At 28.8% G+C, this 107,489-nt stretch overlaps 5 protein-coding genes and 1 non-coding gene across 7 annotated transcripts; 5 read left to right on the top strand and 1 right to left on the bottom strand.

Moving 5' to 3' along the window:
• The first annotated feature begins 5,815 nt into the window (after positions 1-5,815).
• Positions 5,816-8,323, top strand: LOC123298138 (caprin homolog). The gene is made up of 2 exons (XM_044880052.1): positions 5,816-6,124; positions 6,545-8,323. Exons 1-2 carry the CDS (start codon positions 5,972-5,974, stop codon positions 8,168-8,170), a joined length of 1,779 nt encoding a protein of 592 aa, XP_044735987.1. The 5' UTR covers positions 5,816-5,971; the 3' UTR covers positions 8,171-8,323.
• A 2,859-nt stretch (positions 8,324-11,182) lies between these two features.
• On the bottom strand, positions 11,183-11,661 carry LOC123298607 (copper transport protein ATOX1 homolog). Its single transcript, XM_044880693.1, has 3 exons — positions 11,565-11,661; positions 11,425-11,500; positions 11,183-11,367 (listed from the first exon to the last, which is right to left on the bottom strand). The coding sequence occupies exons 1-3, from the start codon at positions 11,568-11,570 to the stop codon at positions 11,234-11,236; spliced, it is 216 nt and encodes a 71-aa protein (XP_044736628.1). The 5' UTR covers positions 11,571-11,661; the 3' UTR covers positions 11,183-11,233.
• A 1,149-nt stretch (positions 11,662-12,810) lies between these two features.
• LOC123298037 (splicing factor 3A subunit 2) lies at positions 12,811-13,814 on the top strand. The gene is made up of 2 exons (XM_044879907.1): positions 12,811-13,048; positions 13,110-13,814. The coding sequence occupies exons 1-2, from the start codon at positions 12,895-12,897 to the stop codon at positions 13,766-13,768; spliced, it is 813 nt and encodes a 270-aa protein (XP_044735842.1). The 5' UTR covers positions 12,811-12,894; the 3' UTR covers positions 13,769-13,814.
• A 1,319-nt stretch (positions 13,815-15,133) lies between these two features.
• LOC123297327 (60S ribosomal protein L27a-like) lies at positions 15,134-18,568 on the top strand. Its single transcript, XM_044878938.1, has 5 exons — positions 15,134-15,196; positions 15,389-15,452; positions 15,655-15,752; positions 16,935-17,087; positions 18,402-18,568. Exons 1-5 carry the CDS (start codon positions 15,194-15,196, stop codon positions 18,528-18,530), a joined length of 447 nt encoding a protein of 148 aa, XP_044734873.1. The 5' UTR covers positions 15,134-15,193; the 3' UTR covers positions 18,531-18,568.
• A 1,842-nt stretch (positions 18,569-20,410) lies between these two features.
• Positions 20,411-95,571, top strand: LOC123298049 (tyrosine-protein kinase Btk29A-like). 2 transcript variants are annotated; one of them, XM_044879937.1, is made up of 9 exons: positions 20,411-20,589; positions 24,473-24,725; positions 29,938-30,303; positions 90,641-90,944; positions 92,826-92,954; positions 93,148-93,513; positions 94,447-94,615; positions 94,694-94,931; positions 95,314-95,571. In XM_044879937.1, exons 1-9 carry the CDS (start codon positions 20,440-20,442, stop codon positions 95,547-95,549), a joined length of 2,211 nt encoding a protein of 736 aa, XP_044735872.1. In that variant the 5' UTR covers positions 20,411-20,439; the 3' UTR covers positions 95,550-95,571. The 2 variants fall into 2 exon arrangements, with proteins under 2 accessions (XP_044735872.1, XP_044735873.1); XM_044879938.1 differs by lacking the exons at positions 20,411-20,589; positions 24,473-24,725; positions 29,938-30,303 and adding an exon at positions 79,728-79,841.
• LOC123299381 lies at positions 47,956-48,149 on the top strand. Its single transcript, XR_006535320.1, has one exon. It is a non-coding gene; the product is annotated as a U2 spliceosomal RNA (small nuclear RNA).
• Positions 95,572-107,489: the final 11,918 nt, after the last annotated feature.

The raw sequence follows: 107,489 nt of genomic DNA, 5'->3' as shown, positions 1-107,489 counted from the left end.
AAAAATTGACTTCTAATCCAGGATATGTTTGGACTTCTAAAAATATAATGAATTCACTTGGTTTTTTGACATGAACATGAATATTTTGGGAGAAAAAGTTTATTTTCATTTTCCCTGTTTAAAACTTGAATACACCAGAGAATTAATTTTTTTTTGCATCATGAATGATCATCCATTTATATTCATTGAAGACTTCTTATAATTTTGATTCTGTGTACGACCTTATTTCCAGCAAGCCGGACACCCTCTTTGTCGTTGCCATTTGAAGATTATTTATATTCTTTTTATCATCTAATTCGTTGTCAATTTGATTCAAATTCCACGGAGCTTACGCTTTTCCTTAACCCCGTTGTTAATAACAATAAGAGGGGTACCGCTAGTGAATCCCTAGCACCTAGACCAATGTGTCCTATGTGTCCAATTTGAATGTTTAATATGAGTTTGTTTGTATATGAGATGCGACGGGCGCTATATTTACCCCGATAAAAAAATTTATGAAAATTAAGGCCTTAGATTTAAAAAAAGATGATGGTTGTTTATATAATGTATTTAAGAATATATTTAAAATTGCTACTATTTTACAATTAAAATTAAACTCATGAAAATATACAATAGATATCAAAATAGACATCGCAATTTATAATTTTCAATTCTTATTTCTATATAAAATTTTTTGTTTTTGTAATAACATGTGGCAATATTTTCCTAGTCAAAATAAACATTTGTAAATGCAATTTTTAGTGACAAGTTTAGTGCAAGGGAATCCAAAAATATCTGATAAATTAAATAATTTTTTCACAATAATTATTCCGATAGTGTAACAATTGTTTTGGACAAAATCCATCTGGTATCAAGGAGAAACCAAAACCTCGTTTCTTTCATTTACTTGGTGCTATACATTGTCAAAGGTCAGTGAGAGTCAAAAAAAATTTTTAAGATCGATTATTGGTAATTATTCTACAAACAATACAAACTACTACTTTTACTCCCAGTTACAAAACAAAACATGACACCGTTAAATAGAATTAAATAAAATTGATATGATTTTATTTTCTCCTCGATACCAGAATATGTCTTAACCTTTTTCACCTTTACCCTCGGGACAATTTTTGTGAAAATTATTACTATTACAAAAGTGCGCTTAAAAGAATAATTTACATAAATACTCTTATCAATATTTCTTATGATGAAGTCGATGCCAAAGAATGAGTAAGTATATACGGAGCGACGACTTCAAAATGTAATTTTTGTAAGAAAATTATTGATGGAGTTATTTATTAAAAATTTTTTTTACAAACCTACATTAATTTGAACTTTTTATTTAAATCAATTATTTAATAATTCTATGATATTTTTTTTTTTAACGTCAAATTAACAATGGTTGGTACTAAAAATTTAAATGGTAAACATCTAAGGACAAAACTTATGGTAAAAGCAATACTCGATTTAAACGAAGGGAAAGGATTATTTTTTCTTTTTAAATATCAATTTTTTAAGAGCTCGAAAACCATAACAATTATTATTGCCAACTTTTACAAAGTACAATTTTATGAAATGTTTTAAAAGGTGTCGAAGGAAACACCATCTGGTAATACCATACCGTGGATAATAGCATTATCGTAAAATATGAACTATTACTTGTAGGAAAAACTTATCAATTTTTTTAACAGATCTTTAACAATATTTTAAAGAAATACATTCATTTCTAACTCGCTTTTTAATTTTATTTGCTTAGGAGGATTATTTGTAACATTATTACAATACCACCAAAAATTGCATTTATTTCGAAATTTTTATCTATTTTTACAAGGGAAATTTTAAATTAGTCTTGTTTTACTAAAAAGAGGCACACGTATAGAAAGGTAAGTTTACAGTTACAGATAACTTAAAATACGTAAGAAAAGTTGTTTCCGTTAATAAAAGGTAAGTTTTAAAATTAAAACAAGACTTTTTAAAAATGCTAACAATTTATTACAAAAATTTAAAAATGGGAATTTAATTTGATTAAATAGTAAGGTTGATTAATAGTAAAAACTGAGGCAATTCAAGGCTGTTATTACATAGTTAATATTATTTTACTGAATTTGAATGGTGTGTACATAATAATTCACTAAAAATGGATTACTTTATCACCAATGGAAAATAATTACTTTTTTTTTTTTAAATATAAAACAAACAAAAAAGTTTTATTATGTTTCGATGCAATATGTTTCATTTAATATCAAAACGGATATAAAATTAGCGATAATCTTAAGTGAAATATACTGTACTCAATTGCGTAGATGTTTTTTTATTTTAAATATTAATACAGTAGAATTAAGGTTATTGATTGTTAACAAAACAAATGAATGAAATTTCTAAGAAACAAGAATATTTCTTAGAAATTTTAATTTAGAATTAAGCAGAAAAAAAAAACACTCAATCACCTTAAGAAGTGTGTTGTAAGAGTTTATATTGTTCGAAGTTAACCATTTGTAAATTTGTAACTCTTCGAATAGACATTTAGAATTTTTTTACCGTACATTTTAATTAAATCGCTGTGTTTTAAAATTTTAATTCAGCAAATGCAATGACAATAAATGTACCCTTTGCATTTGCTTGAAGAATGCAGTAAAAAACACAGCTAAAACCAATTTCTGTACATAAAAAATGAATCCAATATTAATGTATTTACAAGCTCTGTATTATTGTCTAAATTTTAGATAAAAAGTAAGCAAGAAAAAATTTAATTTTTTCTTTTTTTTCATATTTTTATAAAAAAAAAGGTTCACAACATTTTTTGAAGAGGAAAAAACAGGTTATTTTTTTATTTTTCAGATTATTTTTTAATATGTAAGAATTCGAAATATCGACGTTGCTGGTTTTTTCACTATTTTTTTAAATGTGCTGTTTTTACAAGACTGTTTTATTTCAAATTTTCGAGGAATACGTTCTCGATTTAAAGTATCTTATTGACGTGTTATTTTTTTAAGTGTGATTTCTTCGTTGTTTTTTAAATTTAGAAGTACACTCAATTTTGGACGATTTAACGACGTATGTGTATTTAAAAAAATGTTTAGTAAAAAATTTGACACAAAAAGAGAAAATTCGAGAGTTGAAAAAGTGATTTTAAAATAATATTAAAAAATAAAAGATGAGATTTTTCAATTATTGTGTATATTATTTTGATGACAGAGTTTATAATATTGATAAATTATGGTATAAGAAATACATTTTTGTAATATCTATTTAGAAATTATGTAAATTAGTAGAATATATCAGACTTAACTAAATAAATAATAGTTACAAAATGCAATATTGTAGTACTTATTTAAATTTTTCTATTTTTCTCAATAACCAACAAATTTTAAATAATCATTATCGTATATTTCACATTTTAGAGACGTAGATAAAGTTTTGGACGATACATGTGTGATAACGCCCATCTCGCGCTACGTACTCGTTATGCAAATTTCACAGGCGTACGTTAATAATGCTGTTAACCCACTAGTACCGTAAATAACTATTATACATATTTATAATATTGTTTGATTTGAATGTAATTCATTGTATGTACTGGTATGTTCTAAGTTTTTTCTAGCGAGTTTATTGCACCTATTCGCTAAAATTTGAAAATGTGTGAGAATAGAATTGATCGATCAAGTTTAAGATATCGTCTAATATTCTTGTAACCAAACAAATTCAATATTTTACATTTGTTTGAAAAGTGTAGTATAAATATTATCAAAGATAATAAATGAGAACTCTAGGATATTTCTAATTAAATTTCACAATTTTCTAGATCAATTTTTGTATTGTATGAATACGTATTTCGATTACCATGTAGTCATCATCAGTAGGAATTAGCTAATCGTAATTACTAGAATACGTTACTCGGTCTGCAATCAATAGTTTACAAGATACAGCTAAAAATGTTTCCACCCCTTTTTTCAAGATGGCGGGCGGGGGACAAGGGCGCCAACCCCACAAACTTGGGGTTAAGGTTGTATTGACCCCCCCCCCCTACATGTCCCACAAATAAAATCGTGTCCTCTAAAAAATGTTCAGTCAATGTAACATTTCAATGGACTATTTAAAAAATTGATATTAATAGCGTTCGGATCAAAGTACTGGCTCATTTGTCAAGCTAAATTTCAATCTATAATCCAACAATAAGGGTCTACACATACGGATGCAACTTTTGGTTGGAAACTAGTTTGTAACCAATCATTTTTCATTTACGGTTTCCGTGGTTATTGGTAGTAAAAAACAAACGAGGATAGAAAAATAACCTCCCAACCAGGGCAGTGATCTAAAATTAAATTTTGGGATCTCAGCTTTAAACTCGTATTCTCATTCATTATATTCTTTCATTTCAATGTAGTAGTTGAGTAATAAGTTATTCTTTTAAATTTTTTTGTTTAATTTGTAGGAGGTAATCATAATTCTTTGGCACCCCGTTAACAGTTGCTTTTCTCCACCTTAAGAGTATTAAATAGGGCTTTTCATTTTAAAATCACGATTCACATTTGTTTCGTACTAAATGATTTATAGCCAATGTGATAAAATGAATAACAAATATCTTCTATCTTAGTCCTACTTATTGCTGTCAGTACGAAAAAATAAACTCTGCACTTGCGCTTATGACATGATGAAAAAGCCTATTACTCCCAAATTTCAGCTGACACCATAAGGAGTTCGGATTTTGACAAACTCCCTTGTATTTATAGTATACACTCTTACACTAAATAAAGTGTCTGAGAACAATAAACCTAGGTAATCATAATTATTTGGCACCCCGTTAACAGTTTCTTTTCTCCACCTTAAGAGTATTAAATTACTCCCAAATTTCAGCTGTAAACCATAAGGAGTTCGGATTTTGACAAACTCCCTTGTATTTATAGTATACACTCTTACACTAAATAAAGTGTCTGAGAACAATAAACCTAGGTCTAAAATTTCGAGTAAGCGCTAAATGGTTATAATTTTACTTGTCGTAGGGAACGACGAAAAGAAGAATGGATATAACGCAACGTCTGACAAACCACTGAAGAGTAGTGGTCGTAGGTATAGTATACTCGTAACAATATGCCAAATTAAAAAAATTAACGCATGCAAAGCATTGCAGTTATTATGCTAATTGGGAAAAATGTTGCACAATTTCCTATACGTTGTGCAGTAATATTTTTTGTTTGTTTTTTTTAAATACAAAAATGGGCAATATCACGGTAAATTATTAATAATAAAATAATATTTATCCAAAGTTTCGATACAAATGTTTGAGGAACTAAATGTTGAAACTAATAATTTTAATATTTTAAACAATTTTTTTTAATAAGAATTTTCTTTCGGACTTTTCTTGTTCTTTCAAGACAATTTAATAGTTTTGGAAAAATTTAATTGCTAACTAAATTTAGATGATGGTAATCACAGATTATAGTTTTTTTTATGTAATAAACTATAATCTGTGATGGTAATTTAAATTTATTTAATAATATGAATCGAGTGGTTCGAGTCATTGTTAAAAAATTTTTGTGATAGAAAGTGTCATTTTTAATAAAATAACTGATAAAATGAAAACGGTATAAACTAGATGTTTGATTTTATGCAAAAATAGTGAAAGACTTGACTGCATTTAAAAAAAAAGAAAAGAATAATGTATAATTATTTTTGAAAATAATTTTTCTTATAGAAAATGTGTTGTTAAAATATTTGAAATTTAGTGATTTAGAATATTTGAATGATGATTGGACAATAGTCAGCCATATCTGCGCATTATGACAACGCAACGTACATGAATTGATAATTATTTGTGATGCGAATGCGCAGTGTATATTACAGTATATTATTCGCATAAGTGTGTGTTATATGTGTTTGTAATTCTTTAATATAGACAAGAAGTATTGAGGCTAAATGTGTGGTGACCGGTATTTTTCATGTTTGATGCTTAACTTATAATAGCATTAAATTTATTGAAAATTTTTTATTAAAAATGCCATCAGCATCTAGTGTAAAGACTGAAAAAGTAGCCTCGCAAGAGGTTGCATCCTCAGAATCATCATCAAAAACAGATCAGCAAAACACACCCATCAGACAAGCAATCGTCATCATTGAACATAAAATTAGAAATCTTGACAAACGAAAGGTTAGTAGTTATGTTTGATTTTATAAAAAAAATTCAATAAAAATTGATAATATTGACATAATTTATTCATTATACCTGAACATGGAATGTGTTCAAATTTTATGTATTCCTATGTACAAGAGGGAGACGCCATGTTGAAAATTTGACATGTGAAACTAATTCTTTTTAATTTAAAAATTATCTATAAAATTTGATCCACAAAGTTCATTCTATACAATTAACTTAAAAATAATTTAAAATACTAATATAAAGTACTTACAACCTATATTCACCTTTACAGTACAAGTCAATAAACTCGACGACCTGAAAAAATTTGGCCTTCCTCTTTTTTTTTGTTTGCTACATAATTGTATTCTGAAATATTACAAACAATACAATCTAAATATCCACTTTTTAAGAAAACAATTTATATTTATTTAGGCTAAATTGGAAACGTATCGTGAGTTACAACGAGCTGGTAAAGATTTAAATCAAGATCAGAAAGTAGCTGTTGCTAAATATGATGAAGTATCACAAACCTTGGAATTCGCACGAGATTTGTGTAAACAATTTCATAATATTGTCACAGTTTCTGAAAAAGAAGCAAAAAAGTTAGCAAGAAGAAGGAAAGAAGAGTTGGCTCGACGACAACAAGATCTTGCTAAAATTCGTGAAGTGTTATTGATACAAGATGCGTTATCCCAAATGGGTGCTGAAAATGTTCGAGAAGACTTTTTACTTGGTCGTAATGGAGCAACACAAATTATGACTGAAGATTTACAGTTACTCGATGATCTCTATCCACTTGTTTCACCAAAACATCCATGCGAAAGTGAAGAAGGTCGACCTGAATTTGCCGTACAAGTCCAACAAGCAGCTGATCATTTATTAGCAGTAGTTGATGCACGACAAAAAGAATTTAATGGTTCAAATTATGCTCATGTTAAACAAATTATTGATACCATACATAGTTGTGGTTATTTGGAAAAACCTCTTGTCGAAGAGGAGCCAGCTGTTGTAGAAGGAACTACGCCGGCAGTTGAAGAATGGAATCCTGCGGAAGCTACAAACACTGAAGTTGAACAAGACTTTAGAAATGTATTGGAACATGCCGAAAATGTTCCAATTATTCCTGATGATCGAATACCCGATCAAATGCCCCCTATGCCGAATTTCCCACCAGTTCCTGAACAGATCGTTCAACAACAAGCTGTGCAAGTTATCGATCATCCACCACCGACTGTGGGTAATGCAGCCGTTGCTGGATATTATCAAGCACCAGTTGTTCCTGCGCCACAACCACAATTAAGGCCTATAAACGAAATGTTAGAAACTGGAAACTTTTTCTTCTTACAAGAATCAGAACTTGATACCCCACCTGAATTATTGCCGTCACAAACACATCAAACAATTCCCTCGCAAACATTTACGAATCAAAACTTTACGAATGTAGTACCTCCAGTACAACCAGTTAATGCTGTACAAGTTCCTCCACCATTTGTAACAGCTGGGGCACCGAACTTACCTCCACCAATTCCAATGCCACCATCTCATGGAAGTAGCGCTGTACCAAACATAACACCTACTCCAAATCCACCGACCAATACATTTAACTCACAAGATTTTGAACAATATACAACATCGTCGACAAAAGTAACTACTCAATTGGATGTTGAATCAAACTCCGTTGTCCATGACCATAACAACGGCGGTGATTGGGCGGACCAATCAGTAATGTTGGAAGAACGTCATACAACACATCAGCATCATCAACCGTCGGCATCATCACGCCCACCCAGAGGAAATGTAGGTGGCTCTCAAGGTGGTAATCGAAATCGTTCAGCTGGTGGAGGTGGTGGTGGTTATTATCAAAATAATTATTACCAAAACAATGGATATGGAGGTAATAGCGGTGGTGGCTATAAATCAGGGGGCGGTCGTCAAGGTGGTGGAAATCAGCGACAAGGAGGTGGGGGTGGACAAAGATCTAGTGGCCCAGGAGGTAACAAAGGAGGGGATCGAGGAAGTGGACAATATAGTCGTAACAAACCGTCTTCACAACATTAACTAATTCTTAATCCCATACCTCTCCCCTTTCAAAAATTTCTTAAGACATTTTTTTTCTCACAACACTTCTCAGTTGTTAATTAAGTATTTAAAAAAAATGACGCCGAGATCAAAATAGAGACAGTCAAATATATAAATTTTTATCAAGAAAAATACTGTGTGTAAATGGCCTCCTGCTAAATTTATCCATCCTCCACCGACTGATCCCTTAATTTAGCATTGAAATTATTTAGAATGCAGAATAGGGGAAGAGGTAGGTGGACAAAAAAAAAAACAAAACCAAAAGCATTTCCATATTTATATGTGCGTGGTATTAATTTTCGTTTTATACTTGTTTAGTTACATTTCAAAGGAATGGGTTTGTTCACACATGCTAATAATAGCATTTAGTGTAAAGTGTTTCAAACCCTCCGTTATACATTCGAAACAGTTGTTTGTTTGTTTGTAATGTTCAAACAAACATTGTGTGGTTTTGTTTTAGTAGACAGTGACTATAATCTTAGATATGATAATTATATCGTACTAGATTGTATTTCCATGGGGCTTTTGATTAGTTTAATTTAATTAATTAATGTTAAATATTAGTCCAGGGATTCATTCATTCGTGATTGGCCTAAAAAGCATTTTTTTCACATGATATTTATATAAAATCAAAACAGCTTTATACTTTTTCAAGTATTTCTTTTTTTTATTTAGGATTTCTTTTCATTTATTAAATGTAGGATTTTGCACACAAATAAATGTTTATTTATGATAATTGTGACTTTTTTTGAATTTTTATTAAAAATTGTAAATTAAAAATATTCTTCATTCATATTGGGGCATTATTTTTCTTTTTCATACATTGAATTAAAATTTACAAGGTGGTCAATAAGTATGGATATAGCTGTTCAACTCGTCATATTATTAATATATTGAAAATGAACTGTGTAAAAGTTTTTGTGGGCTAGTAAAAGGCATAATATGGCAACTCATGATTGAGCGTTGAAGGTCTTTTTCAAGAAACGGAGATAAACTTCATTTTTAGTAATTCGCAGATTTCGTTTCCTTTGGCACAAATATGAAATTTGTTTGAAACTTTTTTGTTTTAGATTTAAATTCTTTTCGTATATTTTTAATGTTCATTTATTTTCCTGGCCCTGGCCTTTTCTAGCTCTGATACAAAAGTTTTATCAAAAATTTAAAAAATATTGATAATTTTCAAGGTCAAATCCTGTAACAACAATCTATATATATACAAGTCATTTTTCGATTCGATATATTAAAATCCTGCGAAGTTCAGTTGTATCCATATTTTTTGTATTTATTTCAAATTTGTAGGATGGGGCTATATAGTTTTCAAAAGTGGCGTGAATATCCAAAGAAAATTCGTATTTTTCAAAGAGATTGAGCTGGTAGAATATTTTGATTCTCGTCTTAGGTGGATTTAAATTTTCATCCCACGATTTTTAATTTGAATATTTTATTTCTTGAATTCGACATGCTATAACGAAAAAAACAAATACTCACTTTTAGACTTCAATAACTCGAAAATCAAGCAAAACATCGAGAAGTTTTTATTCCTCTGTTAAATTATGCCCTAGCAGCACGAAAATCGTCTAATTTGAAATCTTTATTGATTTATAAATGTTACGACTCCTAAAAGGGCTCAGTTCCATCTAGACTAGTGTTCGACCGAAACTTTGGTTTCGTCCAAAAAAACAACCTTCCCCTTCGGCCAGTAAACTTGCCGATATCGAATGTGGTTTTTTTGATAAATTAACAAGGTAATTTTTTTATCATTTCTAGACTCTTGGAGACGATTTAAATTACCTTTCTATATTCTACGGTCAATATAAACATTCAATATTAAAGTTTTAAAATAATTTATATTACTAATTGCAGCTTGTACCCAATCTTGAACAAAATTTCTTAGAGCTTTTAAGCCTTCGGCGAAGGTTCTGGCAATAACCTATTAATCTGCATCGGTCGGACACTAATTCTTCGGACGTTAAGCGACGCAAAACACTTGTGCGTTGCATCGAACGCGCAAGAAGCGATTGGCTTCTGATTGATTGAAAATCAGCGTTTTACGTCGTTACATTTTTATGAAGCTGAACCTAAAGAATTGTTTTTTTTTTTTTTTTAACCGCTTTCATCAAAAACCCAAATTTTTTACTCGAATTTTAGCGGTTTTTGAGATGAATCAAATTTAATTTTACTTGTGTTCGACATTCAAATTTTTCAAAAAGAAATTTATAATTATTTTTGTGCCGTCATGGCAAGTAGAAAAGCGTCTGACATAGAATGGTATTGCCACTCTTCTCGGTGAAAAGTAAAAACGAATAGATAAAATTTTTGCAAAAAACTTTAGTTTATTGTTTATTTCGAATTGTTTTGATTTAAGAGAATGTATAATTTAAAATCATGAGACTCGGAAAATTTCATCTGTTTTCATTTCGAAATTTTCAAAATTCAGTCGAATAGCAACATTTTTTTAAAAAATTTGAAAAAAAATTATCGCACAATATATTATTAATTTTGTTTTAAGTTAAAAGCTGTTCTTAAATATAAATCGATGCTTATAAAATTCCCATAATACTTTATTTAATTTGTATTAAACAATCCTAGGGGTGCGAAAAATTTTTTATTTGATTAATAACAGAAAATTTATTTATTTTTTCCAATACCATTTTGTTTAAAATTAATGTAAAAGCAAAATGGCGTTTTTTTAAATAAAAATTTATATGTAGGATATAAAATATAAAAAAATGCTGTTAGAAACTTTTGTGTTTTTATCTTAAATTTTTCAAACAAAAGAAAGTGGTTTAAACTTTTTTATACATTTTCAATACAAATTTTTGTATTTTTCGCAAATATTCAGAAACCGTATTTTTTAGAAATTAGGTGATTTATCTATGTCAGTTAAATAATAATATTCTTGCAATTAAAAAAAATTATTTCCCAAGGTAAATAAATTTTAATTTTTTGTATTTATAGTTTTTATTTCGTTAAACCCTTAATAATCAATCACATATGAAAAAAAAAAATAAACAATATAAATATATAAAAAGAAATTAATTCCTATGCAGGAACAATAGATGCCTCTTTTCCAGTTTTTTTAATTTCTGCCAGAATTTGTTCAGCTGTGAAGTTGTTTACGGTAACTTTAACTAATTTATTTTCTAGATCGATGTCAACGTCTTCCAAACCTTGACCTAAGATAAAAAGATAAGATGATAAATATGATCGTAAATAACTACTTTAATTGTTACCATTCAATCCGGATAATTTTTTCCGAATACGATTTGCACAACCGTCACAGGTCATATCGACCTTATAAACAAAAACCTGAAAGAAATTGAATTTATATTAAATAACAAAATAAAATATTGGAAATTTTTTTCAAACTTACTGGCATTTTAACACAATTTCGGACCAAGTAACATAACACTGACTAAAATGTCATTGAAATTTTCATATCTGTGACGTGTGACAGAAGCATATTTATATTTGAAATATTGACTATGCTTGCAACCGTTTCGCATAATACAAATAATAACAAATGATGGTGAATTCACATCGCACGCAATGAGCGGCAAATGAACACTGACATAACTCTATGAAATTATGAGTGAATCATTGACTGTGTCTAGTCGATTTGGCCCATACTAAGCGCAAAAGATAGTATTGACATCTCATGTATCGTAAAGAAAAAATGGATTATCATGTATGGGAAAGCACTCACCTCAACTAAACGCTACTATATGGATTTTTCAATCACAGTTAAGTGAATATTTCGTCTCGCCACGTGCAGTGTACGTTAAGGCAATAACGTCTAATAAGTTTTTAAATTTGTAACCATTGAGGCTTCTGCTCTACTCTTCAAAAGCCAGTATTTCTAAAATTTTCTGAAGATTTGACTTAAGAAAGATCAATTTTCAATACACATTTGAATTTTCTATAATTTATTTTAATTATAAACAGTTTAAACTCAATTTTAGTAAATACATTTTTTTTTTTAAACTAAATTTGTTGGAAATTTTTTGTTTAATTGAAAAAAGCTTAAGCAATTGACTAAAATTGGCTGAACTTGCTTGGTTAAATGTCACTCGCTCCAATACCCGTTACAGTTTTATTAAGGTTTTTTTGATACTATTGAAAATTTCTTCGGGAAGAGGATATTTTTGGTATTTTATTTGTTTTAAGCAAGTACAAAGCTCTCCTTTTTGGTACAAACTTTTAAATTATTTTAGGTTTTCTGCGTTCCTCATTTTTTCGATTGTTACAAACGTCTGTATCCAATTAGTATAGCATATTTAGAAGGTGGACACAGTCGAAAAGATGTTTAAATAGGCCAATTTACGGAATGAGCAACCTTTAGCGTATAATTCAAATGTGATTTTTAATAGTGTTATAAAATTATAATTATAGCAATTTTCTTTTAAATTTGTTTTTTCCAAATTTGAATGTGACGACCAGTTATTTTATCAAAGAAGCGGGCTGCTTACTCTAACGCAGAAATGGTTCAAAACGACAGTACACGTAGAACTTGTTCTGAACTTTTACTTTTGGTTACATTCACAGTGGTGTTATATTCAACAAAGTCGGTTTAAATGAAGTCATTTATAAATCAATGGTAGAGTAGAGGTTATTCTTCAACATCAGATTGTCAAACTTTCAGAATAGAAAGAAAATGGTTATGAACACAAATGTTGTTTAGAGTTTCGAAAAACGTATAAACTATGGATTTTCAAAATAGACCCGGTGGAAAAACTGGGGGTGGAGGTGTTGCATCATGGTCGGAAAGCAATCGCGATCGCCGAGAACGTCTTCGTCAATTAGCGTTAGAGACAATCGATTTGCAAAAGGATCCTTATTTTATGAAAAATCATTTAGGTAAGATCTTATTATTAATTTTCATACAACTTTTATTTATGTTATATTTCTTGTTATTTAGGATCCTACGAATGTAAATTATGTTTGACCCTTCACAATAACGAAGGAAGTTATTTAGCCCACACGCAAGGTAAAAAACATCAAGAAAATCTTGCACGCCGTGCTGCTAAAGAAGCAAAAGATGCTCCACAAACATTAGCACCAGAAAAACCTCGAGTAGAGCCCAAAAAATTTGTTAAAATTGGTCGTCCTGGTTATCGAGTAACAAAACAGCGTGAACCTGAAAGTGGACAACAAAGTTTACTTTTCCAAATTGATTATCCTGAAATATCCGAACATGTTTTACCTCGACATAGATTCATGTCAGCTTATGAACAAAAAGTTGAACCACCTGATCGTAAATGGCAATATTTACTGTTTGCAGCCGAACCATACGAAACAATAGCGTTTAAAGTACCTAGTCGTGAGGTAGAAAAATCAGATAACAAGTTTTGGACTCATTGGAATCGTGATACAAAACAATTCTTCTTACAATTTGCATTTAAGAATGAAGCGAAGAAGGGACAACCTACAATGATTATACGTGGCGGAATGATGCCTCCTATGCTTCCGGTACCACCCCCACCAAGACCACCAATTTTTGGTGGTGTACCACCACCGCCTCCTATGATGGGAAACAATTTAATGCCAGTTCCGCCACCACCACCACAATCAGGATAAATTGTGTATTAGTATGTTTATCTAATAAATAATTTTAATTCAAAAACTCAATTTTCATATTTGTATGGTAGTTAATACATTATTATTCGCTAATCTAATCTAGTTAGTATCCCAAAAAAGTGGTTAATATAATTAATGAACTAATGCAATCAATCGCTTATTGGATTTAAATAAGGGATTCTTGATTCAATACCTATCTCTAATTATGGATAATGAAGAGTTTGGAGTATACTCTGGATTGATGTATGTTCTGAATGGATTATACAGTGTTGCCAGATCATTAAAAAAAAAAAAAAAACTATAGATTCAGTAAAAATACGGTAGACTTTGTATTTTTACTTAAATTCGAATTTTTACCTAATTTAAAAATTCATAATTCGTAAAATTAATGCTATAGAATTACAAAAATTGTTTAAAATTAGAATAAAATATCCTTAAACGGTAGATTACGGAAAAAAATACAGTAAAACGATTAAAACATCGTAGGCCTAAAGTTTTAACGGGAAATCTGGCAACACTGGTAGTATACTCGCAATAAATGTTATACATTGAATGTTCGTTCCTAGTGAATTTTTTATGGAACTTTGGGAAAACGATACCTCGAACATCCCGATTAAAAATTACAATGGACTAAGAGACTCATGATGAGCCTTGTACATAACATGCAAAATATCTATGGATATCAATATTTAGGGCTCAATTTACTCGAAACAGCCCATTATCGACCGTTGGGTCTATTGAGAAAAGCCCAATCATAAGTAATGAAGAAAATAAATAAAATTATTTTTTAACCATTTTACTCTTAGTGGTTGTAGAATAGGATATTATCGTTAGTCAAAAATAAATCATGAAATTTGAAAAAAGTTAAAATTTATGTAAAAATATATTTAAATATTCTGATTTCGAGTCATAAAAGCACGTTTTTCTTTTAAAACGCGAGTAAGCCCTGCTGTGATGTCATAGCGGTATGAGTCATAGACCATCAGTTAGTTTAGTGTAGACAGCTGAGTATAATATATACATAGATAAGTATTTATATTTATTATAATCAGATGTCTATGAATATATCTGTCAAACTTATTTGTGTTATAGATACCCATATTACGTCACGAAGTTGGATGACCGCGTTTTTGACAGTTTAAAAAAGGTTTAAAATTTAATTTAAGTTTTTGGCAAGAAAGCGTGTGTATTTTTCCGAAATAAATTTTTGATGGCTTTTTATCAGTAAAATCAACATTTTGAAGTACTTTTTCAAAAATAGTGGAATACCCTATTAAATCCATAACACATGATTAAGTCTTTGTAGTGTTTATTCCAAAATCAAACCAATCGGTACTATTCTTTTATCAATATCGAATAAGTTGAATCTGATCACCGGTAGAGTATGAAACAAATACAACTTCTCTTTTGTAGACTTGCATCAAGATGGTAAGCAGTTTTTATCCTGCAATAATTTTTTCATTATCGTTTCATATCTTCTTCATCAACACACGCTGTGTGTAGAAAACTTTTATTTTCGATTTAAAATGTATCTTAAAACTAAATTCATAAATATTTTTCATTCAAATTTAGTTTTTATTTGATTGAAAAGTTAATTCATAACATGTGTCATTTTTACAGTCAACACACAAGAAGAAGACCAGGAAGTTGAGAGGACATGTGAGCCATGGACATGGTCGTATTGGTGAGTTTATTATTTCCAAATATTTATATATTTACTTTCTTGATATTAAAATTTCAATGATGAAAATGTGAACGGGCGGTCTGAATTGACTGATGAATGTTCTTAATTTTACGACTTTTTTAACTGACTTAATCGTTAATAGTATAAACTGTTTTATTCTACACAAATTATTATTTTAATACATGATTTATTTAAATTTCAGGCAAACATCGTAAACATCCTGGAGGTCGTGGTAATGCTGGTGGTATGCATCATCATAGAATCAACTTCGACAAATACCATCCTGGATATTTTGGAAAGGTTAGTTTAATTTAGAATTAATGATAAGTTTGCCCTGATAATAGGATCTAACGGAATGAGTTTAATCGATTCGTCAAACACTTTTAATTTGATTGAGTGATATCTCAAACCACTTTGACCAATAACATATTTCAACATGTAATTGGTTTGATTGTTAGAAGTTACATAAATAGATAGGCCACTCTACTGCACATGAAATGTTGTCCAAAAAGCCCTCGGAAAAAAGGCACTTACAAAGGACTAATTTTTTAAAAAAATTGCCGGAAATTAGGTACTATTTGAAATATTTCTATTCAGTTTATCCTTTTTTTTTAATTTTTGTATTAATTTGTCTTCTAATGAAATAAAGTGAAGTTTTTTAAATAAATTAACAAATATTAATGAAATAATAATGTATTGCAATATTTGAAACAAAATAGCATATTTATTTAATATTAACATTATTAATAACAATTAATTATTAGTTTGATGTAAGTTAAATGCAATGTTAAACCATTTTATTTCGTTAGTAGTCAATAATAATCATAATTAAACATTACCTAAATGTAATCAACACCATATACAAGATCTTAGCGCTAAAATAAACCCAGTACATAACATACAAAAATCGGAAAATTATATAAAACACATCTAAAACGACTAAAGTACACTAAATAGTTAATGAACAGGGGCACAATGAAAACGGCCAAAATACTTAAATAATGTCACTATACAAATAATCCACAAAATAATAAAGACAATCAATTGAGAATACACATAAAGAAATTTATCGCATTTTGAAAGACGTATTGTTTATTTATTTAAAAATATATAAAATATTGTTTCCCCAGCAACCATTGAAATAGATAAATTATTATCAAAACTAATAGATGGCCCTACACGAATATAACGTGTAGAGCCACCTGGAGAAAGGCACCTTCAGGGAACGAAAATAGTAAAAATTTTACAGGGAGTTGCAGATCTGTTTTAAATTAAAAACTATAATCTGTGGTTTTGTGTTGATTTCACGAATCGGTTTTATAGATCGAGCAATTTAAATGATGACCAACATGTTATGAATTAATAACTTAATTGTGATTACTTTCATTAAATGTCCGAACCTCTGAAAAATTAAAAAAATTTTATTCTTATTTGTATGAACCAGAATGAAAAATGTATTAATGGAATAATTTTTGTTTTCAGTTAGGTATGAGGAATTACCATTTAAGAAAAAATACAAAATGGTGCCCAGCTTTGAATTTAGACAAATTATGGACTTTAGTTAGTGAACAAACACGATTGAAGTACAAGGAAACTAAAGACGATAAAGTCCCAGTTATAGATATTGTTAAGGCTGTAAGTATTTTATACCTTAGGGTTTTTTTTGTTTCAATTTTCGAACAGATACTTTCGTACAATTTTCATTTTCATGTTGTAATATACTTACCATAATATTGAGAACACGTGGTAATTTTGTTCAATCTATATATATATATATATATAGTGTGTCCCTCCGGATAGAGTTTCCAAAAATAAAAATAGTGATTCCAACTTTTTGGCTATCCTGTACATTATTAAGAAGTTTTAAATATTTCTACATACTTTTCATAATAACCAAAACTTCTTATAAAGAATGACTTTTTTCCTTAAAATGCAAAATAAGGAAATTTACAAGTATAGTTACCTCTATCCGGGGACACACTATGTATACTAGTACATTTGATGTTAACTTTTTTTTTATATTGTATCGATTTAGCGACTTTCTCGGTGTCGAAAGATGCGAAGTGTCCTTCACCAAACGTTATCACTATTTGGACCAAAGTAATTTTTAGTTAACAAAATATCTAATATCTCATCTTTTAAAATTGGAACCCTATAAAGAGTGTTTTTTTAATGTTTTTTCAGAATACTTACTTAGAAAGAATATTTAGAGAGTAAAGGTTAAATATTTTCGAAAAGTAACGCTTTAGTATCGGTTTACTAAAAATGTTAACAATGCACATTTGATTCCCCATATATTTTACATCAGGGCTTCTCAAACGTATGGCCCCACGAACACTTGTTGAAGTTCCCAGACGACAGCAAACCCAAGTAAATTAGAATTTTTGATTTAAGGTCTAATTTTGGAAAAATTGAACCTTAATTCTCACTTAGCATCTAGTTGATTTTTGAAGAAATCAACTTTTGGCATTCAAGGCATTCTTTTAAATCAGATTCATTTCAGACACATTCACCTGCGGACATTTCTAGTATTGACTACTGTTGCCTACTACTGATACTAGAACTTATGCCCTCGCTGAACAAAAGGGTTTCGAATTCAGACTTTAGTATAAACAATTATGGAAAATATCTTTTTAGTTCGCTGGACAGCTGAAAAAGAAGAATGTCTCCACCCACACTTGTACTAGTCACCCAGAAGCCATTACAAAAAATCATGTCGTGAACCCTCGATACACCCTATTTTACAAGATATATTACGTTTTCTGATTTGAAAATGTTTCTGAAAATTTGTTAATTATATCTGTTCAAAATGATGAGAATTTTTTAATGATTTAATGATTACTTCTTTCATTTAATGTCCGAACCACTGAAATAATTTAAAAAAATTTTTATTTGAAAATATATTTATTGAGTCGATATTCATACTTGTTTTTTCTTTGATTTTTTCAGGGTTATTACAAATTATTGGGCAAAGGACGTATTCCAAAACAACCAGTTATTGTAAAAGCAAAATTCTTCTCAAAATCAGCTGAAGAAAAAATAAAACGTGTTGGAGGCGCTTGCGTTTTATGTGCATAATTTAATTTTGTATTAATAAAACTTATATAAATTAAAAATTGGAAGTTTTTATTCATTTTTTGTTATGCGTGAATGTTTATATTATTTTGTAAATATGTTTTCCCTATTTTTACAAATAATTGGTATTAAAGTAGTTATCTTTTTTACCCATTTTTAAAATAATATAAACATATACGTGTATTTAATTTCAGTTCACGAATCTTCACGTTGATTTAAAATAGCGAAAATTAAAAATTGGAGCCTAGCTAAATTTGTATATTGTTAGGCTGAGAAAAATTAATATCGTTTCATTTTACTTAACTTGAGTAAAAATTAGCAGAATAGACCACAAATGTTTGGAGTAGTATAAGGAAACGCAGGGAAATGTCATGCAGGAAAGAAATCAAAATTTTACCAAGTGTTGGCTAATTATCAGAACCCAACATAACTAGAAAAAAGTAGATGGGAAATTCTATCAATCGATAGTTATGATGCAGCTTTAGTTGAGTAGTCTTTAGTTTCCTCAAAATGTTTTTTTTTCACTACTATTCTTGTCAGGTGCATTGCGACAATTAAAAAATTTTGATCTTCCTGATATTAAAGTCAGTGTGGTGTCTCTGTCATGTAAGTCATTTAAATATATTTTTTTAGGTCTTCGTAACCCTCGGGAAAAAAATTCCTTATAATAGGTAGGTAAGATATTCTTGGATCTTCAGAAAATTATTTTAGAAGAAAGTTACAAAAATTGAAATACTAAAATCGATAGATATTATCATTCCGATGCCATTTCATGTATGAGAATGTAAATTAATTTGGTTTTCTCATTTCTGATGTATAATTCATTAATAGGTATGTATAATTCATTTATCGTCAAAAGAAGTGAAATCAAACAATTGATTGAGTTAATTATTTTAATAATTATTAATTGTTTATACTGAGTTGATGTAAAGACAGTGTTGATTACGCATTTGTTTGTTTTTTTATATATAACACGACTGTGGTATCACACACACATATTTCCATTATAATACCTCTTTTATGATATCTCTTCGTTTTTGAGTTATCGTGTTTGTGGACAGACAGACAACCGGAAATGGACTCTAGGTGATTTTATGAACACCTATACCAAAATTTTGTTCGTAGTATCAATATTTTTAAGCGTTTCAAACTTGGGACTAAACTTAATATATCTATGCCTTGATATATTTCATATATACATGGTATAAAAATATTTGCAATATAATTTTTCTGAAAATATATGAAAATGGATCACAATCACTGTCGTGTATATATGAAGAGACACAACAATTGAAAAATAGACATTATAAAGAAGAAGAATAAAGGATTTTATTTTAAAAACAAAATACATGTATATATATAATAATTATGACGTAGTCGAAACAATTTATTGCAGTATATTATTAAATAAAATTTGCAGTTGGTATTTTAATTAAAAAACAAAATAATAAAATGAAATACATGAATTTAAAGATTTAAAAAAAAAAAATGAACAATATGTTTAGGCGCTAGTTTCAGACGGTAAATTTTACAAATGAAAGTTTCTCTTCCGGTAAAGAAGTTAGTATGACTAATTAAAAAAAATTTATAAAGTAGTAAATTTTTGACAGATTTGTTCTCAAATTGAAAAATGAATTAAAATAAAAGTTTGCACTTTTCCATAATGGCGCAAATTCGCCACGTGTTTATACATGCATGTTGACATTCGATAAAAATGTCAATATCATGTAAAAATTCTAATTTTAAAATAATGTGTTAATAATGAATTGTGTAATTTAAGTAAAATAAAAAAAATTTCAATTAACATGCATAATTTTATTATAATTTACGGGCATATTCTTATTTTAAATAAAATAAAAAATATATTCAAGTTTTAAAAAAAGTTTGTAAAGTGATTTTTTTTAACCAAAATATGGCTGAATTTGGTAAAAATGATGTGATTTTACAATGTTTAATGGTTAAACGGTCTCAAAATAAAAAAAGATTTACGCCTGTTAATTATAAGCAAAGATGGTTTGTCCTAACCAAAACGTCTCTGATTTACTATGATATAGAAGGAGAGGTAAGATATTTTACACGAATTTTCATGAAAATTTGTAGAAGTTTTTGGTAATACATCACATATGACTTCCATTATATGTGTCAAAAATTTCTAAGCTTTTAATTCTTAAATAGTTTTTAATTTATATTTTGAGCTATGAAAAATTTTATCAAACACGAATTTTCCGATTCAAAATTTTTAAATAATAATCTCAAATCACTCATACAAAAATTATTTTGTTTAAATCCAGGTTGATGGTTTTTTAACACTAGTAGACAAGTTATTTCAGATATTTCCGGTGAAATTTTAATTTATTTTTCAAGATCACTACACATAAATCTCATATACACTGAAATTTTGAAGAACATCAAAAATTATTTTTAGTAACTGTTTAATATAGTCCTCGATTTTCTATCTCTGATTATTTGTTTATATGTTGACAAAAATGCAGTGATTTTTAATCAACCGGAAAAATCGCGAAAATACTTACTCAAAACTAATAAACAAATATTAGAAATTCGATTTATTTTTTAAATTCACTCATCACTCGAAAGTAAAAATGAAAATTATTTGAATTAATTGTTATTATAATTTTAATTCCTTTTGTGATGAAAAAGGGTGTACATAGCGTCTCGACGCAAGCGGATAGCACCGTTATTAAGGATAATTTCTATCCCAAGTATATACATACTATTTTCTAACTTCAATGATCAGTACACAGGCGCCTGTTCAGGGGCGCGTCCATTATTTAATTCTATTAAGGGTGATATTGTATATTGTGAAAATCTTTGTGTGAAAAAAAATTTTTTGGACTATTTCCTGTGTTGTCAGTTAAATTTTCGATTTGTTTTCCCTTTTTATTTGCCAATGTTGAAATCAATTTAATATTCATATGGCAAATATTATAAGACTGATATTTTGTGTTTTTGGTGTGAGATATTGCTGTTTTGTTATATTAAAGGGTAATGAACTTGAAAATTTTGTCGTTAATGAAAATAGAAATTCTTTTCCTTTTTCTGGCAAGCTTTAAGTAGTTTTCTATCTATTTGTAATTTTTAATTTTACTTGTATATTAGAGCTTTGATGATTTTTAAGATATTATTTAAAAAATGCGACGTATTTAGAGCTTTAATACTTTAATAGAAATTCTTTCTATTTCGGAAATATAAATGTTGTTTCAATGAAGAATAACTTCCGAGAGAATAAATCAAAGATTTGAATTTATAAAAAATAATGGCCTATCTATATTCCATTATGCTCTAAAAATTTGGAAATGAGTATATATGAAAGATTTTAGGGATAACGAAAGTCGAAATTATAAAAATGGCTTATATTTTTTGCGAAAATGAAATTTTAGTAGTTTATATCTATGTCGTTTTTGGCTAAATTTGTTGGTTTCTAGTTTCAGCTATGTAAGAATAACAAATTTAGTTAACTGCTTTTTCTAATCGGTCCTATATGACTCCTTAAAGATGATGAAAAATGATTTTGCTTCATTTTCTCAGTATATATTCATGTTTAAATAAAATTTCAAAAGAACAACGTAATTTTTAAATTTGATTTAGAATTTTATACTTTTGAACCTGTTAAATTTCTACCGTGTGCTGGACTTTAAATTTTTTTTATATCGACAGTACAGGCATTTTCACTTGACGAAAAACTACAGATTGCAAGGGATAGCTCTACGAATTTCGCTTACTTTTGGCTTTGAGTCAAATTAATCTAATACTCTACTTTTTGTGTTTTCCAAATATCTTAAGTCCAATCATTTAAATAACGTTTATAAATTTTCATAATATTCAAGAAATTTTCATAAGTATGTTGTAATTTTATGGGACAAAAAGCTTTCGCCTAGAATTTAATCGAAATTTGGACTATAATAATTTAATTTTAATTTCGTTATCTTAGAAAATTTCATAACTGGGTTAATATAAATAAAGGACCGCGCACAAATGGTATGGAAACTGGTCCTTGGTTAAGTTTTTTCTTATCACGTAAAAACTTTGTTTTGACATACTAATCAAATTTTAAATTAATCAATGGCACAAATATCCAAATGATCCACGAGTTCCAACAAGGTTTCAAAGATCAATATTTTGTCATATTGTGGCATATATACAGAGTGGACCATTTTAATAGCTCGTTTTGTAATTAACCAATAAAACAATAACTTTAAAAAAGTTTCAAGAGTTGATATACGTGGGATATCGTGTTCTGGCGTAAGATTGGATCTAGTTCTTCGGATTGCTTTTAATAGTCAATTTAGATTCTAAAAGGTGAGAGATAGAATAACACTTTAAATTAGAAAGTTGATCCTCATAAATAAAAATAATATTTTTTCGAAAATCGTTACCTTTCGGAAGAAGTGTGTCGGAAACGTGTGTAAAGAAAGGTACAGAAAAATGCTATTGCCAAGGGCTGCATTAAAAGACATTCGCCTGTGTCCATGACTTTGACCTACAATTATCGATAAACTTTGAGCGTATTTTCTTTCAATTGAATGCAATTTTGACATATTTTTAAGTCGCATTCCTTCCGAAAGCTAACGATTTTCGAAAAAAAGTTTTAAATAAAAAATGTTAGTTTTTTATGAGGATCAACTTCCTAATTTAAAGTGTTTTTCTACTTTTTATCTTTTAGAATCTAAATTAACTACTAAAGCAACCCGGACAACTAGGTCCAATCTGATGTCAGAACATGACGTCCCCCCATCAAACGGCTGCAACTTTTGTTAAAGTTATTTTTTGATGGATTATTTACAAAACGAGCTATTAGCCATATTAGCTATGGTACACCCTGTAAATGTTTTCTCAGTCGACAATATCTTGATCTTAGAACCCTTGCCGGGAACTCAAGGTGCGATTTTAGAGCCTTTGAGATATTTGATCAGTATGTCAAAAACCTACATTTTCCACACAGTAAGAAAAAATTAACCGAAGGGCCAGCTTCTATTCTTCGTTGTTATTTAGAATAATGTGACCAATGCACGGCCCTATCTAGGGGGCGGCGAGCCGGGCCATCTCCCGGAACTGTTTAAACATAATTACTGTTTAAAATATTCGGTCTACAAAAAAATGTTTCAAACAACAAAATGTTTGCGTATTTATAAAGAACAACTTTCTAATTTAAAGCGTTCTTCTGATGTTTGTCAGTTATGAATCAAAGTGAGGTTTTAATTTAACCTCAAAACTTAGATCGAATTCGATGCCGGCATAAGATGTGCCTCTTTGAAACTAAAATTTTTCGTTTGAAGAATTTTCTTCGATTAAATTTATTTATCGAGTTTCAAGCATATGTCCATTTAAATCACCCCGTATATGTTATGTAAAGCAAAATATCTAGCTAAATATTTAGCAAAATAGCTAGATCGGGCGCTGGACCAATGATATTTTGAACACACAAGAAGTTCTTGAAAGAAGTGAAATTCTTCAAATAAAAAGTTAACCATGAGTTAGTTTTTCTCAAATTTCTTGATATACGCCAATTTTATTGAAAATTTTCAAAATTATAAAATTTTTAAAATATCTCTTTCAATAAAAATATACGACCTTCATTATTTCTAAAATCATTCATATGCTCAATTCCCAGTTTTTAGAGTATAATGAAAAGTAGATCAATCGAAAATTCTCGGAATTGCAAAAGGAAGGTTTTAGGGCTATTATTGTTTATCAATTCAAATTTTTGATTTATTATTACGGAAGTTATTCTTCAGATACAATATTTTATTTTTAATATAATTCCCAAATAGAAATAATTTCTAATAAAGTATTTAAACTGTAGTGTTAATAAGCAAAACCGTTTTTTTCGAGCACACAACGAAAATTTAGTATGTCTGATTCTTGGTATAATATAATATTTATCATTTTGTATTTTGTGTATAACATATATTTTTGTTTGTTTTCAGAAACGTAAGGAAAGAGGTCGTGTCGATTTGTCTGGCGTACGAATTGTTGAGGCTGCAGTGCTTGAATTAAACGGATCACCAGTGCCTGGTAATCCATCAAGTGATTCTATTTTAATATCGTCTGGTACGATACCACAAGGATATCCATTTCAAATAACGTATACCGAAGAATCAGCAGGTCCTGAATATACTTTGTATTTGATTCCGTCTAAAGAAGATACACGGACCGAGTGGATTCGAGCTTTACGAACAGGTATTGAAAATTTAATTACGATTTTTATTTTTGCTTCCTTTTTTTATGATAAACGTAAAAAATTTTTGCCTAGCTGTTCAGTCCTAATATAGGTAATTGGCAAATGACAGCTCCAATATACTTCTTAGATACTATGAGAAATGAGTAATGACCTTAAAACGTTGAAAAATTCGATTTTTCCTTGGAAATCTCCCCAAACTCAATAATTTTTCTTGAAAGATATAGTTAAGTCAACAAATTCAAATTGGTGAAATATAGAAATAATGTTCGTAAAAGTACGTTTGATAGCTCCTTGGATTCGGGATTCTGTCTAGAAAAATGTGACAGAACCGTTTTTATACCATGTATATATGAAATATATCAAGATATATTAAGTTTAGTCCCAAGTTTCTGTCAACAGTTGTTTCCCATTTTCGGTTGTCTGTCCGTCAACACGAGAACTTAAAAACAAAAAAAGATATCAAGCTGAAATTTTTATAGCGTGCTGAGGACGTAAAAAGTGAGGTCAAGTTCGTAAATGAGCAACAAACGTCAACTGAGTCTTGGGTCTTGGGTAGGACCCATTTTGTAAACCGTTAGAGATAGAATAAAAGTTTAAATGTAAAAAATGTTCCTTATAAAAAAATAAATCACTTTTGTTTGAAATATTTTTTTCGTAAACATCACTGTTTACCCTTGAGGGAAGCAAATCAGACGCAAATTATATAGTATGTATTATTATTGAAAATCAGTTCTGTGTGGCTATCTAAGAGTGGCTATATTTCTTTACTTACATGACATCAAAAAAACAAACGATTTCGTAATCAACACAGTCTATACATGATATTTTAACAATTAACTCAGCCAATTGTTTGTTTTCACTTGTTTTTAGTTTAAATTAAAAAAATTATTTAGTGTGAGATACTCGTTTTTGACCATATTACAACAATTAAAATATGATCAAAAAGACCTATTTTCAGTGTTAATTTAAATTAAAGTGTTAATTTTAATTAAAGTACCTGGATGACCGATTTTTTGCTCGGTATTTTTTGAGTTAGAAAGACATAAATTTTATCACTAATATTAGAACCGTTTAAAATGTCTCCACACAAATACATCAATTTGAATGTCCCGGTAATGTACTTTATTTAACTACGACAAACACCAATAGATGTCAGAAAAAGAGTCGTATTTTGCAGTTTGTTTTAGCTTTACCTGAAAACATTGATACAACGAAATTTTTTGAAAACGAAACCTAGCTAGGTCGATTTTTCGTCTCAAAATCCCCAGACATACTTATTTTCATGAAAATCGTTGGAGCCGTTTCCGAGATTGCTGATACATATAAGAATTGCTCGTTTAAATATATAAGATAAGATAATGGAGATAGACTTTCGAGAGAGGGATTTTTTAAGTGGAAATTTCCTGCTCTTTGAGAATATTTTTTTAAAATTTCTTAAATATTAATATTTTATCAAATATTGGCGAAAAACGGAATATTTTTTGCATCTTTCTTTGTTTATAACTTTTGCAATTTTATATGTGCTGAAAACGCATCTGGTACATTTATCACACGTATTTTACGTTATCACATGTATTTTACGACCATTAATTCTACATTTCACCAATTAGCCTTTTTCTTACGAAGATTAAAAAAAGATCCTCTAGATGACAGGATATATTTGTACAACCCCCCCCCCTCGTAGTGTTGCCATCTAGCGGATCTTTTTTTAATCTTCAGAGGAAAAAGGCCTGGAATTGTTAATTATTGTATGTCCGGATTTAATGATAATAGGATAATGTTTATAATTTGTCTTATGTAGTTAGTTAAAAATTTTTATTAGTATTATTTAAAAAATATAATGTTTTAATTAGCCTTTTTACTCAGAAAAGGCTAATTAACACATTACTTAAAAAAAGCATTTTTACTTAAAAAAAGATCTGCTGGATGGCAACACTAGGGGGGGGGGGTACAAATATATCCTGCCATCTAGAGTATCTTTTTTTAATCTTCAGAGGAAAAAGGCTAATATGAACTTGCCGGCTAAACCAATAGCTAAGATTTCGATCACCTTTCAAAAAAAGCCCTTATCAAAATCGGTTCACCCTTTTAGGAGCTACAATGTATCAAACTTAAAACACTCCTCTTTTTGTGTCGGAGCGTTAAAAAAGTGTTGATTGAACTAAACATAAACAGATGCATTGATAAGTCATTACGTCTTATTCCTGTTTCATTTGATGAATTTTAATATTCACAAATGTATGGATAAAATAATATTTCGTATGCAGACAACAAATCACTTTCCTGTTACAAGAACAAGAAAACTAAGTATATAAGTCTTTTTTATGAATTCTATCTCCTTACCGGATGATACGTTCATTTGATATTTTAATCACGTAATCACGTATTATAGTGTGATCAAATTAAAAAAAAATGGCGTCAATTTTTAGATAATTCTGAGTTCGGAGAAAAAAATTGAATTTAGTAGATCATTATGATACAAATTGAGGAAACTAAAATCCAACATTTTTTGATGGTCGGAAGGGGTCCAAAAAAAATGGTAAAGTGGCCTAATCCGGTCTTTCGCGTCAGACACCGTCGGATTGAGTTAAAAATAAAAAAGTGTTTAATAAGCTTAGGCGCCGTAAAAAGGCGAAAAGAATGAGCTGCGAATGAACCCGATTGGTCCATCGATGTCCCCACAAATTGCAAAAAACCATCGATTTTGCTCGAAAGTTCAAAACTTCATAGCTCTTGTTGTTTTAAAGATTCAAAGCTGAGATTTAAATGGATTGTAGCTTTTGTACCCATGAAGTATCACACACAATTTCAGCAAGATCGAATGTATACTTTTTGCAAACCGCAGCTGAACGCAAAAAACAGGACTTTTGTAAAATGGCCCTAAAAAAGTTGTGGTGCGGTAACGCGCTATTTTTTTTACGCGAGCATATGCTTCAATAGTTAAAGTAATACCTACTAAAGTGCCAACCTCTCATCTTTAGTAAAAGTTACTAAAATATTAATTTTAAATTACTATTATTTTAAATTATAACATTAAAAATAGGATGGAAGTAATGGGAGCAATTATTAAGACTATAATGTCACATAACTTCTGTCTCTTAATAATTGCTCCCATTACTTCCATCCTATTTTTAATGTTATAATTTAAAATAATAGTAATTTAAAATTAATATTTTAGTAACTTTTACTAAAGATGAGAGGTTGGCACTTTAGTAGGTATTACTTTAACTATTGAAGCATATGCTCGCGTAAAAAAAATAGCGCGTTACCGCACCACAACTTTTTTAGGGCCATTTTACAAAAGTCCTGTTTTTTGCATTCAGCTGCGGTTTGCAAAAAGTATACATTCGATCTTGCTGAAATTGTGTGTGATACTTCATGGGTACAAAAGCTACAATCCATTTAAATCTCAGCTTTGAATCTTTAAAACAACAAGAGCTATGAAGTTTTGAACTTTCGAGCAAAATCGATGGTTTTTTGCAATTTGTGGGGACATCGATGGACCAATCGGGTTCATTCGCAGCTCATTCTTTTCGCCTTTTTACGGCGCCTAAGCTTATTAAACACTTTTTTATTTTTAACTCAATCCGACGGTGTCTGACGCGAAAGACCGGATTAGGCCACTTTACCATTTTTTTTGGACCCCTTCCGACCATCAAAAAATGTTGGATTTTAGTTTCCTCAATTTGTATCATAATGATCTACTAAATTCAATTTTTTTCTCCGAACTCAGAATTAAATTGTTCAAAAAGTTAATTTGATCACGCTATTATATTATACGCACAATAATGTTAAAGAAAGTAATGTAAATCTTATAAAGCAAAAAAACACTGTTTAATATTACAGATTATTATTAAGGTAGTTTCAGCGCGAAACCACTTTCCGTTTTTTTGTTATTTAATAATAATGCTTACAATATACAAAGAAAAGTATAAAAGAATTTTGAAATGAATATTTCTATCAATCATTTCTTACTTACTTACGAAAAATTACGTCTTAAGTCAATTATTGTTCTATTTTTATACCATGTATATGAAATATAACAAGGTATACTAAGTTTAGTCCCAAGTTTGTATCGCTTAACAATATTGACGCTGTAACAAAATTTTGGTATAAGTTTTCATAAAATTACTTTATTAGTCCATTTCTGGTTGTCTGTCTGTCGTCTGTCCGTCTGTAATCACGGTAACACAAAAATGAAAAAAGATATCAAGTTGAAATTTTGACAGCGTGCTCAGGAAATAAAAAGTGAGATCAAATTCGTAAATGAGCAACATAGGTCAATTGACTCTTGGGTTCGTAGGACCCATCTTGTAAACCGTTAGAGATAAAAGCAAAGTTTAAATATAATAAATGTTCCTTATAAAAAAATGAACAAATTTTGTTTAAAACATTTTTTCGAAAACATCTCTGTTTACCCGTGAGGGCGCAAATTAGGTTCGAACATTGTATAGTATGTATTATATGGGAATATCAGTCATGTGTGTGAGACATGTATGCATGGCTGGTAATCTCTACCTTCATGACATGAAAAAACAAACGATTCCATAATCAACACTGTCTCTACATGATATTTCAACAATTAACTCAGTCAATTGTTTGTTTTCACTTGTTTGTAAATAGTTTTTCTGTTTCTGTGTGTTGGTCTTCACGATAACTCGACAATGAAAATGAAAAGAGATTTTAGTTCGTAAATGAGCAACATAAGAATAAGATCTCGGGTCTGGAGAATCCACTTTTTAAACCATAAAAGATAGAACAAAAGTTTAAGAACTATTTAAAATTTCTCCAAACAAATACCAATTTAAATATCCCGGTAATGTACTTTATTTCGTCGACTATAGATGGCAGGAAGAGTTATATTTTTTAATGTTTCAGTTTTTCCTGAAAACACGGAAAAACGACATTTTTTAAAATGAAACCTAACTTGATCTATTTTTCGCCTCAAAAACCCCCTGCATACTAATTTTCATTTTTCGTTGGAGCTGTTTCCGAGATTGCTGATAAGTATATATACAAGAAATGCTCGTTGAAAAAAAGATAATCGAATTGATAACCTCCTTTTTTTCATCGTTATTTTACAGGCGCTAAATTTTTAAAATGCTTATGGTTGCAAAATTTTTTAACCCGTCTCTTTCATCTTTTGAGTTAATATTTTTAACAAATTCAACTATATTAATTTTAATTTGTGTTTTTTTTTTTTGTTTCAAGTCTGCGCCGTTCGTGCTACAGTACCACCACATACACGCTTCCATTTAGGATTGTGGACTGGTAAACGTTGGGGCTGTTGTCGACGATCATCTCGAACAGCTCCTGGTTGTGGCCAGTGTTCACCGTGGCCACCAGTAGCCAATACCACATTGTTTACAACAACATCGTCTGGTAGCTCATCGCCACATATAACTATAGCCAATTCGCCAATTGTAAATACAGTTGGCGGTGGTGGCGATACGCTTAGTGTGGAGAAGTCAACTTTATTAATACCATCACCTTCACCATCAAAAATACGGTACACGTCATCGGATTTACCAAAATCGGCCTCAACGACTCCAATATCTGCACATCTTAAAGTAATAGGTAAGTGAAAATCGATCTACTATTATTAATATCTTATGCTAATTAATGTATCGATTTGTTTTTGCATAATACGGCTTACTCTGCTTATAGATAAGCACTAGAGCATGCAAGTTATTTGCTAATTACTTATAATAATAAATCATTACTTTCTTGAGCTTAATAGCCTCAATTGGCCTATTTAGATCCGCGGTTGAATAAACAATACGTCTACATAAAATATTCATTAATAATTTTCACAAAAATAGCAGGATGACCTATGATATAAAGTATAAATCATAAATTCGGGTTGAATTCTAATATGTACAATGAAAAATGGATATCAGTATTTTATACCTAAACATCCTGTATAAATAAATAAAATGTGGTAATATATTCCGGGTATATTACAGTTCAAATATTTTAGCAGAAGGACGCTTACTCCATACATCATACCAAAAAGGCATCGTGAATGAGTTTTATTTCAAGCGTTTTCATGGTAACGATGCACTACTTTATGAATATAATTGTATGGATTGATATATAAATCTATGGGTTGTATATACGAGTTACATTTAAAATTTAATATTATTTTCTAACAAATTTAAATAAGGAATTATGTTAATTTACATTCAAAAAATATTATTTATGCAATTTCGTCTCTTATTTTCACAATTTCTAATGCACAAATTTGACATTTACTATACCATTTACATGTAAAGAATTGAAAATTAGTCATAACAGCACTTTTAACGTTAAAATTATCCACTGCAAGCACTGACGTCGATTTGAATGTCTGTACCATGACTACACACTCAACATATACATGAAATACGAACAAATATGTCCATACGTAGGTTTGCGATTCGAATGAGCTCAAAGCCAGCGTCGTCAAGCGTCATTATGAGGTTACATTTTTAGGATCAGTAAATTCATCACTTATTTGACATTTTTTTATAGTTATAGAAAACAAAAAAATTTCTGGAAAACTTGTAAATTATTAAATAACATTGGTGCCACAAATGTTTTCTCAGATGTTGCTTTGGGATAAAGCACTTTTTATACATTACTTTCTTTGCTCTGTCTCTAAGATGATCTAGCCTAGATCATAATTGCGCAATACAAACGGTTTATTATGACAAAAGATTTTCCACGTTATAATTTTTGAGCTGTATGATCTTATGTGTACATCCAAAATTCTACAAATAATATACTCAAATGAAAATGAGCATTTATATGCAGAGCTGGGCTTACTTTTAAGAAAAACAAGAAAAAAGTTTATCTTAATATCTGAGAAAAATAAGAATTTTTTTCTTGAATTATTCTTTATTTTTAAATTTTAAATCATTTATCCCACAGTTTTAAGTATATGAATATGTTGTACAAAAATGCTAATGCCTTTTTTCTAATTTGGATAAGTAAGATATTTTAAGCTTTTATTTAGTTTCACATGTCCCGTTGTCTGTCTGTAATCAAATATTGCTAGTCAAATTTGATCCACTTCCCGGTTTCCGATTGAGCTGAAATTTTGCATGCACATTTAGTTTGAATGACAACGCATGGTAAGGCTGTCGCTTTTTGATTTTCCCATCGCTTATATACATCTTTTTAGTTTAAATAAAAATTTCAATAAAAAATACTTTTTAAGGGACAAGCTTTTATTGTACTAAAAAGTAGAAAATAATTTTATCTATGAATCACTCATACCCGACTATTCGTAAAAGCTTGAGGCATGATATGTATATAAAGACTTACATCTAGCATGTTCCTTTGTAACACACTAGAGACCAAACGCGTGGACCGATGTTGATGACGGTCACTAAAGATATGACAGTAACTAAAATTCAATATGGCGACCACCAGACAACATTTGATTTAAAAAATCAAATAATTCAATTGCGTTAAATAAAAAATGAAAAGTTAAAAACAAGTCCAGTAGTTTGCATAGCGACTTTAATAGTTGGGACCCATTAAAATCTAGACTGGCTCAAATCTTCACAACAATGGATCCCGACAGTTAAAATCGCTATGCAAACTACTAGACTTGCTTTTTCTTTTCAGTTTTTATTAAACGCAGTCGGATTTTTTTTATTATTTATTAATTTATTATTAGATTTATAAATTACTAGAGTGATACCCACCCGCTTCGCTGGGTTTAAAAGTAAAGATTGATAAAGATTGCTCTCGCTTATCCCCTTTCTATAAAACTCGAAATAATGGTAAAGATTGTTTTACACAGGTAAAATATATGTATGGTTTTCTATTTTTTTAATAGTATAAAAGTCTAATTATTCATTGAGTGAAATATTTCATATTGACTATTTTTACAGAAATATGTAATTTATGGTAATGTCAAATGTCAAATTGAATTAATTTTTAAATTTTTTATTAATATATCTTTATAAATTATATCTCATGTGTTATTCTGAAGTATTATTATATTGCTGTACAGTTTCATTAAAAACCATTCGCTAGTTTTAGCGTGGAAGCGTAACAAACAAACAAACATGCTTACTTTTGCATTTATAATATATAGAGATAGAGATTTTCTACTTTTTACTTGATTTTTAAGAAAAATGTTTATCTTAACTTTCTTTAAAAATATACAAGACATACTGTTTTAAAATGCACAATGCCCAGCTTTGTTTATAAAGTACGCATTATAATTTACTTACCTTAAGCTATTGTATACAGAACACTTGAAGCATATTTGTTCACTAAGAGTACCTTAGAGCTTACTATATGAAACCACACGATAAAATTGTACAAAGTAAATTTCGTTTACATATTTAATTAAATTAGGAAGAATTTAGTCGTAAAATTTTGCTACAATATTATACAAACAATAAAAGTCGTTAACAATTAAGTGATAATTTGTATGTGTCCCATATAAGGTATGAATTTCGAAATACTTCAATCAAAAACATGTTTGGTGATATTAGAAAATTCACTTAAGAAGACGTCATTTTTTTTTTAAATTTTAAGAAAAACTTTATATTTATTAATATGAATTTTTGTATGCTATTATTACATGCCCTAAAGTTAAAGAGGATTTTTTTTGCCACTTTTGATCCCTTTTTACCACTGTAGAGACCGTTTTCCAAAAAGTGCATTTGAGTTGGTGGGACATTTTGCTTGTCTTGAGACTCAAAACTAGATAATAGTCTTGAAAAAGTTAATTTTTATTATTTTTATGGTTTGAATACACGTTTTTCTAAAAATTTCAAGAACACCATCTTTTGGGGTGAATTTACTCCTGTACAAAAAAAGAAGTTGTGATTTTCTAATTTCTTAGAGGTTTTTTGATTTTTAAAGATCAGTCGCGTAGACTACGAGGAAAATAGTGAACCAGTTTGTTAAACATAGTTTCAAGAAAAAACACGTTTAAAGTTTTCTTTGCCGGGTGTCGCTTTGTATAGAACCCGATTCGAAACATACCCAAGTACCGTTTCGCGTATATGGGCTGTAACTTTGTTTCTACTTTGAATTTCTTTAGAGGAGTTTAGAAGAGTATTTCTATGATACTAATTTATTCAAAAATATTCATTTTTATGAACCCTTATTTGAAATTTGTGAAAAAACTATTGGACTTTTCAGAAATCAAAACGAAAATCAAATCGATTACGTAACAACTTGGTTTCCATACCATTTTGTATTAGAAAATTAATTTCTGATGGAATATTTATTTTCAATATAAATTGTTTGTTTACGAAAACTAATAACATAGATGAAAAATGAATAAATTATATATTTTTTGGATTTACATAAATTATTATCTTTATTATCTTTATTCATGATTTGTATGCGATGAATATTTAAATAACAAATTAAGGACATTGGAATTTTTCCCGAAATATTAGAAAATCTTGTATACAGGCTATCAGAACAAAAAATTTAATATTAAGTCACAATTAGGTTAGGATAATTAAATATTTTATCGTTAATAATTCGAAGGGTTACAATCAAATTGTGCTTTTCGTTGCATGCAGCACCATTTTAGTGCGGCTCTTGGAAACAGTTATAACTTATATATCGTTTCATTAACTTCCCAGAGGAAGTTAATATAATCGAGCCGATGTTGAAAAATCTCAGTTTTACATATTTTCGCGGTTTCAAGGCCGCAATATCCAAATCAAACCCTTTCAATGTGATGTCTCTCGGGTGTGTATACGTACGTATGTTCGTGTGTTCGTTCGGATTCTTTCACCTCGATTATCTCGCGAATCAGTTCTGACATTAACACGTGACTGGGCTTATTCGACGCGTAATCGTGTATTTAAGAACTGAAAGAGTTTTCAGTAGAATTAGTTGAGCCTTTTTAATGTCCCCAGCTGACCTAAGCAATTACCTCAGAATCTTGGCACGCTTCCACTGTAGGGAAAGATAGGCGATGTTCAGTCTATGTACTTAATGGTAAGACAACGACTGAAAGGACTAGATATGGCCTTTTTCCAGATAGGCGCCTTTTTTCCTGCTAGTAGTATTAAGTACGTAAAACTCGAGTTTTACGTACTTAATACATAAGGTACTTTACTTCTAAAACGCCATTACTTGCAGTAGAAAATGGCTGTAATTTATTACGTAATTATAATTCCCTTAGAGTACAGCGGCACTATACTGGCAGTCCATAACGGGATAGTGCTTGCAAAATACCCGGAATGTAAGAACTACAAAGAAAGAATTTATAAAAAATAAACTAAAAATTATTCGTACGTGTTTTTTAATTTTTAATTTATAACCTTATCAATAAATTTTTTTCGTAGACTAAACAACGTATGGCCAATGTTATTATAATAATAATAAGCATTTTTACATAAATAAATTAGAAATATTTTCAGGATTTGATTCGTCCTTTAAATAATAATAAATAATAAATATATTGTTCTATTGTTTTAATTTAGAAATAGCACATGCAATTTGTTTGTTTTTATTTTAATTTTTAATTAATTTGTTTCTCTCCTCTTGGATGAATCCATTTTTTTTAAAACTTTTTTAAAATACAATTATCTATTGTTTCAAATACTTTCGTATTAAGTATTTATTTGAAGATTTTTTTTTTTTGCTGACCCTGAATTTTAATTATTGAATTTTCATTTCAATTAAATAAATTCGACGAAGTTATTATTATATTTGAGTCGAGTATGGTATATGTGCGATTTGAAATCACTTTGTAATGTTATACAAGAATTTATATTCTTACTTGTCTAGAGTCATTTGAAGAATGTATTAGAAAAAATAATTAACATGAGCATATCTAACTTTTGGTCCAGGGGGAGGGGGGAAGTCAAAATTGGAATTTTTAGTCAAAAGGGGAGAAAAGGAAAAATTTTTGGCACAAAAGTTTCATAAATACAGCAGTAATTTGGCGTAATGAACACATACATAGCTAACTAAATCCATTAAATCCAGGTTCAGGTAAGGTCTGCTGCTCTGACCTTAATAATCAGGATACCAACACAGTTTTTGTATACGTTAAATGTCCAAAATTTTTCGAATATTTCTAAAATACGTCTTGGCTATAAAATGGTGGCAAAAATTACTTTAGATAATTTTTATAAACAAGTATCTAGAAGAAATATTTGTATTATTTATTTTTTTGGATTATTTTATATAAAAACGTCTCGTTGGCTTATTTTTTTTCGTAAAGTTGATTGTTTTCGAGCTATATACGATTAATGTTTTGAAAAATCTAAACAGGATATAGAAATAAAATTTTTGTTTGCCAATATTTGTAAATTTTAAGGTCACAGTTAGACGCTAGTGAGTTTTCACAATTCACAATTATTTTATTTATGGTGTCGCATCAATTTTTGATGAGACAAAGTATATTTATTTACATCAATGCCTTACTTGAAAAATTTAGTAAGCATTATGTTATAATTGAATGATTTTTGTTGTTAATTAGTATTTGTTTGAGAGTCTGACAACTGAGTCTAATTTTGAATCTTGTTCCGTGTAATAGTCAATCATTCCGAAACGTTAGCTTTGAATATTTTAAAATAAAATTCTGAAAAGAGATTAAAGATTGCATAACCGTGTAAAAATTGCGCTACAAAATAAATTTTTCTATTTGTTTAAAAGAAAATTGTTGGCATTATTTCAGAACTAAGAAAGCACCTTCAAAAATTGATTTCAGCTCATAATTACTATACATAGGCTAAATTATGGCGAAGCCGTACACACCCATCGAACACGAAAAGTATATTGTAAAACATTTAGCATATGAACTGGGCCGGGGTTGAAAATGAACGGATTTATTTTTCAAATTTTTACAATATAATTTTCTAATCTCTAAAATCTATTCAAATAAAAGAGTTAAATGCTAAGATAAGAGTTTTGATTGTAAATGATTCAATTTGAAATCCCTGCAAAAATCACAGTGAACTTTTGACTTAAGTAACATTGAGTCCATATACTGTACATTTTTGCAACCAATCAAATATATCTTGTTACAAATTTTTTGCTTATATCCAAAGCTATGGCTTAGGTAAAGGTAATTAAATTTCAATGATTTGCGAAATATCTTTACAAAAATAAATCATTAAATCGTAATGAATTAATTAACAATTAAGATAATCGAAAAAATAGAATTTTATAGAAGAATTGAAGTCAAGGTGACATATTAGTTAAATTTTTTTTGTGGATACCCAAATTTTTTATAAAATTATTCATTTAAAGAGACAAAAAATAAATCTTACTTATTTTGTGATTGTAGATTCTGCAATTATTTTTAGGATGCCGTAACATAGTATTAAAGCATTTCGATTATCGTTCAGAATAGCTTCAATCAAATCGATTGTTTGGGAATATTTTTTACCTAAGGACTACATCGATACAAATTTTTGGCTTGTTGTAAATAATTTCTAGTAACGTACGCTGGGTTTATATTTACATGCTGAAGAAATTGTTCTATACTTAAGGGAACTTTTTCATTTCTAATTGGGAAAAAAACACTTCTAAAATACTAACAAAAACTGCTATATGATTTTTTATTGATGCACATACCCTAATGCTTATAAAAAAAATGGCACTTTTAGTTCATTTTGACCGTTGCAGAGAGCATTTGAGTTGATACGACACTTTGCAGGCCTCCGTGAGACTCAAAACTAGATAACAAACCTTTAAAAAGTTAATTTTTATTGTTTCAATATTCGTATCTATACCTTATATTACTAATTAATTCGTAGAAAATAAAACTAGGACAATAAATGGATTAATTTAAACAAATTGAACGTTTCGTTATTAATTTATGACTTCTTCAGCAACTATATTATTATAATTTGACTGCCTAATACAGTGAAACTATGAAGATAAACTTTATATAATAATTTTTATTTTTATATTCTAAAATTTTCAAAAACGCAAAGGGTAGTTTTCTGACTTTTTAGAGATCTTTTGTCTAGTTTTTATTACAATGAATTAAAAAGCTTTTGGCTTATAAAGATCGGTAGCGGTAGCGTACCAGAAAATCGTCATACTAGTTTGAAAAGCAAAGTTTCGAGAAAATGCGTTAACAGTTTTTTGTAGCGCGTCTTGAATAGAAACCGATTCGGAGCGTACGTAGGTATCGTTACACGTATTTGGCTATAATTTTTCTCCGAATTTTTTCACCAAATTTTAAGAGAGATTAATGAATATTTAAATGTAAAAAAAAATTTTTTAATTGAAAATTTTAAATGAGAGAAGCTCTCATTATCAGTATTTTTGAAAATTAATTGTAAATAATCAATTTCTAGTCAAAGAATACAGAATACCTAGGTCTAGTTCATAGTTGAGAATCGATATCGTTATTGTAATTCCAAAAAATCGTATTTTAAAATTTTAACTTCACTTTTAATTGTTTCTATTTATGCTTTTACTCATTCCCCGTGAATTTGCGTGACTGATTATGGAATATAAAATATTATTAATTGACTTTTTTGGTTTTCGAGGAACGATAAATCCAAATTTCACAAACGATCTTTTAGAATAACCCATTACGACCCATTGATAGCCTTATTTGAAATTTCGACCAAAAATCGTGTAATAACAAATACCAACGTTTCTTAGATTTTGTCTTGACATCTTCATTAAATAAATCACTTAGATTTTGCAACAGGAAAATGTATTTAATTTATTATTAATACAATATTTAGAAATATAGACATTAAAAGAACATTATTACGTGAAAACGAAAAAAAAACCTAAAGTTTTTTTATTTATTTGTACTGTGGTTATAACTTGACGTAACTGAGTATAAAAGTAATTACATGTTGTTCATAAAACCGAATAATTGATTTATTAGATGTCAATACCACTAAAATACTTATGATTTTATCGAAATATATGAGCATCCATATAAGCTACCTTTTCTAGTCATATTCTCTCCGAAAATATAGACTTATAAACTGTATGGAACGTCATCGCGGACGTTTAAGGACAAATTTTGCATAAAAATTTTTCTTAGAATTACTCTCCTAAAATTTTAAAAAGTTGTAGCCATATTCATGAATTGGCTTCTATACAAAGCGGCGCTAATCAAAATAATTTATTTACGTTTTTCAAACTGATAGAAGTTCTTCTTGTAGTCTAAGCGACCGATCTTAAAAACTAAAAATCTTTTGATTGGTTATAATAAAAACAACACAGTAAACCTTTAAAATGTTAGAAAACTGTCCTTCTTTTTTTGTACAGGGGTAACTTTTTAATGGATTATTGCCTAGTTTTGACTCTCACGAATTTTATCGCGTTTGAATTCTATAAAATTTTTTTATTTTGTGCAAGAAATTATCGTAATCAACTCAAATGCACTTTTTGAAAGATTGCTCTCTGAAGCGGTAAAAAGCGCTTATGGCAAAAAGGACTCATAATTAATAAATATAAATAATAGTGTAAAAAAAATTAAAAAATTGTGTTTTTTCATAATTTTGAATGAGAAAGTCCGCTATATTTGCTCGCTATATTTAGGTTTCTTCAGCGAACCCCATTAGTTCAAATGAGCTGGAATACGGTACGTTAGGACTAAGTACGTTAGACTAATGACTAAGGACAGATTATTCCAGGATATAAACCGTGTTTTTCAACGTTTTAAAGCTTTTCTCATCTCCAACGGTCCTCCGAATTGGGCTAGGAGGTTGAAAATTTGTTTAATGTTCAAAAACCTGAAAAGACAAAAATCGGTTTTCAAAAGCATCTATTAAGGGGGAAATATGATCTTAGTGATAAAGCTCTGCTGATCATGGGTTTTTAAAAATATTTATTTTATACGAAACATTAAATTTGTTGAGAAACCCATTTATCTAAATGTATTCCACACATTAAGATTTAATGGTCCTTTGGGTAATGAGTCCGCCCAGAGAATATTATTTTTAACTTTTATTAAATTTATGTAATAAACTAATAAATGCTGTTTTTTGTAGAATTATTTGCTCTAAATACGATTTGTTTTCTAATAAAAATTTAAACAGAATATCTCATGACTCTGGATATTAGTTCCCTCTCTAACAATTGGGATGCAACAAGTAAATTTTGCGTACGTAATGGGGCAATAAGATATACCGTATAGTAACCAGTGTGGATAGACAGTGATGGTATACGGGGTGGGCCATTGTAATCTATACACCTAAATGCTTCGTTTTGTAGTTATCAATCAAAAAATAACTTGAAACAAGTGAAAACAAACAATTGACTGAGTTAATTGTTGAAATATCATGTATAGACAGTGATGATTACTCTGTCACATTACCCGCTAATTTTGGGTCATTCTTTTCAGCTGTGATGTCAGTTTTTCGCTAGCTATCACTCATGTGCTTAATTCCGGGACCAGGACACTATAATCTTGAAACCTATTGTAGCAAGGTTAATTTTGAGCACAAATTTGAAAAGTATGACCCAAATTTAGAAGGATTACATACTTCGTTTATCAAAATTGGATAAAATTCGGGTCTGATAGAGTAAAATTAAATTTTTTGGATTTTGATGACGTCATAGAGTTCAAAATTTCGATTTTTTGACAACACAAGCAAATTTTATCCGATCTTGTTGGAATTTTTTTTGAAACCCACTAATTTTGGGTCATTCTTTTCAGCTGCGATGTCAGTTTTTTGCTAGCTGTCACTAATGTGCTTAATTCCGGGACCAGGGCTACACATTCTTGAAAATATAATAGCTAGGTTAATTTTGATCACAAATTTGAAAAATATGACCCAAATTTAGTAGGATTACATACTTCGTTTATCAAAATTGGATAAAATTCGGGTCTGATAGAGCAACATTAAATTTTTTGGATTTTGATGACGTCATAGAGTTCAAAATTTCGATTTTTTGACAACACAAGCAAGTTTTATCCGATCTTGTTGGAATTTTTTTTGAAACCCACTAATTTTGGGTCATTCTTTTCAGCTGTGATGTCAGTTTTTCGCTAGCTATCACTAATGTGCTTAATTCCGGGACCAGGACACCACAACTTGAAACCTATTAGAGCAAGGTTAATTTTGAGCACAAATTTGAAAAGTATGACCCAAATTTAGTAGGATTACATACTTCGTTTATCAAAATTGGATAAAATTCGGGTCTGATAGAGTAAAATTAGTTGCTTATTTTTTATAAGAAACATTTTTTACATTTAAACTTTTGTTCTGTCTCTAACGGTTTACAATATGGGTCATACGGATCCAGAACCCAATTGTTCTACGTTGCTCATTTACGAACTTGACCTCACTTTTTACGTCTTAAGCACGCTATAAAAATTTCAGCTTGATATCTCTTTTCATTTTTGAGTTATCGTGATGGCAGACGGACAGACGATAGACAGACAGACAGACAACCGGAAATGGACTAATGAGGTGATTTTATGAACACCTATACCAAAATTTTGTTCATAGCATCAATATTTTTAAGCCTTACAAACTTGAGACTAAAGTTGGTTTATATAATATACATGGTATAAAAATCCAATATTTTAATATCAGTTGCATTTCATTGTTTCAAAAGTTCAGCAATACCTGCGTTTTTTTTTTTTTTGTATCAAAATAAAAATAACTTATTTTTGTTATCCAAATTATTAATTGTGACAAAAAAAAAACAAACAAATAAAACCATTATAAATTTATTTTGTGATAATCATTTTTTAATGAATTTTTAATTAAACTAAATATATCTTTATTAACTTTATTTAATACTAAAAGTTTATAATGTATTTAAATAAATAAATAATAAGTAAATTTATTTAAAAATTATGTGAAAATAAATCAATTTTAACTTTACTCAAAATGGTAATTTTAATTTTTATATTCGCGTCTGAATTTTGGGCTTCAGAAAGCAAAAGAAGTACTTTCACCCAGTCGCAATTTTTTTTGAAACAGGCTCGATTTTGACTACTAATTTGGTCTCTATGCACGTTTATTAAATTTTAATTTGCACCGTGCGTGAGTTTTATTGGAGGCGTTTCCATGGTAACGATATACTACTTTAATTATAGAATTGTATGGATGCATATATAATTGTATGGATTGCATTTACGAGTTACATTGAAAATTTAATATTATTGTCTCACAAATTTAAATAAATAATTATGATAATTAACATTTGAAAAATAATAAGTGTGCAATTTGATTTCTTATTTTCATAATTTTTAATGCATTAAGTTTAATTAATTAGTGTTTTTCAATAATTTTAATTTGACATTTTCTGTAACATTAACATGTAAAGAATTGCAAATAAGTCATAACAGCCTCCTTTATCGCCAAAATTTTTCAATGGAAGCGCTGGCATCGTTTTCATTGTCCCTACCATGACTACGCACACAACGAATTGCAATATATTTTTGAAATATTGTTTACGAAATAATGATGACAAGGTTTCCTCAAATATCATTTTTAAAATAACATAATTTGTGGTTACACAAAAATATTGGTTTAATTTTTGATCATATAATTCATTTGATACAATAATATGTTTGTGGCCCAAAAAGGTGTACATATATTACATATATAGGAATTTATTATAATAATGGCCTTGTTTCTCTCATCGTTTTTTTGCGGTTTGATTTTAAAACACGTACACTGACAAATTCACACTTTTCGAATGGCATTAGTTCATTTTGTTTAATGTAATTGATTCATTTATATTTTTTATATTAAGGTAGTACAAGCACCAAGGCAAGTGGTTGAAATTATTTGTACCTTATTTTCAACTTTGATGATGAATAAGAGTTACAAAAAATAAGAGTAAAATTTTTCCATATCTGCCTTGGTTTTCGAAATATCGAAAGGTAAATAATTAAACAAAATTTTCAATTTTTGATATTTTGAAAATTACTCTTTTATTCTTACTTTTCGTCTTATATTATCAAGTTATATAACATAGTTCACCATCAAAATTTAAAATATATATTTTTTTAAATTTTTGTCCCCACTACCATGCTCATATATCCTTAACTAGTCGGACACAACAGGTTTTTTTTTCAATAATTTATTAAGGCTCTAACTTTAATTTAAATAGTTTTTTCTTTTAAATTTCAACCGATTATTTTGGAGAAATCTATGAGAACATATCATCCATCTACCATTTTCTCATAAGACCAATGTTAAATATGCCTACTTTTGAAGTCATTTATTTATTTAAATAATCGGACAATCTCACCTAAAATTTTCAGAATTGAACTTAGTCCAACTTCATATAAAAAAATGAAGCCTTAACTAATATATAACTATATACTCAATCCAAAATTTCCCGTTACGAAAAAGCTCAAACCTTAATTTGGTACATTATTTTTATGAAACATTATTTTTATGAAATTTTTATGAAAAAGTTAAACTATTATAAAACAAATGAAAACAAACAATTGTCTGATTTAATTGTTGAAATACCATGTATAGACAGTATTGATTAAGGAATCGTATAGATAGCCACACAGAACTGATATTCCAATATAATATATACTATATTATTTGCACCTGACTTGCGCCCTTAAGGGTAAACAGTGATGTTTATGAAAAAATGTTTCTTATAAAAGTTGTTTATTTTTTTATAAGAAACATTTTTTACATTTAAACTTTTGTTCTGTCTCTAACGGTTTACAAGATGGGTCCTACGGACCCAGGTCCCAGTTGACTTATGGTGCTCATGTACGAACTCAACCTCACTTTTTACGTCCTGAGCACGATATAAAAATTTCAGCTTGATATCTTTTTTCGTTTTTGAATTATCGTGTTGACAGACAGACAGACAGACAGACGGACGGACAGACAACCGAAAATGGACGAATTAGGTGATTTTCTGAACACCTATACCGAAGTTTTGCATCAATAATTTTAGGCGCTACAAACTTGGGACCATACATGGTAAAAAAATTATTTTTCCTGGTAATCTAATATTTTTTAATTAACATGGGATACTAAAGGACTCCCTTAAGGCATACTTGAAGTTCTAAAGGTGTATTTATCAATGACATCATACACCAACAAATACAAAAAGGACATTATTTCATAAACATGCGTTTCTTCCTTCACGCCATTACAGTCGTTTGTTCTTTTACATTTTTTGATTCGATAACACTTCCATTACTTTTATTACACTTTTATATACTAAGTACAAAAAGAACATATCTATTAACATACTAATTTGTTAACATTTTAATAATCTTGTATATTTATAATTTTTTTACATTTTCGTATGTTTTTTGTTACAGGTAAGCATTTTCTCGCAGTCCCGTTATTAATTGATTAATTTTATACCTCATTACATGTGTACGGTAAGTATTTAATATAAAATTATTTTGTAAAAGGTAATCATAGTTGATATTTTTTTTCTAATGATAATACAGAAAAAACATTGAATGAATGTGTTTTAAATTGGGTGCGAATAATTGATTATTATTAAAGTTTAAAATAATTAATCAAAATTAAAACGTCAACATTTTTTTTAAAATTTAAATTAATTTTATTGTTCAACAATTCTAATTGGAAAACATAGGGCCAGGGCCAGATATAGGATTTGATAGTCTTTTAATAAGTAAATGGAAAATTTTTTATTACACGCCAAACTTAACTTAAAATTGGTAAATATTATATGAAAACGGTATTAAAATAAGCTTAAATAAGCTTCGCTTGAGCTCGAAAAAACGATATGTTCGACACCTTAAAAATTACAATTTGCAAAGTGTCGAACTATGGAAACCCTACTTCGTAACATTACAAGATCCGCCTTGAGAGAGGGGGAGAATCAATGAATCTAGAATAAAGGAAACGATTCTTCCAATTACGATTTTGTTGTCCATATTTATAAATTGTTTAAAAATGTAATTTTCATCTGTAAAATAGAACAAGTGGAATTTACATAATTTCTAAAAATCCCCGACAAATTTTTCGGGTCCTTTTATAGTTGTTCCGGGGACGGAACCCTAAACTCGCACTTGAAACATAGAATCGAACACTTTCTCTTAAATTGCCTTTCAAGCGAAACAAAAAAAATCAAAGTCGGTCCATCCGTTTAGGAGTTACGATGCCACAGACAGACAGACAGATAGGCTCACATACATACACATAGCGGTGTCAAACTTATAACTAACCTTTTTTTTTGTTCGGAGGTTAAAAATAAGTAACATGACACATTCACTCTAAAAATTGGGGGTTTTCGGGTAGGATAAATCTCGGATTGTGATCTGGATTTTTGGGTTCCATTGCTCTGCGTTGGTATCACGTGAATTAAAATATGTTTTACTAGCTCGACTCGTGAGGACCCAAATTACATAATGAACAAAATTTAATCTTGATATTATTTCTTTAACCTGTTTTGTTCCTAAATGAAAGAGAGAAATGTAAAATCGTTATTGCTATGCCTGCTTCTAGCTCTCTTACAAATTTTTAAGCCTACAACTAGAAAACTAGAAAACCTAAAGCTAGGAAAGTTTTAGCCTACAACTAGAACTTTTTTTCCGTTACAGTTACAGTTACTATATTATAATTAAAAATTATTAAAATAGTAATTTTTCTAATTACCTTTTCGTTTTCATCTACTCACACACACTGTTCATAATTTACTACCTGGATATTTCTTTTTTGAAGTAAAAACTCGATAAATTAAATCATTTCGATATTCTTTAACCTGATTCTTTTGTACTAGAAATAAGCTTTTTATGTTACTAATCAATAAAGGAATGATAAGTTTTTATTTTTATTTTAAAGTGTCGGAAGCAAGTAAAGTATACAAGGGAGTAATAGTTACTTCAATTTTAATGAACCATCTAAAGTGATGAAAAGAATAAAATATCGGTTAAGTATGAATCTTAAAATGCTTTAAGTTCGATATTAATACTTGTTGACCTGAATACAAAAAATATGTTTGATTTTATATTTATTCAAATCATTATAAACTTTATGGTAATTTCTTTTCAATCCTTAACTCATAGTTCTTTTTGTAAAATAAAAAATTTTGTTCGAACGTTTCACAACCTCTATATATAGGCTATATCTAGATTGCGATGAATAAAAATTAAAAACAAAAAGACCCATTCTAAACTTTGTATAAAAAGATTGTATAGAAATTTGCTTCTTAGAATTTTTTCAGAATGGATACAATAATTAGATTTGTAAGGAAGTTTTTGGTTTCTCAAAGGCTATATTCACATGACTTATTTTATTTCAATTGTAGATTGCTAAAAATGAAAAAATGTGTCCATTACACAGGTCTAAAAAAAAGATAGTCAGTCATGGAGACTGTCGACGGAAGTAAAAAATTAAAACTGGAAAAACTGTGTTTTTTTTAAAACTTTTCATTATATGTACATAAATTAATAATGTTTTTCAAATTTTACATCAAACGCCATCTAGTTTATAGTTAATTGTACAGCTTTAATTATTATTACAAAGGTGTCGTTTTTCTATTGAATAGTTTTAGTTTCCTAGGTACGGTGTTATATCTGTTGTTATTTCATCGTCAGCATGTTGCTGACAATTTCCAAGATTGCGAGGTTCTTGCAAGGTCCGAACCATTCATCACTCTCGATTATTCTCCTGAATTCTTCGAGTTTTTGGTTTTTAAATTCGTTTTTTAGATAACCTCCCATGTAGGAACCGCCATAGTTGAACGACGGGGCCTAGCCTGGTCCAGTACTGGGGATCCCAGCTTTGGCGCCCCGATATTGGCCCATGCTTGAGCCAAGATGAAATAATTAGCCTTGGCCGACCCAACGATTGCCCGAACCTGGGACAAGGCTGGGTTGCCCAGCCTTGGCCGATCCAATGATTATCCAAGCCTGGGCCAACATTGGTTTGCCATAGAACGGCCAACGCAAGGGAGCCCAGTCTTGGGCCAAGACTAGGCATCCTAACCTTGGCCAATCCAATGATTATCCAAGCCTGGGCCAACATTGGTTTGCCATAGAACGGCCAACGTAAGGGAGCCCAGTCTTGGGCCAAGACTAAGCATCCTAGCCTTGGCCAATCCAATGATTATCCAAGCTTGGGCCAACATTGGTTTGCCATAGAACGGCCAACGCAAGGGAGCCCAGCCTTGGGCCAAGACTAGGCATTCTAGCCTTGGCCAATCCAATGATTATCCAAGCTTGGGCCAACATTGGTTTGCCATATAACGGCCAACGCAAGGGAGCCCAGTCTTGGGCCAAGACTAGGCATCCTAGCCTTGGCCAATCCAATGATTATCCAAGCCTGGGCCAACATTGGTTTGTCATAGAACGGCCAACGCAAGGGAGCCCAGTCTTGGCCCAAGACTAGGCATCCTAGCCTTGGCCAATCCAATGATTATCCAAGCCTGGACCAACATTGGTTTGCCATAGAACGGCCAACGTAAGGGAGCCCAGTCTTGGGCCAAGACTAAGCATCCTAGCCTTGGCCAATCCAATGATTATCCAAGCTTGGGCCAACATTGGTTTGCCATAGAACGGCCAACGCAAGGGAGCCCAGTCTTGGGCCAAGAGTAGGCATCCTAGCCTTGGCCAATCCAATGATTATCCAAGCCTGGGCCAACATTGGTTTGCCATAGAACGGCCAACGCAAGGGAGCCCAGTCTTGGTCCAAGACTTGGCATCCTAGCCTTGGCCAATCCAATGATTATCCAAGCCTGGGCCAACATTGGTTTGCCATAGAACGGCCAACGCAAGGGAGCCCAGTCTTGGGCCAAGACTTGGCATCCTAGCCTTGGCCAATCCAATGATTATCCAAGCCTGGGCCAACATTGGTTTGCCATAGAACAGCCAACGCAAGGTAGCTCAGTCTTGGGCCAAGACTTGGCATCCTAGCCTTGGCCAATCCAATGTTTATCCAAGCCTGGGCCAACATTGGTTTGCCATAGAACGGCCAACGCAAGGGAGCCCAGTCTTGGGCCAAGACTAGGCATCCTAGCCTTGGCTGACAATATTCAATTATTGAAGGGAAATCGCAGAATAAATCGTCATATTATTATTATTATTATTAAATTAATTACATTGATGACATAAACTCCTGAAATGGACACCTTTGACATTGTAAAAATTTTAAATACCTAACAAAAAATGGCATATACAACCAAAAGGTATACAATGCGCATGTGTAATACTGTTTATGGAGTAGGTACATGTACTTACAATAACTTCCTCCTTCTCTGTCTTTTAGTCACTATCCTTTTTACAAAGTAATATTTATTTTTAAAACCTCTCACTAGTAAGATGTTCTAGTAAGGTGTATATAAACATACAATGTTATCGCTTTTCGGCTCAATGAGCTAAGCTCAACGTGCGGTATGTGTTCTTATCAACTCAATATCTGGTACGCCTCGCATTGCGAGACCAGTATATTAAACTATTATTTGGAACACGGTAGATTGTTAAGAGCTTGCTCCTCTTCTACCGCGGGTTGACTCAGTGTTGCGGTACAGCTGGGGTTGGCCCAGTCAAATAAATCACAAAATAGAATTCTTCATAAAATAATCTTAAAACTTAACTATGGCCTAGCCCTGTCAACCAGGCATGGGCCAGACTTAAAACTTAACTATGGCCCAGCCCTGCCAGCCAGGCATGGGCCAGACCTAAAACTTCACTATGGCCCAGCCCTGCCAACCAGGCATGGGCCAAACTTAAAAATTAACTATGGCCCAGCCCTGCCAACCAGGCGTGGGCCAGACCTAAAACTTAACTATGGCCCAGCCCTGCCAACCAGGCATGGGCCAAACTTAAAAATTAACTATGGCCCAGCCCTGCCAATCAGGCGTGGGCCAGTCGAGGTAACCAGTCTTGGGCCAGCATTATCATTCCAGACTTTACCCAAGTCTGGGCCAAGTCTGGCTTACAAGTCTGGCCCAGAGTTCTGCATAGTTGGACCAAGCCTGGGCCAAGCCTGGGCCCGCCATACTTTCCTACATGGGCTAACGTTATAGAATTTCGTTTTTACTTTGTTATTTTTATCTTTGTGTAATCAAAGGTTGGGACGCAAAAGCTTTTGTTCCTCTTGTAAAAATTTACAAATTTGTCCGTGTTTGGAAAAAAAAAAGTGAAAAGTGTTTGGAAAATTTACAGATTTTAGAATAATGCTATGAACTGTTCCTTGCTAGGTATATATAGCATCCTATTTGAAATCATATTTTATGAAGCAGTATAATATATCTCATTAAAAAGGAAATTACTACCGTGTGCTATCTTCTTTTTTTGTAGACATCAATCTTTTTTTAAATTTTAGTTTAAGGAAAATATATCAAAATATCATTTCAAGAAGAATGTAATACTTTTGAAAATTATTTGAACTCACTTGACATTTCTTGCCATCAACTAATTTATAATAGAATTTGATACATCAGGAAGTGGAAAATTATACTACATTCATATTTGGTCTAATGGTCGAATACAACTCGCAATAGTCTGATAGATTTGATTTTTTCTCCAAAATAATTTTTTTAAAATTTTTATTAGTAGTATTATTGATAAAATTTAGAAGCTACAAATTTGATTTGATTGTACCAAGGATTTCGAAAAGAATTACCTATGTTTTATCATAATCTAGAAATAGAAAAAATAATAGACAATTTGATAAACTCAAAAAGCTTTCAAGAGATTTGTATATTGGGTCAAATGGACGTAAATTTCAAATTAACTTGATTCTTGATTCTAACACTGATTGCTCTATCAGTAGCCTTAATATGAAGAATAAACTGAAGTAAGTAACTAAAAAAATTTTAGTTAGAAGGAACAGTTTTGTCCTTTTTTAAAAATTAAAAAGTTTTTTTTGTTTTAAATTTAAGACGACATTTGATACTGTAATTAGATGATAAGTATTCAGTGTCCTTCATTTTTGTTTGCGATTGAATCGCTACTTAGTATTTAATAGTTTTCAATAGTGTTTAGAGATGTTTATTTTTTGTCATTCTATCTAATTAGGAAGTTCCCATTTTCTTTGAATATACGTTTAATTATACTGGGTGGGTCATTTTATGCATCTGAATATCTCGCCAGGGGCGCCATATATTTTTTTTTAAATCATAAAAAAAATTGAAGAGTTTGATAGGGGCATCATGTTCTGACGTCAGATTGGACCTAGTTTTTCGGATTGCTTTAATAGCCAATTTATATTTTGAACGGTAAAAGTTAGAATAACACTTTAAAATAGAAAGTTGATCCTCATAAAAAAAAAAAATAATTTTTGTTTAAAACATTTTTTCATTCATGTCATTATTGCATTTAATCGAATAAAAAATTCGCTTAAAGTTTATCGAAAAATGTAGGTCAAAGTCCTGGAAACTAGCTATAATGTCCTTTGTTGCCCTTCACAACTTTTGGCTAAAGCATTTGGGGCAAATATGGCAATAATGACATATTTTTAAGTCACATTTTCTCCTAAAGCTGATGATTTTCGAAAAAATGGTTTAGATGAAAAATATTAATTTTTTTTTATGAGGACTAATATTCTAATTTAAAGTGTTATTCTATCTCTTAGACCAGGCATGAGCGAGTTATTTTAAGTCGGAGTCACCATTGTTATAACTTTATTGTGTGTCATAAACTTTATTGTATGTCTCTTTATCCATGTCCGCATTGCTCATAGAGGAGGAAGCGAGATGGGTATACAACTTTTCTACCTCTCTCAATTTCTCTAATAGTAATGAGATAGGTAGAAAAAAAATGTTGTCTCTCTGTCTTACGCGTATTTTATATTGTCACTGGTTAGGTTTTCACTATCTTACTCGTATGTTAAGTTAGGAGTCCTAGGGACTTCTGTAAGTCACGTTTGCCCATGCCTGTTTTAGACAAATGGAAATCTTCTAATTGTTATTTTATAATACTGTTATAGTGAAACTTCTCCGAAAAAATCATTCGTTTATTGTTCAACAATAAATATAAAATTGTGCATTTTAATTATAAATTGTTTTTAAATATCATAGTAAATAATTTCGTGCTTATATGTATCGTGTTAACTAGCTAAAATTTGTTTTTTATATTCATTAAAAAACATTGAAAAGTAATTACTAACAACAACGAATTAATTTTAATTAATTGATTAATTTCAGTTTTCTATAAGGAAGAAAAAATCGCAAAAAATTAGAAAATATTTTTTTAATGAATTTTTTTGTATTTTTACCTTTCTTAAATTATTATCGCAATTACTAAAGTATTTAACATAAACAATTAGGGCGTTAGTTTTATAATGAACCTGAATGTCTATCTGTCAGTCTAACACACAGTAGGGTTATTTACTATTAAAAAGCGTACTTGAAAGGAAAAAATTACTCTCAAAGAGAACTCTTCTTGGCAACGTCATTGAGAATGCATTATACTTCGAAAAACTCAACCTCACTTCTTTTGTTTTCAGCTATAAAAATTTCAGCTTTGTATCTCTTTTCATTTTTGAGTAATCGTGTTGACAGACACACGGACAGATAACCGGAAATGGAATAATGAGGTGATTTTATGAAACTTGGGTCTAAACTTAGTATACCTTGATAAATATTTCATAAATACAGAGTATAAAAACGTAGTTGTACATCTCGTTAATTTAGCATCCGTTACATATTTTTTCTATCATTAACAAGTGAAAACAAACAATTGACTGAGTTAATTGTTGAAATACCATGCATAGACGAAGTGTTGATTACTCTATCACATTACACATACATACATGTAACACATACATAACTAATATTCCCATTTAATACATACTATAAAATTTACGCCTAATTTGCGCTCTCACATTTTTATCATCATTTTTACATTTTAACTTTTTGTTCTATCTCTAACGGTTTACAAGATGGGTCCTACGGACTCAAGACCCAATTGACCTTTGTTGCTCACTTTTTACGTCCTGAGTACGCTGTAAAAATTTAAGCTTGATATCTTTTTTCGTTTTTGAGTTATCGTGTCCACAGACGGACGGACGGACAACCGGAAATAGACTAATTAGGTGATTTTATGAACACCTATGCCAAAATTTTATGCGCGTAGCATCAATATTTTTAAGCGTTACAAACTTGGGACTAAACTTAGTATACCTTGCATATAACACATATGCATGGTATAAAAATACATAGAAAATGTAGGGCGTAGCCAAATTCAGAGTAAGGACACCCGCGTGTATAAAAAGAACCCACATTTTTTTAGACAGCACACTATGTTCTCAGCAAGGTTATTGCTTGTATCCTAAAACGCTTGCTTTTTTCTCAAAAATGGTCACAAAACTCACAGAAATTTTCTTTCAAGAAAACATAAATTTTGTAAACAGCTTATAACAGGTCCTTTAGGCAGTTGTGTCTATTCTGCTATTCTGATATTCTTTGTCAGTTTATCCTTTTATTTCTTTTATTATATTTAAAGTATTTCTTTCATTCAAAAGCCAGAAGTAAAAATGATAAGTGTATTTTTAAAGCAAGAAAAATGGAGAGCAATTGGAGCATATCCAATAATATAAAGCTTATATTAAAATAGTTTGAATATTATTGACTGAATAATACTTACATTTTTGCTTTATTTTTTTTTTAGGAAAGATGAGATTTAAAGAAAAATATCATCTACATAATATTATCTAACCTGTATTATATAACAATGCGGAACTGAATATATTGTTAAGTACTTTATTTATACTCTCCCTAGAGGTAGAGGTACATTTGAATCGGGTATAATATTTTTATAGTTTTCTATATAGAGGGTGTTTTTATTAAGTTATGCTATAAGGGAATATTCATGAAATTTAAATTTGGTTCAAATATTTTTCTTCCGTAACTTTAATGACTGGACATTTCAACTAAACCATTATTTTAGTAATTAATATCTTTTTAATTATTTAAAATTAATTAATAAAAGTACAAATTCAGTGAGGGCATTTAAGTTTCTAAAACGGAAATTCAAATTTTTATACGGACGTGACATCATAATTCGGTCTTGTCAAATTTGTTGACATACTGTATGATATTAATTACTTACATTTTATATGGTTTTTCATTAAATTCTACTATTCTACGGCTTTTTATTAGAAAACTTAATAATAACGAGTGTAAATTCTGTGTTGTAAATTCATTTTTTCAAGTGTAAATTATACATTGAACTGTCAAAAATTGACAGATCATGTACTTATACGTCATCAACAGAGAGCGCCAAAAAACTGCGTTATATCTCAAAATTATAATGTATCTCAAAACTATAATGTATTTTAAATATTTGTTTATACTTAAATACAGCATTTTTAAGCAGTATTTATATTTTTTACTTTGTTATAACGGTGTAAACAAAGAATTAAAAATATAAAAAAAGTACATGAATATTCCCTATTGGCTGGCTTCATTGAAAAGATAATTTTATACTATTTTTGTTTCGAGCATATTTGCCCCGCGTTGACTATCAACTTTTAGTGGCGTAAACTATAAAAACTTCACATATCCTCACAATAAATACACTGAAAAAAATTCTTAATACCAATCGATATGAGGTTGTCTCAACCTCATCGCGAGATCATATATGGCGAATGGTGCCACGAAAAATTGCATGAATTGTTTGTATGAAAGTAATATACTGTCTAACAAATTTCAATCTTCATGAAGTTGACTCAATCACATATGGACTAGACATGTTAGATTTGAGATTATAATAACCAAATCCTCTATTTAAAGCAAACGCAAAGAAATTTTCTTTTAATTTATCGATTCGCTTTATTTACACGGTTATATATTTCAACTAAGTACAATTTTATTTTCCATCAATAAAATGCTTGACTTTAAACTAAAATCAATCTCTTTCATAGAAGTAAAGATTTTGTTTATTTTACTTCAGTTATTTTGTATCAATAAATTAATATCTTAAATTCAATCCCACTCTATTGTAAATCAAAATATTTAGTTGTACTTGTTCCAATCGTTAGACAATTGTTTGAAAGTATTTTTACTTTATTTCAATATGAAACGGCCAACTTCGGGATGAGGTTGTCATTATTTTAATTTTATTCCAGTGTACTTCATATACGGAATTTTCTACAAACTAAGGAAGAAAATAAGTCTGATTTCGGTTTGAGATTTTTTGTAGGCGCGAAATTTAGTATGTTAACAAGAATACAATGTCTTATAGCCTATAGGGATAATTAGACCGTGAGACACCACCGGTTTTTTTAAATGATAAATATATATTTGAAACTTCGTGAGTGGCTTCTTTTTGACGAGTCTACCAAACTTTGCTCAACGATTTTTTTCAAAAGCGATTTTTAAATAGTTTGATAACGTCGTATTTGAATTATTTTTCTTGTGGGCAATTACGTTTTGAAGCCGACGCCAATCATACCCTTAGCTGAAAATCTATGTGTTTATTATTTTTTACTTTTCGTACATTTTTTGAGAAAATTTTTTATAATGTTTTAAATTTTAATATCGTTAAAAAAAATTATAAAAAACACCCGATCGATAGTGTAGTATAATATAATGTTTATATGATAGATAATAAATTCATCTTTATAAATATACTAGCATTTGCCTGCGGCTCCGATCGCGTGGAAGCTTTAATATTAATCATTAGTAGTTTTGAATGAATAGTATTATTATGTTTTATACTGAGTGTTTCAAACTTACTGAACTCATGCTAAACTTATAACAGTCTTTCTTTTTTTGTTTTGTTGGGGGTTAATAAAATAGATTTAACATCTTAGGAAACCCATCGATTAGAAAATATATTTTAATATTTCTACTTAAAATATAATAGTTAATGAAATGATGCGGATACAGTGAATGAATCGTTGCGTTGTTTATACATCCCACTCCAGACAAATATTTACACACAGCCTAGAAAATTATGATGTTGTTTTATAATAATAAAATATTAAATCCAATAATTTTTTAATCTAATAAATTCAGTCAACTGTATGTTAATACAGAAATACAAGGTATTCCAGTACAATATCTTTGACTATTTTTTCATGATTTTCATTACTTTTCATAACAATTCAAATTTGTCTAGAGTATTGGATATACTCTAAAACTACTGGACCGATTTTAAAAATTATTTCAGCGAGTAACATGAGCTCTGTTTTATTAAAGAAAACAAGTAAAAACAAACAATTGACTGAGTTAATTGTTGAAATACCATGTATAGACAGTGTTGATGAATGACCCAATCGTTTGTTTTTTTACGTCATGTAAATAAAGAAAGGTATACACTCTTAGATGGCCACACACATGTAACTGTTTACAAAAATATGTTTCAAATAAAAGTTGTTTATTATTTTATAAGAAGCACTTTTTAGATTTTAACTTTTGTTCTATCGCTAACGGTTTACATGGGTTCTACGGACCCAAGACCCAATTGACCTATGTGGCTCATTTTCGAATTTAACCTTACTTTATCCGTCCTAAGCATGTTATAAAAATTTCAAATTATATCTCTTTTCGTTTTTCGAGTTATCGCGATCGTGTTGAAAGACAGACAACCCAAAACGGACTTATTAGGTGATTTTATGAACACCCGTACCAAAATTTTGTTGGTTGCATCAATATTTTCAAGCGTTAAAAACTTGGTACTCAACTTAATATACCTTGATATATTGCATATACATGGATCTCATGGTCAATGGTCAATCAAGAGATCTGCTGGCACATGTGAAAACTTGTGAGCATGGTATATGCATAAAGGTGGTGCACTCAGCCTATCAAAATAGTTGAGGAGCTGATAGGAATTATCAGCGGAAAGGTAGTAAAAGAAATATGACATCACAATGGGCCCTATGGTCTAAGTGTGACTCTCGTGGACAGCCAATATAACCTAACCTAGTACAATAAACAAGCTTGTCCCTTAAAAGAATTTTAATTTAAATTTTTTTACTGTACACTTTGAGTGAAGTCACAAAATTAATTGTTAGACTCTATAGTTTCCGAAATAAAGGGAGAAACGGTCAATTTTCGCATATTTGCTTCAAATATCTTCAACCTGTATATATTGGAAAAATCATTAATAATCCAAAATTAGTTGGGCGCATTTTTCTGCATGTTTATTTTAATCGAAGAAGCACTTTCATTTGCTGTAGTTCAGATAATAATAATGTAATAAAAATATCAGGAAGTAATCTACACAATTAATTTTTTTTATTGTCATCGGATACATATTTTTTAATATTTATAAAACATTACAATACATTTCTTACATGTATACAAGATATATTTATTAATTGTATAGAATACAGATTGAAAACTTTGATATGATAAGAATTCCTTTACTTGAAATATTGAAACCTTGCGTTTTTTAATTTATTTACAATCAATTCAAATTGCTTGTTTGTTGTAAACTATTATAAAAAACTATCAACTTGCAAAAACTAAAGTAGTTGGTTGGTTGCTGTTTTATTTCAACCTTCATTGATTGAACTTCTTATTATTACCTCTATCTACAGCATTGTGCATCTAGAATATATTATGAAGAAATTTGTTTTTAACGTTGAGAAGTACGATTGTGATTTTTTTAACTCCATCTCGTCTTGGAATTCTTTGATATTTCAAAAAAGAAATGTCTAATAAGCTTTTATCAACTTTCTAAAACAATGCTACATATTATACTTGCGAATCAATATGTGAACTACTTATTCACTTAGAGCTAAAATGTATTTTCAAATAGCAAAGTTTTATTTTTTTTCTTTTAAGATTTAAGGCAGACCGGGCGAGTTATTTTAAGTCAAAATCACTATTGTTATAACTTTATTGTGTGCCATAAACTTTATTGTGTATCTCTTTATCCAAGTCCGCATTGCTCATAGAGGTGGAAGCGAGACGGATATACGACTCTTCTACCTATCTCAGTTTTTCTTATAATAATGAGATAGGTACGCAAAAAAATGTTGTCTCTCTGTCTTACTCATATTTTTGGTTGTCACTGGTTTAGTTGTCACCATCTTACTCGTATTTTAGATACAGAAGTATGAGGGACTTCTCTAAGCCACGTTTTCCCATGCCTGATTTAAGGAGATATGCAAGGATTGAATAATACTAGGTATTTCAATAAAATTTTATAAATACAATTTTTTTATTTACAGTATCCAAAAATCACAAAAAAATTCCTAGGTCACCGGGCTTTTTATTATTTTTCTATCGTTCAAAGATGGCTGAAAAAATGATGAATCATATAGGTTATCCTTTTTAATTGGATATTTCTATATCAAAAAATCTAGAGAGTGTGATCAAAACTATATCTAAAATATTATGACAATCTTGTAGTTTATAATAATACCATAAAAATATAAGGTTGCCGATGAAATAAAAACAAAATTTTAATTTAATTATGAGTTCATCGGAAATCCATCATTTGATGAATAGAGACGACTATGGTTCGAGTATTGATGATTAAAGAGCGATATCTATATAAATTTATAAGCAGAACTTGCACACAATATATTATATATTTTTGTAGTTGCGTGGTATTGTAAAGCTAAAAATAATTCATAACTTGACTACAAAGCATGTATTTGGTTTATGTGTATGTACCGTGCAATGAACCAGAACTTTTTTTCAATACTGTAGGTTTAAATTAACCTTAAACGATGGATCCCAAGTTCCCAGTAGAATTGAACAAAAAAAAAAAATACAGTCGAATTGAAAACCATCTCCTTTTTTCGAAGTCGATTAAAAATTGCTTATTTAATTTACAAAAAGTATTTGCAGGTGCTTTACATAGAGGTTTTGTCAGCCACATTAAACTTTTTTCTTCATTTACTTCATTATTTCATTTGATATTAAACTGACTACAATTGCACATGTTAATTGCTTAAAAACCTTTAAGGTATATTTGAAAAGTGTATGAAAAGTCAATGTCAAAACTGGACGGGTCTTGGAAAACTTCTTAAAGGATACTCCAGGGATATTTTTTTAATGTTTTAATAATTATATTCAATCGCATCAAATTAATATGTATTTTTTAAAAGGAATAAAAAAATTTTATTTAAAAAAATAAAAATTAAAATATGAAATGAGACTAATATTAATTTGCAATTGCAAAGCAATTTGATGCAATTTTGATTTTTGCATAATTTAAAGAATTTATTTCATTTTCTGGTGTTTTCAGTAACTTAAGTCACCCAAACTTTGTTTATATTGATATAAAATATTCGAATACGTACGTTAGTAAAAATTTGGCTTCCCTATTAAAATAAGAAAATTTACTCCAAATGAACTTTAATAAGAAATATGGTAGTATCACCAGTAAATTCTCTAATAAGAATACACTGACTTTTTATTTTGATTTTTTTCTGAATGTGGGTATTCGTTTTTCGAAAAAATATTGCGAACAAATTTTTATATAATGGTAGGTCCACACAGACTTCTATATAATTTTGTCATACCATCATATCGACTGTTGTTTTGCACTGATTTGTTGCGCAGACAAAATTGACAGAATTCTATAGAAGTCTGTGTGAAGTTGGTATCGTGTGGACCTACCATAAAGAATAACTTTGAAATATGCTTCTATATCTAGGTTCAAATTCAGTCTCAAGTTAATTGGGATACCTTGTAGATACCCTTGATTCTTTTTGACAGCAACTGAAAGAAAATTGAAACCCCCTACCCTCAAACTTTCTCTAAGTATAGCATCTCTTTGATTGTGATTATCAATACTCGTACTTCGTACAATAATCTGATAGATAAGTTCGACTGATTATATATAGATAAAATCAACAATTATTATTATCATGTCAAACAAATACGCAAAATATCCTTTTTATTATTTTATTTCATTTGAATAATGTAGTGCATGTCTATATTTTCTTATTAAATCGAAGGATACACGCAATAGTTATTAATTATACGGCGCAAGATCACAAAATCTTGAACCGACATCTAACAACACTTTAAAATGTCTTACAAACTAATATCTGCCATTGATATAGGCGTCACTTTACAGGGTAGGAAAGTAAAAATAATGATTTTTCGCATAATTAGCTGCTCAAAAAGAAATTTATTTGAATATAACAATTATTGATAAATTTTTAAAATAATTTGAAATGAAATTTCTTGATGATCACACCAATTAACTCACCTGCTGAATCAAACTCTAATATTAGCTCAGTGTCTTCATAGAAAAATTGAGTTCTAAAGAAACTTACGTAAGATATAATCAAAATGAATTTAAAACAAACAAAAATTAGAAATTATATACTTCAGGAAATCTATGACACATTATACATCGTACAAAAATTTCATATTTCGTTATTCTTTAATTGATAATCATGTGTAGTTGCATAGTTTGCAAAGTTCTATAAATTTTAATATTTGAAACAAAATTCATAAATGAACAAGTGAAAACAAACAATTGACTAAGTTAATTGTTGAAATATCATATATAGATAGTGTATAGACAATCGTTGGTTTTTTACGTTATCTAAGTAAAAAAAGATTACTCTTTGATAGTCACAGTCGTGTATATATCACACAACTGTGGAGTCACACACACATAAATAATATTCTCATACATACTATAAAATGTACTAATATAATTTACGCCCTTTCGGGTACACATTGTGTTTACAAAAAAAATGTTTGAAACAAAAATTGTTTATTTTTATTACATTTAAACTTTGAGTTTAAAAAGGGATACGGACCTATGACTCAATTGACCTATGTTGCTGATTTACGAACTTAGCCTCACTTTTTACGTCCTGAGAACATTATAAAAATTTCAGCTTGATATTTCTTCTCTTTTTTTAGTTATAGTGTTGACAGACGGACGGACAGACAGACAGCCGGAAATGGACTAATTAGGTGATTTTGTGAACACCTATACCAAAATTTTGTTTGTAGCATCAATATTTTTAAGCGTTACAAACTTGGGACTAAACTTACTATACCTTGATATATTTCATATATAGGTACATGGTATAATTACGTATTTAATATTGAATATTAATTTTTTTTTTCTGTAAAATAAGTATATTTGTTATATTTTTTGACATTTGTTTAAGTTTTCAAAAATAGCTGACGTAGACTTCTAGAAAAATATGATGGACAAAGCTTTCCGTTTTTTAATTATTTTGAAAATTATTCGATTTTTTAAGAAAAAATTTTACATATTTCGAATGGAAATACATTCAATATAAATTTTCTTCTATCAACTTCTACCTTACCAGTTTGGAATATGAGCTATTTAATTATTTATTACCCACTTGCGCTAAATAATCAGGGAATGGAGAATTATAAGTTAGTACCATAATTTACTTTTTACAATATTTATATACCTGGATTAATTTCATATTTTAATTTATAAGACCATTTAAAGTGTTGTTAGCTACCGATCCAATATTTTGTTTTGTAAATCAGTCAGTATCAGTATATTGTTTTTTATAATTTTTTTTTAATTTTTCAAAACACACAAACATGCAAATAAATAAAAAATAATAAAATAAAATAAAAACAAAAATAAAATATCTAATTTCCGTTTTGTATTATAAATTACATATACAACTGCAGTTTGAAGGTTTATTTTGTTTGAATTTTGTCACCTTTGTATAGAATGTCAATTGAAAATGAAACACCTTCAAGATTTATGTTAAAACTTCATAACTAGATTTTTAAATAAATGTACTTTTATAGAATATCTAATTACTTTTGTACAATAATAACTTTATCAAAATATTATTATAAAAAACTTACGTGTCTGTTTTTGATTTATTGTTATTCAGATGCAACTAACAATAATAAAATCAAACAAGACAAGCAATTTTTTTTCAAAATTTGAAGCTTTAAATGTTTAACAATCAACTGAAGTCTAAAAAAAAGTATTGTAAACAAAAGTTGTATATTTTTTATTTTACTAAAAAAATGATTCAAATATATGGGTTTCTTTGGATAAAACTATTTATCTTGATTTCATAAAAGAAAATATTTCTTATTTTAATTTATGTTTCTGTTGTGCTGATTATATTTTAAAACATAAATACAATTTTCCGTTTGATCTTAGGTAAAATAGGAATTTTTTTTCATGAACAAAGTTAGAGATAATAAATTTTCCCACAACTTTTCATGCAAGCATTTTTTCTGTAAGATATTTATATTAAGATTAATATTGGTAAAATAATTATTATTTTTATAAAAATCAAAGCTGCAGAAAATAAAATTTATTACATTTAAGCATTTTTTATGTATATCAGAGCTACCTACTTAGGGGGGTTCTGGTCGTCTGGAACTGTAATTGTAGGCATTTTCAAACTAAAATTATAAAAAAATGAAAATAGTTTTGTAGCCATTTTTTCACATGCTAATCATTGACATCTGTATATATAAGAATGGAAGCTGACTGATCGATCAAAGCACAGCTGAAACCGCTGGATCTAGAAGAACGAAATTTTGTACACACGTTCCTTAAATGACGTAAGTGAGCACTAAGAAAGGATTTTTGGAAATTCATCATCTAAGGGTTTAAAAAGGGGATGTGCATTTTGTATATGGAAAACCCGTATTAATAATTTTATAGAAAAATATATATTAAGGTTTGCATGTTTGTCATGTTACTATAGTTTATTTTTTTAATTCATGTGGTGTATAAGATTTACAGAGAATTTTAATTATTCTTCTCACAAGCAGTATGTAAGAATAACTTCGTTATAAATTGAAAGTCTGAAACTACATTTAAAGATTTCTAAAGGAAAACCAGTAATAATAGATTTTCTTACAAAATCACAAATATCTAAAAAAGAAATATTTGATACAGAACTACTAATTGAATTATACTTCTATAAAATATCTACTAAATTTGTTCTTTCCTCTCATGAACACTAAAGAGTTCAAAATAGTGTTGACAGTTTGAATGAAACTTTATCAACTTTTAGAAATGCAAAAAATGATATATGAGCTCATGGTAAAAACAAAAATGAAAAACTCTTAAGAAAGTTCCCTCACCAGTAATAGAAAAAAATAAATTAGTAGAAAATGATCCAAATTTTCAGTATGTTGTAGTTAACGATACATATTATTAAATCAAAAAAAAATTTGTGTATCTTATCGATCAATTAAGAGAGTAATTAATTAATTAAAAATACACTAAATAACATAGCATGATATGAGGATGCTATGTTATTTAGTGTATTTTTAATTAATAAAAACTCTCTTAATTGATCGATAAGATACCCAAATTTGTTTTTGATTTAATAATATGTATCGTTAACTACAACCTACTAAAAATTCGGATCCTTATCTACTAATTTATTTTTTTCTATTACTGGCGAGGGAACATCCTTAAGTAACTCAAATTACAGGCCGGTGAAGTGGGGGCTACAAAAAAAAAAAAAAACGACACCCTGGTTGACACGATTCCATCCCATTCCATTTTTCCTGAAAACTGTATTATAAAATTTAATTATTATTTGTTTAATATCCAATCCTCATTTTATCTATGTAATTATCATGAAGATTGTACACAAAACCACAATTTCCATACTTTATGAGGGTTGAAAATATAAGAAAACAACTTTAAATGTTTGATGAAAATTGTATGAAAATTCATTAAAAGCACAGACGTATAATCAACACCACAATACCTACAACCTACGTAATATAAATAAAGCAATAGACCACTTGAACATTTAAAACACAAACATAAATAATTTTTTTGTTTCTTCTATGTTAAAACCCATAACTAAAAATTATTATTTTTTTTTAATAATTTGGTTTTGAAAAAAAGTTTTTATAGTACACAACAAAAAAGTATACTAATTAGCATCTCTATACGTCAGAAGTACAGAATGTATCATTTAAAATTCTTCACTCAGGAACCATTTTAAAGAATTAATGTGAGAAAGAATTAGTCTATTCATGTGAGTTGGCCTCATGGGACTCACATTCAACGAGATGTAGAACTTTCTATAACTGTCTTAAATACCCGCTCTCCATGCAAAATAGAAAAATTTTGCTCATTTGATGACTAGATAACTATTTTTCGAGATATTTGTTGTGTGCGCAGTCATGGTAGGGACAATAAAAACGATGCCAGCGCTTCCAGTGAAAAATTTTGGCGATAAAGGAGGCTGTTATGACTAATTTGCAATTCTTTACATGTAAATGTTATAAAAAATGTCAAATTAAAATTATTAAAAAACACTAATTAATGAAACTTAATGTATTAAAAATTGTGAAAATAAGAAATCAAATTGCACAAATATTATTTTTCAAATGTTAATTATCATAATTATTTATTAAAATTTGTGAGACAATAATATTAAATTTTCAATGCAAAGTCATAAATGCAATCCATACAATTATATATGCATCCATACAATTCTATAATTAAAGTAGTGTATCGTTACCATCGAAACGCCTCCACTAAAACTCAAGCCCAGTGCGAATACCCAGAATCGCACCCAAATAAAAACATTTGTGCAGAATTTTTGGAGATATCCGAAAACTTACTAATCCAATTGTTACATGATTTCGATTTTTATATTTCGGGGTGAAAAATATCCCACATACAAAGTATCATCAAATTCAAAATTTTTTTTGCCATTTTCTCGAATTTTTTCTAAAGGGTTAGAGTTACTCTTAAAAGAAAACTAAGAAAATTTTTGTATTCAATTTGAATCATTTTTTAGATTAAGACATTAACGACTAAACGGATAATTTCTCAAATATCTTTAAAAATTGTTTACGAGGGGTGTATTTCTTAAGTTGATACATCCAAAATTAGTCGTGTAATAGCAAATTCAACCAAATTTTAATGTATTTGGATTATTTAAGGTAATTTGCGATTCCAAGAAGCTATAGGTGGCCCTAAAATGGCGATTGAAGAGTGTATAAACATCTATCTCCATTGTATAAACAAACAAAAAACCAGAGACCATATAATTTATTTCATGTTATTGACAATTCTAATTCGTAATTGAGTTAGTAGAAATCCCTTTTTAACACCGAAGTTTAGCCGCTGTTTGTGTGTCTGACTGTCTGTGGCATCGTACCGCCTAAACGGAGGAACCGATTTTGTGTTTTTTTCTATTTGACAGTTTATTTAATGGAGAGTGTTCTTAGCTATGTTTCAAGTACGAGTTTAGGGGTCCGTGTCCGAAAAAAACTAGAAAATTGGCGATGATCTTCAAAATCGCTTCAGTTTGAAATAGGCTATAAAGAAATCGGTAATTTAATGGAGAATCTTCTTAGATATGTTTCAAGTGCGAGTTAAGGGTTCCGTACCCGAAATTTTTCTCGGGAATATTTTAATTTTGTAAATTTCACTTGTTGTCAGTTAATTATATATTCTAAGATAATATTTACACCCCTTCCTCATTTCGTATTTAAAGTAGAAGCTTATAATCATCTGCTTCACTCGGTAAATATTTGGATATTATTAAAATATAATACAGTAAAACCACATTAAAGAAAATATTTAAAGAAAAAAGAATTTAATCCTATTTAGGTGAAATATTATGTGTATGGTTATGTTACAATACAAAGGACATTCACCTAACATCAAATGTCTTAAACTTAACACGAATATGTTACAAGAATTCTTAATATAAGCACTCTTATAAAACTAATTGGTATAGTGTTTACGGGACACTCATAATGTTCCTTATATACATTTTTAATACTTCCGCAATTTTAAGAAACACTTCTTTGATATTGTCCTGCTGGACGACACATTTAAAAAAAAAAAAAAGAAAACCGACTTCAAAAGAAAAACTTTTCCAAAACAAAATTATATGCACTAAAAAGTAAAAAAATAACGATAAAATAATGTAGTTAAAATTATTGTTATTTTTGGAGTCGATGTCAGCCAAGGAAACAACTCTGACAGAACAGTTTGCCACATTAACTTGGCTGACAGGCTGTTGTCTCGCTATGCACGTAGTGTCAGAAAATTCTTAAATTTTTTTTATAAATACTAATTAAGGATATTATAATACAATTAGCATAAGATTTAGAAGTAGATTGACAGTCTCTAATTCGAGACTTTTGTTTTAGTTTCGTTAGTGTTGTAGTCAAAAGCTCACATCCTTGTTGGCTGTACATTTTCTCGGGAAATATTAGTTTGACAAAAAGAATGAAGCAAACAATTTTTGTAGAAAATTTAATTACTTTTACATCATTGTTATTTTTTAAAATTAAAATTGAACTCGCTATCATATAATTACTCCGTTTTTCGGTGGTTCTAGCTTAACTTTCTCCAGAAAATTTCACGTTCGAGGCCACTAAGATCAAATTAATATAATCACCAAATTTGTACTTATCTTTTAATAGGGTATTATCGTTAGTCAAAAATAAATCATGAAATTTGGAAAAAGTTAAAATTTATGTAAAATATACTTAAATATTCTGATTTCGAGTCATAAAAGCACATTTTTCTTTTAAAATATTAAAATTAAAAATCGTAATTTTTAAACTGTATATCACGTGACCTAAAACGCGGGTAAGCCCTGCTGTGATGTCATAGCGGTATGAGTCATAGACCATCAATTAGTTCAGTGTAGACAGCTGGGTATAATATATACATAAATAATAAGTATTTATATTTATTATAATCAGATGTCTATGAATATATCTGTCAAATTTATTTGTGTTATTTCGTATAGTGACACCAATATTACGTCATCAAATTGGATGCCAGCGTTTTTGACAGTTTAAAAAACGTTTAAAATTTAATTTAAGTTTTTGGCAAGAAAGCGTGTGTATTTTTCCGAAATAAATTTTTGGGGGTTTTTTATTAGCAAAATCAACTTGTGCTTTTTCAAAAATAGTGGAATACCCTATTATTTTCATTTGTAGCTGCTAACGCTAATTTTTTTTTTCTTTTTTTGTTACAGGTAAGCACGCAGTTCCGTTATTAATTGATTCATTTTTTACCTCATTACATGAGAAATGTAAGTAATTAATATAAAATTATTTGGTAAAAGTACAAAAATTAATTTTCGTATTTTTACTCAATTTTTGGGTAGAATCTAAAATTTGTATCGTTCATATTTAAATTTTGTTACAGGATCACTTTTTTCTGATTTTTATTTTCAAAATAATCAAAATTTACAAACAGCATAAGAAGATAATATTTCTCAAATATTTTAAAATTATATTTTAATATTTAAAATTCAAACCACTTCAGTATTTTATATGTATTTTATTATTCAAAAAACATAATCCAGTCGAGGTCTCCACCCAAAAGAAAGGTTATTTATTTATTATTAATAAAATTCCCATCGGATTAACTATTCATTAAAATAACGAAGTTCAAAAGTTCATATAATTTTTTAATCACATCTTACTAAATAATTATTAGGCGGATTATATAGATATCATTAATTACGTTTAATAAAAAAACAAAAAAGGCAAGAAAATATTGTTCGTTAACCTTTTATCAATCAAAATTTTATAACCAAATATTAAATTTCATAATTGATGGATTTTCAATTTAAAAATGTATAATCATAAAATGTTCTTCTATTAAAATCGTGATATTCAATAATTAATTATTAATTAATTACTATTTTTTATTAAATGCCAAAAATAATTATATGTGCTTTAAAAGAATATCCGTTTTACATATAGTCTTTATTTAGGGTTCCATACCAAAATATGTTAAATATTTTTGAGTAAGTAGTTGATAGTGATTATTTAAGGTATTTCGATACCGTAAAAATGAAAATGATACCAAAGATTTAAAATTTGATTTATCAATTAATCATCCTTTTATACGTCTTGGAAAATTCACATCGATTCTCTGAACGGTTTATGAGAAATTAGCTATCAAAGTCAGTGTTTTTACCAAACAAAGAGCACCGTAAACCGTAAAAAAGAGAATCGATATAAATTTTTCACAAAAGATGTATAAAAAGATGATAAATAATATTTAATTTTTGGTACCATTTTCATTTTTACTCTTTATCTTATATAATGCACGTGTTTTATCATTCTTAGTGTTATAACTATTGTGAATGTGGATCACATATTATAGTAAGAACACTTAGAATGGTTTAAGTTTTGCGTTTATTTTTTACTCAGTATATATTGGTTTTTCATTTTTATGCACAGTTTTATTTAAATTATTAAATAATGAAACTGAGGAAGCTCTTAATTTTTTTATGATTATAAAGCTTTAAAAGCACTTACTTATTGACTAAAAAACATAATTTATTACGACTTCTCCATATACCACCACATAAAAAGGTCCACCATCATTGTATAAATCTGAAAGTGAATATTATTTTCGGATTAAGGTAGTACGAGCACCAAGTCATTTTTCGATATCTGCCTTGGTTTTTGAAATATCGAAAGCTAAATAATTTAACAAGTTTATCAATTTTTAACCTTCGAACTTAAAAAAGAGGTGGCATCGTAGTGCTTAAACGGATGAACCGATTTTGATTTTTTTTGTTTCATTTGAAAAGTAATTTAATGGCGAATGTTCTTAGCTATGCTTCAAGTGTGATTTTATAATGATTATCAAAATCGGCTCAGTTTGGAAAAGGCTTTAAGGAAAAATGTAATTTAATGGAAAGTGTTCTTAGATATGTTACAAGTGCGAGGTTAGGATTCCGTACCCGAAAAATTTGTCGGGGGGTTTTTAAATTTTGTAAATTTCACTTCTCGATATTTTGAAAATTATTCCAGATATCGAAAAATTTTCAGAATTGATTTAGACTTCAACTTCTAACTTCACATAAAAAATCAAGCTTTTTATTTAAAATTACCTTGGTGCTGGTACATCCTTAACTGTGTTTGATACTACGTAATCCCAATTCGCACTGAATTCTTTTTTATTATAAATGACAATTAAGAATTGATTATCTTTCGTAATAGTATTATCAAGAGGTGTTATAATGAGTTAATCCATCACAGTCCATAAATTATCATAACATTTGTCAATTATGATTTATAAAAATACATTTCATTAATTTATTTTATTAATTAACATTTTTTAAAAGTAATTAGAAAAGTCTCTCGTGTTCAAATACATTTATTATACCATGTATATGAAATATATCAAGGTATACTAAGTTTTGTCCCAAGTTTGTAACGCTTGAAAATATTGATGCTACTAACATAATTTTGGTATAGGTGTTCAATAAATCACCTAATTAGTCCATTTCCGTCCGTCTGTCTGTCTGTCTGTCTGTCTGTTCGTCTGAACTAAAAAGACCTGGTTAGCTTTGAGAAATTTAGGTTAGGTTATGTTATATTGGCTGTCCACGAGGGAAACACTTAGGCTATAGAGCCCATTGTGATACCATGTATGTGTTTTTTACCACCTTTTCGCTGATAATTTCATTTATCAGCTCCTCAATTTCAGAGGCTGAGTGCACCTCCTTCATGCATATACAATGCACTACACCAGCCCATCACGAACCCGCTACCCTATGCATACCGCGGACAGAATTGGTTACGTCTTAACCAACTGAGCTAATAGGGCGACAAAAAATAGTTTTTCTCGATTTTCATCACTCCAGGAAGTTTACGATTAAGGCTTCGTTAATTATCGTTTTTAATTTTAAGAATATCTCGGGTAACATTAGAAAAAATGTGGCTCTATGATAAATAATATCATACTTTAAAGGGCTTTTGGTCTAAAAATCGAAAAACGTTAAAGGACTATTGGTCTAAAAATACTTCTAGGTTTCTTTGTTGTCATTCAGGATCATTGCTCAAATTTTATGTATTTATACCCAAAAAGGCTAGCCATTATAATTTACGCCAAAAAAGGCTATCCCAAAAAAACAATAATATAACGTTACAATAGTATAAAATGATTTATTATTACTAAAATGATTTATTAGTAATGAATATAAGTTTTATACATAATTTTATTGAAAACTAATAAATTATACGTCATATGTTTTAATCAACAGACATTAGACATTTAGACATTAGACAACATTTTGACTGTTAGTTAATATTAGACAATATTGAAATAAATTTTGTATGATCTGATTATAAAAATGAGGCTATTATTATATTATATTATACCTATATCATATGGAATTGTTTTATTTTTTTAATTACGTAAATGGTTGTTTGTTTGTCAAGAAGTAAGGTGTACTTTTTTTAACTTTACCAAATGTATAGACTTTATATTTATACATCTAAGGTAATCGTATAATTTATTATTGTCTATTATCTACACACTGAACAATTTTATTTGTTGAAATTTTGGATAAATTAATTACCAAGCAGAGTCTCTTTTTTTCATCCTTAACATTTGCTTCTTTTCAAGTACAAATAAAATTATATAATCGTAAAATGATATATCTAATGTCCTGATAAACTAGCCAACATAAAGTTAATTTCTTGACTCTATTTCGAAGGAAAACAGAAATGGAAGAGAAAGCATTTAAGGCTACTTACACGTAGTTCTCACGTTAACATAATTTGAAGTAGATGATAAATAAAAAACAGAATATTAGGTTTTTTGAGGTTTTCTCAGATTTTCTCATAATCAATAAATGAACGCGCTCGCAGGGAAAAACTATTATTTTTTCACCAGATATCCAACAAAAGATTCTGAGTCAGATTTTTTATCTGACGTTCTAGAAACTTTTTTAAGGAAGGTTACTAAACCTAGCGTTAACGTTTGATATTCGTTAGATTCACGATAGTGCTCGAATATCCTTACCGTTATTTTAATAAATATGGTGGAGGCGCAGATAAACGAATATTTCATATTAAGAGCTAATGTATGATGCAATTTAATTGCGCTCCCACCATTTATTTTCTAACTTGTATACTATATTACTATTATTAAAAAGTAAAAATAGTAAAATATAGTTAGAAGTAAAGATACTAAAAAGTAAAAAAGTAAAAATTAAAAAATACTCTAATACTTTAAACTTTGAAAGTCTCCCTACAAGTTTTTTTAAGGTTAATATTATGTTTTTTGTTTATAAAGCTCTGTGTGTCAAAGTATATTATGTTCTAAAAAGTAGTTAGTCTAAACCGGTTCTAACAATATCGGTTATAATGATGAAATTATAAGGTCACGACTGAATCCGTGTATAAACACATACATGAATGTATCGGCTGTAACAACTTTGATTATAACGACTTATTGGCTATAACGACCAATGTTCTTGGAAATTATAGGCCGACATATCTGTTGTAACTACCAGGCATGTTCGTAATTAATTATTACATATACGTACTTTTTCAGTTAAACAAAGCATTATAATATTATTTTGAATTTTATAATTTAGTATAATTTCAACTCAAAAATTACATGTAAACTAAAACCTTAATTACTGAGGGAATGTAGTCAAGGTCGGTCACATTTTTTCTTTCGTTCATCAGTTTGTGGCCCAGCAAACCATATATTTGAAAAGGCTTGTGAAAACTACGAAAAACTACCTTTTATTGTATAGTTTCATTTAAATACTTTCAGTAATTAGTTTTTGCGTGAGAGCGTAACAAACAAACAAACAGCCTTACTTTCACATTTATAGTAAGTATACAGGAATGTAAAGAATGTTATCAACTATATTGATACGCAGTTCAGTATATGTGGGATATTTAAACAACTTATTTCGTTAGTTGTTTTAAGTATATGTTCAGTTTATAATAAACGTACCATCGAATTGAAGTACAAAAAAGAAAAAGAAGTAGTGGTTTGAAAAAGTATGAGAAATTCAATGTGAACAACAAGTGAACTAAAACTCACCTCCTCAGTGTAAAATTACTTACAGGTGAAGACAGAACAACTATAGACATTACCTTCACTGTGTTTATTATTATGTGTGTGTTTGCTTATATGCCTGTTGTTTTAAAAAGAAGTGGTAAAAAATTAATATAAATTTTATTAAAAAAAATAATAACTTATACAGTGATTTTTAAGAAGAAATATTAAAAATATGAAGTGTATTCTAGTGTTTTTTATGTCAAAATAATTACGTTTTGTGGTTTTTATTTTAAAATGAACGTACGCGTAAGGTGTATTTGATTGAACACGAAACTTGTTTTAACTATTAAAACAAATAAAACTTGCATTACCTCCTTAACTGTTGTTAGCTCTCGGTTTTAATTTTATTATTATATTTGTTTTGTAATGGCTGACAATTATTATAAAATGTCGTTCTAGTTTTGTTTTAGTGTTATTAAATTTAATTATTCATTAATATTTAATTATAATTAATAATGTAGGTACGGTATCGTCTTTATATGTGCAACAGTGCATTTCATTGCTTGTAATTGTTGTGACCCAATAATTCATTATAGTAATTGTAAATTTAACATCTAGTTTTTTTCATTTCTCGAAAGGCCATAAATTTTTTCGTACAATTCTAATTAAACCCACACATTGATTTTTTGAGGGTCGAAACTGACCTAATTTTAATTAATCGTAAAGTTAAGGTTATATGACCACTAAAGCCATTCTTAGACAAAAATCTGAATTTCAGAGGAATTAAGATTATACCTACATTCACTTCATGCATAGATCGAATCATCTTTGCAGGGTGTTATGGTTATATGGCAATTCTATTACGTTTAATGAAAATCAAGCGAGATGACGAAGTCTAAAACTGAAAGTCTGGGACACATTCTTGACTATAACGGGTATTATACCTTAACATGTCAGTAGGAATTCCTATCCTAGAAAGATTATAGTACAAAATTCGATGAAGATGAAAAATGATATCTTATTTTTTAGTTAAACCATTGAAAAAATTTATAACTAATTATATCTAAGACTGCCACCTTCAAAACTTGTATAAAATAAATTGCCCATCTTTAGTATCCTTAGGAAGACAGATTTCAAATTTCAACTAAAGAGCTGAAGAAAGTTTTGTTCAATTAAAGAACCGGATGTTAAACAGACATAATATTTTGGAATCCTACTCTATGGATGCTTATTTGCCAAAATGATTTATCTGGATTGGATGATAAGTTATGAAAATTTGGGAGAAAAAATCATCATGGCTGAGCTATAATTTGTATGTTGTATGCTATGAAATGTAGCCTCCAGGAAAGGTTGCCAGAAAAATTTCTATCAAATAGCATTATCTGTAATGAAAAAGAGCCTAATGTAGTTCTCTAAGCGCCTCATTAACTTCAACCAATAATAATATATTACAATGGCACGCGAATTTTAAAAACTAACCTAATTCAAGAAAAGTAGCACAATCTGGCAATCCTGAACTTTCAAATTTTAAAGGCTTAAGATAGCAAAGGGAAGAATGTACCTTTATTCTTATTTTTAAATGCTGCTGAGAAAACTAAAAGGCTATAAAAAGGTTGCGAAATTGAATAGCTGAAGTCGTAGAAAGAGACAGAGCTTGCCGTAACGATGCTTTCAGTGTTTTCTTTTGTGCACTGACAGCTTCATCAATTAACAGCAATTAGTAATAACTAACAAAACTGATATTGTCTGGATTCGAATTCATAGCCTCCAAGTTTCAGGATTGCAAAATCTAAGCGCGCATCCTTGTTCTTTCGGCTACTCGGTCGATTCATACATTCGTATGTGTTAAAATTCTATATAGCATCTCCGTTATTTTAGCGGTGAATATAATTGTTGAAATAATACACACTCCGTCAAGCGTTACGTTTATGTGCGTGCGTGCGTATACAATCTATAAAGACAATTGATTATTTCCGTAATTGAATTATTTGAATATAAAAAATTGCATGTGCTCAATAAAAGTCTTTGCTGCTGACAAAAAATTTATTTTCTCTTAAGAGTTTTGTAAATTTTTATAAGAGAAATGTAGCTAGTAAAAAATGGTTAAAATTGGAAATAAATTTGTTTATATTAAATCAATATATAAACAATACATTTCATTTTTAAAACTGCTAGCATTCAGACTGAAACTTGGACTTAAACCTTTTAACTAAAAACGGTAGAATTTCTAAATTAAAAGTAAAATGTTTTCATATACAGCCTAGAAATAGTTTACGCTAAGATCTCTAAGTAGACCAGGTATCAAAAATTTCGGTTATATTTATTTATTTAGCGTAATAATTTAATAAATAAATAAAAATATACAAAATTATTTCGTGTAGCACAGTGTCATTGTAGTAATAGTATTTGAAAGCATCTTTAAATGACCTACCTATACTTTTCTGTAAAGTGCATTACACAATTTAATCGTCTCCAAAATGTGAAATGCATTATTAATGTAGATTTCAGCCACTCTTCTTTTTGTATTACAATTTTTAATTTAAAATTTGTTGTTAGGGTTCTGTATCTTTCAAAACCAAAACTTACATGATTCATCATTCGATCTGAATACCTCATATTTCGTTGCACTTAGACTGTCAGCTATTGAAATTTTTTGTGGATATCATTACCTCAGAATCAATGTGAACGCCATACTTTTTACTGTATTGAGTAACATTAGCAATAGTTATGGCGGTCGAGTCAATGCAGTATGGGTTTCACTCCCACTAAACCACAAAACTTCTGGTTGATAGCTCTATTCAATTCTGTAATATTACTTATGCTAACATAGATACTACATGTATCTGTCTCTATACCATCCCAGAATTGTAGTAAACGTCATGCATTTCTTACCGTGTACCCTTGCAAAACGTTGATTATTTATTTGTTCAGATGCGGATCGGTTAAAAAAATTTTCAAGTTTTTATTGCTAGTACTATCAGAACTTTTATTCAACCTTCTGTGGACATATATATTTTGGTAAATGGTTAATCATGGTTGTTCGAACATTATGCCTTTATAATATTTATTTTATTGTGGATTCAATACCATAAAAGAAGAACAATACTTGAGTTGTTATTAGTTACAGTTTATTCGCTCCGAGCGTGAATTTCGTTTCCATGACAACGATACACTACTTTAATTATAGAATTAATGGATGCATATATAATTGTGTGGATTGCATTGAAAACTTACATTTAAAATTTAATATTCTTGTTTCACAAATTTAAATAAATAATTACGATAATTAACATTTGAAAAATAATATTTGTACAATTTGATTTCTTATTTTCACAATTTTTAATGCATTAAGTTTAATTAATTAGTGTTTTTCAATCATTTTAATTTGACAGTTTCTATATCATTAACATGTAAATAATTGCAAATTAGTCATAACAGCCCACTTTATCTCCAAAATTTTTCACTTAAAGCGCTGGCATCGATTTTATTATCCCTACCATGACTACGCACACAACGAATAGGTAATTCTATATACCTGTATGCATTGTATTATTTATTATTTTCAAATAACCAGAGGTGTATTTGCAGATAATGGAGATTTTATATTAAAAATTGTATACAACTAATCAAAACTTATTAAATCATGTGTTAATAACACAACTTAATACTTTAAACATCATATTCTAAATGAAAAAAGAACTTTAATTGACCATATATTTCTTTTTATTAAAAAGATTTTTGTTAAAAAAATGTTCATCAAATTTAGTAATGCTCTTCCACGAATTGGCTTAACAACCTTAGATATGATAAGTGAGTCTTTAAAGACTTTCAAGACCAATTTGATCTATTGTATCTTTCTCTTTTCTTTTAAAATCATTTAAAAATTCCAATATAACGTAGTTATTTTGCCTAAATTTTGACCTGTACAGGGTGTCCTAGTTTTTGCCTCAAAGTATCCAAATTCGTGTTCCATACATGTAATTTGTTCTTTTAAAAATTGTTTAAATACACTCTTACATATCTCTGGAGTGATTTTTTGAAACTTTTCCCTCATTAACTGTTCAAAATGGTCTACATTTCTAAACGACCATTAACATTTCTATCCGCTCAATTTGTGAACACGCTGTACATTCGATGTCAAAAGTGAATAGCTTAATGTTTATATTTTTGAAAGCAAAGCTTTTTATGAAGAAAAATTCTTTTTCGTAGCCCTTATAATAAAAAAGTTTTCTATATGTAGCCAACTTAGCTAGTAACACCTTGTATAAGGCAAGTCAAAAATAAAAAATTTGTCCCGATGATAGAAAACAAATAATTTTTCTCTTCTTTAAAAAACTTCTAAAATATATTCTTTTTGATTTACAGCTGGTTGACACATAAAACAAAAAAATTGCAAAAATTATATTTGAAAACTAAAGAAGATAATAACTACTAACTAAGTAAACTGTTTATATACTCTGCATGTGCTTCGGTATCAAAGTTTGAGTTATTATTAAACACTTTTTTACTTGAAAGAGATGCATTTTAGGATGTGTTATAAAACCATATGTATCTATGTTCATTTTCCATGTACTTTCTACACTCCATGTTGGTAGAAATAGACTTGAAATGAAAAAGAAACATGTTATACCTTTTTCCAAAACTTTATCTTGGAAGGCTTCCTCTATAAAAAGAGGGATTAATTACGGAAGAGGAAAATTTCATAATGTTGAATTATTAAAATGGTACTTAGGTACATTAAAAAATCAGGGTCTTTTAATCTCGAAAAAGTGATTGTGTAATATCATTACGTTTATATTATTTATAGAAAAAGTAAAATTTATTTTAGTAGTAAAATTTATTATTTAATTAAAAATGAAGAAGTGTCTAGAAAATTTAAAATTAGTATAAAACAAACATTAAAAAAATCCCAACTCTTATTTATAAACAATTAATTCGATTAAATTAAACAAAAATGACATCAAAAAATGGAAAATTACTAAATTACCAATTAACGTTAAAAAAATTCTAATTTACCTTTTTTTAACATATTTTTTAACTAAAAGCTAAAAATATATTTTATTAATTATTTTATCTACTATAATTTCTGTCTGTCTGTGTGTTCATATGTTCTCTTTCAATGCGCTTAGCAATATTTGTGGCGGACGAGTCAATGCAGTATGGACGTCAGGTCCATTTTGTTTGGCGATAGGCACAATACTCCTATTGGATACGCCTTATTCAATAATTATACTAACATAGATACTATAGTATCTGTCTCTGTACCAAACCAGCATTATAATAAACGCTATGCATTTCTTACCGTATACTTGATGCAAGTGAATGCAATATACAATATTGCGATGTTGGCCAGCTCTGAATAAGCCAGACCGAAGCCTTACTTTACCGTCTTTTAAAGGTGCAAACCTATTTATCAAACCGGTCTTAGTTGTGATGGTATTAAAAAAATTGTAAATACCAAACGAAGCAGGGAGGTACGGCTAGTATGTAATATAATTAACAGATTTAATTCATTCCCATAACGTTTTAAATTATGTATAAAAGTAATAATAATGATTATTTAATATAATATAAAAAAAAATTATCTGGCAAGTAACAGTCAAATAGACATTTTTATTACGTTACGGATGAATTCAAATTTAGATAGAAGTTTTTTTTTACTGGCTGGTAGTAGAATAGTAGATACTAGATACTACTATGGGTATTCACTGTTCATTATATTATTATATACCTATAATATTATTATTAATAAAGCAGATCCGTATTATAATGATTTTTTTATCTTAAATAAGGTAGAACTAAATAAGAGGAAAAAACTCCAGGAGTAAGTCCAGTTGCCGAATTATTTCTGAGAATCATTTTGCACATCAGCCTGTCTCTTTTCCGTACACTCCTGTTAACTTTATAAATAAAGCATTTCTGATATTTTTCCGCCACTCAACTCTTCGGATATTTCAGTTATAAACTAAGTACGAATAATTAAGAATTGCAATTAATAAGCAAGCCCTTCTTTTCCACTTAACCATATCTAAGGACACTGTCTATTAAATTACCTTTTAAACGAAACAAATAAATCAAAATGGGTTCATTATTTTAGGCGCTAGGATGCCACTGGTAGACACACACACACACACACACACACACACACACACACACACACACACATAGCGGTCAAATTTATAACACCCCTTTTTTTGTTCGAGGGTTAAAAATGAGAACAATGATGCAATGGCATTAAATATTTATCTAATTAGCATACATGATTTAATTATAGCTTTATTTTTTAAAATTTTGATTAATATCTGAATCGCACGTAAATCAAGCGTTTAAAAATTGGCAGTACATAGTCGGTGTGGTACTGAAGTCGTGTGAATGCGACCCCTGTAGTACACACGACTAAAACTTCCCAGGAGGAAAAAGGTCTTGTTAGCCTTCATAGGTTATTCTTCGAACATATACTGCAGCTTATGCTGGAAAGATCATTATCTCCATAGATAAATGGTTTTATCCACTTTTCAGATTCTGTTTATTCAGTTTTTTCTAGGTTTTTTATTACCATTAAAAAAAGCTCAACTAATTTTGCTGAAAACTTTTTCAGGTCTTAAAAATTATTTTCAGAACTGGTTCGCGGGATAATCGAGGCGAAAGAATCCGAACGAACATACGCTTGATTCGGATATTGTGGCCTTGAAACCGCGGAAATATGTAAAAGTGGAGATTTTCAAAATCGGCCCTATTACATGAACTTCATCTGGGAAGTTAAAAATTGAACAATTTTTTGTATTAATTAAAAAATAATTTTGCAATTTTGTTACTAAAAATATTATTTTTGTGATAATATTTTGCAAGGATATTTTTATAATGGTTCAGTAGTCATAGAATAGATTTAAAATCTACGGATTAGTAATTAGAAATTTTTCACAGGAAAATAAAAAAAAATTTACCAAACACAATCGTATTAAAGTAATATTTAATTTACACAAATGAATTAAATAAATTCTTTTTTATTGAAAACAGTTAATAACAAAAAAATAAATCAATACACACATATTTAAATTAAACTTTTAAGTGAAAGTAAGAATAAAATAATCAGTGAATGTTTCATAAAACTTTTATAAAGTAACTAACTAGAAGAATAAATGCAGTATTTTAAAATATGTATACAAGAACTCATAATAAATATAATTTATTTTATAAAAAATTTATCAAATATCAAAAGTTACTTTAATAAAATTTAATATCATTAAAAAATATTATCCCATCCAAGTATAATTTGTGTACATCAATTTTATTACAAATAACAACATACAAATTAATGCTTGCAAAATGTAATTATTTATGTGAAAACGATTTATCGACAAGTAATTCAACACAGCACAGCTAATCAGTTATATTAAAATATTGTGTTACGATCATGTAGCTCAATAAATCGGATCCAATTGTTCAGCTATTTCATTTTTTTAATATAGGAACTTAAAATCTATTGAAAAGACTTCCAACTTGTATCCTGAGTTGTACAAATGTTGATTAGACTCTGCTTTGCGATTTAATAGATCTTGCCATGGCGTTTTGTAGGCAAACGGATTAAAACCTTATTATACCATGTATATAAAATATACCATTATACTATGTGTATGAAATATACCAAAATATACTAAGTTTAGTCCCAAGTTTGTAACGCTTAAAAATATTTATACTATGAACAAAATTTTGGTATAGGTGTTCATAAAATCACCTAATTAGTCCATTTCCGGTTGTCTATCTGTCTGTCTGTCGTCTGTTCGTCTGTCATCACGATTACTCAAAAACGAAAAGAGATATCAAACTGAAATTTTTATAGCGTGCTTAAGACGTAAAAAGTGAGATCGAATTCTTAAATGAGCAGCATAGGTCAATTGGGTCTTAAAAAAACCAATCAATTGGGTCATACGTACCCATCTTGTAAACCGTTAGAGATAGAACAAAAGTTTAAATGTAAAAAGTGTTCCCTAATAATAGTTTTATCGAAAAATATATAGCAACGTTTGCTATAATGTCAATATGTTACTAAAATTTTTTTAACTTCGTGTGGTTTATAATATTTACAAAAGAGAATTCTAAGTATTCTTCTCACAAGCTGTATGTTAGGATATGTCTTTATAAATTGAAATCTGAACCTGAATTTGATCGCTGTACCGTTTTTAAGGAGAAAAATTGATATTTATGAAGAGCCCTTTTTTGAAGTTCCCAGTTAAATTCACCTAAAATCCTTTACTTCCACGGGCGTAACGTGTTTTGTATGAAAGACAGTGTCACCACACCAAGTTCTAACGTTCTAACGTTTTGAAAGAAAAACGATTTAAAAATTGCAACTTCAAGACCGTATAGCGCCAAAACGGAGCAACTTTTAATAGGATATGTTTAGCTAAATCGACTTATATTGACCTAAGCTTTTTTGAGGTAGAGCGTTGTAAAGACTTTGTAGGGACACCCTGGATAACACGTAAAGGATAGAGATCTATACTATTTAAGAGACAATTTTGAACATTCTTATTTTGCGTTTTGGATACAAAAATTAATTTAACAAAACTAATAAAAAGTGAAGCAAACAAAACTTGATTTATGTAAATAAATAAATTAGGGATACTTTGAGCCTAAATGTGGCAAAATGGAAACGTGCTGGACTCATAACCCAAAGGTCCTCAGATCGAAACTACGCACTGCTAACAGTTTTTTTTTTTAACAAAATTATGAAGGTGAAGAGCGTTTATGACTGGAACCAATTACTAGGGGCATTTAAACTCATACACTCTTTTTTAACATTGCCAGTAATAGGAGCCTTCTCTATTTTATACTCTTTGGTCTAATCTATATAAGTGTATTCCTTAGACCTTAGACCATTAAGTACATAGAATGAGCATCGTCTATCTTTCCGTACAATGAGAGGTATGCCAATATATGAGGTAATTGCTTGGGTCAGTTAGGGACATACATTGAATGTCAAATTTTCATATCACAAAATGTTTTACATAAAACATCGTGATTTCACTGAACTTTTTCTTTTTTTGACTTAAGAAAATACTTTTTTTTTCGTATCTACAATGACAAGTATGACACTAATACTTTTTTTTTTACAACTTCTATATTTTACTACTATTTAGAGAATTATATTTCTCCTCTTTCTAAGTTATCGCGTTCCCTCTGACTCCAATAGAACCACCCTTAAATATACATTAATTCTAACTTCTAAAATTTTGCTTCCATATTAGGCTAAAAATAAAATAGACCAAATATTGGAACATTATATTTTGAAAGTGAGTGTAAAATAAAGAGTTAAATAAAAATAAATAAACTCGATCTGTGAGTGAGTGAATGGGTCATCTTCTTCATCATCAATAAAATTGATTGTTTGTAATCAATATTATAATATATTTATTAAATTCTGTTGCAATCAAATAAACAAACAATATTGTTATTGTTGTTGTTTGTGTTGTTTTGTGATTGTATATTATAATAATACATTTTGTACTACCTATTTTATCTGCACATTTTAATAAGAACATGCTTCAACTCTCATCAATAATAAGGCCATCAACAGGTATATATATTTTTTTAATTTTTTTTTTTTTTTTTTTTTATAATTTTATTTTGATTATTGTTTATAATAAATAATGTTTTTTTTTATAAGTTGTTTAGTCACGATTTCTTATTGTATTTATAATAAGCCAGCTTTAACCCGCGGCTTCTCTCGCGTATTAATAATTATATATCATCCTTACCTATTGTTAAATAGATTTTATTTATTAGTTGTACAACACCAGCAATAAAGACTTTGAGCTTTAAAATTTCACAAACTTAATGAAAATTGCGTTCTAGTTAGTTGATAGAATTTACAACGAAAGGAAAGGAAAAATAAGCATCAGAAAATCAATTTTTCACACATTCTTAATTAAACAAAAAAGTCTGTTTTAATGATAAAAAAGTTTCACCAAAACATTTACATACAAAGGTTAGGTTAGGTTGTATTGGCTGCCCAGTGAAGGATACACTTAGGCTATAGAGCCCATTGTGATACCATATACGTGTTTTCCCACCTTTTCGCTGATAATTTCATTTATCAGCTCCTCAATTTCAGAGGCTGAGTGCACCTCCTTCATGCATTTACCATGCACTACACCAGCCCATCACAACTATTAATTAAATTAATTTTGTTGCGACGGCGGGAATCAAACCCGCTACCCTAAGCATACCGCGGACGGAATTGGTTACGCCTTAACCAACTGAGCTAATAGGGCGACTTTACATACAAAAGTTTCATTTCAATTTTTATTCCACTTTCTAACGTCAAAATTTACAGAGATATGAGCTACTTTTAACGACAAATTGGTACTTTTTTCTTATTATTATATAAGCTCTTATATATACTAAATATTCATAGTCTTAAACCTTAAGAGTTTTTCACGGTTAACTCAAAAATCATATATTCAATCGAAAAAATATTATAATTCACGGAGCTATGACGGAAAAAACTTCCTTTCTAGCTTCTTGGGAGACAAAATACTTCATTTAATGAGCCATAATTCGGAAATTATTGTATTTATTGAAACGGAAAACAATCTCTTTGTTTTTTTATTAACTTTATAGTGAAATCATTATAATTGTTTCGATTGAATGTACAGTTTTTGAGATATTCGCAGAAAAAACTGTTAAAATTTGGGGTTTCGAACATAACATTTTATAATATATATAATGATATTAAAAAAAGTATTTGCCGTAAAAAGTAGCATATCTTAGCCAATTTTGATGCTGAAAAGTCGAATAAAATACCCTTCTTAACTCAAAAATTCTAATTTAAATAGCATTTTTCCAGACAATTTTATCTTTCAAATTCCAATTATAACTATAATCACAAATATTTTGTTTACAATCTTCAATTTTGCACAAGCGTTTTATCAGCAAAAAGCACAGTGTAGGGTCGTATTATACTGTAATCCTTTTTTCATAAAGTAAAATTTTAAATATGCTGCCACTTTATGTAGACAATTGTTCTGGGATCAAAAACTGTTCATTTTTATATTAATAACGATTGAATAGAACTTTTTTGGTAGTTTAACATGACCTTTTTTGTTAACTGCCAAAGTGTTTTGGCTCTTCTCCAATTGATATCATTTAAAATCAAACAAATTGATATCAAACAAAATATAAAATTTTACGTCAATTTTAAACAATTTTTAGCCATTATTTTTTATTTCGATAATTTAAACAATTCAAGAAATTGTATTTATTTTTTCTGAACTTTCATCTAACATAAACTGAATTAAAACTAAAAAATGTGGAAAATTACTCTGATACCTTTGGACTGGTAACAATATGTATCGAAGTACTTTGTACTTCACGACAAAGGGCCGCGGTTTTGATTTTCTATAATTCTTATTTAAATATATTATGAAGAAAATAATATAACTCTTATTTAAACATATTACTACATTATTTTGGCATTAAAGGAGGCTGTGATGACTAATTTGAAATTCTTTATATGTAAATGTTAAACTAAAATTATTGAAAAATAGCAATTAATTAAACTTGTTGCATTAAAAATTGTGAAAATAAGAGACCAAATTGCACAAATATTAATTTTTTAATATAAATTATCATAATTATTTATTTAAATTTGTTAGATAATATTATTAGATTTTCAATGTTAGCTATAAATGCAATCCACACAATTATATATGCACCCATAAAATTATATTAATAAAGTGATATATCGTTACCATGGAAACGCCTTCAATAAAACTCATGCACGGTGGGAATACATATTTTCACAAAAAATACATTTTTTTGCAAAACATTCCCGAAAAACTCTTGAAATACTTGAATAAGATCAAGAATTGACAAAAATATCGATATGAAATAATTTTCTAATTTTCAAAAAAAACAGGTTAAGACAATCGTACGAGTTGATTGATAGAATTTTGTAACCAAGTTTGCAAATTTAGTCTACGGACCCTTATGAAATAAATTCGACCTAATAACTTATTACAAACATATAAATTACATAATTTTTTTGCGATGTTTAATTTAAAAACAGCAATGATATTTTATTTATTTATTTTTTGTGTGTATGTAATCTTAATTAACATCTGATTTTTCTATTTTCAAAATATTTACTTTTAAATATAAAAAGTAAACAATCATGACTTGAAAAAATAAATTTTAAATTATTATATTTCTTGAACTTTCTTTTAAAATAATTAAAACAACTTTTTATAACACATTGGACTAAGTTACTTAGAAAATTGAATTGAATTTGAAAATTTAATAAAGAGTTCTAACAAATTAGGTTAATTTTAATATCGATTTTCTCGAAAATGCGAAAGATTGGGAAAAATCAAAACATAAAAATCGGTTTATAATTTTATGCCTAACAACTTTTATAAGCTTTTATTTAGTTTCACCTGTCCCGCTTTTCTGGCTGTAATCAAATTTTATAAGTAAATTTGATCCACTTCCCGATTTCCGATTGAGCTGAAATTTTGCATGCACATTTAGTTTGTATGACAATGCATGGTAAGGTTGTGGCGTTCTGATTTTCCCATCACTTCCACCATACTTGATATATAAACATTTTATACTTGTACTAAAAAGTAGAAAATAATTTTATCTATGAGTCGCTCATACCCGACTATTTGTAAAAGCCTGAGGCGCTATTGGAAAATAATTAGGCATATGGAGTAGATGAGGCGTTCCGATTCATTTTTGATATTTTAAATTGAGCGCCTCAAGCTTTTACTATGAGTGACTCATAGATACAATTATTCTACTTTTAGTACAATAAAAGCTTGTAATAAAAAGTAAATGCAAATTTTGATTCTACAGTTATTAAATACATAAATTAAAAAACTAAACAATAAGAAATACAGTTAATAAGCTAAAAATTGGCAAAGGTGGCATGCTGCACCCAAAATCATATGAAATTTGATCTAAGTTGATGGGACTTAAAGTCAATATATATTTTCAAGCGTTTTTGCCAATTTGAACCGGTCTATTTACATTGGTTTTGGTAAATTTAAAAGATTTAAAAATTAGTCGTATAAAACAGGATATTTTTGATATAATCGTTTTGTTTTTATTACTCTTAATTTGAATAATTTTTCGATAAAAATTTAAATTGATGCACGATTATAGTCATTTAGGTAATAATACGGTGTTTGTCAAGATGAAATAGTTTGTTTGTCGAGGGTGTATTCTCACATTAGTGAAATATTTATTCAAGGACAATTTATTGGTAAATTATTTTGTTAATTTTCCGTGTTATAGTTCATTTTGTATTTATGTTTTTTCCCAAGAAAAAATTTCAGAGAATTCGTCGAATGTCTATAACATAATTTTGATTCACGAAAAATTTGTTGTTGAATTATTAATCGTAAAAAGTATGGTCGAGTTCGTAAATGGAGCAACATAGGTCAATTGGATCTTTTGTCCGTAGGACCCATCTTGTAAACCGTTAGAGATAAAACAAAAGATTAATGTAAAAAATGTTCCTTATAAACTAAACAGCTTTTGTCTGAAACATTTTTTCGTAAACATCACTGTTTACCCATGAGAGCGCATATTATGCGCAAATTGTAGTATTATATGGGTATATCAGTTATATGTGTGTGCCATGTTTGTATGTGTAATGTGACAGAGTAATCAACACTGACTATACATGGTATTTCAACAACTAACTCAGTCAATTTTTATGTTTCACTTGTTTTTTATATTTTTAACCAACAATTTAGAATGGAATTTTGAAAACATTTTTTTTTACTTTTAGTAAAATTTCTTTTGAATTTAAGTGATTGAAAGTAAATAATTTCAATTCCAGATAAAAAAATTTGTTTCAAAGCATGTTGATTCTAAAACCATATAAAAAAACTATTAAAACTTCCAACCATTCCAAAAACTTAAAAAATAACACCTTTAGTTGAGAAAATGTAGATAGTGTAGATTTTCGTGGAAAAACTGTGACTAAATGAAAATTTCAATGTATGAAAAGTCACACACAATTATAGTATTACAGATAATAAACTTGACTCTAGATAGGATATCCTGTTATTAATAAGTAGCATTTTTAATGCTATTTAATTATTTATGTTAAATTTATAACAATCATAATATCTATAAACATGTAGTTGGGAGGTTAGTCAACAAAAATTTACTGGTGCTTGAAAATAACCATTCTTGCGCTTTTCCAGTCCTTAAAATGCATATACATAATTTTTCTCATACAACAAATTAAACTATTTTTAACACGCTTTTATTAGCTTGATATGTATTATGTAACGAAACCATTGAACGTTATTTTCACCATTCAGGATTTTTCTATATCTGAAAACAAGCTGAACTAAAAAGTAAAAAATAAATAATAGTTTCAATAAACTAAAAAAACATGAGTAGAAAATAATTTCTATAAGTTCAAAAAAAAAATTGAGTGGTTAAGAAAAAAATCATTTTATCGTAAAAAATCGTGCCGTGATTTTTAAGATATTTTATAATAAATTTACTTTTACCAATATCTGTCATTAAATATTTACAGTAACTGAAACCTAGCACCCCACGCTATTTCACGATAAAATGGTTTTTTTCTTAATCTTTTTTTTTTTTTTTTTTTGAACTTGTAGAAATTATTTTCTACTTTTTAGTTCCTCTAATTACAAAAGCATGTTTTTTAACTATTATTTATTTCTTTATTTATCAATATTTATTTACTTTTCTATTTATAGTTTATAACAAAATTTGTTTATCTAGGTTTGACACCTAGAAAATTTCTACAATAAAATACGCGATAAAATTTTAGTCAAGCTATAAACATTTATCACAGATCAGTTAAGAAAATCGTTATCCATTTCGTTGACCATCAAATGACTTTAACAAATGGGGTAGTTATTTCATACGTCGTCGAATTAATTTGGACAAACGAGTTAGGGAAAACGGTTTAGTGGAGCCATGAGCGAACCAAGATGAGGGCAAAGAAGGGCAGCTGCCCCTCCTAGATTTATCACAAACGTAGTTGGCTAAATATGTGATTAATACTGTTGAATTTATGAAATTTTTTAAACTAAAAATTTCTTATTTTACTCCTATAAGCCAAATTTTGTGTTTTTCTTTCCCTTGGGCCAAAAGCTGGGTACACGCCCATGATTTGAACATAACTTAGATATTCAACAAAATTGGAAATCGTAATTGTATTTATTCTTGTAAGTATGTTTTGTTGAGAATTGTCTTTTATTACCTTTGTGCAAAATTTCATCCATACAAAATGATTTTGGCAAGGTTAAATTCACTAACCTCCTCATGAATATAATTGTTTTGTATATTATATGATAAATTCAGTCATATCACTCAGTTAGTTATTCGTCTTATAAATACAAATTATTAATTAAATTAGTCCATAATCTAATTGCTAATTAGATCGAATACAATTTATTCTAGAAATCATAATCAATGTTAATATTATTATTATTATAATTTTTATTTATAAATTTATTATTTTTTTATTCAATATATACAATAAAATTATTAATTACTTAATTTAGAAGAATATTGCTATTATTATATATTTATTTAATAAAAAAAAAACTATTACATAACATTGAGCATTTTAGTACATTTAAATTAAGTCATCTTAACATATAAAATAAGTGTCTTAAAATAGATCAAATAAAGTATAAAATTTCTTTAATAGAAGATATTTTTAAATGAAGGGTCCACATATGAACAAAAATAAATTTTTATAGCATGTATATGAAATATATCAAGGTATACTAACTTTAGTCCCAAGTTTGTAACGCTTAAAAATATTGATGCTGTGGACAAAATTTTGGTATACCTGTTCATAAAATCGCCTAATTTGTCCATTTCCGGTTGTCTGTCCGTCTGTCATTACGATAACTCAAAAACGAAAAGAGATATCAAGCTGAAATTTTTATAGCGTACTTAGGACGTAAATAGTGAGGTCGAGTTCGTAAATGAGCAACATAGGTCAATTGGGTCTTAGGACATACTCTAACTTTTGAAATTTTAGAGTCTTATATCTCACAGACTAAGTTTTTCCCTAAAAATTTCTAGACAAATTTTTTATTATTTTTTATAATTTTTGCCCGGAAAAAACGTTTAGAAAATATATTTCGAAAGCCCGCAAAAATTCGATAAATTTTCTATTGAAGTCTATATATAGATCCAATATGACGCCTGATTTAACTTGGCTCTAAAACGATATGTTTACCGAAATCATTAATCAATTTCATTAGAATTTAAATTGAAAGAAAACAATTAAACAAAGGAACAGAACGAAGCTAAAAAAGTTTTTACCATTTTGCAACGGAACTTTTCAAATGCATGAATCTTTTTTTTTATTATAATGCGAAATTTTAATTTTGATTATTTTGTTTAATAATGTGGAAAAAAAAACTGTGAGCGTGTAAGTCTAGAGTGGTTTTTATGAATGCCAGAACATAAAATTAGGGTACAGCATGTAATACATCTAAAAAATTCAATTGAAATTTTTTATCGAATCCAAAAAGGTGTTTTTATTCTCATTAATAAAACGCTTTTCATCTGATATAATATACCTGCATATTTAGTAAAATTTAAAAGTTTCAATTTGTTAATATTACAAACATTAGAATTCTGTGAAAAGCTAATGAAAAATACTGTATGCTCATAACACAAAACAAAACGATTCGTTTGTTTTAAATTTTAATATTTTTTCCCATTAACTCAACTCGAACATTTTACGAATAAAATGATGAAAGTTAATTTTCAAAGAATAAAAAAATAATTATTTAAAAAAAAAAAATTCAAAAAATTTATTTTATTCCATGTTGAATGAAAATTTTTGCTTGGCATAAATCCTGAACTTATAATACATTATTGTAATACATGTTATGTACATATTAAAATGATTTTTTTTTTCAAAAATTTTTCTAAAGTAGGTAATTGGGTGTGAAGGTTGTAATCTGTAGTAAGTGAATGGTGATTTGAATGAAAATAAAAAGAGGTGGAATTTAACTGAGCACACACGGTGTTTCGTGTTTATTACTATCTACCTTTAATAATAATTCTACTTTTTATGGTCCCGTATTAAAAATAGGCTATATTTGTGCAAAGTTTGCATGTTTCTTTATGGATTGGCTTATTATCGAAGGTACAGGATGATCAAATAGAAGTTATACATTTTTTAAATTTTCATTTAAAAATGATTTCATATAAATTGAACGCCTTTCCGAGATAACAACAAGGATATTTTCATTTTCAAATATGTGATATAACTAAACCGACCGATCTAAAATATTTAAATAAAAAATACTTCTTAAGGACAAGCTTTTATTGTACTAAAAAGTAGAAAATAATTTTTTTAAGAGTTACTCATACATTACTATTTGTAAAAGCTTGAGGCGCTCAATATAAAGCTAAGTTGCAAGATTCCACCCGAACAAACATAGTTGCATTGAGGTGCAATCTTAAAAAATTATTTTCTACTTTTTATTACAATGAAAGCTTGTCCTTAAAAAGTATTTTGTATTTAAATTTTAATTTAAGACTAAAAAAGGCGTGTGTATAAAATATGGTGGGAGCGATGGGAAAATGGAACACGCTACCTTACCATGCATTGTCTTCCAAACTAAACGAGTATATAATATTTCAGCTCAAACGGTTAAGGATAAAATTAAATTCACTTGTTTCAAAATTGAATTGCAAGATTCCATCCGAACAAACGTACATACATACTAAAAAATTTTTAAAAATCACACCAAACCGTTAATTTTTGTGGATGTAAACGTGATTTATGAAAATGAGGGTTTACAGGAGAGAGACATTTGGTTTTTTGTTTAATTTCAAAAGCAGCAATGTCTGTGTTCAAGCAGATTCAGAAAAAATTGATGAAGCTTATTTTTGTGACTTCGTGAATAGTCACTTTGGAGTTATGAATCCTGTTCATTAATCATGTTTACATTCACAAAAACTAACAGTTTCATGTAATTTGAGGTATGTAAGTGTCAATAGATCATATTTTTTTTGAAAAAATAACCTTTTTGCTACCACGAAGAGGCGTTTATTTACATGAAATTATTTTTAAATAAAAATGTAATGAGTTGATCTCTAAAATAAATAAAAAATCAAATTGATATCTCATACCGTTTTGTTTTTATTTCAAGTTGAAAACGTATAATTTCAATTTGGTCTCCCTATACAATTCGAAACAAAACTATATGCTATTATAATTAATTAGTAGACAAATATTTTAATTGGTATGGTATAAAAATAATTTGGAATTTTTTTACTAATCAAATATTAAATAAATTTTTCATTGTAGAAGATTTTCCATTAAAAATGACCGAACTTTACACTTTAAATAATTTTTTTTTTTAATTTGAAACTAGCAATAACCCGTCCGCTTCGCTGGCTTTCTTTATCAATTGTAACATATGTGTTATTTTAGTGATCTATATTATTTTAAAGTTTCATTAATATCCATTCAGTAGTTTTCGAAACAATCCAGCGAATTAGATTTCCTTAAAATATAATATAATTTAAAACAAAATCACTAAGGAGTATTGAAATCAATTTCGATGCAAATCACCACCAAAAATCTTCCATCAATTCTGTTATGTTTATGCAAAATTTGAAGTAGAATGGACCAAGAAATCACGTTTAGGCTGTTCGTTGATCCGTCAGTCAGTCAGTCATTCAGGACAAAGCATTTTATATATAGAGATAGAATTTCTGATTATTATGTGTGTATAATACCAGCCAGCAACCGCAGCTTCGCGGGCAATATTATTGGGAAAATCATCGCGCAACCATTACATGCAGTGTTTACAACGCATGCAAATTATTGAACTTTTCTCATCAAAATGAAAGCTTAGCTCATAATTTTGTTAAAGACCAAAATAGTTTCTACATCATCTCGTATGTTTGTCCTTGTCTGTTGCAAGATTCCTTGTCTCACATATAATTGTTAATATTTATATTTCAATTAGTGAGTCAAGGAATCTGCAGGTAACAGACAAAGACAAGCATAATCGATAACGTAGTAACTATTTTGGTATATTTACATCCTAACCAAAAAAGTACATGATATTAATTTTAATACCGAAAATTCGAAAATTTTCGGGTATCTCATACTCATCTGGTATCTGACAGTTGGAGTAACAATTTTTCACCTGACCGTCCCTATTTAAATAAATGTTTTTAAAAGTAAACACAGCTGTAAAGATCCCCATACTGAACCATATTCGTGTACATTCTTTTTGAATATGTTTTATCTAACATCAGTCACAATGCAAACTCTCATTAGGTAAAGTATTAAAAACTGTAGCTTTAAAAATACATACTGTCTGCCTTGTACGCGTACATCTGATATCAAATATATGTATAATGGCTTGTTTGTCGGTATAAAAATAATAATATGTAAATATAGGAGAAATAATTATAAATATACTCAGTCATGAAAAAGAACCTGTTTAAATAAAAACCTGTTATGTAAAAATTAACTTTGCTCTTAACATTTATAACAAGAGTCATTGATTTACAAAGATTCATACTAGACCAGAGACAATGGCTGGGGTGCGCGCTTGCAATAAATAGTTTTTTTTTATAATGATCCATTTTTTCTTTAACATACATGAGGTGCCAGTATTATGCCCACCAATTTCTAGGTTTTCCCAAACAAAAAGTTCATAGAAATAATAATTAACTTAAAATTTTGAGAAATTGTTCGACATGTTAAAAGGTCTCAATTAATTTTTTAAAAAGATTGCCTCAAAAATTAAGTTAATGGCGTTTCTTTTTCTGCAGCGCCTAAAAAACTTTAAATGAGAGTATCTTAATAATATGGTAATCGGAAAAAAATTGACCGAAAATTTTATAGTCCCGGAGTATTATTGTAATTACGAGTTGGTTGGGTTGAGCTTGTCGATTATAGAGGAGTCGGAAGTTCTTAGCCCTTGCGTTCAAAAATGGGACACTTTATTTTCCCGGTCGATTTTTTCCTAAATCCGAATAAGACATACAAAATTTAATAAATTAATTCAATTCAAATTATGCCTACCTACATAATAATACAAAATTATATAATGATACTAAAGTTATATGTATTAACTGCGTGGTTTTTTCCTAAAATGAGGTACATATATTTGGGTTCTTATTGTAATAATCTATGTCGATTCTATGGCATTTGAGATTCTAGTATATGATTTATAAGTCTATAGTTTTACGATTATTTATACATTCACAAAGTAGACGAATAGATTTAGTTTAAATATCAATCAATTTGTAATAATGATTTACCTATTTATAAAAATTTATAATAATGTCACATTAAAATATAATGTTTTTGTTTATTTACAGGAACTCCATCAACACCACTAATGCCTGGTGGTGGGAGTGTGATCAGTGGTGGAGGTACACCTGGAACTCCATCATCCAAAGCGAAAGAGAAAATAATACCACGGGGTGTCAAAGTTGTTGTAGCCTTGTATTCATTCAAGGCTATGATAGATGGCGATCTATCGTTAGATAAAGGTGCTGAATATGAAGTACTTGATGATTCACAGGATCATTGGTGGAAAGTCAAAGATGAACATGGATCCGTTGGTTATATCCCTAGTAATTATGTTAAAGAAAAGGAATTATTAGGATTACAACAATATGAGTAAGTAATCAAGTTATCGATTGTTCTCATTTGTTAACAATTTATTCACTTTTCAAATAAGAATCTTACTACTATCCAAAAGAAATAAGTGACAAATCGGTTTGAATACAAAATTTCACAAGCAAATCGCGGCTACACACTTAAATTGTAGGTTTTGATCTCTTGTATGAGAACCCTATGCACGTTTACTTATTCTCCCCACTCTTTTCCCCATGTTACTTTTCGTCATGCGAAGCCATATTCGCCGCTGTCCCTATTTGCGTGACGTATTTTATGAAGGTAATACACGTCTATGGCCTAATTAAGCATTTCTCTAGAAAAAATGACACATTGATACATAAAGGTTCGCCATCCCTGGCTTAGTATATCGATTTTGCATCCAAAATGTCTATTTATTTCTCTTAGGCTAGTACTTAATCAAAATTTACCTTAAATAATCTATTAAACACCATCCTTATTAGAGAAAACATTTGATCATGTCGAATAGTTTTGCCTATAATTGTTTAAAACAAAATTATAAAAAAACGTTAATTGCAAAATACCAATGTTTATAGATATCTTAGTATTTCATCACATTTTATCGTGATGAGAATTGATTTAAGGTAGTACCTACACGAAAGTGATATTCCAAGAATTTCTCAAAACTCAGAATATAAAATATTTAATTCATAATACACTTGCTGTTAAAATTAGAAGATGATTTACCATGCCATACATGAGATATTAGCAATTAAAAGTGACGCAATTTGTACGTGTACATGGGAGAAGTGTATAAAAATACACAAATTTACAAATATTATATTTATTTACCAATGAATGACGTCCACCATCTCTATGAAAAACTAATATAATGTAGAATACTATATTTAGAAAATATATAAATAAAAATAAAAATTATTTACCATATAGTTTCGATAAAAAACTTAAATAAATAACTCGTTTTAGCGATGATTTTTGAGGAAAAGATATGAAGACTAATGTTAAAGGCATATGTCATAGTGTGTGTGCTTATATGTATACTAGAATCAGTAGTGAGGAACTACAGTCTTTTGAAAATAATATATGGTATATGTATAATAGTCATAGCACAGTCAATGCACTGAATGATAGTATTAGTCCAAAACTTTTTGACTGGACGGTCGAGGAGGAACTACCTTAAAGTTAAAATCTGTTAACTTGATAAATGATTTAACAAATGATTTAATACAGGATGAACCAAAAGTCACTAATCCATTAGAAATTGAAATAATATTTTACAATTAATTCGTTTTGAATTTTTTACTTGGAGATTATTACTTCGAGTTTTTCCATTTTTCACAGCCAATTCAATTGTTTTTTTATTTAAATCGAACTCTGATCTACCCGCTTCGCTGGGCAAAATCAATTTTAAATACAAAGATTATTGTGTTATAACCTTCACTTCATATGTCGAAATCTTCACTTCACTTACTCTCCTTTTGTTCATAATTTCGTTTAATCTCGATAATTATCAGTGTTTTTCTACTATATTATGCATGTATTATACATAAAAACCTTCCTCTTGAATCACTATCTATTAGGAAAAACCGTATCAAAATCCATTGCGTAGTTTTAAAGATCTAAGCATACATAAGGATTTAGGGACAGACAGCGAGAAGCGACTTTGTTTTATGCTATGTATTGATGATAAAGTTTAATAATAATGAAAAACTAACTACGCAGAAATTTACCACTTAGCGTTATTTAGAAAATTAACGATCAACTATGCTAACGCAAATAGTTACACTTGACATTTTGGGGCTTAAAACAGCATCACATAAATAAATCCAATTCTAATTTTGATATTTTTACTCCCTCTAATATAACATAATCCTGAAACTAATAATATAATTTTTTGTTTAGATGGTACGTCGGTGATATGTCCCGTCAAAGGGCAGAATCTTTATTAAAACAAGAAGAGAAAGAAGGCTGCTTTGTTGTAAGAAATTCATCCACAAAAGGATTATACACATTATCCTTGTATACAAAAGTGTAAGTGAAAATTTAAAATTTATCTATTTAAGTTTATTATATAAGATCGATTCTCTCTGACAATATCGATTTTTGTTTTTAATTATTTACAAAATTAAAAATAATATGTATACGCCAGTTTATTTTAATCTACTTTATTATATCGATATCGTATAACATAAATTCTAAAAATGTATTCTTTTTTTATTTTCAGACCGCATCCGCACGTAAAACATTATCACATAAAACAAAATTCACGAAATGAATTTTTTTTATCAGAAAAACATTGTTGTGAAACGATACCAGATTTAGTGAATTATCATCGACATAATAGTGGTGGTTTGGCATCTCGCTTAAAAGCAAGCCCATGTGATCGTCCAGCACCAGCCACAGCTGGTTTATCACATGACAAATGGGAAATTGATCCAGCTGAATTAATGTTATTAGAAGAATTAGGTTCTGGACAGTTCGGTGTAGTCAGACGTGGTAAATGGCGTGGTTCTATTGATGTTGCTGTTAAAATGATGAAAGAAGGCACAATGTCTGAAGATGATTTTATTGAAGAAGCTAAAGTTATGACGTAAGTAATCAAAATTATAATTTTTTCTAAAATAAATCATTTAGAAATGGATCGTAATTTACCGAATCAAGGAATGGCTACAATAAACCTATCTTGATTACTGGAACTTTGCGCAAGACATGTGACAGGCCAAACTGTGTATCACCTCAGGTAGGCCGTTGAACTGTGCTCGCTTAAAACTTACTAGAGCTACTACCTTTATAACATGGGGATCTCTGATGATCGCACTTGTAGGGCCTGTATGGAGGACGACGAAACCTCCGTACATGTTATTTGTACATTTAGAATGTCTGGGAGAAATCCCGATGGAGAAGTCTTGGGCTTTCTGTGTGCTGTCTGGCCTCAACAAAATCTTAAAGCTTCATTTGCTTAAAATAGCAAAGCTTACCCGAAGACGCCTGGGTCTCGTCTTCGGGAGATAGGTTGTTCTCAAAGAGGGCACAGAAGAATTGTTGGTCTAGGTGCCAGATACCCATTTTCGGTACCCCTCTTGTTATGTTTTATTATTATTTAGAAATTTTTCTGATTTTATACAAATTTAATTTTTTAACCACTTTTCTATACGATTGTATACCATTCACAGTTTTAACGATTGAATAGTTTTGCCTTGTCTTTGGCTCAGTAGATCTATATAGCATTAACTCTGGCCTTGCCTGATACTAACTTTTTCCAATCCATTTGCTCCGATGACTCCTTTCATATTATATTGATTCCGAATACTCTACAAAGGTTGACTTCGATCTTCCAAGTCCAAGACATCTTTTTACCACTCATATTTTTTATTTTTTCATTTATTAATCCTAATGCTCCTTTTATTTTAATTTCCAAATTTTCGAAATACCTCTAGTCGACGATTTTTAGATAATATTTGAAACTTTTTGAGAATGATTTTCAAATTGAATAAAAAAATAAATAAAATATCTTTATTTTTAGGAAATTACAACATCAAAATTTAGTGCAATTATATGGTGTTTGTAGTAAACATAGGCCTATTTATATTGTGACTGAATATATGAAACATGGTTCTTTATTGAATTATTTACGGCGTTATGAAACTTCTTTGGCAACAAATACAGCGATGTTATTAGATATGTGTATACAGGTAATGCACTGTTTAAATTTCATTGGCTTCACTCTTAAACACTTCAAATAATTTCTTTTATTTTATGATTTTTATCAGATTTGTAAAGGAATGGCATATTTGGAACGACATAATTATATTCATAGAGATTTAGCAGCAAGAAATTGTTTAGTCGGTAGTGAAAATGTTGTAAAAGTTGCTGATTTTGGTTTAGCACGTTATGTATTAGACGATCAGTATACGTCATCAGGTGGTACTAAATTTCCAATTAAATGGGCACCTCCAGAAGTATTAATGTACACACGATTTTCATCAAAGAGTGATATTTGGGCTTATGGTAAGTAAAATTAGTTCTACATGTATTCATTAAGAAATATTTGCTCAGCTTTTGAATTCATCTTTGTGATACGGCCCACCAAAAAAGGGCAGTTCTTCAATTCGAGATCAAAGTAGTTCGTCACAGTCTCGAGCCTTGCGTATAGGCTAATTTTAAAGGCATTGCAGGTAACGTTAAAGTTACCTTTCGAAATTTTGATATTTCGCTTGTTCTCTTTCACAACTCCTAGTTAAAAACAATCTTTTGTCCAAAAAAGAATAAATCGGATGGATAAGAGTTTGTACTTTTCTCTTCAGAGAGTTGATTAAGAGGGAAGTCCCCAAAGAGGTTACTTAAACTATTTTTTTAATAAAATTTTTAATAATATTTTTTTTTACTATAGGTGTGCTAATGTGGGAAGTATTTACATGTGGAAAAATGCCATATGGTCGTTTAAAAAATACGGAAGTTGTTGAACGTGTTCAACGTGGCAACATATTAGAACGGCCACGTAATTGTGACAAAAATGTATATGAAATCATGTGTAAATGTTGGTGTACATCACCAGAAGAACGGCCCACATTTCGTGCTTTAAAAGATCAATTAGTAACTGTGTCACAACGACTGTTAGTTGATTGACTGGCCGCTACCTTAGCATGTCCAACTTGTATGTCAAATGAACGGTTCAATTGCTGTAGCAGCACAAATCGTTTTACAACAATTAACAACCGTGGTACTGGTGGTAATCAACATTCAACCAATAAACAACCATGGCTTGAATTATGTCATGCAATTGCACAAGCTACGGCAACATTACCACGTGTACGTCATGGAAAACATCATAGTCGTGATGCAACCAAACATCGGCATCAGTATAATAAATTATAACCGATGTAATCAATTTTTCTTTTCTATCTATCTTTTAATTTATTTTCTTTTTTATACTTCCGTGCAACGTTTGTCATTGTTTTTAGTGCGAGTCACATGATTAGAGCTTAAATTAAATTTGTTTTACGTCAAAGGTGCAATAAATGAAATTCCTAAAAATCACCTGGCAATATTCGAAGTAGTAGGCTGTCAAGTCGCAATATTAAGATACCAAAATCATTATATAAGATACCAAATTTACAATAAATAGTAAATTCGTTATTAGCTGGGAAAAAAAGTATTACGTTGATTTTTAATGTTAAATAACAAGACTAAAAATCAAATAAATTTATCCTCGGTAGTGTTCGGTACTTTACAACGTTGAATAAATTTCGATTTTAACATGATTCCATTAAAAAGGAAAAGTTAATTTAAAAACTTGTCTTAAAAAACAGTTTTTTTTTGTCTCCGGAATTAGCTCTCGTTAGATTTCCCATGAGACGCGAATATCGCTGTTAAAATGATTTCGATTATTAAAATTGACTTAAAAACAAAATTTAAGCAAACGTATTAGTATATTATTCCGATTAGTATATTTAACATCAAATAATAAACTAAAAATGATTTGAAGCTTGTACTAAAAATAATGGTAATGATTAATATTTCTTATTTACAAAAATTTATATGGTTAAAAAATATTATTAAGACAAAAGAAAACCGAACGATCTGAATAATTTTGCATAAATTTCTATAATGTAAGTATTATATTATTTCATTCCATTTTTCCCCTTTTTGGACTTTAAATGCATTTAATAATTAAAAGAAAATATTTCTTGACCCATTTATAGGGACCAAGTCCATTTTTATATAATTTTTTCCCCAAATATGGCGACCATTTTTATTCAAACTGTGTGCTCAGTGACTCTACAATAAATTTTACAATCAAAATTTAAAATTTATCAACGAAATAAGATTTATTTTACAAAACAAGATGTTAAATTCATCAAGGGGGTCAATAAGAATCAGTATAGGGTTTAGGAAGAATGTTGCAATATAATTTAAGTCTTCAGTTGGTGAGATGATCTCCAATGACAAATTTTTTTCAAATTCCAACCCTCTTTCAGGTCTACTGACATGAAATATTTATATATATTTAATCGAACGAAAATGGCAAGCTGAACTGATAAAGGGTTGAAAATATCATTTGAAATCTTATGTCATTTGAGATCCTCAAGCTCTTAATTAATTTTCAATGTTATGAATAAGACAAAACTACACTAATTTAAATAATTTATTCGTCATTTTTCAGTATTTACGATAGAATCTCAGAAACTAAGAATTCTCATTCAATAAAATTTAAACCATTATAAAATTTTACTCATTTTTTGAATATTGGTGATCTATTTAGATTTAGGATACGTAAATTGTATTCTGTAAATTACTGATTCTTAAAACATCTCTTTATTTCTAAAATATTTCTTACGTTTAAATTATTGATAAGAGTGTAAGAAATTTTATAATACCTAACTTTTTTTACGAACAAATTTGTTATTAAGTAAAATAATTTTAGCAATAAAAGTTCAATTTTTAGCTCAAAAATACAAATAGAGAAAAAGAAAACATAATTCACAAAAAAAAAATTATAGATACACCGACGATGAGAAAAACTCAAGTTAATTAATAAGTAATAATCTTTTTTTATTAATTACTTCAATGAATTAGCTAAGTAAAAAAAGTATACTTAAAGACAATTTTTGATAAAATTACATTTTTTCTAGACTGTATGTGAATGGTACTTTTTTTTTAAAACAATATTTATTAATAGATTTTATATTATTTATTAATATCATTTTCTGCATTATCGGTTTTATCGTCGAATCTCTCGTCACTTCAAATTTGGAATTAACATTCAGAAAATAAGTTAACCGGTGAGTTCATCTTAATTTCCATATTTGAATTAATACATAATTGTAAATGATCGTATTACAATTATTATCGTGTTTTTTTTTTTTTCAATTCATAGTTAAATTTACAATTGTTTGGGCTTTTAACTTTTAGAATAATTTTTGAAAATATTACAAAATATTTATCATCCTTAAGATCAATTTGAAGGTCGATATGTAGCTCGAAAACAGATGGATAATACCTCAAATTGTTGAGACTCTTCCAAACAACAATATTACCTTGATAGCCCGATAATTTTCATTCACGATTAATTCGCAAAATAAATATTTGTAAATTTTTGAAAACTTAAAGATCTAATCACCATTTATGTTTACATTAAAGGATATAAGATTGACACGGAGTTAAAAAATGGGACCTAGAGAATTTTAGGTTTCAACCTTTCACCCGTAGCCACCACAACTTTAAAATTTCAAATGGCACCCCGTACCTTGTTATACATTCAAGTTGGGGTGGCTAGGGGTGAATGGATGAAACCTAAAATTCTCTAGGTACTATTTTTTAACCCCCCATTCGATATCTAAATCGACGTGTTTTCACTCAAAACAATAATCACATCAGTTTAAGAGTCATAACTATGAATTGAAAAAAAGATTAAAACTTTTATCATAAATATTTTTTACTTAATTCTTTGAACTTAAATACTTGTAATAACTTCTTTTATTAAGCAAACGCGCCAGTCACAAAATATATTTGTGTCTATAAATAAAATAAATATATACTTTTATAAATCAAACTAAAACTAGTCTTGATTTTTACAGATTTATATCAAAATTCTACTAAATAAATAAATATTTCGTTTTTTTTTTATTAGAAAAACAAATCATAACGGTACTTAAACAGCAAACGATGTCTTTAGTTTAGCGAGTATATTCGAAAATAATTAAGGATTTTCTGACACACTTTCATTTTTCGACACACAAAAATAGACCTTTTTCATGAAAAACAGAAATGGTTTTTGATAATTTTTTATGAAAATATAGGTCGACTAGAGCCTGTAACTCAAAAATTACGCATTTTTAACAATAAAAACACTATGAAAAAAATTGTTAAAAAGTCACAATATTTAAAATATTTTAAAACGATTTTTTTTTACTTTACCGCAGACGTGATCTGTGATGTCAATCCTACAAGCAATGACAATAAAACAGTGTCAACAGTTGTATTAATATATCACTATTATCAACTTTAAATGACGTCAAACCAACCTTCGCGCAACATCGTGTGTTTCCGGATCGTTTTCGCCAATTTGAATTTCATTGTCTGTTTTCTCGGTCATATGGCTTCAAAAAAATCGGGGAAACAAATTAGCCCATTTATCAAGACATTAACTTTCATTTAAAAAAAAAAAAAAAAAAAAAAAAAAAAAAAAATGTGAAAAAGGTCTATTCACATCATTTGATCGATTTATAGATCTAAAGAAATCTTTTAAGGATAATACCTTAGACATCCCAGTAGTAAACAGAGTAAAACAGTTTTGTTAAAGGTTGACGTTTTCAAAATCTGTATATCCGAGAAAGAATCAGTTCTAACTTTTACCACTTCTATTTGTCGAATATTAATTATCACAGAAAATCCTTTCTTAATTATTTTGAATATGTACCCTGTAATAAAGATTTAGTCATTTCTTTAAAATAATTTAGGTCCTTTTTCTAATTTTTTACGCCTTTAAAAAGATAAAAATGTGTTATTAAAATGAAATCAAATGAAAAACATCAGTGTTTACCAGGTTTTAAAAGAAAAAAAAAATCAGTAGGGTAAAAGAGTAAATTGAAATTTTTTGTAGAATTTAAATATATATTATATTAGTCATTCCAAAATAAGAACTGTTACCTATTAATATAATTTTTATTTAAGTATGTAATTTGAGAACGTAGATCTGAATTTACATGAAACAAATAATTAGATATACCTACATTAATTAATTGTAATCTTTATTATATTATATAAAAACCATTTTTATAAAATGCTTTTAAACAACCAAAAATAGGACTCCACAGTTTTTGCACAGAGAATAGCTGTCGGTATATTCATTAATAACAATCAGGCCCGTGCGTAGGAATAATCCAAGGGGAGGGGGATGTTCAAACTTTTGCTCATCATTAGGTCATAAAGTCAATAAAAACAAGAAACACTTTTTTTTTCATAAAGAGAACATTTTATGTATTTAGTTTTCTAAAACTCTATAGACCACTACATCGCGATGTATATTGGGGGTAGGCAAAACCGTTTAGCCGATCTTCAAACATTGACAATCTAAGGAAAGATCTGAGACGACGCAAAGTTAAAAAAAGCGTTCATTCGTCGCTGTTGCCACAGGCAAAACTGTCAGAGCTCGAGTGAAAGTGTTAGATGTGACGGAAATCATCGTGTGAAATTGAAGAGAGTGGTTCAAGAGGTTGAGCGCAAGAGTCTTCATCAGAATATTTCGTTTTGTTGGGAAACAGACATTCAAATTGTTAGTTCAAATTTATGTGGTTCGATTCTCAAGGGGGAGGAGAGGTTTAATCTCCAAAACGTACGCACGGGCCTGATAATAACAGTCGAGAATTGTGTATTTGAAATATTCGACTCATTAAGCTAAATGCAAACAACATTGGGCCATGCATAGTGTACTAATATTTGACAGTTATTTCAGAACAGTCGAAAATATGTGTATTTATTGCCAAAGTCATGTCTTCAATGAAAAATTTCATACCCACAGTTTTCCACCAGGAAATTTTTCAATTTCATGGCAAAGTTAAAATAGATATAATATTTAAAATATTACTATTTTCTATAAGGAAATTTAGGAGTCTTATTTTAACTAATAATAATGCAACTATGATTTATTTTTCATTAACTTTTTATCGTAAAATATTTCCCTTTTATATTTATCAAACTTTTAACACAACAAGAAAAAAAACCCCTTTTGAAATGTATATGGCCTTATTATAAAATTTTTTTCAGGCGCCAGCGTGGTTAATGGCTTTTATACGAATATACTCTGTGTAAATACTTAATGTAATAGAACATTTTCAATTTAATTTCCTTCATATTTTTTTTTATGAGTGTCGATTTTATCACATGATATTTTTAGATTTATTTGAAATTTGCCAAATATTTGAATCTATTTATATTATTATTTGTTACATTATATAATTTCCTGTTAAATTGTTACAAGCAAGCTTTTATGAAAAGCAAGTATTATAGACATTTAAATAAATCCCAAAAAGAAGGCTAACCTTGTCTCTTTATTGGAAAAAATTATTTTTATTTTAAACCATTCCTGTTTTTATTTATTTTTTATACAAATTTTTTACTAAAAATGTACCAATTGTATATGGAATACCATGTTTAAGCATTATATAAGTAGGCTTAACGGATTCATTTTGTATGTACGTTTACTAACAGAAGGGACGAAGAAACGTAGTAGGAAATAATCGAAATTTAATCTTTTGAAAAATTCTGTACTATTTTATCTCTCCTGATTTAGTTCGATGTCTCCGGTTTTTGGAATAAGTATCTGGCCTTGGAACAAAAGCATAAATTCTCCGAGTTTAATCTAAAAATATAATTTTGAAAGAGAGGGAGAGTGGCTAAAATTATTTTCATGATTTCATGAAAAAAATAAATTAAACTCTTGTTGGGAAAAATAAGTCTTACTCAAATGTACAAAATAACTAAATTTTTATATCTAATACTTTGAGGGAAGGAGGTAATGATTCTCGTATTTTCCGAGAAGAAGATCGCCATGTAAATTCATCAATTGTTTGCTTACGAAATATTTGAACGCTTTCAAAGGATTTAATTTATGTACCGAATTCAATTTTATTTTTTTATTATCGAACTCGTAAGGACAAAAATAAGCGATCAATCGTTTCTTTGAACAACTTAGTCTCGTTTTCAAGTTTATTTAAGTTATTTTTAAAGACTGATTGTTTTTTGAAAATCTTCTGTATAAATTGTTATTGATTTTGATAAAATCAATATGGTAAGGTGTTGATAATTTTTCAAACTCATTTGAATCTTTCGAAAGAAGATTCCTATCGTCTTATTTAAGAAGAGAGAATTGTATTCGAAAGGAACAAATCAAGCTTCGAAGTGCCAATTTTATCATGTGAACGACACTCTTAAAAAATTATTATCCTTCAAATAATAACTTTTTAATAATTTTTCATATTTTTAATAATTTATCTTCTGTAATCTCTTTTTATTTTTTGGTAAGAAACTGTGTATCCTGTGTTCTCATTTAACTTTCTTGCCAGTGTGTTATTAATTTACTTTCTTTTTGATTTATTTAGGTTTAAAAAAGTGATTTTAGTGTTTAGTATTGATATTATATTTTAATATTTAACCAATATTAAAAATTAAAACAAAAAAAAAGAACTTCATTATATTATTATATTATTATTATTCTATTGATCGATTATTAGATTTTATTCCCAAAAAATATATAAAAATATATATTATATTTAGAAAGAAGAAAAAAAATATTAAATTATTTCTGAGTTTTTTGTAATTCTGTGAAGAATATTATATTACAAGAAATTCAAATATATTAATTATAGAATATTATTGTCGATAATAAAATAATAAAAATTATACGATTAACGCACACTTAATATGACGAGGTACTTTTATTAAAATATTTGTGTAAAAATCAATAAATTATAAAAAATTTTACAATTTTGTGTTTTAATTCATTTTTTAGCCAAATCCCTTTTTCTTATTTACAGAACAGTTAAAAAATTTTGCCTTAAATTTTCATACCCAAAAACTTATCAATATTTACACGATCTAGGGGTAATCCAATTTGGTCATTAAAGAATTTAAATTTTATAAACATCTTTATAATGATTTACAAACTCGCGAAAATTGAAGTTATTTTGAAGAGGTAGGTATCAAAGACTCGTAAATTAATTAATATAAATGGAAGAAGAAAAGTAGTTTATTAAAAAAGGTAAGTAAAAATATAATTACAAACCCCATTATAAACAACTGATACATTTATAATAACTCAGATAGTTCAGTGGCTAGTGCAGCTGACTCTAGGCAAAGGGTACTCTGGTTCGTATCCAGTTGGAGTTTAAGTTTTATTTTAACATATTTTAATAATTTAAGAAAATATATAATATAAATATTCAAATTTTTATTGTTTTATATATTGATTATTTTGAAAATATCTCCATGGTTTAGTTAGTAGTATTTATTAGAAAGTCTATATTATTAAGAAGAAAAGAAGAATCTCTGTAAATTTGTTTTATGAAAATGTGCATTTTTTTGTTATAAATAAATAAAAATCGTTATATATTTTAAATTTTGTTTTATTTTTTAAATTTTCTATCCTATTTTTTCTTTCAGAACAAACTTATCAATTAATTAATTATTTAGTAAAGGTAAGTATTAAGTTAATTGTATCGTTATAAATAAGCTGGGTGGCTGTGTGGGTATAGCACTTGTTTCTGAAACTAAAGGTACGCTGGTTCGTATCCTGGTGTGGCTCAAATTTTTACTTTTAAATTAAATGAATTTTTCCTGATGTTAAAAATTTTCCACTCTTTTTATAGTTTAAATTATCTATATAACCCGCCCACTTATTATAAATAACGTCAGTTATACATATGTCATAAATCACTATTCTGTCAGGAGGTGGGAATTAAAATAATCATAAATAAATCATTTAAAATCATGTTCTCCTGTTACAAAATATTAAAAAATATGTACAAAAATGACTTTGTTATGCTAAAATTTGCAACTTTTGAATAGGAGAACATGTCATATAGTTTATTTCACTCATATTCTCCTATTACAAAATATTAAAAAAATTTAAAAAAATCGCTCGTTTAGACTAAAATTTGAAATTTTGTTATAGGAGAACATGTTATATATTTTATCCCACTTTTTTTTATAACATATTCGCCTATTACAAAATATTAAAAAAATACTTATTTTGCTGCAGCTCCGCGATCTTAGCACCTCATGTGCGGAATTTCGATTGACCAATTATACCATCTGAAAGGTCAGAAATTGGTCATAAAAGGTCAGTTGGTCTCATTAATTGGTCAGCATCAGAAAATTTTTTATTAAAGATTGAAAAAACTTCACCTATGCGCGATCGGGAAGCATTCGCTGATAATTGGTCAGCTAATATAAATAATTGGTCAGTTAGTTTAATTTTATATTCAAAAAATAATATAATTTCGAAAAAATTTTCAATTTTTTCAACATTTGTACTAGGAGAACATAAGTGGGAATTGGTAGTTCCTGATAAGGAGAAAGGCGAGTAGGTGTTTTCACCCCGAAAGTCTAAAATTTTATTTTGGCAGAAAGTTATTGGTCTGCCCACTAGAGGTCACACTCACCAAACACGGGTGTGCAGACCACTAACTTTCTGACTTACGAGGTGACAACAATTACCTTGCTATCAGGTACTACTTATTCCGTCCGTCCTTGATGTTCTCCTAGTAGAAATGTGAAAAAAATTGAAGTTTTTGAACGAAAAAAAACTAATTTTTTCATCATTTACTAGGCAAACATGCTGTGGTGGAAATTTGAAAAAAAATGAAAATAAAAATCAGATTTTGCTTAAAAAATTTAATGAACTTTTTTTTAATATATGTCCTCACCTAGTTTCGAACCAAGGGACTATTTATTCGAAGTCAGATACGCTAACCATTATACCATTAGGGCTCTGTTATTCGTATTAATAAATAATTATATTCATATTTTCGACTTTCTTAAATTATAACAAAAAGTAAAACTCATTTTCGGAAAATTTTGAGTAGTATTATTACAAAAAAAAATGGCAAACGAAGTTTGAAATACTTACCTATCGTGAAGTTCGAAATACTCACCTATTTTTAACTGAAATAATATTGTATAGCTACAGACAGATGGGGAAAAATAAAATAAAAACAGGGTTTGAGTTTTCAACTTTATTTAAATGAAATCAAAATACATAAAAACTATTTACGAATTACTTGCACATAATTCCATATAATTAATTTCATCTTAAAAAAATTTTTTTGCATCAACTTTTTTTTTACAAACCAAATACCACACAAAAATAAAATGAAAATCCAAAAAGAATATTACGTATTTACAATCCAACTTCTTTATCTCACCTATATTTTATAAGAATTTGTTTGTACCTTTACTAAAAAAAAATTAATTAGTTAATTAATAATTTTGTTCTGAAAGGAAAAATGGGATAGAATAAAATAAAACAAAATTTAAAATATATAACGATATTTATTTATTTATATTAATTTGAAAACGTTATCCCGAAAATTGATTTTTTACTATATAAAATAACCATTATTATTATTCATTCAAATTTTTTATAGGTGACATATGTACAAATACATATAATACAAGTGAAAACAAACAATTGACTGAGTTAATTGTTGAAATACCATGCATAGTCAGTGTTGATTTATTTATCACATTACACATACAAACATGTGACACATACATAACTGATAATCAAGTATAGTACCTATTATAAAATTTCCGCCTAATTGGCGCTCTCACGAGTAAACAAGGATGTTTATGAAAAAAAATTTTACATTTAAACTTTTGTTCTATCTCTAACGGTTTACAAGATGGGTCCTACGGACCCAAGACCCAATTCACCTATGATGCTCATTTACGAACTTGACCTCACTTTTTACGTCCTGAGTACGCTGTAAAAATCAGCTCGATATCTTTTTTCGTTTTTAAGTTATCATGTCCACAGACGGACGGACGGACAACCGGAAATGGACTAATTAGGTGATTTTACGAACACCTATGACAAAATTTTTATACTAACATCATTATTTTTAAGCGTTACAAACTTGGGACTAAACTTAATATACTATGTATATTTCATATATATATGGTATAAAAAGAGTGAAAAATTTAAATAAAAGGAAAAATTCATTTTTTTAAAAGTAAAAAATTATAAAAAAAATATTTCCCCTACTCTGTCTGGTTTATAGTGAAGAGCTGTGCGTAAGTACTCACTGCCCTGATAAAACCATCCGGCTCAAAGCATGCGCGTTACGACAGAGACAACTTTTTTAATTTTTTTTAATATTAAATTAAACTGACCAATTATTTATATTAGCTGACCAATTATCAGCGAATGCTTCCCGATCGCGCATAGGTGGAGTTTTTTATTTTTTCTGCGAATGAAGTGCTAAACTTATTAATTGACCTTGAAAAACTTTAATCTTTAATAAAAAATTTTCTGATGCTGACCAATTAATGAGACCAACTGACCTTTTATGACCAATTTCTGACCTTTCAGATGGTATAATTGGTCAATCGAAATTCCGCACATGAGGTGCTAAGATCGCGGAGCTTTTTGCTGCTTTTTTGTTGTACATGCTAAAATTTATTCTTAAAATTTTATAAGATTTTGTAATAGGAGAACATGTTATTTCACAAAAAAAAAATAAATAATAATTGTGTTAGTCCCACCTTCCTACTTATATCATAAATCAGTCTTCTGTCAGAGGGTAGGGATTAAAATAACCTAAAATATACCTCGCTTTCTTACTCATTTGTCGCTAATAATAACAATTATCTAAAAAAGTGACATTATCTCGGCATAATAATTTATCTAATTAAAAATTATTCGGCACAATCACAGATACGAGCCGAGGTAGTTTGTAACCGGAGGCGACTGACCTAGCCACTACTCCACCTTTGACATAACATACTTATCAATAATGTAATAAACGAACAACAAACAACGAACAATGGATTAAAAAAGATTTATAATTAATTAACGCGAAACAAAATTTTGAGTGAGGCCAAATTACGTTAGCTGTTATTCTACACAAAGCATAAATTTAATTTTTATGACAAATTTTTACTTTCATTTTAAAAATATATTTTACTAAAAAAAACATAAATCCCAAGCTGTATGCGAACCGAGGTACACATCATTCGAATTCAAATGCGCTAGTTACTGATCTGTTCTCTTCATGTTAACCCATCAATTTAATGCTGATGTGTTTGTATTCTTACATTTTATTATTAAAGTTATTATGAACTTCCATACTACATCAGTTTTTGGGTGTTTGTGTTACAACATGATATACAAATTTTAAAATTATTACATGCGTATTTACCTAATTTTTAAGGTCTTATTTTTTTACTCCTATGAGGTTTCCTTACTCAATATTTTAAAGATTAATACTTCTATTTTCATTTACGGGAAACTCGTTTTAAATAATATTATAATCTAGGAGGTCAACGGAGATTCTCAAGATTTCCTTTTGACGCTAAAATCAATTGTTCTCTAGACATACCAAACTTTTCACTTTTCTTATGTATTTTTCTTTTATCATGCAATCAATCATCCTGCAGGAACCAAATTGAAACTTGCCGTTCAATCATAAAACAAACAAGATTTTTGTATTATTTTAAGTAAAAAAAGGAAATTTGTGTTACTAGACAGCGAAGAAAAAAAAAAGAGAACATAAATATTATCCGTTCTTTAAATCATTTTTAATATGGCATCAATGAGTGTGAGAGAGTACATATATCAGCAAGAAAGAAAGAAATAAAAATAAATAGTTACTTGGTTACTGAACAGTAGTAGTTCAGAGTGGGTTACCTGAGATTCAAACACACTAATACAAACATTATATCTTTCTTTCTTATACACATTGCTTAATGTACTCTCTCACACTCATTGATGCCCTATTAGAAATTATTTACTGAACGAATTGAATAAACTTATTAAATACTCAAAAAATACTCGTTATAATATAA

Source organism: Chrysoperla carnea, chromosome 4, assembly GCF_905475395.1.
Source record: "Chrysoperla carnea chromosome 4, inChrCarn1.1, whole genome shotgun sequence".
In the NCBI taxonomy this organism is placed as follows: Eukaryota; Metazoa; Arthropoda; class Insecta; order Neuroptera; family Chrysopidae; genus Chrysoperla; species Chrysoperla carnea.
The sequence above is the reverse complement of the archived record's forward strand: the minus strand, read 5'-3'. Positions and strand labels throughout refer to the sequence as shown.

What these genes read in the sequence shown, in the direction of transcription:
- LOC123298138 (XM_044880052.1), top strand. Translation starts at nt 5,972, where the DNA reads ATGCCATCAGCATCTAGTGTAAAGACTGAAAAAGTAGCCTCGCAAGAG. An exon ending in GAAATCTTGACAAACGAAAG is followed by an intron (nt 6,125 to 6,544) that starts GTTAGTAGTTAT and finishes ATATTTATTTAG; the next exon opens with GCTAAATTGGAAACGTATCG.
- LOC123298607 (XM_044880693.1), bottom strand. An exon ending in AAAATTATCCGGATTGAATG is followed by an intron (nt 11,368 to 11,424) that starts GTAACAATTAAA and finishes TTTTTATCTTAG; the next exon opens with GTCAAGGTTTGGAAGACGTT.
- LOC123298037 (XM_044879907.1), top strand. Translation starts at nt 12,895, where the DNA reads ATGGATTTTCAAAATAGACCCGGTGGAAAAACTGGGGGTGGAGGTGTT. An exon ending in TTTTATGAAAAATCATTTAG is followed by an intron (nt 13,049 to 13,109) that starts GTAAGATCTTAT and finishes CTTGTTATTTAG; the next exon opens with GATCCTACGAATGTAAATTA.
- LOC123297327 (XM_044878938.1), top strand. An exon ending in ATCCTGGATATTTTGGAAAG is followed by an intron (nt 15,753 to 16,934) that starts GTTAGTTTAATT and finishes TTTTGTTTTCAG; the next exon opens with TTAGGTATGAGGAATTACCA. An exon ending in TTATAGATATTGTTAAGGCT is followed by an intron (nt 17,088 to 18,401) that starts GTAAGTATTTTA and finishes TGATTTTTTCAG; the next exon opens with GGTTATTACAAATTATTGGG.
- LOC123298049 (XM_044879937.1), top strand. Translation starts at nt 20,440, where the DNA reads ATGGCTGAATTTGGTAAAAATGATGTGATTTTACAATGTTTAATGGTT. An exon ending in TTAGGATTACAACAATATGA is followed by an intron (nt 90,945 to 92,825) that starts GTAAGTAATCAA and finishes TTTTTTGTTTAG; the next exon opens with ATGGTACGTCGGTGATATGT. An exon ending in TTATCCTTGTATACAAAAGT is followed by an intron (nt 92,955 to 93,147) that starts GTAAGTGAAAAT and finishes TTTTATTTTCAG; the next exon opens with ACCGCATCCGCACGTAAAAC.